The 144,179-nt window shown below is 51.2% G+C and overlaps 1 protein-coding gene across 1 annotated transcript; it reads right to left on the bottom strand.

Annotated features, from left to right (window-relative positions):
* Positions 1–27,370: 27,370 nt before the first annotated feature.
* LOC140389565 (probable G-protein coupled receptor 149) lies at positions 27,371–130,849 on the bottom strand. Its single transcript, XM_072473796.1, has 4 exons — positions 129,519–130,849; positions 126,777–126,969; positions 79,859–80,292; positions 27,371–28,729 (listed from the first exon to the last, which is right to left on the bottom strand). Exons 1-4 carry the CDS (start codon positions 130,425–130,427, stop codon positions 28,157–28,159), a joined length of 2,109 nt encoding a protein of 702 aa, XP_072329897.1. The 5' UTR covers positions 130,428–130,849; the 3' UTR covers positions 27,371–28,156.
* Positions 130,850–144,179: the final 13,330 nt, after the last annotated feature.

Genomic DNA, 144,179 nt, shown 5'->3' with positions numbered 1-144,179 from the left:
GTTGGCGGGGCCCCCCCCCGGCGATTCTCCGGCCCGCGATGGGCCGAAGTCCCGCCGCTGTCAACCCACGCCAGCCGGCGTGGATTGAACCACCTTTGGGACGGCGGGACATGACGGCGCGGGTGGGCTCCGGGGTCCTGGGGGGGCGCGGGGCGATCTGGCCCCAGGGGGTGCCTCCATGGTGGCCTGGCCCGTGACCAGGGCCCACCGATCCGCGGGTGGGCCTGTGCCGTGGGGGCACTCTTTTCCTTCCACCTTCGCCATGGTCTCCACCATGGCAGAGGCGGAAGAGACCCCCTCCATTGCGCATGCGCGGGGATGCCGTGAGTGGCCGCTGACGCTCTCGCGCATGTGCCGCCCGGTAAAGTCAGTTTTGAGCCAGCTGGCGGGGCACCAAAGGCCTTTCCCGCCAGCTGGCGGGGCGGAAATCAGTTTGGCGCAGGCCTAGCCCCTCAAGGTGAGGGCTCGGCCGCTCAAGATGCGGAGACTTCCGCACCTTTGGGGCGGCGCGATGCCGGACTGATTCGCGCCGGTTTTGCCGCCGGTCGGCGGACATCGCGCCGATATCGGAGAATCACACCCCATGGATCAACGGAGGGCTTGATCGCAGGTGTTCAATCAGGCAGCTTCACTGAAATGGGTCAGACTTAATTGGCAGAGCAGTTAAAAAGAAAATAGCACAGGTTAAGGAAAGGAGGCGTTTTTTTTCAATTTACAGTGAATGGGGCCTTAATGGCATAATTACTCATTGTTATCAAAATTTGAGGTTGCTTGTCAATGATCAGTCCAGTCATAAGTTCTGCTCCACATCTATATATAGTGCTGAAAAATAGAAAATTCCGATGCAACTTTCCATTTATGAGGAAGAAATCTTTTGTCAATGATCGCTCATTGCTGGTAATTATGGAATCTTCTCTTCCATTTATCGGCATCAGTTTTCTGCTTGTGTGCTGAACTGCCCTTCAAGTTCATTTGGACAAAAAAAAAGACTTTCCCTCCTCTTCGGCCTCTTGCTCTCATTGAGGGAGCACCTTTCACAATCTCAGGACATCCCAGTCTTGCGCTCACTGCTTTAATACAGAGGGAAACGCAGCCACCAGTTTCTATCCAACCACAAACACGAACGTGATAATGACCTGAAAATGGGCTGAATTCTCCGCCTCCCGATGCCAGCAGCTAGAATTGTGATCGGGCGGAGAATAGCGGGTCATGCAAAAACTGCAATTTGTACCTGGCGCCGATTCCGACACCAGGGGCGAAATTCTCCCCAAACGGCGCGATGTCCGCCAACTGCCGCCAATCAGACGGGCATCGCGCCGCCCCAAAGGTGCGGAATGCTCCGCATCTTTGGGGGCCGAGGCCCAACATTGAGGGGCTAGGCCGACGCTGGAGGGATTTCCGCCCCGCCAGCTGGCGGAAACGGCCTTTGTTGCCCCGCCAGCTGGCGCGGAAATGACATGTCGGGGCGGCGCATGCACGGGAGCGTCAGCGGCCGCTGAAAGTTTCCCGCGCATGCGCAGTGGGGAGAGTCTTTTCCGCCTCCGCCATGGTGGAAACCGTTGCGGAGGCGGAAGGGAAAGAGTGCCCCCACGGCACAGGCCCGCCCGCGGATCGGTGGGCCCCGATCGCGGGCTAGGCCACCGTGGGGGCACCCCGGGGGTCAGATCGCCCCGCGCCCCCCCCCCCCAGGACCCCGGAGTCCGCCCACGCCGCCTTGTCCCGCTGGTAAATAGGTACTCTAATTTACGCCGGCGGGACAGGCAATTTATCGGCGGGACTTCGGCCCATCCGGGCCGGAGAATCCAGCGGGGGGGGGGGGGGGGGGGGGGGGGGGGCGCCAACCGGCGCGGCCTGATTCCCGCCCCGCCGAATATCCGGTACCGGAGACTTCGGCAACCGGCAGGGGAGGGATTCACGGCGGCCAACGGCCATTCTCCGACCCGGCGGGGGGTCGGAGAATGACGCCCCAGGATCTGGGGCGAAATTCTCCTACCCGCCCCGCCACATTTCTGCCCCGACCGGCCGGCGGGAGTCTCCGTAACACCGGCCGGTCAATGGGGTTTCCCATTGTGGGGCAGCCCCACGCCGTCGGGAAACCCCCGGGCGCCGGCAAAACGGAGACTCCCGCCGGCGGAGAATAGACGCCCCTGGTTCCTCCCCTGGCGGCATTAGTGACGTTCGCACTGCGTTCCGGTGGGCCCATGCAAAACTACCATTTGCATGGACGCAAATCTCATTAGTGGGTTGTACACAGGTATTCTCCACCCCTCCTCAATGCTCCACCCCTCTCAGGTGGAGGCGCAAATTGGTGCAAGTACTTACAAGCACGGCCTGGGCGCCATGGCTATTGAGGAGGGGTGAATGGTAAAGAAACTCTCAAAACATGCTGGGGGGTTACTGCCTGGGTCGGGAGAAATTGCGGGGAATGACTTAGTGCCAAATCCATGCACTCGGGGTGTCCCACTCGGGATTGGATTGGCCTGGCTCAGACCGCCATTACTGCAGTCTGTCATTTAAATGCACCCCTCTGGTGCTACTTACAGGCTCCTGGCTTCTCACATTGCTGACTGCTCACTGTGCCCTGTCGATGTTCAGAGACACTCTGGCCATGTGGGAACCCATCCAGGCCACTCCTTTGGAAACCCTCATACCCTAGCAGTATTATCAAGGTGATGGACATGGTCATGCTCAGTCGCTGGCCCCCGGGTGTTGGCACTCCTCAGTGCACTCATCAGGAGCGCAGCCCCACTCTGCAGAGGTAGCAGGGGGTTAGCAGAGCTCACCCCAACCAGAGGTCACCTGCACCTTGGCATTTGGAACCTCCCCAGCACACTGCCCCTCTCAGGGCAGAGGCCTCACCAGCGACACCCACCCCTCAGGATCTCGAGCTCCTGGTGAAGCTGGCAGCACTGACTGCCTCTGCCACTTCCTCCCTGGCACTGTTCAGGAGGGTGGGCTTGGGTCTGCGGCCCACCGTGGGGAAGAGGGTGCCCCTCCTCTCCTCAATGGCATCAAGCAGTGGGTCCACTTCAAACTCCCGAAATCAGAGGCAGGTCTTCTCTGAGCTATCTTCGTGGCTGGAATGGTGAGTGGAGCATTTACAAGCAGCTCCAGCTTGTCAGACTTTAACACGAATTTCAGCCCTGGTGATTACACCACCCGCTGGGCTGGGAACTGCCTCCAATTCATGTCAGCAGAGTTCTGGCCCATTTGCATGACCCGATTCTGGGAACAAACAGCGTCCCCATTGCGAACGTGAATTGCTCGAGATTGATTTCCGGCAGCAACACTTAAGGCAGGATTCTCTGTTGCCCGATGCCGAAATTGTATTCGGCGATCGGGCGGAGAATCCCCATTTGTGACCGAATCCGTGCCGGTGCAGTTTTTCAGATGCACCGCCCCCTCCAATTCGGCGTCATCTAGGAGTGCGCCGCATGCCATTGCAATGGCGTCAGTGCGTCGCTTTGAGGCCCTCCCCCAATGTTCCGCCTCTGATGGGCTGAGTTCACGACCGCGTGGGTCGCGTGTGGTCTAAGTATTCGTAAACCCGGCGTGGCGGCTGCGGACTTTGCCCCACAGTCGGGGGGGGGTGGAGGAGCAATGCTGCTGGCAGGGGGTCTTCAGCGAGGGCTGGGGGGACTGGTGGGGGGTACCAGGGGGTGGGGAGGGGGTGTCCAGGTGGACACTATTTGGCCGGCCGGGTCCGCGCTGGGCCGGTGCCATGTTGTACGGCGCGACGGCTGCAGGTCATTGCCGTGCTCATGCGCGGCCATGGACCCGGCAATTCTACGGCCGTTTATGTCCGGAATGCCAGGAGCTTTATGTGGCGTGGCTGCCCGCCGGGCGGAGCATCGGTGCGGGGACAACGCCGACTTTTTCATTGTAAAACTAGACACTTCCTCCGGACATAGCGTTAAAATCGGAGAGTTCATCTCCTAATCTCCCAGAGAATTCAGCCCACTCTGGTTTTTCTGGGGGGTATTGGTTGAGGGTACCATGGAGAAATATTGCTATGGGGACTTTAACATCCAACCAAAATTATGACAGTAATTTCAGCTTTACACAGTAACATCATTGCAATGTAAGCCTACTTGTGACAACATTATTATTTAAAATGGTAGATGCAACCTCAGTTTAATGTCTTATCTGAATGATGGAGCTACTGGCAGTGCAGAACTGCCTCAGTACTTGCACTCAAATATCAACTTCATTTACGAGCTCAAATCTTGGAGTGAGGCTTGAACTCACAATCTTCTGACCCAGAGGCGAGAGCGTTACCAACAGAGCCACAGTTAGTACTAATCATCGGTTGTGGGGCGTTGATATGGAATCTGCAACCAATCATGCCAAGGCAAAAAGGTACCAGCTTGCAATTCCTCGGCAAATAAATATTAAGAGATTAATTTGAATGCATTTCCTGAAGGCCACATTTGGAGTACTGTGTGCAGTTCTGGTCACCTCATTTTAGGATGGATGTGAAAGCTTTGGAAAAGGTGCAAAGGATATTTACCAGGATGCTTCCTGGATTGGAGAGTAGGGGCGGGATTCTCGACCCCCACGCCGAAGTGGCCGCGCCGTCGTGAACGCCGTCGAGGTTCACGACGGCCCGGAACGGCCCCGGTCCCGACCGATTCAGGCCCTGACAATGGGCCAGTATCGGGGCCGCGTCATCTACCCGCGCCAGGCCTTGTCGCCCGCGTAAAAGCGGCGCCGCATAGATGACGTGGCCGGCGCCGCATAACGGACGTCATCTACGCATGCGCGGGTTGGCCGGCGCCAACCCGCGCATGCATGGTTGCCGTCCTGTCCAAATCCGCCCCGCAAGAAGATGGGGGACGGATCTTGCGGGGCAGCGGAAGGAAAGAGGCCCTCCTTCAGAGAGGACGGCCCGACGATCGGTGGGCACTGATCGCGGGCCACCCCACATTCAAGGTGAAGCCCGGTGCAGGATCCCCCCTCGCACCCCCACAGGCCGCCCCCCCCAGCGTTCACGCACCGCCCACAACTGCAGCGACCAGGTGTGGACGGCGCTGGGGGGAACCCGCCGTTTTGGCCTGGCCGCTCAGCCCATCCGGGCCTCAGAATCGCGGGGGTGCAGGAGAATCGTCATTTTGGGTATCTCCGGCCTGCGGCCCGCGAAACTCGACCGGCCCGTTCCCGCCGCTTGGGAGAATCGCGGGAGGGCATCGGACCGGCGTCCCCGGAAATTTCGGCGGCCCGGGCGATTCTCCCAACCGGCGTGGGAGTGGAGAATCGCGCCCCAGGTCTTACGAGGAAAGGTTGAGGGTGCTAGGCCTTTTCTCATTAGAACGGAGAAGGATGAGGGAAGACTTCATGGAGGTTTATAAGATGATCAAGGGAATAGATAGAGTGGACAGTCAGAGACTTCTTCCCCGGGTAGAACAAACCATTACAAGGGGACATAAATTTAAGGTGAATGGTGGAAGATATAGGGGGGATGTCAGAGGTAGTTTTTACCTGAGAGTAGTGGGGGCATGGAATGCACTACCTGTGGAAGTAGTTGAGTCGGAAACATTAGCGACCGTCAAGTGGCTATTGGACAGGTACATGGATAACAGTAGAATGATGGGGTGTCGATTAATTTGTTCTTAATCTAGGACAAATGTTCAGCACAACATTGTTGGCCGAAGGGCCTGTTCTGTGCTGTATTTTCTATGTTCTATGTTCTAAAACCAAATTGTACTTGGTTCTGGGAAAGGAACAGTACCAAATGATATAGCGGCTTCAAAAGTATCTCCGTCAAGGCGGTCTGATGTCACAACCGGTTAACATACTGCCGAGGCTGGAACTTAACCATGCCGCCCCAGAAAGAACCAAGTATTTGCAGAGTTATCCCTTGGCTGCGATGGTGACATTAGTGCTTCAACTGGTCACTGGGTCCTTGGGGCAAGAAGTCCAATGACCTCTGCTGGGAAGGTTTGCCCGTGGAGTGGAGAATTGCTGGTTATCTGATGAAAACCACGCCGGTCAGGGCCATAATCTACAACCTGAGCATGTTTGCTCAACCAACACCAGAGCTGCCTGCCCACTTTGAAAAATCTTACTGTCCTGGTTTGTGGTACATGGATCAATAACCATTGGTGTGAACTAACGAAAAGTGGCTCGGTTTTTCCCCAATATCATTAGACGGAAAGGAGGCCGCTAAATGGGAAAGTTACATCAATATAATTGCTTTCTGTCACATGAAGGATAGAAATCTGGTCTGAAGACATCTGGCAGATTGATGCTAGTTTCAGTGCTTGTGCCCCGGCCATCAGTTATTTTGAAAGGCATCATGAGGAGCACATACATCAAAATATCCGTCAGTGATAGATATAAGTGATGGAATCCCCATCACAAAGGCAATTCATCAATTGTTGCCAGATTAGCTTGGCAGTGACTCAAGACATTCCCACTAATCAAACTTTATTCACCTGTTGAAATATAAAATTGAGTCAGCTAAATCAATATTCACCAATATTAACAGTTAAATTCAAAAAAGAGGAACGATTCCCTCAATTATTTTGGATGCGAAGTTTTCCCAGGATCTCAGTGACATCGATAAGCTGTTTCAAAAGTTGTCTTTCCGCTGTCCCTTGAAAAAAGTAATCAGAAGAAATCTTCCAGCTACGCTTGGGTGAAACACTCTCGAACGCAGAGTTGGATTTTACGTGGCGCTGCCAGGTGTGTTTTCGGTGGGGGAGGGAATTTGGAAGGAGCACATCAAATAGGGGAGATGGTTATCCACCACCTTCCTGACAACCTTGGGTAGTCCCCCATAACATGGTAGGTGATCGGCACCCCACCCACAATATTAAACTAAATAACCAAGGGTCAATTGAGTTTGTTAAGAAGCCAATTGGCCCCAATAATGCACTGCTTATACTATGAGATGGACGATGTGGGCAGTCGGGCAGGGGTGGAAAGGCCATTTTCCTTAAAAACATTTTAAAAAGACATAAAGGAATATCGTAGGCGTTGTGTCTTTGCGTGCCAGAGGGAACCCCTCAAAGATAGAATCCCCTCATTTTTCTTACCCATCTGTTTGCCCCCCCTTAAACTGGCTAAATCCCCTCCCCCCCACCCAATATCCCAGGCTTGCCTTGCTCCAGAATCCATTGGGCTTGCTTCTTGAGACTGGTTGCACTCCCGGCTGTGGCCACTAATGCACACTCGGCACTGCTGGGACTGGTCTTGGCCGGCAGAGCCCGAGGGTGGGACTTCTCTCCAGTGAGGGGCGGAAGTGCCACTGGTAGGTAATTTAGCCCATACGTAGTACAGAAATTCTTTTTTTTTTTTCTTCTCTTTTTTAATAAATTTAGAGTACCCAATTAATGTTTTGCCCATTAAGGGGCAATTTTAGCGTGGCCAATGCGCCAACCCTGCACATCTTTGGGTTGTGGGGGCGAGACCCACGCAAACACGGGAAGAATGTGCAAACTCCACACGGACAGTGACCCAGAGCCGGGATTGAACCTTGGACCTCGGCGCCGTGAGGCAGCAGTGCTAACCACTGCAGCTCCTCGCTGACTTTACTTCCTGGGGGTGGCGGGGGCGGGGGGGGGGGGGGTGTGCAAGCCATCTGCACATCATCCCCATCACCACCAACCCCTTCCCGTGGCCCCACTCCATCTCTGTAACATGCTGCAGGGAATGTCTTGTACTTTTATTTTGTATTAGAAAGTGCTTGACCTAAATTAACCAAGATGTGGAGATGCCGGCGTTGGACTGAGGAGAGCACAGTAAGAAGTCTTACAGCACCAAGTTAAAGTCCAACAGGTTTATTTGGCATCACGTGCTCCGAAAGTGTAGCTCCCTCATCAGGTGAGTGAAGAGGTAGGTTACACAAACACAGCATATATAGACAACGCCAATGATGCAAGATGATACTTTGCACGCGGGTAATTAAGTCTTCACTGGTCCAGACAGTGCGACTGGAGAGAGGGATAATCACAGGTTAAAGAGGCGTGAATTGTCTCAAGCCAGGGCAGTTGGTAGGATTTTGCAAGCCCAGGCCAGATGGTGGGAAGTTAAATGTAGTGAGACTTGAATCCAAGATCCCGGGTAAGTTAACCCAGCTAATAGTATCAGGAAATGATTACCTTCCCTGTTCAACAGCACTGTGGGTGTACCAACACCACATGGACTGCAGCGGTTCAATAAGGCAGCTCACCACCACCTTCTCAAGGGCAATTAGGGATGGGCAATAAACTTTGGCCATGTTAGTGGTGTCCACCACCAGTGAAAAGAATACATTCTTAAAAGTTTGAAAAGTGTTTAATGCAAACTGTCAGGAAGGCTAAGAGTAAGGAAGCTTTGAGAAATGGAAATCATCGTAAACATCAGGTGCTGTTTCTGCAGCGTCAATCTACGTATACGCGATGAACACCACATAGAATTCTAATGGATTACTAACCCTGCCAGCTCCTGAAGCAGGGGAACCGGCCATTCTGAGTTTCAAATTGTAAATTCTAATTAAAATTGTGTGAAGCTCCCTCTGCAAAATTTATCCTTATGTGTTGAAGAAACTGAATGTGAGACTAGTGAGACATGAATCTGCGTTAATCATGTGCAGGTGAAAATACTACAGAATGTTTATTGATCTTGAATACTGCAGCATTTACAAAACAATGAAACATTATTCAGGACCACCAGACACAGCTGCATCTTACTGAATTCTTGGCCCGCAGTTTGAATAATAACTATTGCTAAATGTGAACAGAATTTAGAGTAAAATGACCAACTTGTTGTTGCAAATCCATCTGCACAAATTATGATTGCACTACAGCCCCTCCCCCACAGATAGAACATAGAGCATGGAACATACAGTGCAGAAGGAAGTCTTTCGGCCCATTGAGTCTGCACCGACTCATTTAAGCCCTCATTTCCACCCTATCCCCGTAACCCAATAACCCCTCCTAACATTTTTTGGTCGCTAAGGGCAATTTATCATGGCCAATCCACCTAACCTGCACGTCTTTGGACTGTGGGAGGAAACCGGAGCACCCGGAGGAAACCCACGCAGACATGGGGAGAACGTGCAGACTCCGCACAGACAGTGACCCAGCGGGGAATCGAACCTGGGACCCTGGCGCTGTGAAGCCACAGTGCTATCCACTTGTGCTACCCTATATGCCCTACCCAACTCCAGTCCAGGCCATCATATCTGGTAGAGTCACAGCATAATTTATCACAAAATATTCACAAATATCCACGTTGACTTCACCCAAATACAACAGCAAACAATCAAACACTACCCCTCAGACATTGCCGCTTATCAACTCCCCCAGACATCCCGATAACCGATAGGCCGTTAACGCCTAGGAATATTATCACCATTTGCTTTGTGACTGATCTTCTCTTTTCTTGTACCCTCTTTAGCCTTGATGGCACCTTGAATGTTTTAAAATAAAAATGTAAAGGTAACACCAAAAACATCACCGATTTTCTACGCTGTTCCCCGTTAACACAATCACGAGAGCAGCCATGATTGGTGATATTAAATTTTTTTCATTATTCATCACTAATTTTTGCAGCCATTTTCCAGCTGTTTCCTCAGCTCACCCAACTGGAGGTGATGCTTCAGATCAAAGGAGCCTTGGCACCTCCCTCCATTCGAGATAGACAATTGGTTATAATAGATTGAGGGGCACCACTCCACACCAAGCCTTGGGGGGGAATGGGGGTGGAGGGAAGGAGGCAGACCTCCACGGACTACCACAGCAGTTACGGGGATTGATCTCACAATGAATAAGTGTGTCAATAATGGACTTGCTACATTTTGGCGACAAAAGATGGTCAAGATCTGAAAGTCCATTCTGGTGCTTCAAGCTAGTAAGTCATCTAAGAACAGGGCTGTCTCTAAACACTTGTACACTTGTGAAGCAGAGGTGTCAACACAGGGAGGATTGGACACGAATATCTCTCACTGGATTAGCAGCTGTCGAACAGCACAAAGTAATATTGACTGATTCACCTGACTGGACGAATAGGGACTGGCTATCATAAGACCATGGTGTCAATGTGAAAGTATGGAAGATTAATGATTGACCTAATTAATGTGTTTAAGATGATTGAAGGATTTAATAGGACTGGTAGAGAAAATCATTTTCATCTGATGAGACGAGTCCAAAATAAGGGATAAAATCTTAATAATAACAATCTTTATTCGTGTCGCAAGTAGACTTACATTAACACTGCAATGACGTTACTTTGAAAATTCCCCAGTTGCTACAATCTGGCGCCTGTTTGAGTGAACTGAGGGAGAATTCAGGATGTCCAACTCACCTAACAAGCACATCTTGCGGGACTTGTGGGAGGAAACAGGAGTACCTGGAGGAAATCCACGCAGACACGGGGAGAACGTGCAGAGTCCGCACAGACAGTGACCCAAACTGGGAATCGAACCCGGGTCCTTGGTGCTGTGAAGTAAAAGTGCTAACCACTGTGCTACCGTGCTGCCCAAAATTAGAGCCAAGGTTTTCAAGGGAACTGCCAGGAAGCATTTACTCACTGTGTGGGGTTGAGAAATCTGAAACTCCATCAGGAAGTTATGAAGCTATGTCAATTCTAAATCTCAAAGCTCAGATTGATAGATTTTTGTTAGGTAAGGGTATTGAGGGATATGGATCCAATACAGATGGATGGAGTTAATATGCAGGTCAACCATGATCCAACTGAGTGGCAGAACAAGCTCAAAGGGCAGAATAGCCACCTGCTGTTCCAGTGTTGCTATATTCCTAAGTCCCTATGCCATACTTGGTGCTTGGCAGAGATAGATGGCACCACAAGGAATTCAAACAAAAGTCGAAAGGACTGGTTCCTGAGGTTCCACCTACTAACAGAAATTGTTCACCCATCACGGACAGTCTGGCAGAAGACTAGTGGCAAAACATAAAGGCTTGGAGTACCTTCCTTGGATGCAACCCAGACGATTGGCCTGGAAATGAATGAAACGTTTCCCCAATGTTTCCTATGTCAAGGATGGGCAACCTCCAATTCTCCATTCCTTAACTAGCCATGGCCCATGAAGGGGGGTAGGCTTCTCTCTTTCACTGTAATTCTGTACGTCCCTGTCATTCCTCAGTCGGTCCAGCTCTGATGTGATTCACTCATCCGGTCTTTCTGCAAACTGGCTTGTCCTTTCCTGATGATTCACCTTTCATTGTTGCTAATGTTGGACTCTATCCTGTGCCTTTTCTGGTGCACACACTTCCTCAATTTCCACTTCTTCATTTCTGCTAAGATGCTGGCACTCCAATCCCCCCGACAAACTTATTGGTTCTTCACTCAGCGGAACCCTTTGTCAAAGTCACATTTCAAATGCTGTAATCCTTGATTCGGCGAGCATTACTGAGGGTCCACCTCTCACAACCATACAGTGCAATGCTCCATACCGGGGGTTTTGCAAGTTGCGTTTTGAAATGCAGGTTGATATTAGATGTCCTCCAGTCTTCAGCGGATGAGTTGTAATGCGGGCAATTGCTTGCCTTGATTCTGGTACTACTACCCCCATTTGTGGTCACTTCTGATCCCCAAAATCAAAACTAGTTGACGTTTGCAATTGGTGTTGTTATGGGCCAGGGTTTAGAGAACCCCAAAGTGTAACATGGAGTTCACATGACCCACAACTTTTAATAGATTGTGGTATGGGGAGCACACGGCCCACTCTACAGGTGTGGTACAGCAGAAATCGAAAAGTATTTTTTAAAGCAAAACAATGTTTATTCTATGAACTTAAGTTAACCTTTTAAAACATACAGTGAACATCTTAGCAATCATTAATTCAAATACAACCCCCAAAGAATACAACACTAAGTAATCCTTAATAACTTCCCAAACAACATCCAGAAGACAAAAGAAACACCTTTTAACAGAAGCACATTAAGTTTCCATTCACTACAGAGAACATTTATAATTCTGAATTCACCAAATGATCAAGAGATAGTCTTTTCATGGCAGAGAGATCAACAGTACACCTGCTCTGTCTGGCTTCAGCTCTAACACTGAAAACTAAACTAAAACACACCCTGCAGCAAACTGCCTAAAACGAAAGTAAAAAGCTGACAGACAGCCCAGCTCCACCCACACTCTGACATCGCTGATAAACACCCATTTCTTAAAGGTACATTTCTTAAACACCCATTTCTTAAAGGTACTCTCACATGACAGTGTGGACAAATCGTCACACTGATCTCACTGTGAATTTAATGTCCTATTGTTGATGCTCAACCCAAACGCCAGACTTGACTTTCTCAGCTCTTCAGCCATAATGGGTAGGTTTGCTGGTCTTTGCCATTAAGGTAATGTCAGCAACAAATGTCTTGATTGATAAGGGGATCCAGGGTTATGGCAGGAGAATGGGGATGAGGAACATATCAGCCACGATCGAATGGCGGAGCAGACTCGATGGGCCAAATGGCCTAATTCTGCTAATGCTGTGGCCACCAAGGCTGACCCCAAGATGTTCTGAGAGTGTGGAGCTGTCTCCTCTCATGACCTTTTCATCCATGGCTTAAAAAGTAGTGGTGAAAGCAGACATCTTTGTCTGAAGTGAACATAACTGTCTTCTCTCCAACTAAACGTATCACATCATTTCCCTCTTTGGAAAGTCTCGGAGTGAACCAGAATAAACGATCCAGGGTTTTCCATGGCTCTGCATGGTGGGCCGAGTCAACGGCCTTTTTTTGTAGCCTGCAAAGAGTACCCGCAATTCCTCGTCACTTTCCATTTGGACAGACTTCTCACTTATATCGCGCAGCACTAGAATGGCATCTGATGTACGTTTGCCTGTGATGAAACTGAACCCGCCTATTTCTGGTGTGATGACTCTCTCCTGGACTCAGAAGCTGTGTAAATTGGTAAATAATCAGTGCAAAGATTCAGAGACCAATGAAATAGCAAACCTCTTTGTTGAGTCTTGGAAGTTAAGGTTTCTGCTCATGCCGCCATCATCCATGCACATCAAATCTGTTGGGAGTGAAATTGGGTTCGGGTGGCCATGGGTAAGCAGAGTCTTGAATCTGGCACCTTTAATCAACACATCTGATATTCCAGTTGATGACGGCCAATGGAACTGAGCATGCTGGGGAATGGATAAAAAGAGACCAGATTCGGTTTCCGGCGGGGGAAGAGAGCGGTCGCGGGTCGAGGAGCTCCTGGAGGGGAGCAAGGTTACGTCCCGCTCCTCGCCGAGAACTTGCAGCCAAGCGCGCAAATTCACCCGTTTGGGCCTCCCCCCCCCCCCCCTTCTGCAAGAGAGTGGGGACGAAGAAAAACCCGGACTCCAAAGCTCATTAGAGCGGGAGAACTGGGCGCTCGGGAGCGGAGCGATCCGGCACTGCCACCAGGCCAAGGCAGGGTCCAAAGCAGGGACGGAGCCAGCAGCAGGGACGGAGCCAGCAGCAAGCAACGACCCCCCCCCCCCCCCTGCCCACCACCCCGGCGGTGACCACCGCGAGGCAGGAACATATGAGGGACTCCCGGTCAGAAGCTACTCTCTCTCTCTTTCGACCATGGGCGAGTGAGGGAAAAGAAAAAAAAACTCCCCTTTTGCAAAAACAAAACTTTGAAAAGAAAACTTTGAAAGAGAAAGACATGGGGCGAGATTCTCCGACCCCCCAGCGTTGGCTGCCGTGAATTCCGCCCCCGCCACCCGCCGAAGTCTCCGAAGGGAGAAAAGTCGGCGGGGCGTCAATGGTGCCGCAGACATCGGAGAATGGCACGGGTGGGCGCAAGGCCATTGATTTTGGGCCTGCCGATATTCTCCCGTCCGGATGGGCCGAAGTCCCGTCGACGTGATGACGGGTCACATCGGCGTAAATCAAACCTCCTTTTAATCAGCGTCAACCTGTGCTCAAGGTTTACGCCAATCAGCGTGGAGGTGAATGACGGCCTGGGGGGTTGGCCGCTGGACAGGCGATGGCGTGGCCGCAGTCTGAATGTGTGAGGAGAGGTGTGTCTCGGGTTGTGTGTGTGTGTGTGCGGCGGGGGGGGGGTGGTTAGAGTGGGCTGGGCTCCGGGGGAGTGCCGGGAGGGGGGTTGAGTGCCGGGGACGGGAGGATGAGTGCCGGGGAGGGGGATGGGGCGGTCCGTGCCGGGGAGGAGGATGGGGGGACGGGGTCCGTGCCGGGGAGGAGGATGGGGGGGTCCGTGCCGGGGAGGAGGATGCGGTCCGTGCCGGGGAGGAGGATGGGGTCCGTGCCGGGGAGGAGGATGGGGGTGGGGGGTCCGTGCCGGGGAGGGGGATGGGGGGGTCCATGCCGGGGAGGGGGATGGGGGGGTCCGTGCCGGGGAGGGGGATGGGGGGGGTCCGTGCCGGGGAGGGAGATGGGGGGGGGGGTCCGTGCCGGGGAGGGGGATGGGGGGGTCCGTGCCGTGGATGGGGATGGGGGGACGGGGTCCGTGCCGGGGAGGAGGATGGAGTCCGTGCCGGGAGGAGGATGGGGGGGGTTCCATGCCGGGCAGGGGGATGGGGGGGTCCGTGCCGGGGAGGGGGATGGAGGGGTCCGTGCCGGGGAGGGGGATGGGGGGACGGGGTCCGTGCCGGAGAGGAGGATGGGGTCCGTGCCGGGGAGGAGGATGGGGGGGTCCGTGCCGGGGAGGGGGATGGGGGTGTCCGTGTCGGGGAGGGGGATGGGGGGTCCGTGCTGGGGAGGGGGATGTCCGTGCCGGTGAGGGGGACGGAGGGGGTCCGTGCTCGGGAGGGGGATGGGGGGATCCGTGCCGGGGAGGGGGATGGGGGGGGTCCGTGCCGGGGAGGGGGGGTGCGAGGGCAAGTGAGTTGGTCCACCTGGCCAGCCTCCAACAGTTGGACCCATGCGGTCCATGCCACCTGGCTGGGGGGAGGAGGGGGTATGGGCAATGATGACATGTCGTCGTTCCCCCCCCCCTCCCCAGCAGGCCGTCATGTTTTCCGATCAGCCAGTGATGTTGGCTGCCGTGGCAGCAGCCGCTCATGTCTATGTTGCCCTGGATGAGGAGGAGGAGGAGGAGCGTGCCAGAGAGGCGGCGCAGGCTGCCGCAGAGGGGCAGGCGGCAGCTGCCCAGGCTGGAGGGACACCTGACCAACAGGACGAGGAGGGGGAGGAGGACGTCGCGACCCCACGGCGACGGAGGCAACCGAGGGCGCCCCGTGTGTACCGGCCCCGGCAGCCATACCAGGACCTCACGGACCGGGAATGCAGGAGGAGACTCCGGATGAGGCGGGAAACCGTGGCACACATCTGCCACCTGCTGGCACACCTGTCACCGCGTGGCACTGGCGGGGGACACCCCCTCCCCGTGTCCGTCAAGGTTACGGTGGCCCTGAACTTTTATGCAACGGGGTCATTCCAGGCACCGAGTGGGGACCTGTCCGGCATATCGCAGACATCGGTGCACCGGTGCATCCGAGCAGTGACAGACGCCCTATATGCCATGGCGCACCGCTACATCCGCTTCCCTGTGGACCGGGCCAGCCAAGATGCCCGGGCGGTGGGCTTCTCTGCCGTGGCCGGGTTCCCCATGGTCCAGGGCGCGATTGATGGGATGCACGTCACCGTGCGGCCACCTGCAGATAACAGGGCCGTGTTCACCAATAGGAAGGGGACCTATTCGATGAACATACAGGTGGCCTGCGACCACCGCATGATGATCCTGCACATCTGCGCCCGTTTCCCGGGCAGTGTACACGACTCACTCGTGTTGTCGCGGTCATCCATCCCCGGCATGTACGAGGGACGCCATCCCCGGCTGAGGGGCTGGTTGCTGGGCGACAGGGGCTACCCATTGCGATCGTGGCTGATGACGCCTATACGGAGGCCACGCAATGAGGCGGAGAACCGCTACAATGATGCCCATGTAGCGACAAGGGGAGTGATAGAGAGGTGCTTTGGCGTGCTGAAGATGCGCTTCAGGTGCCTGGACCGCTCTGGGGGTGCCCTCCAGTATCGGTCAGATAGGGTCGGCCGCATCATTGTGGTGTGCTGCGTCCTGCACAATATAGCCCAGCAGAGGGGCGATGTGCCGCAAGCAGAGGAGGGCGGAGTGGAGGAGCAGCAGGAAGAGGCGCAGTCCTCCCCAGATGAGGGGGATGGGGGCAATGGTCAGGGCAGACGGGCTAGACACAGGCGGGTGGCTGTCCACCGTTACCGGCTGGCCCAGCGGGCACGGGACAGACTGATAGCCGCCCGCTTCACTGACTAGATGGGCGTGGGAATCGGGTAGTATGGCCACAGACCGCACATCATGGCAACAGCCGACCACCCACACCCCCCACCCATCCACCCACCCAGCACCCTCAACCCCCTCCCCAACCCCACCCGCATGCACACCACCCCCCCATTGCCGATTCACCTGGGGCACAACTGCCGGGCTCACACAGTTGCCGGTGGACACGTGTCTATCGCAAGCCATGGAGGATGATGACAATCCGCCCTGCGGTGAGCTCCTGGCTCCACATCGTTGGACTATGTCTGACCCATGGCCACAGTACCACCATCCACCCGGACCATCCCTGCATGAGGCTGTGACACTGCAGCGCACGGTCCCATCCTCTGCCCGGGGGGATGTTGATGGCGGCCCAGGGGGAAGGGGGCAGACTCACCTGGGGCTGAGTTAAGACCACCCCTCACACACACACACTTGCGCTCAACGTACATGACACCCCCGCACGCTTTGGACAGAGCACAAAAGCAGCTTCTGTAGGTGTAACATTGACTTTAATAACCAAACGAGTTCATGCACGTGCCCTAGCCCCTAAAACTCATCTGTGCCCTGCACCCGTGCCAACTTACTCAGTGTCTAATTGTTTGACCTTACGAGCCCTTTGACTACGTCTACGTGGTTCCCCAGACGGCACAGCAGAACTGGAGGTGGACTCCTGTGATTCCTGCCCTCTGACACGGGACGGACCACAGCACCTCCTCCTCCCTCGGGGTGCCCGATGGTCCCCAGGCCTCTACGTGGGTGGGGGGTGCGAACGGACTGGCCATCCGACGCCCCCCCGACATCTGGCGCTGCCAGTCCTGGAGGCCCGTGCTGGTATCGACAGGGGTCTGCAGGTTTGCAGCCATGGAGCTCAGGGGATTGGCAACCACTGTCTGTGACTGTGCGACGCCGGCTCGCACTTGGCCAATGGCCCCGATGCCCTCAGCGATGGCCTGCAGAGACTGGGCCATGGCCTGCTGAGACTGGGCCATGCCCTGCAGAGACTGGGCTATGGACTGCTGAGACTGGGCCATGGCGTTGAGCGCCACTGCCATCTGGCGCTGGCACTGGCTCATGGCCTCCTGTGAGAGGGCAGCCATGTCCTGGGCCACAGACGCCGCCTGCACGGAAAGCCCCAGGCCTCGCAAACCGTTCCCCATGTCTGACACCGTCGCACCCATTGCCTCCACCGCGGACGCCACCCGTGCGGTGTTGGCCTGGGTGGCACACACGACCGGCACTACTCCCAGCTGCTGGACACGGGTGGACTCCTCCACCTGCGACTGCAGCCGCCGCAAGCCGGCCGTCACCCTCTTCGCTCGTCTCCGGTTTGGTGGTTGCATCGGATCTATGGGTGGGTGTGTTACCTCCAGGAACCCGGGATCCATCTGGGCGGCAGATGTTCGCTTGGGCTGGGCTTCCCTCCGACCGCCCGGCCCCTCTGCTGCTCCTACCTCCACCTGCTGTACCGGGACGGCTGTGTTGTGCGCACCAGTGAGTGTACCAGACGCCTCATCACTAAAGTGCCCAACCGAGGTGAGTGTTTCTGCGATGGTGGAGGGTGTTGGTGACAGCAGTGGCGTTGTGTCGTGCTCTTCGTCCCACTCTGAGTCCATGGCACTTTGAAGTGGGGGTTCGTCTCCACCCATCCACTCTGTGTCACTGTCCGGTATTTCGTTTTCCTGGGTAGTGCTGTCCCGGGTAGGGGTGTCCTGGGTAGTGGTGTCCTGGGTAGTGGTGTCCTGGGTAGTGGTGTCCTGGGGAGTGGTGTCCTGGCTCGGCTGTGACGGGGGCCTGTGGCTGCCCCTCTCGTTACTGGGTGGCACACGCCTGCGTCGTCGCACCCGCACAAGACGGGGGCGTCATCTCCCTGTTGCTCCAGGTCTCTCCGTCTCCAGTGGTCTCCAAGGGACATCCTGTGGGCGTCGCATGCCGGAGGGTCCGGGTCTCTCCGTCTCCCGTGGCCTCCGAGGGGCATCCTGCGGGCGTCGCATGCCGGAGGGTCCGGGTCTCTCCGTCTCCCGTGGCCTCCGAGGGGCATCCTGCGGGTGTCGCATGCCGGAGGGTCTGTGTCTCTCCGTCTCCCGTGGTCTCCGAGGGGCATCCTGCGGCCGTCGCATGCTGGAGGGTCCGGGTCTCTCCGTCTCCCGTGGCCTCCGAGGGGCATCATGCGGGCGGTCTGCATCTGCGGGGATGGGTGCCTCGACGTTTGCTCCTGCGATACACAATGAAGCATGCATGGTTAGACACGCAGGCAGTGATCAGGTGATATGGGGGCGGGGGATATAGGGGAGGGGGATATGGGGTCGGGCTGTCGGTGGCTCACTTGCTAGTACGCCCCCGACCTCTGCATCAGCAACCTCCCGGTCCTCAGGTCCGCCAGCCAGTTCCAGGGCCCTTTCCTCGTGTTCGGTCAGTGGCCTCTCATCAGCGGGGCCTCCTCCAGTCCTCACATGCTCCCTGGTGTTGTGTGCGCATTTCTCCTGTGAGGGGGGCGGGGGTGGTGGTGGCAGGGGTAAAAGGCAACAGTGTTAGACAGGAATATGAATGCACGCCATCGGTTGCGCGTGCATTGCAGAGGTTAAGGTTAGGGCTGGATTCACTTGGGGAATTGGGGGAAGGCGGATATGGGGGAGGGGGGTTATGGGGGACGTGGGGGATATGGGGGACATGGGGATATGGGGGTGGGTGGGATATGGGGGATATGGGGGAGGGGGGATATGGGGGATATGGAGGAGGGGGGAAATGGGGAGGGGAGATATGGGGGATATGGGGGACGTGGGATATGGAGGAGGGTGGGATATGGGATATATGGGGGAGGGGGATATGGGGAGGGGGGATATGGGGGAGGGGGGATATGGGGGATATGGGGAGGGGGGATATGGGGAGGGGGGATATGGGGAAGGGGGGATATGGAGGAGGGAGATATGGGGAGGGGGATATGGGGGATATGGGGAGGGGGGATATGGGGGAGGGGGGATATGGGGGAAGGGGGGTATGGGGGAGGGTGGGATATGGGGAGAGGGGATATGGGGGATGGGTGATATGGGGAGGGGGATATGGGGGAGGGGGATATGGGGGATATGGGGGAGGGGGGATATGGGTCAGGGAGGATATGGGGAGGGGGGATATGGGGAGGGGGATATGGGGGAGGGGGATATGGGGGAGGGGGGATATGGGGGAGGGGGATATGGGGGAGGGGGGATATGGGGAGGCGGATATGGGGGATATGGGGGAGGGGGGATATGGATATCGGGCAGGGGGGAGGCTCACCCTGGCTGCTCTGACGAGGTCATTCACCTTCTTGTGGCACTGGGTGCCTGTCCGTGGTGTCAGGGCCGCAGCGGTGACGGCCTCTGCCACCTCCTTCCACAGATGCCGGCTGTGGCGTGGGGCAACTCTGCGGCTGTGTCCGGGATACAGGGCCTCCCTCCTCTGCTCCACTGCGTCCAGGAGCGCCTCCACATCCCGTGACTGGAACCTCGGGGCTGAGCGGCGGCCAGCCATCCAGTCGGGTGTTCCGGTCGGGTGTTCCGGTCGGGTGGGGGGGAGCAGCACGTCCTGATGAGCCGTCATGTCATACACGCCGCACGGCGTGAAGCACGTGAGCAAGCGTGGATCCCGTCACGTCGCTGCTAGCCCATTCCGGGCCGGAGACTTTGAGACGTTTTGGGCGGCGTGATGAAAGTCGGATTTGCGCCATTTATGGCGCCGATCGGCGGACTTTGCGCCGATAACGGAGAATTTCGCCCATGTTTTCACTTTTTTTTCACGTTTTTTAAAAAACAAAACAAATGCTCTTGGAAAGAATTTTATGAGAAAAAAGTGGGAAAGGAGAGAAGGCTGGGGAAAAGAAAAAGGGGGGGAAAAGGGGGAAAAGGAAGGGAGAAAAAAGGGAGGGGAAAAACAATAAAGGGGGAAAATAATGCCAGAAGGGAGCCAAAGCAGAGGGAGGAGGGGCACCAAAAGCAGACGGGGCAATGTGCGAGCCCGTTCAGACGAGCAAATCAGCGCACGAAGCGGCGGAACGGAAGGTTTGCCGCAACAAAAAGAACTGGGCAGACAGGTGCATTCTCCCCGGGGCCAGGGGGGAGCTGGAACTGGAAGGAAGCCTTGCCGAGATGCTGAGGGAACATCAGCAGGAAAACAAGGCAGAGGCTAGGGCAGACATAGAGGCCGCAGTGCAGGCAGCAATGGCCAAGGCCCTGGCGGAGGTGCAGCTCGCCCTGGGCAGAGCAGAGGAGAAATTGGACGCCCAAGAGGCGACCATTAAGGAGCTGGAGAAAGCCGCAACTGACATGAGCGACTGGATCACGGCCCTGGAGAAGGAGTTGGCGAGACTGGGCACAACACAGGGGAGCCTGAAGGGCAGAGTGGATGATCAGGCTCGAGAAGGCAAAATGTCAGGATAGTGGGCCTACCAGAGGGGATCGAGGGTAGAAACCCCAAGGCATACGTGGCCGAGATGCTGGGAAACTTAGTGGGGAGGAAAACTTTCCCCAACCCACCAGAAATGGACAGAGCACACCGGTCGCTGCGCCCGAAGCCCAAGGCAGCAGATCACCCGAGAGCAGTTATAGCTAAACTGCACCGGTACCAAGACAGGGAAACAATCCTGTGCTGGGCCAGGAAAAACAGAACCTGCAAATGGGAAAGACACTTCATTAGAATTTACGAGGACATTGGGGCAGACCTATCCAGGAGACGGGCCGAGTTCAATCGAGCGATAGCAGCTCTTCACAAGAACGAAGTGAGTTTTGGTATGCTGTACCCAGCAAAACTCTGGGTCACATACCAAGAAAGAGAGTATTTCTTCACAGCCCCCGCCAAAGCAAACAAGTTTGTCGAGGATCACGGGCTGGAAAACCAGCAGCTAGGGTAGAAATAAGGGTCCCCTGGTAAGGGGCAACAACACACGGACGGGGGTGGGGGGGGGGAGAGGCAACGGCAGGCCCCCCAAAACCCCGCCACGACGTGCGCACGCTAAACAAAAAGCAAACCACTGACCGAGGGACCGCTTCAGGTGGGAGACCAGGAGCCCCAGCACGAGGGAACGAGAGTAGTAGAGGAGGGAGAGCAAGCAAGAGGAGTGCAGGGTAGGATGGGGGAAGAGCGGGCAGAAAACCACAGAGGCCGGGCAGGGGAGAAGCGAGACAGTAACTCCCGAGAGGGGGGCCACTGCACTAGTAGGAAAGCTAGCGCCGGGGGCATGCAACAAAGCAGGGCCGCAGCGCGCCCCCAACAGGGGGGAATGAGCCAGGCAGGGGGTGGGGGGGGGGGCACTTAACAGAGGCGGGAGAGCAAACGGGGATAGGAACAGGGGAAAGAGGGACAAAGGAGGGGTATACGGGAGAAGGGGAAAAAGGGGGGAGGGAAGGGAGGGACCGGGAGAGGGAGACACAGGGAGGGAGAGACCGGGGGGGGGGGGCACAGGGGAAGAGGGACAAACAAGGCTAGAAAAGGAATAGCAATAAGGCTACAAAATGCCACAACCAAGGGCTCAGAACAAGGAATTGCTGCAAGCACCCACCCAGTACGGTCTCTGGGCGAAGGGAGACCCCAGAGTGCAGGGGACTACCCGCGTGGCGGACACACAGTAGGCGGCCATGTTGGGTGCCCCCTGGACAAAGGGAAACCCCGGAGCGCAGGGACCCGACCACATGGAGAGAGCAGTGACAGCGGCCATCCTGGACGGCCCCCTAACAAAGGGGAACCCCGGAGGGCAGGGGCGTGTCCACCAGGTAAGTATGGTTAATCTCACAGGGGCGAGGGGACAGAAGCCCCCCACCAGGATAGTCACCTGGAACGTAAGGGGACTCAACGGCCCAGTGAAAAGATCCAGAGTCCTCACCCACCTAAGATATATGAAGGCCGACATAGTCTTCCTCCAAGAGACACACCTGAGAGAGCAGGACCGACTGCGGGTAAGAAACGGCTGGTGGGGCAGACCTACCATTCCTGCTATGGGACAAGGGCCAGGGGGGTAGCAATACTGATCAGCATATTGATCAACAAGAGGACGATGTTTAGGGCGATAATGACTGTTACGGACCCAGTGGGACGGTACGTCATGGTCAGCGGGGCCTGGATGGGGCACCAGTAGTACTAGTTAATGTGTACGCACCCAACTGGGACGACACGGACTTCATCAAGAAGACTATGACAGAAATCCCTGACACAGCGACGCACCGACTAATCATGGGGGGGACTTCAACTGTGTACAGGATCCAACGACAGACAGATCAAACCCCAAAATGGGGAAAACCTCAAGCATGGCAAGGGAACTCAGTCACTTTATGGAACAGATGCGTGCGGTGGACCCCAGGAGGTTCACCCACCCGGGGGAGAAGGAATTCTCCTTCTTCTCCCCAGTACACAATGTATACACCAGAATTGACTTCTTTGTGGTGGGGCAAACGGTGCTTCTAGGGATAGACAAAGTAGAATACTCCGCAATTGTGATATCAGACCACGCTCCACACTACATGGACGTGAGGCTGGAGACGGGCAGGGACCAACGCCCCACATGGAGGTTGGACATTGCCCTACTAGCTTACAAGGCCTTCAACGAAAAGATATCGCGGGCCATAGCAGAGTACACGGAGAACACCCAGAACGGGGAGGTCTCACCCTCCATGTTCTGGGAAGTGCTAAAGGCCATACTAAGAAGGGAAATCATCGCTTTCAAAGCGCGAAGAGATAGGGCGGAAAGCGCGGCGAGGCAGCAGCTGGTCGACTCCATACTGGAGGTAGACCTTAAATACTCAGAGGCCCCGACCGTAGAGCTCCTGGCGGAGAGGAAATAGCTACAAAGAAACTTTGATCAGCTCTCCACCAGGAAAGCAGTGCACCAACTCCGCCAGGCACGTGGGACCCTATACGAACACGGAGACAAAGCCAGCCACCTGTTGGCACACCAGCTGACAAAGCAGGCAGCCACCAGAGAAATTGCACAAATCAGGGATACCAGAGGCACATTAGAAACAGAACAGAAAAGATCAACAAAACCTTCTAGGCCTTCTACCAAGGGCTGTACACCTCAGAGCCCCCAATGGAGGAGTCTGGGATGGAGTTCCTTGATGGACTGGACATACCAGTCGTGGGGGAGGGCAGAAAACGGGGCCTGGAAGCACCACTAACACTGTGAGAGATCATGGACAGCATTAGCTTCATGCAGGCGGGGAAGGCGCCGGGACCAGGCGGGGAAAGCGCCGGGACCAGGCGGGTTCCCGGCGGACATCTACAAAAGATTTGCGACAGCACTGGCCCCACACCTGCGGGAGATGTTCACAGACTCTCTGGCTAAGGGCACACTGCCACCCACGCTAGCACAGGCCTCAATCTCGCTGATATCTAAGAAAGACAAAGACCCAACGGAATGTGGGTCATTCAGACCCATCTCACTGCTGAACGCTGATGCCAAAATACTGGCCAAAATCCTCGCCAAAAGGCTCGAAGACTGTGTGCCAGAGGTGGTCGCAGAGGACCAGACGGGCTTTGTCAAAAGTAGACAGCTTACCTCGAACATCAAGCGCCTGCTGAACGTGATAATGACCCCCTCCGGGGAGAGAACACCAGAGGTGATCGTCTCCCTAGACGCAGAAAAGGCCTTCAAATGGAAATAACTCATAGAGGTACTGGTACGGTTCGTGCTTGGAAGAGGGTTCACCTCCTGGGTAAAAATCCTATACAACACTCCCAGGGTACGGACCAACAACACCAACTCCCACTACTTCCAGCTGCACGGGGGCACCAGACAAGGATGCCCACTGTCCCGCTGCTGTTCGCTCTAACGATCGAACCATTAGCAATCGCGCTCAGAGCAGCAAAAAGCTGGCGGGGGATCCGAAGGGACGGCAGAGAGCACAGAGTCTCACTCGATGCAGATGACCTGCTCCTCCACATTTCGGACCCACAAAGCAGCATGGACGGAATCATCGCGCTCCTGAAAGTGTTTGGCGCCTTCTCGGGCTACAAACTCAACATGAGCAAAAGCGAGATATTTCCGGTACACCCACAAGGAGGTGGGGCAGCACTGACGGGACTGCCATTTAAACAAGCCCGACACAAATTCCGCTACCTGGGGATCCAAATAGCCCATGGCTGGAAAGGGATCCACAAATGGAACCTCGCCAGTCTGACGGAGGAAGTAAAAAAGGACCTGCAAAGATGGAACACACTCCCACTCTCCCTCACGGGGAGAGTCCAGACGATCAAAATGTATGTACTGTACAGGTACCTCTTCCTACTTAGATCCATTCCGATCTACATCCCCAAGGCCTTTTTCAAAGCACTGGACAAACTAATCATGGCGTTCGTATGGGGGGGGGGGGGGGGGGGGGGGGGAAAGACGTGAATAAGGGGATGGATCAAGGAGCCAGAAGCCGAGTGGGTGCGTGCGGAAGAGGCCTCCTGCATGGGGACCTCCCTCCAGGCCCTCACCACGGCGGCACTCCCATCCCCACCCAAAAAACACTCCAGCAGCCTGGTGCTGATCCTCCAATCCTGGAACCAACTACGGCAGCAATTTGGCCTGACCAAAATGTCGGAGAAAGCTCCCATCTGCAACAACCATAGGTTCACCCCAGCACTGACTGACGCCACCTTCAAAAGGTGGGGGCAGGACAGAGGGACACTGACAGTCAGGGACCTATACATGGATGGCAGGATCGCAACACTGGACAAACTGACAGAGAAATTCCAGCTAGCCAGGGGGAATGAACTAAGGTATCTACAACTCAAAAACTTCCTACGAAAGGAGACAAGGACGTACCCACAACCGCTGACACCGTACTGGGTGCAACAAGAAGGAAATGGAAGGAGGACCTGGGGATTGAAATAGGGTGGGGACTCTGGAGCGAAGCACTGCACATGGTCAACACCACCTCCACATGAGCAAGGCTCAGCCTGACGCAGCTAAAAGTGGTACATAGAGCCCACTTAACAAGAACCCGTATGGGTAGGTTCTTCCTGGAGGTGGAGGATAGATGTGAACTGTGCCAAGGAGGTCCGGCCATCCACGCCCACGTGTTCTGGTCTTGCCCCAGACGTGCGGGGTACAGGACAGCCTTCTACGAGGCAATGTCCAAAGTGGTGGGGATGAGGGTGGAGCCATGCCCGAAAGTGGCGGTCTTCGGGGTTTCAGACCAGCCAGATCTATTTCTGGGGAGGAGGGTGGACGCCCTTGCCTTTGCCTCCCTGATTGCCCGCCGTAGAACCCTGTTCGGTTGGCGGACAGCAGCACCACCCAAAGCTGCAGACTGGCTGTCCGACCTCTCGGAATCTCTCCAAATGGAGAAAATCAAATTCGCCATCCGAGGGTCAGACGACGGCTTCCACAGAACGTGGGAGCCATTCGCCCAATTGTACCGGGACCTGTTTGTGGCCAACGAACAAGCAGAAGAATAGCCAGGCAGCCAAGAATCAGGGGAAAGTAGCCAAAGCATGAGAGGGAGAGATAGACCGGGGGAGTGTGGGGGGGGGATAGTTAAACCTACGAGGAAAGAAAGGCGAACCACAGGAGGGGGGAGGGCGGGGGAGAAGGGACAGGAACAAGAGAGGAGAACCAGGGAGGTTGGGGGGGAGGCAGGGAAATGACAGCCAGAAGGAGGGCACGGGATACGATAACAAACTTGGCATCTCCAGGAACAGAGAACAAGGAGAATCCAGGTGAAAGACGGGAGGAACGGCTGAAGCGGAGGTGAGCGCGAGACGACAGCGGCAGCGAGATCCGTCCGGGAGAAGCAAGCGACAACACCAACACCAAACCCATTCGAGTATTGCCCACTGGAATTGTTTCTTCGGCACCCAAATGTATATTTACCCCCCCCCCCCCCCCCCCCCCCCTCCACCCCGCCACAAATAGTCACCTACTTATGTGTTGTAAATAATTTCGCCAGTTGTGCAGAGTTGCTGCTGCTGAGATGGGGCACAATACCCTCCCAGTTATTCTATTTTATTTTTTATTTTCTGTTTTATTATTCCTTTTTTTTTAGGTATGTTTGAGTGTGCCCTTCTCTTCTATATATGTATATATTTCTTATTCTGTGTACATAATGGTAAATATACTTTGTTCAAGAACCCAATAAAAACATTTATTTTAAAAAAAGGGACCAATGTCATATTGGCTGGAGGCTCTGCTTCAGTTATACAGGGCATTGGTGAGACCACATCTGGAGTGTTGTCTATCGTGTTGGTCTCCTTATTTGAGGAAAGATGTCAATGCATTAGGAGCGGTTCAAAGAAGGTTGAGGAAAGGTTGGAGCTTGTATCCACTAGAGTTTAGAAACGTAGGAGGCGACCTGATCGAAATTGTTAAGATCTTGAGAGGCCTTGACAAGGTGGATGTGGAAAGGATGTTTCCCCTTGTCAGAGAATCTAGAACCAGAGGCCACTGTTTAAAAATAAGGGGCCATTCATTTAGGACGGAGGTGAGTCGCTGGTACTCTCTTCCTTCAAGGGCAGTGGAAGCAGAGTTTTTGAACATTTTTAAGGCTAAGCTGGATAGATTCTTCATTAACAAGGGGAGGAAGGGTGATCGGGGATAGACAGCAACATGGCATTGAGGTTACCATCAGATCAGCCACGATCTTATTGAATGGCCGAACAGGCTCAAGGGGCCGAATGGGCGACTCTCCGGTTCCTAATTCATATCTACGTGTGTACATCAGTCCATATACAAAAGGGATGGGTCTCCAATTCATTGCAAAGGATGGTTGCTGCGTACAGTCATGCAGCAGTCACAGGATAGTAACAAGCTTTGCTGAACATCTAAGTCTCTGGAGGGTTTTGAGGTTGATCGAGTCAAAGGCCTCTGACAGATGTAAAGGACCGTCTAGAACCCATTGCATTGTTCCAAACACATGTCTTGGATTTGTTGAACAGTGAAGAAGCCGGGTGTGTTTTTCTGGCTCTTTCTGGCAGTAGGATCATCAGGCCCATGGGAGCTGACCCCCCTCCCCCCCACCCACCCCCACATGTAGAGTGCCCCGGTGGCAGGACAGGTGAACGACACAAAATGCCTTAGACATCAGCAGGACCAGGATAACCCGCCAGGATAACCTCTTCTGCCGGGGTGGCGGAGGAATTCTCATTCCATGTCTGTGCCCCCCCCCCCCCCCCCACCGCCCAGGCCACCCCCCCCCCCCCCCCCCCCCTCCGCCACCCCCCGGATGGCTTACAACCATATTGGGTTTCCGGAAGCATATTTTCACTTACTAGCGGGAGATAATTCTGTGGGATTCATGGGGAATCTCCCCCACTGTGGACAAAAGGGATCTGCCTCCATAGTTACCACAAACTGAGATATCACCCTTCTTTAAAAGTGAAACAACGACGGCAATTCGGGAGGTAAAATCTCTTCTTCCCACATCTTCGTAAAAGGTGCTGCATGTTTGAGCAAGAGTTCATGGCCACCAGTTTTCTGGATCTCCGGAGGAATATTGTCCAAATTTTGCAAGTTCCTATTCTGCGTCTGTTGGATTGTCTTTTGTCGGGGCCGTTGATTAAAAATGAGGGGTCGCTCCTTTAAGACAGGGACGAGGAGAATGTTTTTCTCTCAGGGGGTCGTGGAGCCCTCTTCCTGGTCAGTAGAAGCAGAGGCTTTGAATATTTTTAAGGCAGAGCTGGATAGATTCATGATTCACAAAGAGGTGAAAGGTTAAAGGGGGGTTGGCAAAAATGTGGAGTTCAAGTTACAATCAGATCAGCAATGAACTGATTGAATGGCTCGAGGGGTCGAGTGGCCTAGTTCAACTCCTAACTCGTGTGGATTTTTGACCCTCACTGTGTTCAGTTTTATGCTGAAAATGTTTAAGAAGTCTTTCAAACGTTGAATGTGGCTGTAAAAATGCATTAAATGAAAACAGGTAATGCAGAACATACACACATACTCAAGCACACTTGCACACATACACACACTTGCAAACACACACTTGCACACACAGTCGCACACAGGCTCGCTCAGCAATCAGCAGTTATTAGATATTTCCTCTTGTCTCCTGTAGGCTTCATTCAGGAGTTGTATCTCTTCCTGGTAGCCGGACCTGTCACAGTGCTGTCTGCGGCTGTTCTGTCTGTGCGCCTCCACTGTGTCTGGGATCGATATGTTGATGTCACTGCCCGAGTGGCCGGTGGGAATGAGCAGCGAGTAGGAGGCCGACTCAGTCAGGTCCACCGAGATGAAACGGTTCTCACAGCGCGAGTAGCGCAGGGAGGGCGAGCGGACTTGTGTCGAGGACTGGCTGATATTACTGATGATGGACACCGTGTCCAGCGCCTCCTCGTTCTCGCAGATCTCCAGCACTTCCAAGTGGATTTTGACACTGGTGTCAGCCAGGTTGCCTGGTGTGTCCTCGGCGCTGGGCTCATGACCCACGCTCTTGGAGCGATACACCTCGACCTTCTTGGCCACCGGAGTAATCTTTCGGCCCTCTCCGCTGATTTCATACGTGGATAAGGAGAGGGTTTTGCCAGTGGTTGGAGCGTGCAGCGAGACCATTCCCTGAAAGGCGCACAGTGGGATAGACAATCCATCCGGTCTCTGGAGGAAGGAAGAAAAGAAAATCGTCATTTGCACTAGAAGTTCCCGGACAGCAGAACAAGATGCATTCATCACTACAAATCCACCAGTCGCCAAAACTGTCGCTAGAACTACATTGAGTTTTACAGCAGAGGTTGAAGAACATCGCAAATCATTCAGCCACTTTTCAAACAATAACGAGACAGAGTATAGGAATGAGATAGAGAATCTGGTGAACTGGTGCGACGACAATAATCTCTCCCTCAATGTCAACAAAATGATGGAGATTGTCATCGACTTCAGGAAGCGTAGTGGAGAACATGTCCCTGTCTCCATCAATGGGAACAAAGTAGAAAGGGTCGAGAGCTTCACGTTTTTAGGTGTACAGATCACCAACAACCTGTCCTGGTCCTCCCATGCCGACACTATAGTTAAGAAAGTTCACCAACGACTCTACTTTCTCAGAAGACTAAGGAAATTTGGCATGTCAGCTACAACCCTCACCAACTTCTACAGATGTACCATCGAAACATTCTTTCTGGTTGTATCACAGCTTGGTATGGATCCTGCTCTGCCCAAGACCGCAGGAAACAACAAAAGGTCGTGAATGTAGCCCAGTCCATCACGCAAACCAGCCCCCCATCCATCGACTCTATCTATAATTCCCGCTGCTTCAGAAAGGCAGCCAGCATAATTAAGGGCCCCACGCACCCCGGACATACTCTCTTCCACCTTCTTCCGTCAGGAAAAAGATACCAAAGTTTGAGGTCACGTACCAACCGACTCAAGAACAGCTTCTTCCCTACTGCCATCAGACTTTTGAATGGACCTACCTCGTATTAAGTTGATCTTTTCTCTACACCTTGCTATAACTGTAACATTATATTCTGCAGTCTCTCCTTCCTTCCCTATGTACAGTATGCATTGTTTGTACAGCGTGCAAGAAACAATACTTTTCACTGTATTCTGATACATGTGACAATAATAAATCAAATCAAAAAACTTATGGAGATTCAAAACTCACTGGTTAGCTCTTCCTCGAGATAAACTGCTGCCCGACTGGTGCGGCTCCACCTAGACCAGTGCTATAACATTCTACGCATTCATCCTGAAAGGTTATCATAGAATCAATCATAGAATGGCTCAAGTGTAGATTGCATGCCTGCATACCTGCTGGAAGGGGCTATTCACCTCGTGCCATTCCACATCTCCCCCTCCCATCCCCCCTGGCTGCCCTACACATTATACCTTTACAGATAATAATTCAATTGCCTCCTGAATAAGGGCAGCGCGGTAGCACAGTGGTTAGCATAGTTGCTTCACAGCTCCCGGGTCGCAGGTTTGATTCCCGGCTTGGGTCACTGACTCCAGATTCGAACCACTTGCTGCAGAAGACGTTTCTTTTCCTTGTGTCGCCGTTGCTTCATTTCCATTTGCCTTAAATCTGCGCCCCCGGTTCTCGGAACCTTCCACCAATTGGCGCAGTTTCTCCCCAGTCCAGAATGCTTTTGAACACCTCTTTTATACCTGAACTTCTACAAGAAGTATTTCTCCAATCTCTCCACGGAACCAAAGTTCCTCATCTCTCGAGCCAGTCTCCTGAATCGGCGCACTCTCTAATTTCTCCACACCCTTCCAAAGGTGTTGTGCCCAGAACTGATGCAATTCTTCAGTTGAGGCTGAACCAGTGTTTGATTTCGGTTTAACATAACTTTTTTGCTTTTGGGCTCTTTGCCCAATTGATAAAGCCCAGGATACTGTACACTTTATTAAACTCACTCTCAATCTGTGCTGCCAGCTTTGATGATTTATTTACAGATACACCCAGGTCCACAGAATTCCTCCAGTGCAGAAGAAGGCCATGCGGCCCATTGGGTCTGTGCCGACCCTCTGAAAGAACATCCTACCTAGGCCCAGATCCCCCCCCCCCCATCCCTGTAACCCCACCTAACCCTGCACATCTTTGGACACTGAGGGGCAATTTCACACGGCCAGTCCACCCTCAGCTCCTGCATTCCCTTTAGATTTGCACCCTTTATTTTATAAATTCTCTCCACATTCTTCCCATCAAAATAAACCGCTTCACACTTCCCTGCATTAAATCTGCTCTGCCACGTGTCCACCCATTCCACCAAACTGTCTGTGCCATTTTGAAGTTCCACACTATCCCCCTCGCCATTCACACTGGTTCCAGATGTGTCTGTAGTGATCTCTGTGTATGTTAATACATGATCAGCTAATGCGCAGCCAGTACAGTCAGATGATCACTAGATGGCAACACTAACAGGAACTATATGAGGGGCGGGCGTCTCCTGGGGCGAAATTCTCTGGAAACGGCGCGATGTCCGCCGACTGGCGCCCAAAATGGCGCAAATCAGACGGGCATCGCGCCGCCCCAAAGGTGCGGAATGCTCCGCATCTTTGGGGGCCGAGCCCCAACCTTGAGGGGCTAGGTCGCTGCCGGACGAATTTCCGCCCCGCCAGCTGGCGGAAAAGGCCTTTGGTGCCCCGCCAGCTGGTGCGGAAATGACATCTCTGGGCGGCGCATGCGCGGGAGCGTTAGCGGCCACTGACGGCATTCCCGCGCATGCGCAGTGGAGGGAGTCTCTTCTGCTTCCGCCATGGTGGAGACCGTGGTGGAGGCGGAAGGGAAAGAGTGCCCCCATGGCACAGGCCCGCCCGCGGATCGGTGGGCCCTGATCACGGGCCAGGCCACCGTGGGGGCACCCCCCGGGGCCAGATCGCCCCGCGCGCCCGCCCCAGGACCCCGGAGCCCGCCCGCGCCGCCTTGTCCCACCGGTAAGGTAGGTGGTTTAATTTACGCTGGCGGGACAGGCATTTTAGCGGCGGTTCTTCGGCCCATTCGGGCCGGAGAATCGAGCGGTGGGGCCCGCCAACCGGCGTGGCGCAATTCCCGCCCCCGCAGAATCTCTGGTGCCGGAGACTTCGGCAACCGGCGGGGGCGGGATTCACGCCAGCCCCCGGCGATTCTCCGACCAGGCGGGGGGTCGGAGAATCTCGTCCCTGATGTGTTCAGTAAGTTGGTTCAACGTTGACTGCAACTGGATGCAGTGAAACTAGAAACAGGCTTCCGACACAGGAGATGGTCCAACACTGTTTTATTGAACTTCCTGATTGCTGTACATAGTCTGCTGTGAGTTGACACTCTATCAATCTAACTGATAACCTCCTACTGGCTTGACCAGACTAACTCTCTACCTCATGGTGATAGTGCTCACTGGCTTGTGCACTCTGACTATCTCAGTAGCTGTGTCCTGTAGAGAGAGGGAGAGTCTTAATGCCCTGTGTGCTTTATAGTGGAGGTGTCCTGACTGGTGATTGGTTGTTATGTGCCGTGTGTGTTCATTGGTTATCCTGTGAAAACAGCGCGTGAGGAGAGGGAGCCAGGACAGTGAAAGCAGCGTGAGAGGAGAGAGAGCCGGGACAGTGAAAACAGCGTGAGAGGAGAGAGAGCCGGGACAGTGAAAACAGCGCGGGAGGAGAGAGAGCCGGGACAGTGAAAACAGCGCGGGAGGAGAGAGAGCCGGGACAGTGAAAACAGCGCGAGAGGAGAGAGAGCCGGGACAGCGAAAACAGCGCGAGAGGAGAGAGAGCCGGGACATTGAAAACAGCGCGAGAGGAGAGAGAGCCGGGACAGTGAAAACAGCGCGAGAGGAGAGAGAGCCGGGACACTGAAAACCGCGCGAGAGGAGAGAGAGCCGGGACAGTGAAAACAGTGCGGGAGGAGAGAGAGCCGGGACAGTGAAAACAGCGCGGGAGGAGAGAGAGCCGGGACATTGAAAACAGCGCGGGAGGAGAGAGAGCCGGGACATTGAAAACAGCGCGGGAGGAGAGAGAGCCGGGACACTGAAAACCGCGCGAGAGGAGAGAGAGCCGGGACAGTGAAAACAGCGTGAGAGGAGAGAGAGCCGGGACATTGAAAACAGCGCGAGAGGAGAGAGAGCCGGGACAGTGAAAACAGCGCGGGAGGAGAGAGAGCCGGGACATTGAAAACAGCGCGGGAGGAGAGAGAGCCGGGACACTGAAAACCGCGCGAGAGGAGAGAGAGCCGGGACAGTGAAAACAGCGCGGGAGGAGAGAGAGCCGGGACATTGAAAACCGCACGAGAGGAGAGAGAGCCGGGACAGTGAAAACAGCGCGAGAGGAGAGAGAGACGGGACAGTGAAAACAGCGCGAGAGGAGAGAGAGCCGGGGCATTGAAAACAGCGCGGGAGCTGTGAGTCGGAGAGGAGATTTAAAAAGCGCGGGAGCTGCGAGTCGGAGCGGAAATTTAAAAAGCGCGGGAGCTGCGAGTCGGAGAAGAGATTTAAAAAGCGTGGGAGCTGCGAGTCGGAGCGGAGATTTAAAAAGATCGCGGCCTAGTTTCGGATGCCGTTTGGAGGAGGAGGAGCAGTCTCTGTCAGGGAGAGAACCTGAGAGCATCTAAGGCCCTGAGAAGGTAAAAAGGTAAGTAAGTGCGGAGAGAGAGCCGGGACAATGAAAACAGCGCGGGAGGAGAGAGAGCCGGGACATTGAAAACAGCGCGGGAGGAGAGAGAGCTGGGACAGTGAAAACAGCGTGAGAGGAGAGAGAGCCGGGACACTGAAAACAGCGCGAGAGGAGAGAGAGCCGGGACAGTGAAAACAGCGCGAGAGGAGAGAGAGCCGGGACATTGAAAACAGCGCGGGAGGAGAGAGAGCCGGGACATTGAAAACAGCGCGGGAGGAGAGAGAGCCGGGACATTGAAAACAGCGCGGGAGGAGAGAGAGCCGGGACATTGAAAACAGCGCGAGAGGAGAGAGAGCCGGGACATTGAAAACAGCGCGAGAGGAGAGAGAACCGGGACATTGAAAACAGCGCGGGAGGAGAGAGAGCCGGGACATTGAAAACAGCGTGAGAGGAGAGAGAGCCGGGACAGTGAAAACAGCGTGAGAGGAGAGAGAGCAGGGACAGTGAAAACAGCGCGGGAGGAGAGAGAGCCGGGACATTGAAAACAGCGCGAGAGGAGAGAGAGCTGGGACAGTGAAAACAGCGCGAGAGGAGAGAGAGCAGGGACAGTGAAAACAGCGCGGGAGGAGAGAGAGCCGGGACATTGAAAACAGCGCGAGAGGAGAGAGAGCTGGGACAGTGAAAACAGCGCGAGAGGAGAGAGAGCCGGGACATTGAAACAGCGCGGGAGGAGAGAGAGCCGGGACATTGAAAACAGCGCGGGAGGAGAGAGAGCCGGGAGATTTAAAAAGCGCGGGAGTTGTGAGTTGGAGCGGAGATTTAAAAAGCGCGGGAGCTGCGAGTCGGAGCGGAAATTTAAAAAGCGCAGGAGCTGCGAGTCGGAGCGGCGATTTTAAAAGCGCGGGAGCTGCGAGTTGGAGCGGAGATTTAAAAAGCGCGGGAGCTGCGAGTCAGAGCGGAGATTTAAAAAGCGCGGGAGCTGCGAGTCGGAGCGGAGATTTAAAAAGCGCGGGAGCTGCGAGTTGGAGCGGGATTTAAAAAGCGCGGGAGCTGCGAGTCGGAGCGGAGATTTAAAAAGATCGCGGCCTAGTTTCGGGAGCCATTCGGAGGAGGAGGAGGAGCAGTCTCTGTCAGGGAGAGAACCTGAGAGCATCTATGGCCCTCAGAAGGTTAGAAGGTAAGTAAGTGAGAAGAGAGAGCCGGGACAATGAAAACAGCGCGAGAGGAGAGAGAGCCGGGACATTGAAAACAGCGCGAGAGGAGAGAGAGCCGGGACATTGAAAACAGCGCGAGAGGAGAGAGAGCCGGGACATTGAAAACAGCACGAGAGGAGAGAGAGCCGGGACATTGAAAACAGCGCGAGTGGAGAGAGAGCGAGACAGTGAAAACAGCGCGAGAGGAGAGAGAGCCGGGACATTGAAAACAGCGCGAGAGGAGAGAGAGCCGGGACATTGAAAACAGCGCGAGAGGAGAGTGAGCCGGGACATTGAAAACATCGCGAGTGGAGAGTGAGCCGGGACATTGAAAACAGCGCGAGAGGAGAGAGAGCCGGGACATTGAAAACAGCGCGGGAGGAGAGAGAGCCGGGACATTGAAAACAGCGCGAGAGGAGAGAGAGCCGGGTCATTGAAAACAGCGCGGGAGGAGAGAGAGCCGGGAGATTTAAAAAGCGAGTTGGAGCGGAGATTAAAAAAGCGTGGGAGCTGCGAGTCGGAGCGGAAATTTAAAAAGCGCGGGAGCTGCGAGTCGGAGCGGAGATTTAAAAAGCGCGGGAGCTGCGAGTTGGAGCGGGGATTTAAAAAGTGCGGGAGCTGCGAGTCGGAGCAGAGATTTAAAAAGCGCGGGAGCTGCGAGTCAGAGCGAAGATTTAAAAAGATCGCGGCCTAGTTTCAGGAGCCGTTCGGAGGAGGAGGAGCAGTCTCTGTCAGGGAGAGAACCTGAGAACATCTAAGGCCCTCAGAAGGTAAGTAAGTGATTTTTACTCATTTTTACTTTTATTACCTTTTCAAATTGTGTGTGGGGGCGGGAACTGAAGTGGCATCACAGAAAACCTACGCTAACTTAAAAAAATTAAGCATTGGTAACTAATTAAACACAATTACTTAATTATAATTTAGAGGGGTATCTAAGCCAGAGATTGGAGAGTACTATATTTAGCTTTCGCATTTATATTAGAAATCTAGTGCTAGGAAACAGATAGTTAACAGTAACTTTGAAAAAATAAAAAAAATATATACATTTTTAAAAAAAACTTTTAATTTTAATTAATTGACGCAATGTCAGTTAGAGGGGTGCAGTGCTCTGACTGTGCGATGTCGCAGGTCCGGGAGGCTTCCAGTGTCCCGGATGGCTTCATCTGCAGGAAGTGCACCCAACTGGAGCTCCTCACAGACCGCATGGTTCGGTTGGAGCAGCAATTGGATGCACTTAGGAGCATGCAGGTGGCGGAAAGCGTCATAGATCGCAGTTATCTAAATGTGGTCACACCCAAGGTGCAGGCAGAGAAATGGGTGACCACTAGAAAGGGCAGGCAGTCAGTGCAGGAATCCCCTGCGGTTGTCCCCCTCTCGAACAGGTATACCCCTTTGGATACTGTCTTTTGTACATATTGGTACTAACGACATAGGCAGGAAGGGGCATGAGGTCCTGCAGCAGGAGTTCAGGGAGCTAGGCAGAAAGTTAAAAGACAGGACCTCCAGGGTTGTAATCTCGGGATTACTCCCTGTGCCACGTGCCAGTGAGGCTAGAAATAGGAAGATAGAGCAGCTAAACACGTGGCGAAACAGCTGGTGTAGGAGGGAGGGTTTCCGTTATCTGGACCACTGGGAGTTCTTCCGGGGCAGGTGTGACCTATATAAGAAGGACGGGTTGCATCTAAACTGGAGAGGCGTAAATATCCTGGCCGCGAGGTTTGCTAGTGTCACACGGGAGGGTTTAAACTAGTATGGCAGGGGGGTGGGCACAGGAGCAATAGGTCAGGAGGTGAGAGCATTGAGGGAGAACTAGGGAATAGGGACAGTGTGGCTCTGAGGCAGAGCAGACAGGGAGAAGTTGCTGAACACAGCGGGTCTGGTAGCCTGAAGTGCATATGTTTTAATGCAAGAAGTATTATGGGTAAGGCAGATGAACTTAGAGCTTGGATTAGTACTTGGAACTATGAAGTTGTTGCCATTACAGAGACCTGGTTGAGGGAAGGGCAGGATTGGCAGCTAAACGTTCCAGGATTTAGATGTTTCAGGCGGGATTGAGGGGGATGTAAAAGGGGTGGCGGAGTTGCACTACTGGTTAGGGAGAATATCACAGCTGTACTACGGGAGGACACCTCAGAGGGCAGTGAGGCTATATGGGTAGAGATCAGGAATAAGAAGGGTGCAGTCACAATGTTGGGGGTTTACTACAGGCCTCCCAACAGCCAGCGGGAGATAGAGGAGCAGATAGGTAGACAGATTTTGGAAAAGAGTAAAAACAACAGGGTTGTGGTGATGGGAGACTTCAACTTCCCCAATATTGACTGGGACTCACTTAGTGCCAGGGGCTTAGACGGGGCAGAGTTTGTAAGGAGCATCCAGGAGGGCTTCTTAAAACAATATGTAGACAGTCCAACTAGGGAAGGGGCGGTACTGGACCTGGTATTGGGGAGTGAGCCCGGCCAGGTGGTAGAAGTTTCAGTAGGGGAGCATTTCGGGAACAGTGACCACAATTCAGTAAGTTTTAAAGTTCTGGTGGACAAGGATAAGAGTGGTCCTAGGATAAATGTGTTAAATTGGGGGAAGGCTAATTATAACAATATTAGGCGGGAACTGAAGAACATAGATTGGGGGCGGATGTTTGAGGGCAAATCAACATCTGACATGTGGGAGGCTTTCAAGTGTCAGTTGAAAGGAATTCAGGACCAGCATGTTCCTGTGAGGACGAAGGATAAATACTGCAATTTTCGGGAACCTTGGATAACGAGAGATATTGTAGGCCTCGTCAAAAAGAAAAAGGAGGCATTTGTCAGGGCTAAAAGGCTGGGAACAGACGAAGCCTGTGTGGAATATAAGGAAAGTAGGAAGGAACTTAAGCAAGGAGTCAGGAGGGCTAGAAGGGGTCACGAAAAGTCATTGGCAATTAGGGTTAAGGAAAATCCCAAGGCTTTTTACACGTACATAAAAAGCAAGAGGGTAGCCAGGGAAAGGGTTGGCCCACTGAAGGATAGGCAAGGGAATCTATGTGTGGAGCCAGAGGAAATGGGTAAGGTACTAAATGAATACTTTGCATCAGTATTCACCAAAGAGAAGGAATTGGTAGATGTTGAGTCTGGAGAAGGGTGTACAGATAGCCTGGGTCACATTGAGATCCAAAAACACGAGGTGTTGGGCGTCTTAAAAAATATTAAGGTAGATAAGTCCCCAGGGCCTGATGGGATCTACCCCAGAATCCTGAAGGAGGCTGGAGAGGAAATTGCTGAGGCCTTGACAGAAATCTTTGGATCCTCACTGTCTGCAGGTGATGTCCCGGAGGACTGGAGAAGAGCCAATGTTGTTCCTCTGTTTAAGAAGGGTAGCAAGGATAACCCAGGGAACTACAGGCCGGTGAGCCTTACTTCAGTGGTAGGGAAATTACTGGAGAGAATTCTTCGAGACAGGATCTACTCCCATTTGGAAGCAAATGGACGTATTAGTGAGAGGCAGCATGGTTTTGTGAAGAGGAGGTCGTGTCTCACGAACTTGATAGAGATTTTAGAGGAGGTCACAAAGATGATTGATGCAGGTAGGGCAGTGGATGTTGTCTATATGGACTTCAGTAAGGCCTTTGACAAAGTCCCTCATGGTAGACTAGTACAAAAGGTGAAGTCACATGGGATCAGGGGTGAGCTGGCAAGGTGGATACAGAACTGGCTAGGTCATAGAAGGCAGAGGAAGTAGCAATGGAAGGATGCTTTTCTAATTGGAGGGCTGTGACCAGTGGTGTTCCGCAGGGATCAGTGCTGGGACCTTTGCTGTTTGTAGTATATATAAATGATTTGGAGGAAAATGTAACTGGCCTGATTAGTAAGTTTGTAGACGACACAAAGGTTGGTGGAATTGGGATGGCGATGAGGACTGTCAGAGGATACAGCAGGATTTAGATTGTTTGGAGACTTGGGCGGAGAGGTGGCAGAGGAAGTTCGATCCAGACAAATGTGAGGTAATGCATTTTGGAAGGTCTAATGCAGGTAGGGAATATACAGTGAATGGTAGAACCCTCAAGAGTAAAGTCAGAGAGATCTAGGAGTACAGGTCCACAGGTCACTGAAAGGGGCAACACAGGTGGAGAAGGTAGTCAAGAAGGCATACGGCATGCTTGCCTTCATTGGCCGGGGCATTGAGTATAAGAATTGGCAAGTCATGTTGCAGCTGTATAGAACCTTAGTTAGGCCACATTTGGAGTATAGTGTTCAATTCTGGTCGCCACACTACCAGATGGATGTGGAGGCTTTAGAGAGGGTGCAGAAGAGATTTACCAGAATGTTGCCTGGTATGGAGGGCATTAGCTATGAGGAGCGGTTGAATAAACTTGCTTTGTTCTCACTGGAACGACGGAGGTTGAGGGGCGACCTGATAGAGGTCTACAAAATTATGAGGGGCATAGACAGAGTGGATAGTCAGAGGCTTTTGCCCAGGGTAGAGGGGTCAATTATTAGGGGGCATAGGTTTAAGGTGAGAGGGGCAAGGTTTAGAGTAGATGTACGAGGCAAGTATTTTACACAGAGGGTAGTGGGTGCCTGGAACCCGCTACCAGAAGGTGGTGGAAGCAGGGACGATAGTGACATTTAAGGGGCATCTTGACAAATACATGAATAGGATGGGAATAGAGGGATACGGACCCAGGAAGTGCAGAAGATTGTAGTTTAGTCGGGCAGCATGGTCGGCGCGGGCTTGGAGGGCCGAAGGGCCTGTTCCTGTGCTGTACATTTCTTTGTTCTTTGTTCTTTGTGTGTCAATCACTGCCTGTCTGCATCTCATTATGTACATGAGTGGATATTATGACATCTCCCTTTTTGAAGTAAATTTTGGAACGTGGTTATATATACATGCATGATTATATACAAGTGGTGAGTGAATGAACATATGTACATGGGAAGGTGTCTATCGTGGAGATATAGAGCAAACTGAACAAAATTTACAAGATTTAAGTCTATAGATTCAGTCTTTGTGGCGGGCGACAAATTCTTGTCGATCGCCTCAGAAGTGGAGGGGGGGACGCCGGCACTTGGACAGGCGGGATTGCTGCCATGTCGGTGGCCTCATGGAGAGGCGGGATCGCTGCCAGATCGGTGGCCTCGTGTTGTGAGATGTCCGGAGGAGGCATGATGACATGTGGAGAAGTGCGGCCAGGCGGTGGGCAGGGACATTTTCGTAGCGCCCTCCTGTTGCGCCATAGAATGGAGCCATCAGCCATTTGGACAACGAAGGACCTGGGGGCAGTCTGCCTGATGACAATAGCTGGGGCTGACCAACCTCCCTCAGGTAACTGGATGTGAACAACATCGTCTGGAGCCAGCGCAGGTAGATCCTTGGCTTGAGCATCATACGTGATCTTCTATTGGTCCCTGGATCGCTGCACTTTCTGCAGCACCATGAGGCGGTCAAGGTCTGGAACATGGATGGCTGGAACAGTCGTCCTCAGGTTGCGGTTCATGAGCAGCTGCGGCGAAGGCAAACTACTCGACAGACGGGTAGCCCTGTATGCCAACAGCGCCAGGTTGAAGTCCGAGGCTGAGTCTACAGCCTTGCACAGCAACCGCTTGACAATATGGACCCCTTTGTCGGCCTTCCCGTTTGATTGCGGGTAATGGGGACTGGATGTGATGTGACTGAAGTGGTAGAATCATGCAAAGTCGGGCCACTCTTGGCTGTAGAAACATGGGCCGTTGTCACTCATTACTGTGAGTGGTATGCCGTGCCTGGCAAACGTCTCTTTGCAGGCTTTAATCACTGACTTGGACGTGAGGTCCAACAGTTTCACCACTTCCGGGTAGCTGGAGAAGTAGTTGACCAAGAGCACGTAATCACGCCCATTTGCGTGAAAGAGGTCTATCCCCACCTCGGACCACGGAGAAGTCACGATCTTGTGCTGTTGCAGTGTTTCCTTGGGCTGAGCTGGTTGAAACTTCTGGCATGTTGTGCAGTTGAGGACCGTGTTAGCAATGTCCTGGCTGATGCCAGGCCAGTAGACTGTCTGCCGAGTTCTGCGTCGACATTTTTCGACCCCAACTTGACCCCCATGGATCTGTCTGAGCACACTGGCTTGCATGCTTTGGGGAATGACGATTCTATCTAGTTTAAGAAGGGACCCCTCGACAACCGTTAACTCGTCCTTAACATTGAAGAACTGGAGGCACTGCCCCTTTTGCCAGCCATGGGCAAGGTGTTGCATCATGCGCTGCAGTAGAGGATCTTTGGCATTTTCGTTGCGTATCTGGACAACTCGTTCATCAGTGGCTGGGAGTTTGCTGGCACACAACTGCTCCTCTGCCTCGATGTGGCAAATGAAGTCGCCAGGTTCACACGGCATGGTGAAGGATCGGGATAGGGCATCCGCGACGATCAGCTCCTTGCCCGGTGTATAGACGAGTTCGAAGTCATATCGGCGGAGACAAAGAAGAATTCGCTGCAGCCGAGGTGTCATGTTATTTAAATCCTTCTGGATTATGTGGACTAAAGGCCTGTGGTCTGTTTCCACCGTGAACTTCGGCAGACCGTCTACGCAGTCATGAAACTTGACTATTCCTGTCAGGAGTTCCAGACACTCCTTTTCGATCTGGACATACCATTGTTCGGTCGGAGTCATGGCCCTGGAGGCATAGAACATAGAACATAGAAAAATACAGCACAGAACAGGCCCTTCGGCCCACGATGTTGTGCCGAACCTTTGTCCTAGATTAACCATAGATTATCATTGAATTTACAGTGCAGAAGAAGGCCATTCGGCCCATTGAGTCTGCACCGGCTCTTGGAAAGAGCACCCTACCCATAGTCAACACCTCCACCCAACACTAAGGGCAATTTTGGACACGAAGGGCAATTTATCATCGCCAATCCGCCTAACCTGCACATCCCTGGACTATGGGAGGAAACTGGAGCACCCGGAGGAAACCCACGCAGACACGGGGAGGACGTGCAGACTCCACACAGACAGTGACCCAAGCCGGAATCGAACCTGGGACCCTGGAGCTGCGAAGCAACCGTGCTATCCACAATGCTACCGTGCTGCCCTTAAGAACAAATAAATCTACACTATTTCATTTTACCGTAATCCGTGTACCTATCCAATAGCTGCTTGAAGGTCCCTAATGTTTCCGACTCAACTACTTCCACAGGCAGTGCATTCCATGCCCCCACTACTCTCTGGGTAAAGAACCTACCTCTGACATTCCCCCTATATCTTCCACCATTCACCTTAAATTTATGTCCCCTTGTAATGGTTTTGTTCCCCCCGGGCAAAACGTCTCTGAAAGTCTATTCCCCTGATCATCTTATAAACCTCTATCAAGTCGCCCCTCATCCTTCTCCGTTCTAATGAGAAAAGGCCTAGCACCCTCAACCTTTCCTCTTAAGACCTGCTCTCCATTCCAGGCAACATCCTGGTAAATCTCCTTTGCACCTTTTCCAAAGCTTCCACATTCCTAAAATGAGGCGACCAGAACTGTACACAGTACTCCAAACGTGGCCTTACCAAAGTTTTGTACAGCTGCATCATGACCTCACGGCTCTTAAATTCAATCCCTCTGTTAATGAACGCTAGCAAACCATAGGCCTTCTTTACAGCTCTATCCACTTAAGTGGCAACTTTCAAAGATGTATGAACATAGACCCCAAGATCTCTCTGCTCCTCCACATTGCCAAGAACTCTACCGTTAACCCTGTATTCCGCATTCATATTTGTCCTTCCAAAATGGACAACCTCACACTTTTCAGGGTTAAACTCCATCTGCCACTTCTCAGCCCAGCTCTGCACCCTATCTATGTCTCTTTGCAGCCGACAACAGCCCTCCTCACTATCCACAACTCCACCAATCTTCGTATCATCTGCAAATTTACTGACCCACCCTTCAACTCCCTCATCCAAGTCATTAATGAAAATCACAAACAGCAGAGGACCCAGACCTGATCCCTGCGGTACGCCAATGGTAACTGGGATCCAGGCTGACTATTTGCCATCTACCACCACTCTCTGAGTTCTATCGGTTAGCCAGTTTGTTATCCAACTGGCTAAATCTCCCACTATCCCATGCCTCCTTACTTTCTGCAGAAGTCTACCATGGGGAACCTTATCAAATGCCTTACTAAAATCCATGTACGCTACATCCACTGCTTTACCTTCATCCACATGCTTGGTCATCTCCTCAAAGAATTCAATAAGACTTGTAAGGGAAGACCTACCCCTCACAAATCCGTGCTGACTATCCGTAATCAAGCAGTGTCTTTCCAGATGCTCAGAAATCCTATCCTTCAGTACCCTTTCCATGACTTTGCCTACCACCGAAGTAAGACTAACTGGCCTGTAATATCCAGGGTTATCTCTATTCCCTTTTTTGAACAGGGGCACGACATTCGCCACTCTCCAATCCACTGGTACCACCCCTGTTGACAGTGAGGACGAAAAGATCATTGCCAACGGCTCTGCAATTTCATCTCTTGCTTCCCAAAGAATCCTTGGATATATCCCGTCAGGCCCGGGGGACTTGTCTATCCTCAAGTTTTTCAAAATGCCCAACACATCTTCCTTCCTAACAAGTATTTCCTCGAGCTTACCAGTCTGTTTCACACTGTCCTCTCCAACAATATGGCCCCTCTCATTTGTAAATACAGAAGAAAAGTACTCGTTCAAGACCTCTCCTATCTCTTCAGACTCAATACACAATCTCCCGCTACTGTCCTTGATCGGACCTACCCTCGCTCTAGTCATTCTCATATTTCTCACATATGTGTAAAAGGCCTTGGGGTTTTCCTTGATCCTACCCGCCAAAGATTGTTCATGCCCTCTCTTAGCTCTCCTAATCCCTTTCTTCAGTTCCCTCCTGGCTATCTTGTATCCCTCCAACGCCCTGTCTGAACCTTGTTTCCTCAGCCTTACATAAGTCTCCTTTTTCCTCTTAACAAGACATTCAACCTCTCTTGTCAACCATGGTTCCCTCACTCGACCATCTCTTCCCTGCTTGACAGGGACATACATATCAAGGACACGTAGTACCTGTTCCTTGAACAAGTTCCACATTTCACTTGTGTCCTTCCCTGACAGCCTATGTTCCCAACTTATGCACTTCAATTCTTGTCTGACAACATCGTATTTCCCCTTTCCCCAATTGTAAACTTTGCCCTGTTGCATGCACCTATCCCTCTCCATTACTAAAGTGAAAGTCATGGCATGAACTCGCTGTACCAGATTTAGGAGTTTGCATGTGTGAGCACCGAGCAGGGATGCCTTGTCAGGCCAGACGATCTCGAATCTCAACGGCATATGCCACTGGACCTCAGGACGAGGAATCATCTCGCTGGAGGATCACCGCCCCAATGCTTGCGCCTGTCGATATCTTGGTATCCTTGGTTGGGTCAAAGAACGCCAGTACTGGGGCTGTGGTGAGCTTCGCCTTCAGCTCAAGCCACTCCGCTTGATGTGCAGGGAAGCCACTGGGACACTGTCGACTTTTTAATGAGATGCCGGAGGGCCGTGGTGTGGGATGCCATGTTGGGAATGAATTTTCTCGGAAAATTCACAATCCCGAGGGAGCGGAGGACCGCCTTTTTGTCCTCTGGTGTCTTCATGACATTGATCGCCAGCACCTTGTCGGCGTCAGGTTGCACACCTTGCTGTGAAATGTGGTCACCTAAAAACTTGACAGCGGACCGCCCAAACGAGCATTTGGCCCTGTTGAGCTGGAGGCCATTTTCATGAATCCTCTGGAAAACCTGTTTGAGGCGAGTAATGTGATCCTCGGGCATCGTGGACCAGATGATCATGTCGTCCACACAGACTCGCACCCCCTCGATGCCCTCCATCATTTGCCCCATTATGCGATGAAATACTTCGGAAGCTGATATGATACCAAAAGGCATGCGGTTGTAGCAATACCTGCCGAACGGAGTGTTAAACGTGCACAGCTTCCGACTGGACTCGTCCAGCTGAATTTGCCAGAAGCCACGGGAGGCGTCCAGCTTGGTAAAGAATTTGGCGTGAGCCATCTCACAGGTCAATTCTTCACGCTTCGGGATCGGGTAATGCTCTCGCATGATGTTGCGATTCAGGTCTTTGGGATCAATGCAAATGCGGAGTCAAGAGGGTTTCTTGACGCAGACCATGGAGCTGACCCAGTCTGTGGGTTCCATGACCTTTGAGATGATGCCCTGGTCTTGGAGCTCTCGTAGCTGCGTTTTCAGACGATCCTTGAGAGGAGCCAGCACCCGGCGTGGTGCATGGATGACTGGGGTGGCATTCGGCTTGAGCAATATCTTGTAGCGATATGGGAGCGTGCCCATCCCATCAAACACACTGTGGTATTGTGTGAGAATGTCGTCTATGTCAGCCTGGAGATTCGCATTGGGCAAGGCCGTCGCCAGTGTCGAGGACATGGCATGAACTCGCTGTACCAGATTTAGGCGTTTGCACGCGCGAGCACCGAGCAGGGATGCCTTGTCAGGCCGGATGATCTCGAATCTCAATGCGCCTTGATTGCCTTGTGAGAGACACCTAGCTGACCCGACCCACTGGCAGCTATGGCATTACCATTGTAGTCAAGGAGCTGGCAGGCTGGTGGAAGAATGCTAGGTTGGTGTCGGATGCTGTCGAGGTCCGACTGTGATGCGAGGTTCGCAGACGCGCCAGTGTCCAATTTAAATCGGATGCGAGACTGGTTGACCGTGACGACGGCACACCACTCGTCGTCAGGATCCACACTGAGGATCGAAAGGCGGTTGGCAGGCACGGTAGAGACCAATTCGCGTGTGGTGATGATGCCCACCCGATATGGAGACTCGAGGCAGTCAGCATCGGGTTCCGTTTGGGCTGTCTGGATTAGAATCCTGCATGCCTTGTTGTACGCAGCGGTCACGTCTGCGCTGCAGCTGGGATCGCTGGCTGTTTGGTGGAGCGGACCTGCAGAAGGCCGTGTAGTGAGCGGCCAGGCTTTCCACACTGTAGACATTGCCTGCCTTTGGCTGGACATTGCTGCTTTAAATGGGCGGAGACACAATTCGGACATGTCATGACGCTGACATCAGCACATTCTGTGCACCATCGCGCATGCGCAGTGCGGTCGGCCGACGTTCGCGCACGCGTCTCAGGGTCTTCGGCCTCATCGTCCACCCAGTCATGGCGCGCGTGTGTGGGGACCCGGGAAAAGCACGTGAAGCTTCCCGTAACAGCCTCTCCGAACAGGCGCCGGAATGTGGTGACTAGGGGCTTTTCACAGTAACTTCATTTGAAGCCTACTTGTGACAATAAGCGATTTTCATTTCATTTCATTTCACCGCATGCATCAACATGGTTTAAAATTGAACCAATCTAAATGCACATTTGCAACCTCGTCGTTGAAATTTTGAGGTGATACCATTTCAGCTAAAGGTGTCAGACCGGATGAAGAAACGATATCAGCCATACAAAATATGCAGCAACCAAAAGACAAGAAAGCTGCACTTCGATTTCTTGGATTCGTAAATTTCCTCGGGAAAGGCATCTCCAAATTATCTTCAAGAACTGTTGCTCTACGAAACTTGATCAGAAAGAATACTGAGTTTGAGTGGACTCCACACCACCATGCAGAATGGTTGGATCTCAAACAGCAAGTAATAAAAGCTCCAAGTTTAAATTTCTTTTGATCCAACCAAACCCACAACAATCTCGACAGACGCAAGTCAAGATGGAATTGGTGCAGACTTACTTCAGAAAGACAACCAGACAAATTGGATTCCTACAGCATACGCTTCGAGAGCGATGACCGGCACAGAATGCAGGTATGCGCAAATAGAAAAAGAAAGTCTCAGACTAAAAACAGGCATCACTAAGTTTCATGACGATGTGTATGGTCTACCTAAGTTCATAGTTGAGACTGTCTTCTAATAAATATCATAGAGAAGAGCCTCAATGATATGACACCAAGATTACAGAGAATGATGATGAAGTTGAGGAGGTACCATTTTACATTAATCTATATGTAATATAGATTACATATAGACTGGAGAATAGCCAATGTTGTTCCTCTGTTTAAGAAGGGTAGCAAGGATAATCCCGGGAACTACAGACCGGTGAGCCTTACTTCAGTGGTAGGGAAATTACTGGAGAGAATTCTTCGAGACAGGATCTACTCCCATTTGGAAGCAAATGGACGTATTAGTGAGAGGCAGCACGGTTTTGTGAAGGGGAGGTCGTGTCTCACTAACTTGATAGAGTTTTTCGAGGAGGTCACTAAGATGATTGATGCAGGTAGGGCAGTAGATGTTGTCTATATGGACTTCAGTAAGGCCTTTGACAAGGTCCCTCATGGTAGACTAGTACAAAAGGTGAAGTCACACGGGATCAGGGGTGAGCTGGCAAGGTGGATACAGAACTGGCTAGGCCATAGAAGGCAGAGAGTAGCAATGGAGGGATGCTTTTCTAATTGGAGGGCTGTGACCAGTGGTGTTCCACAGGGATCAGTGCTGGGACCTTTGCTCTTTGTAGTATATATAAATGATTTGGAGGAAAATGTAACTGGTCTGATTAGTAAGTTTGCAGACGACACCAAGGTTGGTGGAATTGCGGATAGCGATGAGGACTGTCGGAGGATACAGCAGGATTTAGATTGTCTGGAGACTTGGGCGGAGAGATGGCAGATGGAGTTTAATCCGGACAAATGTGAGGTAATGCATTTTGGAAGGTCTAATGCAGGTAGGGAATATACAGTGAATGGTAGAACCCTCAAGAGTATTGAAAGTCAAAGAGATCTAGGAGTACAGGTCCACAGGTCATTGAAAGGGGCAACACAGGTGGAGAAGGTAGTCAAGAAGGCATACGGCATGCCTTCATTGGCCGGGGCATTGAGTATAAGAATTGGCAAGTCATTTTGCAGCTGTATAGAACCTTAGTTAGGCCACACTTGGAGTATACTGTTCAATTCTGGTCACCACACTACCAGAAGGATGTGGAGGCTTTAGAGAGGGTGCAGAAGAGATTTACCAGAATGTTGCCTGGTATGGAGGGCATTAGCTATGAGGAGCGATTGAATAAACTCGGTTTGTTCTCACTGGAATGAAAGAGGTTGAGGGGAGACCTGATAGAGGTATACAAAATTATGAGGGGCATAGACAGAGTGGATAGTCAGAGGCTTTTCCCCAGGGTAGAGGGGTCAATTACTAGGGGGCATAGGTTTAAGGTGAGAGGGGCAAGGTTTAGAGTAGATGTACGAGGCAAGTTTTTTACGCAGAGGGTAGTGGGTGCCTGGAACTCGCTACCGGAGGAGGTAGTGGAAGCAGGGACGATAGGGACATTTAAGGGGCATCTTGACAAATATATGAATAGGATGGGAATAGAAGGATACGGACCCAGGAAGTGTAGAAGATTATAGTTTAGTCGGGCAGCATGGTCGGCATGGGCTTGGAGGGCCGAAGGGCCTGTTCCTGTGCTGTACATTTCTTTGTTCTTTGTTCTTTGTATATGCCTGGCAAAGATCTCATAATTGCAGATACACTTTCATGATCTATAAATACTGAGAATCTACCGTTTGAATCCATCACTGGCGTAGAAGCTCAATTGCAGTTATATAGAGAAACACTTCCTGCATCAGATGAAAAGTTGAAGCAGATACGTGATTAAACACAAAAAGATGTAACCTTACTTAGAGTTATCAATCATCGATTGCATGGCTGGCCAAAAGGATCAAAGTATTCAAGCAGAACTTACTGTGGTAGATGGCATACTATTAAGAAATGACAGGATTGTCATTTCATCAAATCTCAGGTCAACAATGCCCAGCAAAAGTCATGACGGACATCCCAGCATTGAGAAATGCAAAAGAAGAGCTAGACAAGCTGTGTATTGGCCGGGAATAAACAAAGACATCACAGAGATGATAATGCTGTGTTTTACATGTCAAAGGCATCAATCGGCACAATGTAAAGAAACACTACAACAACATGACATTGCTACGTCACCATGGGTGAAAGTAGGCATTGACTTACATGGAATTTACAGTGCAGAAGGAGGCCATTCGGCCCATCGAGTCTGCACCGGCTCTTGGAGCACCCCCACCCTATCCCCATAACCCAGCAACCCCACCCAACACTAAGGGCAATTTTGGGCACTAAGGGCAATTTATCATGGCCAATCCACCTAACCTGCACATCTTTGGACTGTGGGAGGAAACCGGAGCACCCGGAGGAAACCCATGCACACACGGGGAGAACGTGCAGACTCCGCACAGACAGTGACCCAAGCCGGGAATCGAACCTGGGACCCTGGAGCTGTGAAGCAATTGTGCTAACCACTGTGCTACCATGCTGCCCGTTCGAGGTGGACTTGTTCCATGCAAGTGGAAAAGAGTGAAGCTTCCGGTTGCGGCTATGCAGAGCTAAGTCGCATGTTCGGCAGCTCCCGCTTGGAATGGACTTTTGGGCTCTTTACAGGGCCCCCAACGGAATTGTTCGACATTTCCCTGTGTGGGAAGAAGACTGCAACATTCCCCCGACAGTGTCCCCCAGGAATGGTATGTCTCTTAGTTACCAAACCCGGCAGAAACAGTAAAAGATTTGGCTGGAGCTGCAGGAAACAAAAGCCTCTTCCAGCATGCAGGCGGGGGAAGGGCAAGCTTAAAGGCTTCAAGCTGACTTGAGGGCCTTTATTAAAGGTGAATTCTAGCAGCAGAGGGAACAACTGTGAAAAGATCTCACCAAGGCCATTGAAGAAGCGGGGATGAGGCTTCCGGTGGCGGCCATGGAGGAGTAGGTCGCGCATTCGGCAGCTCCCGTCTGGAACGGACTCTCACACCTTTTTCAGGAGTTTCCACAGACATTTGGGGGCAGATTGGTGAAGCGAACACTGCCAAAAGGATTCCCGCTCGAGACTTCCGGTTGCGGCTACGCGGAGCTAAGTCGCACATTCGGCGGCTCCCGCAAAAACAGACTTTTGGGCTCTTTTCAGGGCCCCCAACGGCACTTTATCGACGTTTCCCGGAGTGGGAAGGAGTTAATAACAGCTCCCCGTCAGTATATGGCTTTAACTAGGAGCAGGGCGACAAAAAAGGTGGCGGTGGACCCGAAGAAGGGAGGGAAGAAGGACATAATGGCGGCGGGCGGAGACCAGGCAGCGTGGAAGCAGTAGGCGGAGGAGCAACAGGAGGGTATACAGCGCTGCCTCAGAGAGATTAAAACGGACCTGCTAGAGCCGATGAAGGCTTCTATTGATAAGCTGCTGGAGACACAGACGGCCCAGGGTGTGGCGATCCGAGAGGCTCGACAAAAGATCTCTGACAATGAGGACAAGATCTTAGTCCTGGCGGTAAAGGTGGAGACACACGAGGCGCTCCACAAGAAATGGCAGGAGCGGTTCAAGGAGATGGAGAATCGGTCGAGGCGGAGGAATCTGCGGATTCTGGGCCTCCCGGGGGGGCTGGAGGGGCCGGACGTGGGGGCCTATGTGGTCACCATGTTGAACTCGCTGATGGGAGCGGGGTCCTTCCAGAGGCCTCTGGAGCTGGAAGGGGCCCATAGAGTGCTGGCAAGGAGGCCCAAGGCTAACGAGCCTCCGCGGGTGGTGCTGGTGCGGTCCCATCGGTTCGTCGATCGGGAGTGTGTGCTCAGGTGGGCCAAGAAGGCGAGGTGCAGCAGATGGGAGAATGCAGAGGTTCGAATATACCAGGACTGGAGTCCGGAGGTGGCGAAGAGGAGGGCCGGGTACAATCGAGCGAAGGCGGTGCTGCACAGGAAGGGGGTGAAGTTTGGCATGTTGCAGCCGGCGCGACTGTGGGTTACCTACAAGGACCGGCACCATTATTTTGAGTCTCCGGAGGAGGCGTGGACCTTTGTTCACGCCGAGAAGCTGGACACAGACTGAGAGTCGGGATGAGCGATTGGGAACTGCGGTGGATATGTTATGCCTATTTTTTGTTCGGGGGGGGGGGGGGGGGGGCCTTTGCATTGTTTTGGGTTTCTTTTTCTCTGTGTTTTTCTCTTTCGGGTTGGGGAGGGTGATGGGGCGGGTTGGGCACTGTTTTGGTTGGTGGTGGGACCTGGTAGATGGAGAGCGCGGGCTTTTTTCCTGCGCCAAAGACTGGGGGGGGGGCCAGGGCGGGAAACAAGGATTGTTTCCCGCGCTTAGAACGGAGGGGGGAGGGGGAGAGGCTGTGGATGGGGAGCGGGAGAGGAGGGTGTGCCACACAATGGGAGGAGTCGAAGGGGAGGCAGGAGTGGCCGGGGTCAGCAGGAGTCAGCTGACTTGCGGAAGTGCAATGGGGGGAGTGAACCAGCTAGGGTGGGTCCTAGCCCGGGGGGGGGGGGGGGGGGGGGGCGGGTGGAGAGGGGGAATCGAGTTGCTGCTGCTAAGGTCAAGGAGGAGCTGGAGTGAGTGGGGAGGGGGGTCGAGACGGAGGTATGCTGCTGTGGGGAACGGGCCGGGTGTGGGGTGCGGGCGCATGGCTGGCCGAGGAGGGGTCATGGCTAGTCGGCGGGGGAGGGCGGCGGGTAGCCCCCTGATCCGGCTGATAACCTGGAATGTAAGGGGACTGAATGGGCCGGTTAAGCGGGCCCGCGTGTTCGCGCACCTGAAGGGGCTCAAGGCGGATGTGGTTATGCTCCAGGAGACACACCTGAAGGTGGCAGACCAGGTAAGACTGAGGAAAGGGTGGGTAGGTCAGGTGTTTCACTCGGGGCTAGATGCCAAAAATCGAGGGGTGGCGATGTTGGAGGGAAAGAAGGTGTCATTCGAGGCGTCGAGCATTGTGGCAGATAATGGCGGTAGGTACATAATGGTAAGTGGTAAGTTGCAGGGAGAGAGGGTGGTACTGGTCAATGTGGATGCTCCGAACTGGGACGATGCGGGTTTTATGCGGCGTATGTTGGGTCGGATCCCAGACTTGGAAGTGGGGGGCCTGACAATGGGGGGAGACTTTAACACGGTGTTGGATCCGGCACTGGATCGCTCCAGGTCTAGGACGGGTAGGAAGCCGGCGGCGGCTAGAGTGCTGAGGGGGTTTATGGACCAAATGGGAGGGGTGGACCCTTGGAGATTTGCAAGGCTGGGGGCTAGGGAATTTTCATTCTTCTCACATGTCCATAAGGCTTATTCTCGAATCGACTTTTTCATTTTGAGTAGGGCGCTGATAGCGAGAGTAGAGGATACAGAGTATTCGGCGATAGCCATTTCGGACCACGCCCCGCATTGGGTGGACTTGGAGATGGGGGAGGAGAGGAACCAGCGCCAGGTGTGGCGCTTGGAGGTGGGGCTTTTGGCGGACGAGGAGGTGAGCAGCGGGTCCGAGGAAGTATAGAGAGGTACTTGGAGACCAACGACAACGGGGAGGTCCGAGTGGGGATGGTATGGGAGGCACTGAAGGCGGTGGTGAGGGGAGACCTGATCTCCATTCGGGCCCACAAGGAGCGGAGGGAGCGGGGGGGGGGGGGGGGGGGGGGAGGGGGAGAGGGAGAGGCTGGTGGGGGAGATGGTGAGGGTAGACAGGAGGTATGCGGAAGAGCCTGAGGAAGGATTGTTGAGGAAGAGGCGCAGCCTCCAGGCCAAATTCGACCTGGTGACCACCAGGAAGGTGGGGGTGCAGTGGAGGAAGGCCCAGGGGGCGGTCTACGAGTATGGGGAAAAGGCAAGCCAGATGCTGGCGCATCAGCTTCGGAAGTGGGACGCAGCTAGGGAGTTCCGGGGAGTTAAGGACAGGGGAAGGAGTGTGGTGCGGAGGGGGTTGGCATCAATGGGGTCTTCAGGGACTTCTACGAGGAATTGTACCGATCCGAGCCCCCACGGGAGGAGGGAGTGATGGGCCGTTTCCTGGACCAATTGAGGTTTCCAAAGGTGGAAGAAGGACTGTTGGCGGGACTGGGGGCCCCAATTGGGCTGGAGGAGCTGATCAAAGGGATAGGAACCATGCAGGCGGGGAAGGCACCGGGGCCGGACGGTTTCCCGGTCGAGTTCTATAAAAAATATATGGACCTGTTGGGCCCGCTGTTAGTTCGGACCTTTAATGAGGCAAGGGAGGGGGGGGGGGGGGGCTTTACCCCTGACGATGTCCCGGGCACTGATCTCCTTGATCCTGAAGCGGGAAAAGGATCCCCTGTAATGTTGTTCTTACAGACCGATTTCCTTGCTAAATGTAGATGCCAAGGTGCTGGCGAAGGTCTTAGCCACGAGGATTGAGGATTGTGTGCCGCAGATCATCCATGAAGACCAGACGAGGTTTGTGAAGGGGAGACAGTTGAACGCGAATGTGCGGAGGCTTTTGAACGTTGTCATGATGCCGGCGAGGGAGGGGGAGGCGGAGATAGTGGTGACGATGGACGCTGAGATCGCCTTCGATAGGGTAGAGTAGGGGTACCTGTGGGAGGTGCTGAAGAGGTTTGGGTTTGGGGAGGGGTTCGTCAGGTGGGTTAGGCTGTTGTATGAGGTCCCGATGGCGAATGTGGCCACAATTAGGAGGAGGTCCGAGTACTTTCGGTTGCACCGAGGGACGAGACAGGGGTGTCCCCTGTCCCCCGTGCTCTTCGCACTGGCGATTGAACCCTTGGCTATGGCACTGAGAGAGTCGAGGAACTGGAGGGGGTTGGTGCGGGGTGGGGAGGAGCATAGGGTGTCGCTCTATGCGGACCCGGTTGGAGGAATGCCAGAGGTAATGAGGATCCTTAGGGAATTCGGGGACTTTTCGGGGTGTAAGCTCAATATGGGGAAGAGCAAGCTGTTCATAGTTCAGCTAGGGAACCAGGAGAGGGGGATTGGCGAGCTCCCACTAAAAAGGGCGGAGAGGAGCTTCAGATATTTGGGGGTCCAGGTGGCCAGGAGCTGGGGGGGGCCCTGCATAGGCTTAACTTTACAAGGCTGGTGGAGCAAATGGAGGAGGAGTTCAAGAGGTGGGACGCGTTGTCGCTGCCCTTGGCGGGTAGGGTGCAGTCAATCAAAATGACGGTGCTCCCAAGGTTTTTGTTCCTGTTCCAGTGCCTCCCCGTGTTTATCCCGAAGGCTTTTTTCAGGCGGGTTAACAGGAGTATAATGGGGTTTGTGTGGGCGCAAGGGACTCCGAGGGTGAGAAGGGTGTTCCTGGAGCGGAGTAGAGAAAGGGGGGGGCTGGCGCTGCCCAACCTCTGTGGGTACTACTGGGCCGCCAATTGATGATGGTGCGCAAGTGGGTGATGGAGGGGGAGGGGGCTGCATGTGGGTGATGGAGGGAGAGGGGGCTGCATGGAAGAGGCTGGAGACGGCGTCCTGTGTGGGTACGAGTCTGGGGGCGCTGGCAACGGCGCCGCTGCCGCTCTCTCCAAGGAGGTATACCACGAGCCCGGTGGTGGTGTCGGCCCTCAAAATTTGGGGGCAGTGGAGGCGGCATAGGGGGGAAGTTGGGCCTCGGCGTGGACCCCATTACGGGGGAACCACCGGTTCGCCCCAGCTCTGCTCCCGTCGATTTCGGCGGGAGCAGAGCTGGTGAGTCAATTTCAGCGGGGGCAGTGCGGAAGTGATTGCTGGGAGGTAAGTCTGTCCTTTAAAAACACTTGTCTTTGCAGGGGCAGGCCAGTCGATTTCGGCGGGAGCAGAGCTGGTGAGTCAATTTCAGCTGGGGCAGTGCGGGAGTGATTGCTGGGAGGTAAGTCTGTCCTTTAAAAACACTTACCTGGTCCCGTTTTCGGTCCCTCTTTTCTGTTTTTTTTAAATTATATTTTAGTATTTAAGGCGGGAACAGGAAGTTCGACCCACGGACTTCTGGGAAGACCCTCACCAATAAATTCTGGTGGAGAGGAAACCCGAGACACTACACGTGTAGTGTCTCCCACCCGCCCTCCTCCTCTAACCTAATAATAAAACCCATTGGTGTGAGGTAAGTACCATATTTTATTATTAACACTAAGAAGGTAAGTAAGTGATTTTTACTCATTTTTACTTTTGTACCTTTTTCAAATTGTGTGTGTGTCGGGGGGAAACTGAAGTGACATCACAGAAAAGCTGTGGCCTGAATGGCTGGTTGGGATTCTACACTAAATTTAAAAAAATTGAGCATTGGTAACAAATTAAACATAATTACTTAATTATAATTTAGAGGGATATCTAAGCCAGAGATCGGAGAGTACTATATTTAGCTTTCGCATTTCTATTAGAAATCTAGTGCTAGGAAACAGATAGTTAACAGTAACTTTGAAATTTAAAAAAAAAATATTGAAAAAAAAAAAAAATTAAAATTTAATTTTAATTAATTGACGCAATGTCAGTTAGAGGGGTGCTGTGCTCTGACTGTGAGATGTGGCAGGTCCGGGAGGCTTCCAGCATCCCGGATGGCTTCATCTGCAGAAAGTGCACCCAACTGCAGCTCCTCACAGACCGCATGGTTCGGTTGGAGCAGCAATTGGATGCACTTAGGAGCATGCAGGTGGCGGAAAGCGTCATAGATCGCAGTTATGTAAATGTGGTCACACCCAAGGTTCAGGCAGAGAAATGGGTGACCACCAGAAAGTGCAGGAATCCCCTGTGGTTGTCCCCCTCTCGAACAGATACACCCCTTTGGATACTGTCGGGGGGGATTGACTATCAGGGGAAAACAGCAGTAGCCAGAGCAGTGGCACCACGGCTGGCTCTGATGTTCAGAAGGGAGGGTCAAAGTGCAGAAGAGTAATAGTAATAGGGGACTCTATAGTCAGGGGCACAGATAGGCGCTTCTGTGGACGTGAAAGAGACTCCAGGATGGTATGTTGCCTCCCTGGTGCCAGGGTCCAGGATGTCTCCGAACGGGTAGAGGGCATCCTGAAGGGGGAGGGCAAACAGGCAGAGGTCGTTGTACATATTGGTACTAGCGACATAGGCAGGAAGGGGCATGAGGTCCTGCAGCAGGAGTTCAGGGAGCTAGGCAGAAAGTTAAAAGACAGGACCTCTAGGGTTGTAATCTCGGGATTACTCCCTGTGCCACGTGCCAGTGAGGCTAGAAATAGGAAGATAGAGCAGCTAAACTCGTGGCTAAAAAGCTGGTGTAGGAGGGAGGGTTTCCATTATCTGCACCACTGGGAGCTCTTCCGGGGCAGGTGTGACCTGTATAAGAAGGACGGGTTGCATCTAAACCGGAGAGGCATAAATATCCTGGCCGCGAGGTTTGCTAGTGTCACACGGGAGGGTTTAAACTAGTATGGCAGGGGGGTGGGCACAGGAGCAATAGGTCAGAAGGTGAGAGCATTGAGGGAGAACTAGGGAATAGGGACAGTGTGGCTCTGAGGCAGAGCAGACGGGGAGAAGTTGCTGAACACAGCGGGTCTGGCGGCCTGAAGTGCATATGTTTTAATGCAAGAAGTATTACGGGTAAGGCAGATGAACTTAGAGCTTGGATTAGTACTTGGAACTATGATGTTGTTGCCATTACAGAGACCTGGTTGAGGGAAGGGCAGGATTGGCAGCTAAACGTTCCAGGATTTAGATGTTTCAGGCGGAATAGAGGGGGATGTAAAAGGGGAGGCGGAGTTGCGCTACTGGTTCGGGAGAATATCACAGCTGTACTGCGAGAGGACATCTCAGAGGGCAGTGAGGCTATATGGGTAGAGATCAGGAATAAGAAGGGTGCAGTCACAATGTTGGGGGTTTACTACAGGCCTCCCAACAGCCAGCGGGAGATAGAGGAGCAGATAGGTAGACAGATTTTGGAAAAGAGTAAAAACAACAGGGTTGTGGTGATGGGAGACTTCAACTTCCCCAATATTGACTGGGACAAACTTAGTGCCAGGGGCTTAGACGGGGCGGAGTTTGTAAGGAGCATCCAGGAGGGCTTCTTAAAACAATATGTAGACAGTCCAACTAGGGAAGGGGCGGTACTGGACCTGGTATTGGGGAATGAGCCCGGCCAGGTGGTAGATGTTTCAGTAGGGGAGCATTTCGGTAACAGTGACCACAATTCAGTAAGTTTTAAAATACTGGTGGACAAGGATAAGAGTGGTCCTAGGATGAATGTGCTAAATTGGGGGAAGGCTAATTATAGCAATATTAGGCGGGAACTGAAGAACATAGATTGGAGGTGGATGTTTGAGGGCAAATCAACATCTGACATGTGGGAGGCTTTCAAGTGGCAGTTGAAAGGAATTCAGGACCGGCATGTTCCTGTGAGGAAGAAGGATAAATACGGCAATTTTCGGGAACCTTGGATGACGAGAGATATTGTAGGCCTCGTCAAAAAGAAAAAGGAGGCAATTGTCAGGGCTAAAAGGCTGGGAACAGACGAAGCCTGCGAGGAATATAAGGAAAGTAGGAAGGAACTTAAGCAAGGAGTCAGGAGGGCTAGAAGGGGTCACGAAAAGTCATTGGCAAATAGGGTTAAGGAAAATCCCAAGGCTTTTTACAAGTAAATAAAAAGCAAGAGGGTAGCCAGGGAAAGGGTTGGCCTACTGAAGGATAGGCAAGGGAATCTATGTGTGGAGCCAGAGGAAATGGGCGAGGTACTAAATGAATACTTTGCATCAGTATTCACCAAAGAGAAGAAATTGGTAGGTGTTGAGTCTGGAGAAGGGTGTGTAGATAGCCTGGGTCACATTGAGATCCAAAAAGACGAGGTGTTGGGTGTCTTACAAAATATTAAGGTAGATAAGTCCCCAGGGCCTGATGGGATCTACCCCAGAATACTGAAGGAGGCTGGAGAGGAAATTGCTGAGGCCTTGACAGAAATCTTTGGATCCTCGCTGTCTTCAGGGGATGTCCCGGAGGACTGGAGAATAGCCAATGTTGTTCCTCTGTTTAAGAAGGGTAGCAAGGATAATCCCGGGAACTACAGGCCGGTGAGCCTTACTTCAGTGGTAGGGAAATTACTGGAGAGAATTCTTCGAGATAGGATCTACTCCCATTTGGAAGCAAATGGACGTATTAGTGAGAGGCAGCACGGTTTTGTGAAGGGGAGGTCGTGTCTCACTAACTTGATAGAGTTTCTCGAGGAGGTCACTAAGGTGATTGATGCAGGTAGGGCAGTGGATGTTGTCTATATGGACTTCAGTAAGGCCTTTGACAAGGTCCCTCATGGTAGACTAGTACAAAAGGTGAAGTCACACGGGATCAGGGGTGAGCTGGCAAGGTGGATAAAGAACTGGCTAGGTCATAGAAGGCAGAGAGTAGCAATGGAAGGATGCTTTTCTCATTGGAGGGCTGTGACCAGTGGTGTTCCACAGGGATCAGTGCTGGGACCTTTGCTCTTTGTAGTATATATAAATGATTTGGAGGAAAATGTAACTGGTCTGATTAGTAAGTTTGCAGACGACACAAAGGTTGGTGGAATTGCGGATAGCGATGAGGACTGTCGGAGGATACAGCAGGATTTAGATTGTTTGGGGACTTGGGCGGAGAGATGGCAGATGGAGTTTAATCCGGACAAATGTGAGGTATTGCATTTTGGAAGGTCTAATGCAGGTAGGGAATATACAGTGAATGGTAGAACCCTCAAGAGTATTGAAAGTCAAAGAGATCTAGGAGTACAGGTCCACAGGTCATTGAAAGGGGCAACACAGGTGGAGAAGGTAGTCAAGAAGGCATGCTTGCCTTCATTGGCCGGGGCATTGAGTATAAGAATTGGCAAGTCATGTTGCAGCTGTATAGAACCTTAGTTAGGCCACACTTGAAGTATAGTGTTCAATTCTGGTCGCCACACTACCAGAAGGATGTGGAGGCTTTAGAGAGGGTCCAGAAGAGATTTACCAGAATGTTGCCTGGTATGGAGGGCATTAGCTATGAGGAGTGGTTGAATAAACTCGGTTTGTTCTCACTGGAACGAAGGAGGTTGAGGGGAGACCTGATAGAGGTCTACAAAATTATGAGGGGCATAGACAGAGTGGATAGTCAGAGGCTTTTCCCCAGGGTAGAGGGGTCAATTACTAGGGGGCATAGGTTTAAGGTGAGAGGGGCAAGGTTTAGAGTAGATGTACGAGGCAAGTTTTTTACGCAGAGGGTAGTGGGTGCCTGGAACTCGCTACCGGAGGAGGTGCTGGAAGCAGGGACGATAGTGACATTTAAGGGGCATCTTGACAAATACATGAATAGGATGGGAATAGAGTGATACGGACCCAGGAAGTGTAGAAGATTGTAGTTTAGTCGGGCAGCATGGTCGGCACGGGCTTGGAGGGCCGAAGGGCCTGTTCCTGTGCTGTACATTTCTTTGTTCTTTATTCTTTGAAGAACAGGTGGAGGGTTTTCGGGGTTGCACAGAGCAGGGATACGAAAGTTGGGGGACCTGTTTGTGGACGGGAAGTTCGCGAGCTTGGGTGAGCTGGAGGAGAAGTACGGGCTCCCCCCCCCGAGGAACACCTTCAGGTACTTACAGGTAAGGGCGTTTGCCAGACGGCATGTGGTGGAATTCCCGCGGCTACTGCCACACACAGTACAGGACAGGGTGCTCTCGGGGGGGTGGGTGGGAGTGGGGAAGATCTCGGAAACTTACCAGGTGATGCAGGAGGAGGAGGAGGCCTTGGTGGAGGAGTTGAAAAGTAAGTGGGAGGAGGAGTTGGGAGAGGAGATCGAAGAGGGGACCTGGGCAGATGCCGTAGGGAGGGTGAACTCTTCCTCTTCGTGCGCGAGGCTCAGCCTCATACAGTTTAAGGTGCTGCACAGGGCACACTTGACCGGGACATGGATGAGCCTGTTCTTTGGGGGTGAGGACAGGTGTGTTAGGTGCTCAGGGAGCCCAGCAAATCACACCCATATGTTCTGGGCATGCCCAGCGCTGGAGGAATTTTGGAAGGGCGTAGCGAGGACGGTGTCGAGGGTGGTAGGATCCAGGGTCAAACCGGGCTGGGGGCTCGCAATATTTGGGGTGGCAGAGGAGCCGGGAGTGCAGGAGGTGAAAGAGGCCGGAATTCTGGCCTTTGCGTCCCTGGTAGCCCGGCGAAGGATTCTCCTTCAGTGGAAGGATGTAAGGCCCCCAAGCGTGGAATCCTGGATCAACGATATAGCAGAGTTCATTAAATTGGAGAGGGCGAAATTTGCCTTGAGAGGGTCGGTACAAGGGTTCTTTAGGCGGTGGCAACCGTTCTTAGACTTTCTGGCAGAACGATAGACATTGGTCAATGGCAGCAGCTACAGTACATATTTTTGTTTATGTTATTTACACTGGAGGGTCTGAGGGGGTGTATACACCTGTTGTGTTAAGTCTGGGTGTTAATGTTAATTTATTATTTATGTACAGGGGGGAGGGGTTTGGGGGGTTGCTTTTTTAGATTGTGTTTTGTACTGAACCCTGTTGGGTTCTTTTTTCTTTCTCATTTTGTTATTGATATTTTATGAAAACCTTTAATACAAATTTTTTTTTTTTAAAAGCACGTGGAAAAGAGTATGTTCTTATCAGAGATTATTATTCCAACTTTCCGGAAGTGATGAGACTGCCTGATCTTACCTCTACAGCAGTTCTTTTTTTAGATTTAAAAAGCGCAGGAGCTGCGAGTCAGAGCGGAGATTTTAAAAGATCGCGGCCTAGTTTCGGGAGCCGTTCGGAGGTGGAGGAGCAGTCTCTGTCAGGTAGAGAACCTGAGAACATCTAAGACATTCAGAAGGTAAGAAGGTAAGTAAGTGATTTTTACTCATTTTTACTTTCATACCTTTTTCAAATTGTGTGTGTCGGGGGGAAACTGAAGTGACATCACAGAAAAACTGTGACCTGAGTGGCTGGTTGGGGATCTACACTAAATTAAAAAAATTAAGCATTGGTAACTAATTAAACATAATTACTTAATTATAATTTAGAGGGGTATCTAAGCCAGAGATCAGAGAGTAGTATATTTAGCTTTCGCATTTATATTAGAAATCCAGTGCCAGGAAACAGATAGTTAACAGTAACTTTAAAACATTTTTAAAAATATATCAATTTTTAAAAAAAACTTTTAATTTTAATTAATTGACGCAATGTCAGTTAGAGGGGTGCAGTGCTCTGACTGTGAGATGTGGCAGGTCCGGGAGGCTTCCAGCGTCCCGGATGACTTCATCTGCAGAAAGTGCACCCAACTGGAGCTCCTCACAGACTGCAAGGTTCGGTTGGAGCAGCAATTGGATGCACTTAGGAGCATGCAGGTAGCGGAAAGCGTCATAGATCGCAGTTATATAAATGTGGTCACACCCAAGGTGCAGGCAGAGAAATGGGTGACCACCAGAAAGGGCAGGCAGTCAGTGCAGGAATCCCCTGTGGTTGTCCCCCTCTCGAACAGGTATACACCTTTGGATACTGTCGGGGGGGATAGCCTATCAGGGGAAAACAGCAGCAGCCAGAGCAGTGACACCACGGCTGGCTCTGATGTTCAGAAGGGAGGGTCAAAGCGCAGAAGAGCAATAGTAATAGGGGACTCTATAGTCAGGGGCACAGATAGGCGCTTCTGTGGACGTGAAAGAGACTCTAGGATGGTATGTTGCCTCCCTGGTGCCAGGGTCCAGGCTGTCTCCGAACGGGTAGAGGGCATCCTGAAGGGGGAGTGCAAACAGGCAGAGGTCATTGCACATATTGGTACTAACAACATAGGCAGGAAGGGGCATGAGGTCCTGCAGCAGGAGTTCAGGGAGCTAGGCAGAAAGTTAAAAGACAGGACCTCTAGGGTTGTAATCTCGGGATTACTCCCTGTGCCACGTGCCAGTGAGGCTAGAAATAGGAAGATAGAGCAGCTAAACACGTGGCTAAACAGCTGGTGTAGGAGGGAGGGTTTCCGTTATCTGGACCACTGGGAGCTCTTCCGGGGCAGGTGTGATCTATATAAGGACGGGTTGCATCTAAACTGGAGAGGCATAAATATCCTGGCCGCGAGGTTTGCTAGTGTCACACGGGTTTAAACTAGTATGGCAGGAGGGTGGGCACAGGAGCAATAGGTCAGAAGGTGAGAGCATTGAGGGAGAACTAGGGAATAGGGACAGTGTGGCTCTGAGGCAGAGCAGACAGGGAGAAGTTGCTGAACACAGCGGGTCTGGTGGCCTGAAGTGCATATGTTTTAATGCAAGAAGTATTACGGGTAAGGCAGATGAACTTAGAGCTTGGATTAGTACTTGGAACTATGATGTTGTTGCCATTACAGAGACCTGGTTGAGGGAAGGGCAGGATTGGCAGCTAAATGTTCCAGGATTTAGATGTTTCAGGCGGGATAGAGGGGGATGTAAAAGGGGTGGCGGAGTTGCTACTGGTTAGGGAGAATATCACAGCTGTACTGCGAGAGGACACCTCAGAGGGCAGTGAGGCTATATGGGTGGAGATCAGGAATAAGAAGGTGCAGTCACAATGTTGGGGGTTTACTACAGGCCTCCCAACAGCCAGCGGGAGATAGAGGAGCAGATAGGTAGACAGATTTTGGAAAAGAGTAAAAACACCAGGGGTGTGGTGATGAGAGACTTCAACTTCCCCAATATTGACTGGGACTCACTTAGTGCCAGGGGCTTAGACGGGGCAGAGTTTGTAAGGAGCATTCAGGAGGGCTTCTTACAACAATATGTAGACAGTCCAACTAGGGAAGGGGCGGTACTGGTACTGGTATTGGGGAATGCGCCCGACCAGGTGGTAGATGTTTCAGTAGGGGAGCATTTCGGGAACAGTGACCACAATTCAGTAAGTTTTAAAGTGCTGGTGGACAAGGATAAGAGTGGTCCTAGGATGAATGTGCTAAATTGGGGAGGCTAATTATAACAATATTAGGCGGGAACTGAAGAACATAGATTGGGAGCGGATGTTTGAGGGCAAATCAACATCTGACATGTGGGAGGCTTTCAAGTGTCAGTTGAAAGGAATTCAGGACCGGCATGTTCCTGTGAGGAAGAAGGATAAAAACGGCAATTTTCGGGAACCTTGGATAACGAGAGATATTGTAGGCCTCGTCAAAAAGAAAAAGGAGGCATTTGTCAGGGCTAAAAGGCTGGGAACAGACGAAGCCTGTGTGGAATATAAGGAAAGTAGGAAGGAACTTAAGCAAGGAGTCAGGAGGGCTAGAAGGGGTCACGAAAAGTCATTGGCAAATAGGGTTAAGGAAAATCCCAAGGCTTTTTACACGTACATAAAAAGCAAGAGGGTAGCCAGGGAAAGGGTTGGCCTACTGAAGGATAGGCAAGGGAATCTATGTGTGGAGCTAGAGGAAATGGGCGAGGTACTAAATGAATACTTTGCATCAGTATTCACCAAAGAGAAGAAATTGGTAGATGTTGAGTCTGGAGAAGGGTGTGTAGATAGCCTGAGTCACATTGAGATCTAAAAAGACGAGGTGTTGGGTGTCTTAAAAAATATTAAGGTAGATAAGTCCCCAGGGCCTGATGGGATCTACCCCAGAATACTGAAGGAGGCTGGAGAGGAAATTGCTGAGGCCTTGACAGAAATCTTTGGATCCTCACTGTCTTCAGGTGATGCCCCGGAGGACTGGAGAATAGCCAATGTTGTTCCTCTGTTTAAGAAGGATAGCAAGGATAATCCAGGGAACTACAGGCCGGTGAGCCTTACTTCAGTGGTAGGGAAATTACTGGAGAGAATTCTTCGAGACAGGACTACTCCCATTTGGAAGCAAATGGACGTATTAGTGAGAGGCAGCATGGTTTTGTGAAGGGGAGGTCGTGTCTCACTAACTTGATAGAGTTTTTTGAGGAGGTCACTAAGATGATTGATGCAGGTAGGGCAGTGGATGTTATCTATATGGACTTTAATAAGACCTTTGACAAGGTCCCTCATGGTAGACTAGTACAAAAGGTGAAGTCACGCGGGATCAGGGGTGAGCTGGCAAGGTGGATACAGAACTGGCTAGGTCATAGAAGGCAGAGAGTAGCAATGGAAGGATGCTTTTCTAATTGGAGGGCTGTGCCCAGTGGTGTTCCACAGGGATCAGTGCTGGGACCTTTGCTGTTTGTAGTATATATAAATGATTTGGAGGAAAATGTAACTGGTCTGATTAGTAAGTTTGCAGACGACACAAAGATTGGTGGAATTGCGGATAGCGATGAGGACTGTCAGAGGATACAGCAGGATTTAGATTGTTTGGATACTTGGGCGGAGAGATGGCAGATGGAATTTAATCCGGACAAATGTGAGGTAATGCATTTTGGAAGGTCTAATGCAGGTAGGGAATATACAGTGAATGGTAGAACCCTCAAGAGTATTGAAAGTCAAAGAGATCTAGGAGTACAGGTCCACAGGTCACTGAAAGGGGCAACACAGGTGGAGAAGGTAGTCAAGAAGCCATACGGCATGCTTGCCTTCATTGGCTGGGGCATTGAGTATAAGAATTGGCAAGTCATGTTGCAGCTATATAGAACCTTAGTTAGGCCACACTTGGAGTATAGTGTTCAATTCTGGTCGCCACACTACCAGAAGGATGTGGAGGCTTTAGAGAGGGTGCAGAAGAGATTTACCAGAATGTTGCCTGGTATGGAGGGTTATGAGGAGCGGTTGAATAAACTCGGTTTGTTGTCACTGGAACGAAGGAGGTTGTGGGGCGACCTGATAGAGGTCTGCAAAATTATGAGGGGCATAGACAGAGTGGATAGTCAGAGGCTTTTCCCCGGGGTAGAGGGGTCAATTACTAGGGGGCATAGGTTTAAGGTGAGAGGGGCAAGGTTTAGAGTAGATGTATGAGGCAAGTTTTTTACGCAGAGGGTAGTGGGTGCCTGGAACTCGCTACCGGAGGAGGTGATGGAAGCAGGGACGATAGTGACATTTCAGGGGTATCTTGACAAATACATGAATAGGATGGGAATAGAGGGATACGGACCCAGAAAGTGTAGAAGATTGTAGTTTAGTCGGGCAGCATGGTCGGCACGGGCTTGGAGGGCCGAAGGGCCTGTTCCTGTGCTGTACATTTCTTTGTTCTTTGTTCAGTGATCAAAGCGTGTAAGGACATTTTTGCGAGACATGGCATTCCGCAAACTGTGATGTCAGATAATGTTCCGTGCTTTGCAAGCTGGGAGTGGATGGAATTCTCAAGAACAGATAACTTCAACCACATTACCTCAAGTCCCCATTTTCCTCAATCAAATGGAAAAGTGGAGAAAGGTGGACACATTGGGCGAAATTCTCCGGTATCGGCGCGATGTCCGCCGACTGGCGCCCAAAACGGCGCAAATCAGTCGGGCATCGCGCCGCCCGAAAGGTGCGGAATGCTCCGCATCTTTGGGGGCCGAGCCCCACGCTAGGCCCACGCTGGACGAATTTCCGCCCCGCCAGCTGGCGGAAAAGGCCTTTGGTGCCCCGCCAGCTGGCGCGGAAATGACATCTCCGGGCGGCGCATGCATGGGAGCGTTAGCGGCCGCTGACGGCATTCCCGCGCATGCGCTGTGGAGGGAGTCTCTTCTGCGTCCGCCATGGTGGAGACCGTGGCGAAGGCGGAAGGAAAAGAGTGCCCCAAGGCACAGGCCCGCACGCGGATCGGTGGGCCCCGATCGCGGGCCAGGCCACCGTGGGGGCAGCCCCCGGGGCCAGATTGCCCCCCCCCAGGACCCCGGAGCCCGCCCGCGCTGCCTTGTCCCGCCAGTAAGGTAGGTGGTTTAATCTACGCCGGCGGGACAGACATTCTAGCAGCGGGACTTCGGCCCATCCGGGCCGGAGAATCGCGCGGGAAGGCCCGTCAACCGGCGTGGCGCGATTCCCGTCCCCGCCGAATATCCGGTTCCGGAGAATTCGTCAACCGGCGGGGGCGGGATTCACGCCAGCCCCCGGCGATTCTCCGACCCGGCGGGGGGTCGGAGAATCTCGCCCCTGGTGAAGAAATTGTTAAGCGAAGCACGAGATTCGCAATCGGATTTTTACTTGGCTTTACTATCATAACAGAGCCTCTCCGTTAAATTCAGGTTTATCTCCAGCTCAAATAGGAATAGAATAGGAATAGATCATACAGTGCAGAAGGAGGCCATTCGGCCCATCGAGTCTGCACCGACCCACTTAAGCCCTCATGTCCACCCTATCCCCATAACCCAATAACTCCTCCTCACCTTTTTGGTCACTAAGGGCAATTTATCATGGCCAATCCACCTAACCGGCAAGTCTTTGGACTGTGGGAGGAAACCGGAGCACCCGGAGGAAACCCACACAGACACGGGGAGAACGTGCAGACTCCGCACAGACAGTGACCCAGTGGGGAATCGAACCTGGGACCCTGGCGTTGTGAAGCACAGTGCTAGCCACTTATGCTACCGTGCTGCCTTGTTGTACAATCATGAAATAAGAATAACTCGACCGAAAATTCATGTTGGTGACCCAGATCAACTGTGTGTGCTGTAAAGAATTCGACTGCAATGTGAAAAACAACAAAGTTATTATGACATGCACACAAAACCACCGAAACCTCGAACAGCAGATGACATTGTTAGAATCAGACATCCTGATGGAGGATGGTCTGATACTGCTATGGGTATTAGGCAAATATCAACACGCTCCTACAGAATGAAAACTGCAGAAGGTGGATTGATTAGAAGGAATAGGCGTGACCTTTTGATAGTGCACATTCGTCAAACTGTCTTTCCAACTTTGAATTTAAATCAATCTTTGAGTCAACATGTGAATATCAAGCAACCTGTTGAAAGTGACCAGAAGAACATTAAAGTGTCGACTTCTCCAAACAAATTAAGAAGATCGACTCGACAAAGAAGAAAACCGAATGGTTTGAACTTATGAACATTTGACTGATTGATTCATAACTGATGTGCACATGACAGAATACGTCATTTCTTATGTACAATTTTCTTTATCGTGTATATAGAAAAATGTAACACAAAAAAGAGGCATGTAGTGATCTCTGTTTATGTAAATTCATGATTAGTTAATGTGCAGTCAGTACAGTCAGATGATCACTAGGTGGCAACATTAACAGGAACTATATAAGGGGCGGAATTCTCCGACCCCTACCGGGTCGGAGAATCGGCGCCGCGCCACCCGAATCGCGCCTTGCCGGCCCAACGCCAGGACGCAATTCTCCGCAATGCAGCGAATCGGCGCCATCGGCGCCAGCATTGTCGGTGCGTCGCCGGTCGGGGTATGCGCCGACTCTCCGGCCCGGGCCGGATGGGCTGAGCGGCAGTCAACAAAAAGCCGAGTCCTGCCGGCGCCATTCTAACATCCTCTGAGGCGGCAGGACCTCGGCGTTGAAGGGTCTGGGGGAGGGGGGGTCCCGACCCCGGGGGGGTGGGGGGGGGCCTCCGTAGTGGCCAGGCCGCGATCGGGGCCCACCGATCGGCGGGCCGGCCTCTCTGCCCCCCGGCCTACTTTCCTCTGCGCTGGCTCCAATAGCCTTGCGCCATTTGTCGGGGCCGCCGCGGGGAAGGAGGCCACTGCGCATGAGCTAGTTGCCGCTGGCCCAGCTGCGCATGCGTGGACCCCGTGGAGCCAGGTTCAGGCCAGGATCGACAGCTGGAGCAGCCGTCCTAGCCCCCCGTGGGCCGCAGAATGGTGTCCCAGAACGGGCGCTGACGCCGGAGTAAAACACTCCCGGTTTTACTCCGGCGTCGGCACTTAGCTGCCGGTTGGGAGAAACCCGCCCAAATGTTTCCCGCTCTTTCTTATGTTAATGTGTGTGTGTTGCAGCTCGAGGGTAGACGTGACCAGCTCAGAGTGTAGGGTATTATATTCATTGTTAATTTAATCTAATCTGAGTTTATTCTATTACTAGTCAAAGTATTAAAGTAAAAGAACTCACAAGTATATTATTTTGTTATTCAATAAATAATTTGTCATCAACTGAAAGACTTTGACAGTTTATCACCAAGCTAAATACAACTTGGTAAGACAATTGAGTAATATATACAAGTGCCATCCTCAAATGTTGAAATTGTGCCTCTATTTATAAAAAGGCTGTTAATTGAATACTTTTCACTGGTAAAATGTTAATTAAAGTTTATTTTTTAAATGAAACAGGACATTCAATCCCCATCAAAATGGGTTGGATCGATCAAGGTCGGGAGATGCACATGAAGCCTTAATTAGCTACATACAGCTCTGGAGTTGGTGGGTGCAGACCCCTGGCCTATCTCAAAGCCCGGGTTTCTACCTAACAAACTAAACTGGCATTCAGCATCACAGTTCACTCCATTGTTCAACTTGCCTTTTTTTGTTATCAATCGGGTCCTTGTGATTCTTTTCCTAAGTTTCAATTTCTCCCCCGATGTTAAATATTTCAGCAGTAGCATCCAACAGTGGAATCTCTGCAGAGTGGAGACAATTAGTCTCCATCCTTGACTTAACACGCTGACAGCTCTCATTCATGCTGTAACAAATTATTTAGAAGGGCAATGATGAAACATGCCCCACCGAGGGGGAGAGAGGCGGGGGGGGGGGGTGTCAAGATGGTTCGATTTCTGTGGCGGAGCGACTGGCAGCTGCTCCATGTCCTAAATGCCAAGGTGAAGCCCTGACAAAGAGTTTCTGGAGATAAATGGCTAATGCAGATAGAATAGCTCACTGACTGTGCGTCTCCAGGGAGAGATGCTGTCAACATTAAATGACGACCAGTGGAGGAGCCTGACTGACGTCTCTGTCCAACTGAGATAGCTGAAGCCGGTTAGGACGGTTCACTGCTCCAGGGAGCTGGGCATCTGGCATTCATTTTTCTTCCTTCGTTTCACAAACCTCACCAGAATGGAAGAATTTCTAGGGGCAAGGCTACGGAAATAATAATATTAGCTTTAACATTGATGTCCTTTCCGAATTATGCCTTGATCCCGCCTGCGAAAATCAGCACGTTCCCCCGCTGAGGCATCATGGGCGCGATTCTCCGCTCCCGCGCCGGTTGGGAGAATCGCCTGGGTCGCCAAATTTTCCCGCGACGCCGGTCCGATGCCCTCCCGCGATTCTCCCAAGCGGCGAGAACGGCCCCGTCGAGTTCCGCGCGGCGCCGGCCGGAGGATCGCCCGAGACACCCAAAATGGCGATTCTCCGGCACCCCTGCTATTCTCAGGCCCGGATGGGCCGAGCGGCCAGCCCAAAACGGGCAGCACGGTAGCACGGGCAGCACGGTAGCATTGTGGATAGCACAATTGCTTCACAGCTCCAGGGTCCCAGGTTCGATTCCAGCTTGGGCCACTGTCTGTGCGGACTCTGCACATCCTCCCCGTGTGTGCGTGGGTTTCCTCCGGGTGCTCCGGTTTCCTCCCACAGTCCAAAGATATGCAGGTTAGGTGGATTGGCCATGATAAATTGCCCTTAGTGTCCAAAATTGCCCTTAGTGTCGGGTGGGGTTACTGGGTTATGGGGATAGGGTGGAGGTGTTGACCTTGAACGCTGGGGGGGTGGTCTGTGGGGGTGGGGATCCTGCACTGGGGGGGCCTCAAATGGGGTGTCGCCCGCGATCGGTGCCCACCGATCGTCGGGCCGTCCTCTCTGAAGGAGGACCTCCTTTCTTCCGCAGCCCCGCAAGATCTGTCTGACATCTTCTTGCGGGGCGGACTCGGAGAGGACGGCAACCACGCATGCACGGGTGACGCCAGTTATGCGGCGCCGGCCGCATCATGTATGCGGCGCCGCCTTCACGTGGCGACAAGGCCTGCCGCGTGTAAATGACGCGGCCCTGCTCCTAGCCCATTATCGGGTCCTGAATCGGTCGGGATAGGGGCCGTTTCGCGCCGTCGTGAACCTCGACGGCGTTCACGACGGCACGAACACTCTGCCTCCATTTCGGAGAATCCCGCCCCATATGTCTGCGACTTGGCAACACAATTGGGGTGTTTGCTCTGACCGATGCTGATTGTCAGATCAGGCATAAATCTGAGGTCCCGTCTGCTCGCTCAGGTGGATGAAACATATGCACGGCACAATTCAAAGGCAGCAAGGGAAATCTCCTCGCACCCCTCAACGGAGGCAGATTATCCAGCATTTATTTCATGGCTATTTATGGGATCTTGCTGTGCACAAATTGGCTTCTGCGTATCTCGACATTACAACAATGATGCCACTTCGATAGTAGTTCTTCTTTGGCTGTGAAGCAGTCCCGGCATGTCCCGAGGTCATAAAATTCAATAACAGCAGAAAATGCTGGAAATACTCAGCAACTCTGGCAGAGAGAAACAGAGTTTAACGGAATGTGGCAACTAGGGGATGTCATAATATACACCAGTATATCATGGTGCAGACACACACTGATGGACACACAGTGGGACCAATCAACACACACAACACCGCAGCCAATCACCAGTTAGAGCACACGCACTATAAAGACAGGGGGCATAAAAGTTCCCGCTCATTCGAGCTGCAGCTAGCTAGGAGGACAGAGCTCACAGCCTGTAACACAGACATTCACCATGTGCTGAGTGCATCGACTGGTTAGGACAAGGTAAAGGTCTTTAGTTAAAGCTAGTATCGTGTTAACCCACAGTCAGAGTATGTTACAACAGTTAATGATTCAATAAAATAGTGTTGCACTATTTGAAGTGTTGGTGACCTGTATGTGTTCCACGGATCCAGAGCACCCATAATAACATGATACCAGGAGGTGAGGGATATTAGCACTTCTTAGACCTACCTGCAAGCGATCTGCCTTCCGCCAGCATTCCTGCAACATGGACAACATCAGCCTGCCGCCGCCGCCGCTCCGCATCGCCGGCAACCGACGGGCCAACTGGAAGATATTCAAACAGCGCTTCCAGCTCTACCTTGAGGCCACAGACAGGGAGGATGCCTCGGATACCAGGAAGATCGCTCTCCTCCTCTCCACGGCCGGGGACCATGCCATCCACATTGTCAATTCTCTCACTTTTGCAGATGACGAAGATAAGACGAAGTTGAAGACGGTCCTCCTCAAGTTTGACACTCACTGCAGCGTAGAGGTGAATGAAAGTTTCGAGCGCTACTTGTTCCAACAGTGTTTGCAGGGTAAGGATGAACCTTTCCAATCCTTTCTCACGCACCTCCGCATCCTTGCACAGTCTTGCACCTCCGACTCCATGATACGCGACCAGACCATTTTCGGCGTTCAGTAGGACCCCCTACAACAGCAGCTCCTCAAAGTAAAGCAGCTCACCCTAGCGACTGTCATTGAGACCTTACACGAAAACGCCACTAGTCGGTATTCCCACATTCAAGAGGCTGAAACAGCGCGGCAAGGTCCCCACGCGGCGGAACGGGTCCAAGCGATTGAGCGACTCCAGGGCCTCAGCCTGGATGAGGGCAGCCATTTCGCGTGCACCAAACGAGGGGACGGTGACGTCGAAAAACGTAATGCGCAGGCGCGCACCACGCACGACCGCATTGCGCATGCGCGGTGGTGCAGCGAACGTGCTGACGCTACGACGTGCGGCAACTGTGGCCCCGCCCATTTAAAACGGCAATGCCCTGCCAAATCTCGACAATGCCTAAGATGTGGTAGACTTAGGGCAGCACGGTGGCACAGTGGGTTAGCCCTGATGCCTCACGGTGCCGAGGTCCCAGGTTCGATCCCGGCTCTGGGTCACTGTCTGTGTGGAGTTTGCACATTCTCCCCGTGCTTGCGTGGGTTTCGCCCCCACAACCCAAAGATGTGCAAGCTAGGTGGATTGGCTACACTAAATTGCCCCTTAATTGGAAAAAATGAATTGGGTACTCTAAATTTATTTTTTTAAAAAGATGTGGCAGACTTGGCCACTATGCTCCCTTCTGCCGAGCAGCTCAGCCTGCCAATTCATATCGCTTCAGCCAGCCTCATAGGAATGTCCGGGCAATTCAATCCACGGTCACCGAGTCCTATGCGGACCGGTTTTCATGTACTATTTCAAGTGTTGGTGACCTGTATGTGTTCCATGGATCCAGAGCACCCAACACAACAGGGGATTTTCACAGTAACTTCATTGCAGCGTTAATGTAAGCCTACTTGTGGCAATAATAAAGATTATTATTATTGATCTGGAATGCATTGCCTCTGTGGGTGCTCGAAGCAGATTCAATGCTAACTTCCCAAGCATTGGATATAAATTTGAAGAAGAGAAAATTTACAGGGCTATGGGGAAAGGGCACGGACTTGCAACAAATGGGGTAGTTTTTTGAAGCAGTGTGATGGGCTGAATGGACTGCATTATTCCAAGGCTTTACACAGCCGCACAGAGTTCGAAAGGATGCTCAATGGTTGAGAGACTTCAGTCCAGCTGGGTCGGTTGATTTATTGCAGGCTTTCGCGCTCAACTGAACGAATAGATTTGTAAACCATTGATATATGTTCCTTCATCCCAATCCAGCAGTACGACCTTGAATAAGGAAGCCAAGCAAGAAAAGCTCCTGCTATCTTTTCTAAAACGTAGCAGGGTTGGTCGTGGCTCCATTATTTGACTGTGATCTTTGCCCAGGTTGATCATCAGCTGGTATGAATAGGGTTTTTCCAGACTGGGTTAGCACGCGCTTTATGGAAAATAGAATCCTTGGAGGCACTGCATGGAAACAGCAAGACCTTTCCTGAGACTTTCAGTGGCTTTGAAACTTTTACTTCAAAATACTGCTCAGCAGCCATCACCCATGCATGTTGATAAGCACTGAAGTCTTTCTTCAGTTTCGAACAATGTGACAATGATGTACTCTTATTCTTGTTCTACTGCTGCAGGGCTTTTGCCAAATGCCTTTTCAACGTATCACTTTTGACAGCAGTACTCGCATTCAAGTGATTAGATACAAAAGTGCAAGTGCGACGTTGGCAGGTCTTTTTTTAGACTTCTCTCCTTTCTATGCAAGTCGAACCGCCAGGAATGAGAAACTATATTGTTACAGTGGAACTATTCCCAATTGAGCAAAGAGGACGGAGCGGAGGTTGAATCAAGATCGAAAAAAGGCTTTTGTTGGAGCGATGAGGGAAAAACCTTCCCCCTGACTGAGAATTTGGTATCAAGACGGTCATCAATTGAAAGTTGTCGGCGGTTAGGATAATTGTTTTTAAGTAGTTGTTGTTATAGCAGGAAATGTTTGAGGCAGTGATGATATTAAGGGTAAATTGGATCAACAGTAACAGCACCAACATGGATTTTGTATTGTGCCTTTAAAGTAGTAAACATTGCGAAGGCTACGCGGGAATATTATCGGGCAATATTTGAAACTGAAGGTTGGATTTTATGGCCCTCTGCTTTGGGTGTTTTGGCAGGGGGCACATGTACAAGGCGAGAGGGGGATAGCCCACCCATCTCCAAAGCTGTGCATGAAAATACAGGGGGCGGGCCAAGGTTAAACTGGCATCTCGCCCACCTTATGTAAAAAATAATTAAGGAGCTCCTGTACAATCCAAATATTTCACTGCAAATGCCATAGCACGGTTAGTTCTTTCAAAAAGGGCTGGAAAGAAAAGGACTACTATCTTTGGTAGGGGGGGGCGGGGAGATGGATTGCACATTAGGGGCATTTCCCCTTCATTCCATCCCAACTGCACTGAAATGAAATGAAATGAACATCGCCTATTGTCTCAAGTAGGCTTCAAATAAAGTTACTGTGAAAAGCCCCTAGTCGCCACATTCCGGCGCCTGTCTTGGGGAGGCTGATACGGGAACTGGTATGAGGCTGCAAAATTCACTTCCCCATTCCTCTCAATGCCTCTCCCCAAGGTGCCCCCGATCCCTACCCGCCCAATACCTCAGACTTGCCTTCGGGATCCATTGGGGCCTTCTTCCTAGGCCCGCCTGCAATCCCGGCATTACCCACTAGTGGGCTCCGGCACTGCCGGCACTGCAAGACGATCAGCCTGTCCGGCAGTACCCCAGAGAGTGGCGGAAATCCCACACTTTCCTTGCCGTTGCTGACCGCAGCTTGTTATCGCTGTGGGGTGAACTATTCTTCGTCAGTCAGCTTCCAGCAAACCACAAAGGTGCAGGTGAGAATCTTGCCCCCCCCCGCCTCTCCCCACCCCGTCCCACCTCGCTTCGTAAATTCCAGCGCTGAGTCACATAATGAAAAAGGGATATATTTTAAGGAGCATCTTAACAAAGGCCAATTGTATGGGACTTTGTGAGACCACACCTGGAATACTGCGCTTGCTATTTAAGGAAGCATATCGTTGCATTGGAAACAGTACGACAAAGGTTCGCTCTGTTGGTTCCTGGGAAGAACGAATATCTCCGGCTTCCTCCCACCATCCAAAATTGTGCACATTAGCTGGATTGGCCATGCTAAATTGCCCCTTAGTGTCCAAAGATGTGCAGGTTAGGTGGGGTTACGGCAACAGGGTGGGGGAGTGGACCTAGGCAGGGTGTTCTTTCAGAGGGCCGGTACAGACTCGATAGGCCAAATGGATGCAAGGACTCTATGGGTAAGCACCGGGTGAATGAGACTTGGGTGTGAGCTAAGGTACAAGTAGGAGAGTTTTGAACGTCAGAGGACAAAATCGGGATGCAAGGACAAAGCAATGGGATTTGTTTTGAATTGTTCCTGCAGAAAACCAGCACACACCTGATAGACTGAATGGCTTCTTCTCTGATAGTAATGCCTAATTTTAAAACTTTCCCTCCTAAAGGTTTGGCCCTTATTGGGCTACATTTCCACTGGTCCAAGGACCTATTCTTCATGAGCCCAGGAAGTGACCATTATGAAGCTATTCTCGCTGGGATCACTAGGGGCTGTTTAGCACAGGGCTAAATCGCTGGCTTTGAAAGCAGACCAAGGCAGGCCAGCCTCCCCGAACAGGCACCGGAATGTGGCGACTAGGGGCTTTTCACAGTAACTTCATTTGAAGCCTACTCGTGACAATAAGCGATTTTCATTTAATTTCAGAGCCAAATTCAGTTCTATCCTCACACAAAGCATTTGCTGGACCGACTCTTTTGCAGGACGAGTTGTTGGATGAGGAATAGCGAAAGAACGCTTGCCGATCTCCCCTTCGCGAGTCCAAGGTCGCTCAGGCCGGTTACAGCTCGCTCATTGCTGCTCCAGTTGAGATCCGCCAACTCTCCACTCAGAGATCGAATCTGGGATACTCCTGTGCCTGTATATCTCGGTTTCCAAAACCGAGCCCCTTATTTCCGAACTCGAAATGTCGACAAATGTGAAGAGTGGCGTATCCAGGAATAATAACACCAGCGACTTACTGTGTTAGTGTCTTCAAACATCCCATGGCGCTCGACAGAAACCTAAATCAGACTAAATTGGACATTGAGACACATATTGGGACAAGTGGCGAAAAGCTTAATTGGAGGCAGATTGTAAGCCGTGTCTTAACAGTAGAGGCAAGATTGCACACAGAGGCAATTCCGGTGCTTACAATAGGGGAAGCTAAATTCATGGCAAGCAACAGAGCTGCAAAGGAAATTGCAGCTACACAAGAGGCCTGAGGTTTGCAGAGTTCTCAGAAGGTTGAGGGGCTGGAAGAAGCCACAGAATTAGGGACCGGGGGAACGGTAGAGGGTTTTGAATACAAGCTGAGGATTATAAAAAGCACAAAACGTAAGGAAGGCAATGAAGAGCAAATGCAAACCTTTTCTCCCTCTCTCCAGTTCTGACCATGTTATTTTTTAAAATCCAGTTTTATGCAGTTTCCTGCGAAGAGCAAATATACTCCACACTTGCCAGAAGAGGTTGCCAACTCGTGAGACACATAAAAATGTCTCGTTTAATATCAGATGCAGGAGAGAAATCGCAAAAAAACAATATAGCTCTTAATTCCCAACAGATAGGTCCCCAAGGGTGCACTGAAATATCCAACCAATAAAATGTTTCCTTTTCAGCTTTACCGGGTGTGTTAGGGGAGTTAATAAATGCAGGTTGTGATTGGGTCTTAGTGACTGAAGTACAGTTATAATGAAAAGAAGAAATGTGATTTAATTAGTGCTTATCGCAACCTCAGGGCATCCCGAAGCTCTTTGCAACCAATAAGATACTGTTGAAATGTAATCGCTGTCCTAATGTAAGAAATGTGGCAGGTATTGTATGCACAACAAGCTGCCCAAAAGCAGCAATGTGATAATATCCAGATAATCTGTTTGAAATTATGCCAAAGGTTATTTTGTGCCCATCCGAGAGGGCTGCCCGGCTTTGAATGAACTCATCTGAAAGATGGTCTGCGGGATTCTCCGTCAGCTGGTTCCGCCAGGCCACTGGCAGCGGGAATAGAGAACCCCGCTGCCAGTGGAAGCGCGCCGGAAAACGGGGCTGGCGGGACAGAGAGTCCCAACCGATACCTCTGACAATGCAGTACTCCTCTAGCACTGTTCTAGTGACACCATTGGAATGATAAATGTCCGGTATGCCAGGGAGCACGCCACTGCATTTATTCATGGGGAATTATGCTGCGTCCCCCTCCTAATCAGTATTCAATCGCTCCTGGTGCAAAGAATGTGCATGTGTGTAATCTTGCATTTCTATGTATGTATGCAAGTGCCTTCATGTGAGTGGGTGTGCGCCTGAGATTATTGCTGCATGGGGAGATGGTGCCATAGTGGTAAGATCACTGGATCAGTAATCCAGAGACCCTGTCCAATGCTCTGGAGATGACAGGTTCAAATACTACCATGGCAGCCAGTGCAATTTGAAATCAACTAATACATCTGGAATTGAAAGCTAGTCTCAGTAATGATGGCCCATGAAACTATTATCAACTGTTGTAGAAACCCATCTGGTCCACTAATGTCCTTTAGGGAAGGAAATCTGCCGTCCTTACCTGGTCTGACTAAGCAATGTGGTTGACTTTGGGCAGCACGGTAGCATAGTGGTTAGCACAATTGCTTCACAGCTCCAGGGTCCCAGGTTCGATTCCCGGCTTGGGTCACTGTCTGTGCGGTGTCTGCACGTTCTCCCCGTGTGTGCGCGGGTTTCCTCCGGTTTCCTCCCACAGTCCAAAGATGTGCAGGTTAGGTGGATTGGCCATGCTAAATTGCCCTTAGTGTCCACAATTGCCATTAGTGTTGGGTGGGGTTACCGGGTTACCGGGACAGGGTGGGGGTGTGGGCTTGGGTAGGGTGCTCTTTCCAAGAGCTGGTGCAGACTCGATGGGCCGAATGGCCTCCTTCTGCACTGTAAATTTTATGAATCTATGAATCTATGCCTCTTAGCTGCCCTCTGAAATGTCAGTTCAAGATGAATTAGGGATGGGTAACATTTTAAAAATCTGGGGCGTCATTCTCCGACCCCCCGCCGGGTCGGAGAATGGCCGTTGGCCGCCGTGAATCCCGCCACCTCCCCCGCCGAAGTCTCCGCTCCCGGAGATTGGGCGGGGGCGGGAATCCAACCGCGCCGGTTGGCGGGACCCCCCGCTGGATTCTCCGGCCCGAATGGGCCGAAGTCCCGTCCAGGAATTGCCTGTCCCGCCGACGTAAATCAAACCTGGTATTTACCGGCGGGACCAGGCGGCGTGGGCGGGCTCCGGGGTCCTGGGGGGGGGCGCGGGGCGATCTGACCCCGGGGGGTGCCCCCACGGTGGCCTGGCCCACGATCGGGGCCCACCGATCCGCGGGCGGGCCTGTGCCGTGGGGCCACTCTTTCCCTTCCGCCTCCGCTACGGCCTCCACCATGGCGGAGGCGGAAGAGACTCTCCCCACTGCGCATGCGCGGGAAACTTTCAGCGGCCGCTGACGCTCCCGCGCATGCGCGGGGAAACTGACAGCGGCCGCTGACGCTCCCGCGCATGCGCCGCATTTCCGCGCCAGCTGGCGGGGCGGAAATCCCTCCGGCGTCGGCCTAGCCCCTCAATGTTGGGGCTAGGCCGCCAAAGATGCGGAGACTTCCGCACCTTTTTGCCGGCGCTATGCCCGTCTGATTTGCGCCGGCTTTGGCGCCAGTCGGCGGGCATCCCGCCGTTGGGGGAGAATTTCGCCTCTGATCCCATGAAAGAATATAGAAAGTCAAGGCACTGAAAAAATTGCTGAATCATCCAGCAACACTCACTGCCTGGACCCACATCAGCAATTAGGTTACCCATGTGAGTGCTGCCAATCCCTGTGAAACTGGTATCCTTCAGAGAAGGAATCAAAATTGAGGATTGGGAGTGGGGTTGATAAAATGGATGTATGACCAGAAAAACAAAGGGGGCCGGATTCTCCGATTTCTAAGCTCTGTCAGGAGGAAGTGTCTAGTTCCGAAAAAAAGGTCAAGGCCCCAGCACCGATGCTTTGACTGGTGAGAGGCTGGCATCATGTAAACCACACAGCCTGTACAAAATAAACATGGGCGAATTGTCGGGTTCGTGGCTGCGCATGCTCGGTCACGCCGTACAACATGGCGTTAGCTGCGCGCGGACCCAACCTGCCAGAGGGTGCCCCCCTGAACACCCCCTCGCCACCGGCCCTCTCTGAAGCCCCACGGCCAGCGGCACGGCTCCCCCCCCCCGCGACTGTGGCAGCGATGGACACTGTCCGCAGAGGCCACACTGGAATCCCGAAAACTGAGAGCACACGTGCCCCGTGTCGTCGGGAACACGGACCATCGGGGGCGGAGCTTTGGAGGAGGGCCTTCAGGTAACGTCCTGAGGCCGTCCCAATGGCGTGCACCGTACTCCTCAGTGACGCCGTTTTGGAGGACGCGGAGTATCCGTAAACAGGCGCCGCCCCTGATTGGGTCGTAGAAAGGGATTCTCCGCCGATGACGAAATCAGCGTCGGCAAAGTGGAGAATCTCGGCCAGGGTGTTCCAGCTGGTGTGTCCAAAATTAACAAATACACCTACTGTGGTGATCTGTATATCCCTTGGATATAAGGGGTTAACATCTGCATTATAGTGCTAGACAACCACTAGATGGCAGCACCAGATCCCTGTATATAAACTGCACTCAGAGGAGATTCCCGCCTCTTCGTATCAGAAGCGACTAGTGAGCAGAGCGTTAGAGATATAGCTTAGTTGGCACGTGTAGTTAAACATTATTTACATTTCTTCTTATTTACTTAATCATCAGTTATAGTTGTAGACAAATGAACAAACTCACAGATATTTATATTCGTTATTCAACAAATGTTATTTGCTTAATTTGAAGACTGATAGTTTTACTGAACTACAACCATCAAACCATTCTGGAAGTAAGCAAAAGAGTAACAACGTATTACAATCACGTAATATAACACCTACAATGGCTGTAAACATTCCCAATAATGTCGTGATTGGATTGTGTTGTGTATTATCAATATTAATAACATTGCAATTGCTCAGAGAAATTCATTTTGGTTGTGTTAGTGACCATATTACCTGATTAAATAAATAGAATCTACCATCTCTGCTTGATTTATGATATTACTAACAAATTCCTATATTATAAAATCAAGGTTTGCTGAAATGATTCCTCTTAGACTATATGCAATAGAATAGTTTAGGTCCCATTATCTGGGTAAAGATATACTGGCAGCAGAGGCACCCAGAGGAGGTTCACTCTGCAGATCCTGGCTGTGGAGCTATTTTCTTATGAGGAGAGGTTGAGTAGATTGGATCTGTACTCATTGGAGGCGAGATATATAGGGCTGAATTCTCCGTTTGGGAGACTATGGCGGGATTCTCCGTTCCCCGGCGGCGATTTCGTAATCGTCGATCGGGCGGACAATCCCTTTTGACACCAATATCGGGGGCAGCGCCTGTTTGATGCAGGTTTGTATGCTCCGCCTCCTCTGAAATGGCGTCATCGCGGTGCGCGCCATTGGGACGGTCTCAGCGCGTCACCTGAAGGCCCTCGCCCGATGCACCACCACCGATGGGTCGTGTTCCTGGCCACACGTGGTTGACGTGTGGCGACCCAGCGTGACGGCTGCGGACTGTGACCAGCGCCACCACAGTCGGGGGAGACCCCCCCCCCATTAAAGACCCCACCAGAATCCCCCAATTCAGAGAGCCTGCCTGGAAGCTAGCGAGCAGTCCAGACAGAGACGGTGAAAACACTGCTGCTCTAAAACTCACCTGTGCAATACATGTGCTGGCTCAGGCAGAGAAATCCGTAACAGTAAATTCCTAGAAAGCGAAAATCACATCTCTAGGGTTTAAAGCCCCTCAGATCATTGATCTGCAAGACTTTCATTAAGATCAATGGGAATTTGTTTTACTAGGCTGTGATTATCAGCTTGCACACAGCCAATTGTTGATTGTTTAATTTAATTTCCCTTCATGCTTGAATGGATCTCAGGTACCCAGCTGTGAAAACTAACCACAATGTTTATATTCACCTAACTATGATTGGCACCTCTTGAATCACATTGAAGACAGTTAAGTGAGTTATGCAACGAAAAAGAGGATGTAATCCTTTACTGTGATCCAACAGTTGTCAATCATAGCTGTCCTTAAAGCGTTACCCCCATTGGCCCACCGTGAGGTGCACTGCACCAGGGCCACACTGGAAAATACCTGCACCAATTCTTGCCCATGTGAAACCTGCCCCAGAGGACCGCAGAATGACGCGGGCTTGGAGAATCTGGTATCCAGCCCGTGAATAGGGAACAAATGGGTCAAATTGACCTATTTAAGGGCAGCACGGTGGCGCAGTGGGTTAGCACTGCAGCCTCATGGCGTCGAGGCCCCAGATTCGATCCCGGCTCTGGGTCACTGTCCGTGTGGAGTTTGCACAGTCATAATCTCATTGAATGGTGGAGCAGGATAGGCTGAATGGTCTACTCCTGTTCTGATACATTATGGTCTAACCATTACCTTGGGTTTTGTTAGCACACAGGGGTATATGTTTTGGGTGTTCCATTGACAATGCAGCCCCAAAGTTCTAGTGAATGCGCTCACCTGTCGTGGAGTCCTTTCAGATTTGCTCCGACACCACTCCCAGTCAACCAGCTCCAACTTGCGCCCTTCATCTTGGGCCAATTTGCGCTCTGAGGCCTCAGGGGAGCTGGCAGAGCCAATGACCGATCTTCCAGGGTCGTTGCTGTTTTCGTTGTCCTGACATGTGCTCACTTTGCACGGTTCTGTGCGCTGCTCTGTCGGTACCTGTGGGGAGCTGTCCCGCAAAGCGGCGGTGCTGATCTCTATTCTCGCGTCACTCGGAGTTTCCTTGAGTTGGACAGGGGCAGATTTGTTGTACTCAGACTCGTAGGCAGTAAGGTTTTGGTAAGACAGAGACTTGCTTTCTTCAGCAGTACAGCTGTTTGCTTGGGATATCTTATATACTCCACATCCTTGCTGAAATGACAGGTTGAACTTTAAGCCCCTTCGTTTTGCTAGAAAGGAACAGAATTATTTATCAAGGAACAGACTTTGCCATAGGAACATAAAGACTTGGCTAATGGCATTGGAAGTCACGTTGATGACATAACGTTTGGTGGCGTTGTAGACAGTGTAGATAACAGCATAACATTACAAAGGGATAGAGATAGACTAGGCGAATGGGCGAAACTGTGGCAGATGTTAATGTAAACAAGTGAAATGAAATGAAATGAAAATCGCTTATTGTCACAAGTAGGCTTCAAATGAAGTTACTGTGAAAAGCCCCCAGTCGCCACATTCCAACGCCTGTTCAGGGAGGCTGGTATAGGTGAGGTGTGAGATTATCCATTTTGGACCAAAACAGGATAGACAAGGGTACTTTCTAGATGGTTTGAAGCTAAATTCAGTGGATGTCCAAAGAGACCTGGGAGTTCCGGTGCATAGATCTTTAAAATACCACGAACAAATGCAGAAGGTAATCAAGAAGGCCAGTGTAATGCTGTTTATATGTCGAGGACCTGATGTAAGGACACAGAAGTTATGCTGGGCAGCACGATGGCGCAGTGGTTAGCATTGCTGCCTCACGGTACCGAGGTCCCAGGTTCGATCCCGGCTCTGGGTCACTGTCCGTGTGGAGTTTGCATGTTCTCCCCCGTGTTTGCGTGGGTTTCGCCCCCACAACCCAAAGCTGTGCAGGGTAGGTGGATTGGCCACACTAAATTGCCCCTAATTGGAAAGAATTGGGTACTCTAAATTTATATTAAAAAAAAGAAGTTATGCTGCAGCTTTATACAGCCCTGGTTAGACCCCAGCTGGAGTACTGTGGGCATATCTGGGTACCACACCTTAGGAAGGATATTTTGGCCTTGGAGGGAATGTAACTCAGGTTTACAAGAATAATACCTGCACTTTAGGGGGTTAAGTTCCGAGGAGAGATTATATAAATTTGGCGTGTTCTCTCTAGAATTTAGATGGTTTGGGGGAGATCTGATTAAAGTCTTCAAGATATTAACAGGAAAAGACAGGGTAGGTAAAGATAAAATATTTCCACTGGTTGGAGAATCTTAAACGAGGGGGGCATAGTCGACAAATTAGGGCCAGACCATTCAGGAGAGATGTTTGGAAGAACTTCTACACACAAATGATGGTCGAGGTTTGGAACTCTCTCCCATCATCGTCAATTGATGCTCAATCAGTTGTTAATTTTAAACCTGAGATAGATTAATTTTTGTTAAGCAAAGGCATCAAGAGATATGGGTCAAAAGCAGGTCTGTGGAGCAAGGCCACTGAACAACCATGATCTCACTGAACGGCAAAGTAGGTTTGAGGGGCTGAATGGTCTACTCCTGTACCTACGTTCCTATAAAATAATGCCATAATGTCAGTAAAGCAGTAGTGAAACATATATTGGCCAATTATTTGCACATTTGCCTTTGCAATAACCATTTGGTTTCCATAGGAACTTCAACAGTTCCAAATACAGGTGCGAGTGCAACACATTTAGCACAATAGCCAAACCAGAATGAAGGGATTGGGGAACTGGAAGAGTTGGGGACAGCTTGACTACGAAGTCCGTTTTTGACGAAGATAGTGAGGAGAGAGGCGAGGAAACCTGGGCGAAATTCTCCGTTATCGGCGCAAAGTCCGCCGATCGGCGCAAAAAATGGCGCAAATCCGACTTGCGTCACGTCGGAAACATGGGTCGAAAGTCTCCGGCCCGAAATGGGCTAGCAGCAACGTAACGGGATCCGCGCTTGCGCAGTGGTTGACGCCGTGCAGCGTCATACGCGCCGCACGGCGTGACGGCTCATAAGACCGCGCTGCTCCCCCCCACCCGACCGGAACACCCGACCGGAACACCCGACTGGATGGCTGGACGCCGCTCAGCCCCGAGGTTCGAGTCACGGGATGTGGAGGCGCTCCTGGACGCGGTGGAGCAGAGGAGGGATGCCCTGTATCCCGGGCACGGCCGCAGAGTTGCCCCACGCCACAGCCGGCGTTGAGAGGGAAGTGGCAGAGGCTGTCACCGCTGTGGCCCTGACACCACGGACAGGCACCCAGTGCCACAAGAAGGTGAACGACCTCGTCAGAGCAGGCAGGGTGAGCCTCCCCATATCCCCCCTCCCCCATTTCCCCCCTCCCCCATATCCCCCCTCCCCATATCCCCCCTCCCCCATATCCCCATATCCCCCCCTCCCCCATATCCCCCTCCCCCATATCCCCCCTCCCCCATACCCCCCTCCCCCATATCCCCCCTCCCCCATATCCCCCATATCCCCCCTCCCCCATATCCCCCTCCCCCATATCCCCCCTCCCATATCCCCCCTCCCCCATATCCCCCCTCCCCCATATCCCCCCTCCCCATATCCCCCCTCCCTCATATCCCCCCTCCCCCAAATCCCCCATATCCCCCCTCCCCCATATCCCCCCTCCCCCATATCCCCCCTCCCCTTATCCCCCCTCCCCATATCCCCCTCCCCCATATCCCCTCTCCCCCATATCCCCAAGTGAATCCAGCCCTAACCTTAACCTCTGCAATGCACGCGCAACCGATGGCGTGCATTCATATACCTGCCTAACACTGTTGCCTTTTACCCCTTCCACCCCCCCTCCACAGGAGAAACGCGCACACAACAATAGGGAGCATGTGAGGACTGGAGGAGGCCCCGCTGATGAGAGGCCACTGACCGTACACGAGGAAAGGGCCCTGGAACTGGCTGGCGGACCTGAGGACCGGGAGGTTGCTGATGCAGAGGTTGGGGGCGTACTAGCAAGTGAGCCACCGACAGCCCGTCCCCATATCCCCCCTCCCCTATATCCCCCTCCCCCATATCACCTGATCACTGCCTGCGTGTCTAACCATGCATGCTTCATTGTGTATCGCAGGACCAAACGTCCAGGCACCCATCCCCGCAGATGCAGACCGCCCGCAGGATGCCCCTCGGTGGCCACGGGAGACAGATAGATCCGGACCCTCCAGCAGGCGACGCCCGCAGGATGCCCCTCGGAGGCCACGGGAGACAGAGAGACCCGGACCCTCCAGCATGCGACGCCCGCAGGATGCCCCTCGCACACCACGGGAGACGGAGAGACCTGGAGCAACAGGGAGACGACACCCCCGTCACGTGCGGGAGCGACCACCCAGCGACGAGGGGGGCAGCCACAGGCCCCCGTCACATCCGAGCCAGGACACCACTACCCAGGACACCACTACCCAGGAAGACGAAATACCGGACAGTGACTCAGAGTGGATGGGTGGAGACGAACCCCCACCCCAAAGTGCCATGGACTCAGAGTGGGACGAAGAGCACGACACAACGCCACTGCTGTCACCAACACCCTCCACCATCGCAGGACCACTCACCTCGGTTGGGCACTTTAGTGATGAGGCGTCTGGTACACTCACTGGTGCGCACAACACAGCCGTCCCGGTACAGCAGGTGGAGGTAGGAGCAGCAGAGGGGCCGGGCGGTCGGAGGGCAGCCCAGCCCAAGCGAACATCTGCCGCCCAAATGGATCCCGGGTTCCTGGAGTTTCCACACCCACACATAGATCCGATGCAACCACCGACCCGGAGACGAGCGAAGAGGGTGACGGCCGGCTTGCGGCGGCTGCAGTCACAGGTGGAGGAGTCCACCCGCGTCCAGGAGCTGGAAGTGGTGCCAGTCATGCGTGCCACCCAGGCCGACACCGCACGGGTGGCGTCCGCGGTGGAGGCAATGGGTGCGACGGTGTCAGACATGGGGAACGGTTTGCGAAGCCTGGGGCTTTCCGTGCAGGCGGCGTCTGTGGCCCAGGACATGGCTGCCCTCTCACAGGAGGCCATGAGCCAGTGCCAGCGCCAGATGGCAGAGGCGCTCAACACCATAGCCCAGTCTCAGCAGGCCATGGCCCAGTCTCTGCAGGCCATGGCCCAGTCTCTGCAGGCCATCGCTGAGGGCATCGGCGCCAGTGGCCATGTGCGAGCCGGCATCGCACTGTCACAGACAGGGTTTGCCAACCCCCTGGGCTCCATGGCTGCAAACCTGCAGACCCCTGTCGATACCAGCATGGGCCTCCAGGACTGGCAGCGCCAGATGTCGGGGGGGCGTCGGATGGCCAGTCCGTTCGCATCCCCCAGCCATGTAGAGGCCTGGGGGCCATCGGGCACCCTGAGGGAGGAGGAGGTGGTGTGGTCCGTCCCGGCTCCCCCTGTAGGGGAGGTCCCGGAACACCGCGACACCTCGGACTCCCCCTCTTCTGTCCCAGGTGCATCGGGTGGGCAACGGGCAGGACAGGCTGGCAGCTCGCCATCCCAGTCGCCCGGGCCGCAGCCTGTCCCATCTAGGCCAGGACGCCCCAGGAAACGGCCGCCAAAGGGATCCAGTGTCAGAGGGCAGGAATCACAGGAGTCCACCTCCAGTTCTGCTGTACCATCTGGGGAACCACGTAGACATAGTCAAAGGGCCCGTGAGGCCAAACAATTAGACACTGAGTAAGTTGGCACGGGTGCAGGGCACAGATGAGTTTTAGGGGCTAGGGCACGTGCATGAACTCGTTTGGTTATTAAAGTCAATGTTACACCTACAGAAGCTGCCTTTGTACTCTGTCCAAAGCGTGCGGGGGTGTCATGTACGTTGAGCGCAAGTGTGTGTGTGAGGGGTGGTCTTACCTCAGCCCCAGGTGAGTCTGCCCCGTTCCCCCTGGGCCGCCATCAACATCCCCCCGGGCAGAGGACGGGACCGTGCACTGCAGTGTCACAGCCGCATGCAGGGATGGTCCGGGTGGATGGTGGTACTGTGGCCATGGGTCAGACATAGTCCAACGATGTGGAGCCAGGAGCTCACCGCAGGGTGGGTTGTCATCATCCTCCATGGCCTGCGATAGACACACGTCCACCCGCAACTGTGTGAGCTCGGCCTGTTGTGCCGCAGGTGGATCGGCAATGGGGGGGGGTGGTGTGCATGCGGGTGGTGTGGGTGGGGTTGGGGAGGGGGGTGAGGGTGCTGGGTGGGTGGATGGGTGGGGGGTGTGGGTGGTTGGCTGTTGCCATGGTGTGCGGTCTGTGGCCATACTACCCGATTCCCACGCCAATCTAGTCAGTGAAGCGGGCGGCTATCAGTCTGTCCCGTGCCCGCTGGGCCAGCCGGTAACAGTGGACAGCCACCTGCCTGTGTCTACCCCGTCTGCCCTGACCATTGCCCCCATCCCCCTCATCTGGGGAGGACTGGGCCTCTTCCTGCTGCTCCTCCACTCCGCCCTCCTCTGCCTGCGGCACATCGCCCCTCTGCTGGGCTATGTTGTGCAGGACGCAGCACACCACAATGATGCGGCCGACCCTATCTGACCGATACTGGAGGGCGCCCCCAGAGAGGTCCAGGCACCTGAAACGCATCTTCAGCACGCCAAAGCACCTCTCGATCACTCCCCTTGTCGCTACATGGGCACCATTGTGTTCTCCGCCTCATTGCGTGGCCTCCGTTTTGGCGTCATCAGCCACGATCGCAATGGGTAGCCCCTGTCGCCCAGCAACCAGCCCCTCAGCCGGGGATGGCGTCCCTCGTACATGCTGGGGATGGATGACCGCAACAACACGTATGAGTCATGTACACTGCCTGGGTAACGGGCGCAGACTTGCAGGATCATCATGCGGTGGCCGCAGACCACCTGTACGTTCATCGAATAGGTCCCCTTCCTATTGGTGAACACGGCCCTGTTATTTGCAGGTGGCCGCACGGCGACGTGCATCCCATCAATCGCGCCCTGGACCATGGGGAACCCGGCCACGGCAGAGAAGCCCACGGCCCGGGCATCTTGGCTGGCCCGGTCCACAGGAAAGCGGATGTAGCGGTGCGCCATGGCATATAGGGCATCTGTCACTGCCCGGATGCAACACTTGCACCGATGTCTGCGATATGCCGGACAGGTCCCCACTCGGTGCCTGGTGACCCCGTTGCATAAAAGTTCAGGGCCACCGTAACCTTGACGGACACGGGGAGAGGGTGTCCCCCGCCAGTGCCACGCGGTGACAGGTGTGCCAGCAGGTGGCAGATGTGTGCCACGGTTTCCCGCCTCATCCGGAGTCTCCTCCTGCATTCCCGATCCGTGAGGTCCTGGTATGACTGCCGGGGCCGGTACACACGGGGCGCCCTCGGGTGCCTCCGTTGCCGTAGGGCTGCGACGTCCTCCTCCCCCTCCTCGTCCTGTCGGTCAGGTGTCCCTCCAGCCTGGGCGGCTGCCGCCTGCCCCTCTGCGGCAGCCTGCGCCGCCTCTCTGGCACGCTCCTCCTCCTCCTCCTCATCCAGGGCAACATGGACATTAGCGGCTGCCGCTACGGCGGCCAACATCGCTGGATGATCGGAAAACATGACGGCCTGGTTGGGGGGGGGGGGGGGGAACGACGACATGTCATCATTGCCCATATCCCCTCCTTCCCCGAGCCAGGTGGCATGAACAGCATGGGTCCAACTGTTGGAGGCTGGCACCTGGCCAGGTGGACCAAATCACTTGCCCTTGCACCCCCCCCTCCCTGGCACGGACCCCCCCCTCCATCCCCCTCCCCGGCACGGACCCGCCATCCCCCTCCCCGGCACGGACCCCCCCATCACCCTCCCCGGCACGGACCTCCCCCCATCCCCCTCCCAGGAAAGGACCCCCCCATCCCCCTCCCCGGCACAGACCCCCCCCCCCATCCCCCTCCCCGGCACGGACCCCCCCCATCCCCCTCCCCGGCACGGACCCCCCCCATCCCCCTCCCCGGCACGGACCCCCCCCAACCCCCTCCCCTGCACGGACCCCCCAACCTCCTCCCCGGCACGGACCCTCCCCCACCTCCTCCCCGGCACGGACCCCCCCATCCTCCTCCCCGGCACGGACCCCCCCATCCTCCTCCCTGGCACGGACCCCCCCCCATCCCCCTCCCCGGCACGGACCCCCCATCCCCCTTCCCGGCACGGACCGCAACCTCCTCCCCGGCACGGGCCCGCCATCCCCCTCCCCGGCACGGACCCCAACCTCCTCCCCGGCACGAACCCCCCCATCCTCCTCCCCGGCACGGACCCCCCCATCCTCCTCTCCGGCACGGACCCCCACCCATCCCCCTCCCCGGCACGGACCCCCCATCCCCCTCCCCGGCACGGACCCCAACCTCCTCCCCGGCACGGACCCCCCATCCCCCTCCCCGGCACGGACCCCAACCCCCTCCCCTGCACGGACCCCCCAACCTCCTCCCCGGCACGGACCCTCCCCCACCTCCTCCCCGGCACGGACCCCCCCATCCTCCTCCCCGGCACGGACCCCCCCATCCTCCTCCCTGGCACGGACCCCCCCCCATCCCCCTCCCCGGCACGGACCCCCCATCCCCCTTCCCGGCACGGACCGCAACCTCCTCCCCGGCACGGGCCCGCCATCCCCCTCCCCGGCACGGACCCCAACCTCCTCCCCGGCACGAACCCCCCCATCCTCCTCCCCGGCACGGACCCCCCCATCCTCCTCTCCGGCACGGACCCCCACCCATCCCCCTCCCCGGCACGGACCCCCCATCCCCCTCCCCGGCACGGACCCCAACCTCCTCCCCGGCACGGACCCCCCATCCCCCTCCCCGGCACGGACCCCAACCTCCTCCCCGGCACGGACACCCCATCCCCCTCCCCGGCCTGGACCCCCCCATCCCCCTCCCCGGCACGGACCCCAACCTCTTCCCCAGCACGGACCCCCCATCCCCCTCCCAGGCACGGACCCCGCCAACCTCCTCCCCGGCACGGACCCCCCCATCCTCCTCCCCGGCACGGACCCCCCCATCCTCCTCCCCGGCACGGACCCCCACCCATCCCCCTCCCCGGCACGGACCCCCCCATCCTCCTCTCCGGCACGGACCCCCACCCATCCCCCTCCCCGGCACGGACCCCCCATCCCCCTCCCCGGCACGGACCCCAACCTCCTCCCCGGCACGGACCCCCCATCCCCCTCCCAGGCACGGACCCCGCCAACCTCCTCCCCGGCACGGACCCCCCCATCCTCCTCCCCGGCACGGACCCCCCCATCCTCCTCCCCGGCACGGACCCCCCCATCCCCCTCCCCGGCACGGACCCCCCATCCCCCTCCCCGGCACGGACCCCCCTCCCGGCACTCCCCCGGAGCCCAGCCCACTCTAACCACCCCCCGCCGCACACACACACACACAACCCGAGACACACCTCTCCCCACACATTCAGACTGCGGCCACGCCATCGCCTGCCCAGCGGCCAACCCCCCAGGCCGTCACTCACCTCCACGCTGGTCGGCGTGAGCCTGGAGCACCGGGTCACGCCGATGAAAAGGAGGTTTGATTAACGTCGACGTGAACGGTCATCACGTCGACGGGACTTCGGACCATCCGGAAGGGAGAATATCGGCAGGCCCAAAATCGGCTACCTTGCGTAGACCCGTGCCATTCTCCGACGTCAACGGCGCCATTAACGCCCCGCCGACTTTTCTCCCTTCGGCGACTTCGGCAACCGGCGGGGGCGGGATTCACGGCGGCCAACGGCCATTCTCCGACCCGATGGGAGGTCGGAGAATGACGCCCCCTTTCTTTTGAAGCAATGAGGAATGGTGTCAGCCTTGGCTCAGTCAGCCCTGCTCTTGTCTCTGCGTTAGAAGGTTCTAGCCCAATGCCAGCGGTTTAAATGCAGAATCCTGAGCCCTTCTAGTTCGAACCCGAGGGAGCACTGCGCTGTCAGAGGTGGCGTGCTTCAGATGGCATGTTTAACCAACCCTTTTTCATATTGATCATCACGGGTTACTTATAGAATTCATATTTGGAGGTAATCTTACTGCATACAAATTGGCAATTACATTAACTACATGCTCCGGATATATAAACATGTGAAATAGGAGCAGTGATAGGCCATTCGGCCCCCCGAGCTTGCTCTACCATTCAATAAGATTATTGCTGAGCTCTTTGTGTTTCTATGTCTACACTCCCATTCCCCCTCTGATTCTCTTGCCAAATAAGAATCTATCAAACACTTCCGTAAAATATTCAGGGACCCAGCCTCCACCATCGTAAATTCTCAGGCAAGCGACCACATGGAAGCGCTGACTGTAGAAAGTTAGATTTATGTCCTGATATATTTACACCTCCTACTCCCCTGAAGGGTCTCCCAAACCCAGCCCACGCTTAGGCCGGGATATTTATGTCCCAGCAGTCCCTGGCTTAAGGGTATTGCTCCATCCCTCCCTCATTTGGCTAGATCGAACTCAGGTGAGGCCACGGGGACACAGGTTGCGGATCCCTGGGCATCCTGTAGGGTTATGACCCCTTTCCCCCACCGCCCCACCCCCCAAGTCCCATACCGCCTCAATTTTGACAGAAGGAGGCGGGAAATCTTTTCTTCTTTTTGCCAGGGGCTGTCTATTTGTCGCCCACTGTTCCGGGTGCGGAGGGATATAACGGACCAGGAAGCACCGTTTTCAGGCCTAACACCTGTGCATTTCCCGACAGTCAACAAGCAGTCCAGAGGAGATTTCTGGGGCACTGCCGGAGATAATTAAATCTTCGCTTGCCACCGGTGAAGATTCAGAGGATTGGAGGGGAGCTAATGTAGTACCTTCATTCAGGAAGGGCAGCAGTGATAAGCCAAGTAATTACAGGCCAGTTAGTCTAACATCAGTGGTAGGGACATGATGGTGGGGAAATTCCGAGGGACAGGATTAATCAACATTTGGAAAGGCAGGGATTGATCAGGGATAATCACGGATTTGTTGGTGGGAGATTCTATCTAACTAATTTCATCGAATTTACAGTATAGGAGGCCATTCGGCCCTTCGAGCCTGCACCGGCTCTTGGAAAGAGCACCCTACCCAGGCCCACATCTCCACCCTATCCCCATAACCCAGTAACCCCACCTAACACTAAGGGCAATTTTGGACACTAAGGGTAATTTAGCATGGCCAACCCACCTAACCTGCACATCTTTGGACTGTGGGAGGAAACCGGAACACCCGGTTAATTGAGTATTTTGAGAAGGTAACTAAATATATTGATAAGGGTAGCACAGTTGATGGACGTTAGTAAGGCCTTTGATAGGGTTTCACATGGAAGGCTGGTCGAAAACGTTAGAGCCCATGGAATCCAAGACAAATTGGTAAATTGGATTCAAAATTGGTTTGTTCGTAGGAGACAAAGGGTGATGGTGGAGGATTGCTTTTGTGATTAGAAGCCTGTGGCCACAGGGATCCGTTCCGGGGCCTTGCTGCTGATATAAACATTAATGACTTGGATATAGAAGGTTTAATTAGTAAGGTTGCAGATGACATGAAAACTGTTGATAGTACAAAGAACAAAGAAAAGTACAGCACAGGAACAGGCCCTTCGGCCCTCCAAGCCTGCGCCGACCATGCTGCCCGTCTAAACTAAAATCATCTGCACTTCCGGGGTCTGTATCCCTCTATTCCCATCCTATTCATGTATTTGTCAAGATGCTCCGTAAATGTCACCATCGTCCCTGCTTCCACCACCTCCTCCGGCAGCGAGTTCCAGGCACCCATACCCTCTGTGTAAAAAAACTTGCCTCGTACGTCTCCTCTAAACCTTGCCCCTCACACCGTAAACCTACGCCCCCTAGTAATTGACCCCTCTACCCTGCGAAAAAGTACTATCCAGAATAGTGAAGAGGATAGTCTTAGGTTACAGACTGATATTGATCAGCTGGTAACTTGAGCAGAGCAATGGCAGATGGAATTCAATCCTGATATGGTTATGCATTTTGGAAGGTCTAATAAGGGTAGGATATACAGAATGGACCCTTAGGGAGTACTGAGGTGCAAAAGGACCTTAGTATGCAAGACAACGGATCCCTGAAGATGGCAGCATAGTTAGATAGGGTGGTGAAGAAGGCATACCAAATTCTTGCCTTCATTAGTCGGGGCATAGAATATAGGAGCAGGGAAGTCTTGGTGCAATTTGATAAAACATTGGGAAGGTCACAGGTGGACTATTGTGTACAGTTCTGGGCACCACACCATTGGAAAGGCGTGATTGGGGTACAGAGGCGATTTACCTGGATGTTGCCTGGGATGGAAAGTTTCAGCTATGAGGAGAGACTGGATAGGCTGGGTTTGTTTTCCCTGGAGCAAAGGAGGCTGAGGGGAGATATGACAGAGGTATACAAAATTGGACCAAAATGGGGAGCACGGTAGCACAGTGGTTAGCACTGTTGCTTCACAGCGCTAGGGTCCCAGATTCGAAAGGACGTGCTGTTAGGTAATTTGGACATTCTGAATTCTCCCTCTGTGCGCCCGAACAGGCGCCGGAATGTGGCGGCTTGGGGCTTTTCCCAGTAACTTCATTGCAGTGTTAATGTAAGCCTACTTCTGACAACAAAGTGTATTAATTATGAGAGGCTTAGATAGGGTGGATCATGAGAATCGTTTCCCCATGGCAGAGGTGTCTGAGACCAGAGGGCATAGGTAAAGGTGTAGACTGATATTCGATAGTCAGCATAGGCTTGGTGGGCCAAAGGGCCTGTTTCTGTGCTGTATGGCTCTATGACTATTATATCCCACTTACCATGTTTCTGTCTATTCACTAAATCTGTCAAATCCGTTTGAAGCTACCATGGATCTATCTCACAACATACATTCCCATCTAGCTTTGTGTCATCTGTGAAATTCAAAATATTGCATCCAAATCATTGAGCTATATTGTGAACAGCTGGGACCCAAGTGTTGATCCTCATGGTGCACCACACTTGTCACAGCCTGCCAATGTGTGAATGGCCTGTTTATCCCTACTCTCTGTTTTCTGCCTGTTAACCAATCCTTCATCCACGCCGGTATATTACCTTTGTTCCCATGTACTTTACTTGTGCTAACCCAGCTCTTAATGTGGACTTTATAGAAAGTCTTCTGAAAATCCAAGTGCACTGTGTCCACCGACTCCCCTTTATCAATTCTGTTGGCAACATCCTCAAAAAATAGGTTTGTCAAACATGATTTTACATTCGTGAATCCATGTTGACTTTGCCCAATCGGATCATTATTATCTCAGTGTCCATTTATCATATCCTTTATAACAGAGTCAGGAACTTTCCCTACTACTGATGTAAGGCTAACAGATCTGTCGTTCCCTGTTTTCCCTCTCTCTCCCTTCCTAAATAGCGGAGTGACACTTGCTGCCTTCCGATGTGCAGGAACTATTCCAGATTGTATAGAATTTTGGACGATGATTATAAATGCATCCATTATCTCCATAGCTACCTCGTCCAACGCTCTGTGATGTAGAATTCAATGTCCCCACAGAATTATCGAGCTTCAGCCGCATTAATATCTCCAATACAACATTCATATTGATATTAATTTCCTTCAATTCCTCATTCTTCCGAATCCCCTGGGATCTCTAATTCCGGGTAAATTTCTTGTACCTTCCTCAATGAAGACAGATACAAAGTAACCATTTAGCTTCTCTGCTGATTCTCTGTTCCCCATTGTAAATTCTACTTCTAATAAATTCTAATTCTTTTAGCGAACATTTTGAATTTATCGCTTATAATTACCGATTCCTGGGCATTTTCCCCTGATTTACATTATCAAAGGCTCTCACAAAGAAAACATATTAACCACAGCAATTGTAGATATGATAAAGAAAGAACAGCTGGTACTCATATCACACTTTTCATATTCCTGAGATTTCTCAAAGTGCTTATAATCATAATCTTTATTGTCATAAGTAGGCTTACATTAACACTGCAATGAAGTTACTGTGAAAAGCCCCTAGTCACCACACTCCAGCGCCTGTTCGGGTACACAGAGGGAGAATTCAGAATGTCCAATTCATCTACATCATGGGCGAAATTCTCCCGAAATGGCGCGATATCTGCCGACTGGCGCCCAAAACGGCGCCAATCAGACGGGCTCCGCATCTTTGGGGGCCGAGCCCCAACATTGAGGGGCTAGGCCAACGCCGGAGGAATTTCCGCCCCGCCAGCTGGCGGAAACGGCCTTTGTTGCCCCGCCAGCTGGCGCGGAAATTACATGTCGGTGCGGCGCATGCGCGGGAGCGTCAGCGGCCGCTGAAAGTTTCCCGCGCATGCGCAGTGGAGGGAGTCTCTTCCGCCTCTGCCATGGTGGAGACCGTGGCGGAGGCGGAAGGGAAAGAGTGCCCCCACGGCACAGGCCCGCCCGCGGATCGGTGGGCCCCGATCGTGGGCCAGGCCACCGTGGGGGCACCCCCTGGGGTCAGATCGCCCCGCGCCCCCCCCCAGGACCCCGGAGCCCGCCCACGCCGCCTTGTCCCGCCGTTCAAAAGGTGGTTTAATCCACGCCGGCGGGACAGGCAATTTATCAGCGGGACTTCGGCCCATCCGGAGAATCCAGCGGGGGGGCCCGCCAACCGGCGCGGCCCGATTCCCGCCCCGGCCGAATATCCGGTACCGGAGACTTCGGCATCCGCCGGGGGCGGGATTCCCGGCAGCCCCCGGCGATTCTCCAACCCGGCGGGGGGGTCGGAGAATGACGCCCCATGCCTTTCAGGACTAGTGGGGGGAAACCGGAGCACCCGGAGGAAACCCACACAGACATGGGGAGAAGGTCGAGACTACGCACAGACAGTGACCCAAGCTGGGAATCGAACCTGGGACCCTGGAGCTGTAAACTACCCACTGTGCTACTGTGCCGCCCAATGTTAAGCATTGGCTTACCAATCAATGAGGTACTTTTTGAAGTGCAGCCACTGTCGTAATATAGAACAGCTTCCACACAAGCTTTCGACAATCAGCAATGTGATAATGACCAGATAATCTTTTGTTTTGTGTTATTGGCTGAGGGATAAATATTGGTCAGGGCACCGATCGGCCATGAATAATTGTAAGGGAGGATAAGGTGATATTGTTCTAAATTTAGCTCGACTTTTTCTACTTACGATACAATTGAAATCCCTTTTAGGAGATTAGTACTTCGGCAATGCCGACTGGTTTTTGATAAAATGGAAAATGCTGGAGCATCACACCGAGACAGTCGGTAACAGAAAGAGGCATTCATGTTGGCTGTAGCGCTTCATAAAAATTGCTCTTAATATTATTTTTTCCCCCTTTCAGATGCTGTTGTATCGCTTGCATTGTTCTGTTTCAGCTCAAATGTCCTAAGTTCACGTCTTTCAACATTTTAAAATGAGTAATGTCTCATGTAAATTAACTAGAGATTGCGAATGTACTTCCCGTCCTTTATGCAAACCGAGGAAATAAAGACGAAGCATGAAATTATATTGTATCTTTCAGCACATCCCAAGGAGCGGCACAACCACTTTTGAAGCCTATATAGGCAGCACGGTAGCACAGTGGTTAGCACTGTTGCTTCACCATTCCAGGGTCCCAGGTTCGATTCACGGCTTGGGTCACTGTCTGTGTGGAGTCTGCACGTTCTCACTGTGTCTGCGTGGGTTTCCTCCGGGTGCTCCGGTTTCCTCCCACAAGTCCTGAAAGACGTGCTGTTAGGTCATTTGGACATTCTGAATTCTCCCTCTGTGTACCCGAACAGGCGCCAGAATGTGGCGACTAGGGGCTTTTCACAGTAACTTCATTGCAGTGTTCATGTTAGCCTACTTGTGACAATAAAGATTATTATTATTAATCGTTATTGCTTTGATGGATTAATGATCAATTATGCTTATTGAGTAAGAGCTAATAGATAATTGCTGGGAAACAATACAAAGTCTATACATGCTGCATCAGACAACACATGGGTTGCAGTGTGTTACATGACGGTTACAAATTGAGGGACTGTGGTGACAAAATGATCGATGGGAGAATGTAACTGGTGCAATTTTTCGTCTGAACCATTTCGTCCCCTCCGAACCTCTCTGCCACGTTTCTCCCTTTTTCTTCCCTGTTGAAATCTGGGAGTATTTAAAAATATAGATGAAAAGGATTTTAGTGTTCAGAAAGAAATTTAAGGATGGCATTTTGACCTTTTTTTTACAGTTCAGTGGATGAACGCATGCACAGAGTGATGAACCGAACGTGAATTTATGAAGCAAATAGGTCGTGTTGAAAAGTCTGAGCAACATAGCAGGGCAGCACGGTAGCATAGTGGTTAGCACAATTGCTTCACAGCTCCAGGATCCCAGTTTCGATTCCCGGCTTGGGTCACTGTCTGTGCGGAGTCTGCACGCTCTCCCCGTGTGTGCGTGGGTTTCCTCCGGGTGCTCCGGTTTCCTCCCACAGTCCAAAGATGTGCAGGTTAGGTGGATTGGCCATACTAAATTGCCCTTAGTGGCCAAAATTGCCCTGAGTGTTGGGTGGGGTTACTGGGTTCTGGGGATAGGGTGGAGGTGTGGGCTTGGATATGGTGCTCTTTCCAAGAGCCGGTGCAGACTCGATGGGCCGAATGGCCTCCTTCTGCACTGTAAATTCTTTGAAAAAATAATGATGGCACTGAACTTGAATTTCTGAAACTAATAGGCAGTATTAAAAAGTCTGGAGAACATAACAGAAGGATGTTGGCACGGTTAATGTCTTTATGATGGCTTTAACTAATGTAGCTGAAAACTGATAAGAAATGATTGCGTTGCACAAAAGAAAATCAGTGTTGTAAATTGTTTTAATGTTGCATAAATGTGGGAACGTACAGAAGCAAATTGGTTTATTTTATTGGACTCGTAATGCAGGCATCAACACAAATGAGCTGGCAAGAATTGATTAAATTAAGTGGGAGTTGAAAGTTGGTATCAGAAATAATGACCATGAAACTACTAGATTGTTGTAAAAACCTGTCAGATTTACTCATGTCCTTTAGGGAAGGAATTCTCCCATTCTCCTCCGTCTGGCCGACATGTGACACTAGACCCACAGCAATGTGAAAGATTCTTAACTGCCCTCTCAAATGGTCCATTAAGCTATTCAGTTGTAATCAAGAAGGCAGATCACCAGCACTCACTCAAGAGCAAATAGGGGTGGGTAATAAGTAATGGCCTTGCCAGTGACCCCCACACACTGTGAGTGCATTAAACAGAAAAACAACTAAATCACAAGTTATTGATTCCTTGCTAGGTTCCATCGATTCGAGGGGCTGGATTCTCCGGTTTTCTGGCTATGTCCGGAGGATTTTTACATGGGGAAAGTCAGTGCCGACCCAGCACCGATCCTCCGACCGGTGAGCAGCTAGCAGCCACACCACGTAAAACGCCCAGCCTCCATGACATAAACGGCCAGACAATTGCAAGCGACGACCTGCAGCGGTCTTGCCGTACAACATGGCGCTGGCCGTGCGCGGACACGACCTGCCAGATAGTGCCTCGCTGGACACCCCCTCGCGACCCCCTGGCCAGCCCCCACCGGTCCCCCCAGCCCTCACCGAAGCCCTCTCGGCCAGCAGCATGGCTCCCGCCTGACTGTGGCGGCGCTGGACACAGTCTGCAGCCACCACGCCAGGTTCCCGACCGCTCAGACCACACATCAACCACACGATCGGGAACTCGGCCCACCGGGGGTGGAGCATCGGGCGAGGGCCTTCAGGTGACATCCTGAGGCCATCCCAATGGCGTGCGGCGCGATGACGCTGTTTTGGAGCGGGCGGAGCATGCGCAACCTGCCTAAAACAGGCACCGCCCCCGATTCAGTCGTAAAAATGGATTCTCCGCCCGATCACCGATTACGAAAATGGCGTCGGGAAACGAAGAATCCTGCCCCAGATGCCTCCTTCCCATAAATGCTCATTTATTCATGTACATACCTCAACAGTGTGTCCTCGTAGAAAGTTTAACATTCAGATATTTTGAAATATATCCTGACCAATGATATTTCTCCCCCCAGATGTGCTGCTCTTCATTTCTGGTTCGACATTCAATGGCTGCCAACAGCTGTTATAAGGGCGCTGACAGACGGTGATCTCCCATTGGGGAATTGCATCATTTGGAGTAAAGTGTAATTGTACCATGTGATGCCAATGATAACTGGCATTATTTCATTGCACCTCGCATGGGTGCAACATATTTCACATTTTCTGAATATGGATTTCATACTTCATGAGGAATCCCTTAACAAAACATCACAAGTCCCATGTCCATCTTCCCGGCTTCTGAAAGCATATTAAGTGCATAACAAGGGCTCAGAATGTTCTGGAGTGTATCTCTCCTATTCCTTTCCTCCTCGTGTACTTAACCAGCTTCCCTTTAAATGTGTCATCTGCTATTCATTTGAAGTGCTCCCCATGGTAGCCACATTTGAAACACCCTCCGGGTAAAGAAGTTGGAAGAACACTTTTAGGGTAGGAACAGGGAGAAAAACACATGAAAAAAATGATCCAAATGAGTACCAGCTTAGTCTGCCAACACATTGAAATGCGCTCCATCCCGCACGTTGACATTTCCTGTTTCATGTTGGCAGGGGGTTGAGGTATTATCACAGATAATGATGGAAAGCAGGTTCACACAGTTGAATCATTTTGCTCTTTTTAACCCAGTGAAGGAAAAATATTTCCTCATTATAAAGCACCACATTCGAAAAAAATACCTTGAGGATAATTTCCCAAGGTGATTTGTTCGACTTTCTGCTCTTTAATCTCAGTTGTCTGATATGTGCTGATGGAACTAAAGTCTTTCATCATCAGCACACACCCAAGTCTGTCTTTGCACTGTAGCAATTTGCATTTGTTTGTCACATTTAACATAAAAATATGCCCCAAGGTGTTCCGCAGGAGACATTATAATCTGACATTGAAGGACAGAAGGACATCTTAGGATCGTCAAAGGTTTGATCAAGGGGCAGCATGTGGCGCAGTGGTTAGCACTGGGACTGTGGCGCTGAGGACCCGGGTTCGAATCCCGGCCCTGGGTCACTGTCCGTGTGGTGTTTGCACATTCTCCCCACGTCTGCGTGGGTCTCACCCCCACAACCCAAAGATGTGCAGAATTGGCCACGCTAAATTGCCCCTTAATTGGAAAAAAAAATAATTGGGTGCTCTAAGTTTCTTAAAAAAAAGTTTGATCAAAAAGGTCAAGCTACAAGGAGTGTTTTAAAACAGGTAAGCGCGAGAGGTGGAGAGGCAGGGAGGCTTTGGAAGAGACCTGTGCAGTAATGGGCCGAGGCAGCTGTCCCCCAATGGGTGAAAATTGGGGATGTGGAGCAGGTCAGAATTGGAACACAGAGATCTCAGAGGGGGTGACAGAGGGAGTTATGATGAGCAAAGCCAACGGAGGGATTTGAAAACAAGGATGAGAATTTAAAAATGGTGGCATTTCCAGACAGGGGACGAATGCAGATGGGTGGGTGTGCACAGGCGGGTGATGGGGGAATGGGACTTGAAGCCCTTTCGTGATAATGTGACAGCACCCCTAGTAATGCAACTTTACTCATAATGTTTCGAAACCTGGCTCAAGGGATTGGGTTTTCCCAGCCCTGTGGAAGCAGGGTTGGAGGCAAGGAGACCAGAAGAATATGGCAGAGGGGTGTTGGGATGGCTCCTCGATTCATTCCTACCGCTGGACAAGTTTCCCAGAGATGGTTAGGGAACCGAATCGGTTACTCGCTCCATGGGCTGGACTGCCAACTAAGGTGCACAATGCCTCAACTAAGGGCACTATTGTATCCTCACTGGCGCTTTTCCACAGGTGGAATGGACCCCCCTGCCCAGCCACTCCTCCTGACATGGGGGAGTTGCCCTTCCTGCCAAGAAATCCAATAGATATGGCCCTCTTGATGATTGAATTGATTCCCTGTGTTTGAGAGTGCCTCCTTCATTAAATGTTTTTAAGATAAAGATAGACAGTTTTTTGAAGAATAAAGGGATTAAGGGTTATGGTGTTCTGGCCGGAAAGTGGAGCTGAGTCCAGATGGCCTACTCCTGCTCCAAGTTCTTATGTTCTTATATTCAGTTGCTCTCACAGTTCCGACCTGCCTCAGCAGCGACAACCTCTCCATTTGCTGAGGCTCCACAGCTGTGGGCCTTTTAATCAGATCAACAACATCAAGGGCCCATTTCCTGTCCTTTAATGGGGCAGTGAACGTGGAATGGCCAATTAGGAGGCTGTCTTTGGGAAGATTGCACCATCAGACATTTGCCGATGATGCCTGAAGACCACGTGAACATCAAGCCCAAATATACCTGTAGGTATCGATGCATCAGCTGACCTTTCCGAACCTTTCCGAATGAACATCCTGGGTGGCTGTTTTCATTCTTTTATGTGACCCTTCTCTGCAGTGGGCTAGACAGCGAGTTTGTAATGCAGAACAAGGCCAGCAGAGTGGGTTCAATTCCCATACCAGCTGGGAATTCTGAATACCCACTCTGTGTACCCGAACAGGCACTGGAATGTGGCGACTAAGGGCTTTTCACAGTCACTTCATTGCATTGTTAATGTAAGCCTACTTGTGACAATAAAAAGGTTATTATTATTGATGCTCCTTACCAATCTCACTTAGCAAGATTTCAGTTCTGTGTCACCCACCATGCAGGTTATTGGCTCACAAGCCACTTCTCTCAAGTCAGGTTTTCACCCCTTAACTTGCTTTGACACAGCTCAACATTTTGATACCTTCCTTCCCACTAGGCTCCAAGCTCTTCTCCGAGGATTCCTGCTCTAGCTGCACATATCCTATCCCTAGCTCACTTCAAGTCTCTTCTATTAAAACCCTCAAATAACATTTTATATACACTGTACATTCTGCCACTGGTTGTACTCCTTGTCCTCTAATTATGGGATGTTCCATGCTCTTATCTCCCTAACATTGCTGATCTGTGAGTGCGCCGCGCCACGTATCCGTGAGGCCCACCCCCCCCCCGATGCTCCGCCCCTGACCGGCCGAGTTCCCGACGGCATGGGTCACGTGTGTTCTTACCCATCGGGAACTCGGCGTGGCGGCTGCGGACTCAGTCCAGCACCTCCACAGTTGGGGAAGGGCCGATCCGCAGGTAGGGGGGGGGACATTATTCGGGGCTGGGGGCACTGTGGTGGGACGGTCTGGGGTGCGCGAGCCGGCCAAAGGGAGGGGACTATTTTGCGGGCTGGGTCGGCGACTGACATCCGCCATGCAGCACGGCGCGGCCGCTGCAGGCCAACAGCGTGCACATGCACGGCCACGGACCGGCAATTCTCCAGGTCGTATAGGCAGCTAGAGCCGTTGCTCTACTCTGCCTTCCTGCTCGCACCCAGCAAAACGGGGAATCGGTGGCCGTTTTGCGCCGGTTTCCCTGGCCAGCGTGGGGACATAGTCTCCAAATCAGAGAATCCTGCCCAAGACCTTTTGAATAGTATAAATGGTTCAATTAGTTTTCTGATGTTTATGGACTTGCTGGGAATAAGAAGCTGCAGAAATCTTTCCAAAAATAAATTTGTGATGTTGCTCAAATTAAGCTGGTAAATTTCTACCTGGACCCCAATATCATTCCTCAGAAGTTATACACCTTATTCCGAGTACAGTAAGACGTCTTACAACACGAGGTTAAAGTCCAACACCCGATGAAGTGATTCCACATAAACCTGTTGGGCTTTAACCTGGTGTTGTAAGACTACTTACTGTGCCCACCCCAGTCCAGCGCCGGCATCTCCACATCATGGTTATTCAGAGTAATAATTTTCTATCAGCTTTCCTGTTAGGATTTGGCAGCTGTCGCAACATTTCCAGAATCGCTGCAACCCCACATCTTTGCTGTCACACGTCGGTGGCTTGTGACGACCCCTCTGCCTTTTGGCAAAAGAAAAACAAAAGGTTTGAAGGTAATTATTTTTAATTTTCAACAATTTACAATAGTAAATGGGATGGAAGCTTTCTCCTCATGATATGCAACTTTTACTCCCTAATGCTGACTTTCATGTTGGCTGGTTGTCCCAGTTGCCCCGATTGTTGCAAATGAAATATCTCTCGTGGAAGCAATTCTCTTTTGATAATGTGCCACTTCAAAGCAAATTAGAAAAGACTGCATACAGTTGTTAGATAAATGCATTTTTAGGGAATGGCCTTTACACATTGAGTGGTAACATTACTAAACTGTATAATCTAACCGGGGACTAAACTATTTGTAAGCCTCTCACTATTAAACGTCTAAGGATGGACCCACCAGCTCACTTCTACCCCAGGTCTCATCTGGAAGCCTGATTAAAAACTATTACTCAGGAAGAACCAATTTCCTTCCTAATGTGGCCTTGCAATGGAGTGAAATTTTGATTACCCTGTTCCATCTGGCTTTGGATTAGTTGCAAATTGTGCTAAGTCTGCATTCAGAGCCACACTCCACGGGGTAGCTCTGCTGAATAATGACGATGACCTTTGGACTTCAGGGAAGAGGTGTAAAGTCCGTTCAGCTGTGATATTCTTTAAGAGCAGAATTCAGTCCAGGAATGGTGTAGAAGTGCAAATCATTGGCTAAAATAATGGTGAGGTGAATGGCACGCACGGTTATTTAACTGTAAAAGCCACAGCCAATTCAGACAAGGATGGCTGCTCGTTCGAATGGGAAAATCGAGGAGTTCCCGTCAGAGGTGCATTACTCTGTCATTAGCTTCATGAAAAGGGAATTTCACTGTTCGGCTTCCTATTTAAATCCATTGTTCCTGCACCTGCACAATACATAGGAAGTGGACTCACCATGGAAGGTTCAGTAATTTTTGTTGCAAAAATCAAGCTCCTTGTTGCCACTTGTGGCAGAAATATGTGAATGGGGCAGATCACAATCTCACATTTTGTACCTCGTACGTCTTGTTAATACCCACTCGTAAACATACGAGACACATTGCCTCCCTTTCCTCTGCTACTATGCCATTTAACATCATCAACACAGGAGTTGCAGGTGAAGTGCTTCTTTCGCACCAGAAGAGTATGTGGAAGTACTGTTTCCAATGGCAATGCAGGAGTTTGGGAAAATGTTGGACTCTGAGGGAGTGACTGCTGGACTTTCACAAGGGGGTCAGAGGAGTTATCAACAAAACGGCTGCTTTCAGTAAAGGGAGCTATAGTTACATTCCGTCTTGGTTGCAACATGACTGGGAGATGGGCGAGGGCAGCAGAGAGGGAAACATGTGTTCAGACGGGAGGAGAAAGCCCCTCAATGGAAGGCCATAGCCACTTACAATCTTCAAAGGGAACTTCACAGAATCACAGAATGGTTACGGTGCAGAAGGAGGCCATTCTGCCTGTCACATCTGCGCTAGCTCTCCGCGTGACCCATTCACCTAATGCCAACCCCCGCCTTCTCCATGTAAGCCTGCACATTCTTCCTTCTCAGACAACAATCTAATTCCACTTTGAATACCATGATGCAACCTGTCTCCACCACACCTCTGGGTGCTGCTTTCTAGACCTTAAGCACTCGTTGCTTGAAAATGTTTTTCCTCATAGCACTTTGCTTCATTTGCCAATTACTGACATTTAAATCTGTGCCTCCTCGTTCTAGATCCTTTCACGAGTGGGAAGTTTCTCCCGATCTACTCGGTCCAAACCGCGCATGATTTTGAACATCTCTATCAAATCTCCTCCCAGCCTTCTCTGCGCCAACAAAAACAATCCCACATCCTCTAATCGACCTTCACATCTTTATCTATTTGGAAGGATACGGGAATCAGTTCCACAGGAACATCCCCATTTGCAAGTTCCCCTTTGTCATGATATTCAGGTAAACATCATGGTGCAAACAGACACACATACTGATGGACAGATCAACGGACCAATCAACACACACACAACACCACAGCCAATCACAGGCAAGAGCATACACACTATAAAACAGGGAACACGAGACTTCCCGTTCATTCCAGCAGGAGACAGCTCAGGGCACTGAGCTCACAGCAAGCCACTCAGACATCCACCATGTGCTGAGTGCCACTCCAAGATAGTATTAGGAATAGGTCCACAGATTCAAGGGTTATGATCGAACCTCAGTAACCAGTTTACCACTGTAAATAAATGTCAGCAATAAAACTAAGTTGTACCATTCGCAACCATGTTGGTTCGTCTGTGTAGCAGAGCACCCAACACATCACCCTTCAAGCTGCACACCATTCTAATTTGGAACAATAGAACTGTTCCTTCACTGTCGCTGGGTCCAAACCCTGGATTTTCCTTCCTAGTCACGCTGTGGTTGTACCGACATCACATAGAATGCAACGGTTCAAGAGGCAGCTAACCATTACTTTTTAAAAAGGGCAATAAATGCTGAGCTGGTCAGCACTGCCCATATCCTGTGAGTGATTAGAAGCTAGGGACTGAACCTTACCAAAATTTGGCAAAGTGTCAGTCTTGGTGAGAAAACCAGTTTGAATCCCACCAGCGCCGTCGGCAAGAAATCTCGCAGAACATTGATATTGAGCCTCTTTAACCATTTATTTTTAACCACATTCAAAAACAGCTTCTTCCCCGCTGTTACCAGACTCCTAAACTATCCTCTTATGGACTGACCTCATTAACACTACACCCTTGTATGCTTCACCCGATGCCGGTGTTTATGTAGTTACATTGTGTACCTTGTGTTGCCCTATTATGTATTTTCTTTTATTTCCTTTTCTTTTCATGTACTTAAAGATCCGTTGAGCTGCTCGCAGAAAAATACTTTTCACTGTACCTTGGGACATGTGACAATAAATAAATCCAATCCACATGCCGATCATGGCAGCCTCCTGCTGATTCGCTCGTCCTGGGGCAACTTTTAATTTTTACAGTCAGTGGGGAGCTCCATATAAACAGCTCCATAGCGTGTGTTCCAGATCCATTCAGGGGGCTGGCTGCCTGCAAGAAGAGCGAACCCAGACCAAACACCTGGATGTTGTGCAGCAGAGGAGGAACGCCATCTATCCATGGTCACGCAGAAGTCCATCCAGCTAAGTGCCCACCCCCTGCGGTGGCAGCCCTAGTCAGTGCCAGCTCACTGCAGAAGAGCACGCCCTCACACACCCCTCGCACCTCCAAGGCGACCTCTTACCCTGCCACCTCACCGGTTGGCAACATCTGTCATGAGACCCGCTTCCGCCAACCCCCCCCCCCCCCCCCCCCCCCCCACCTGCAATCCCCATGGACTCGCCCAGCAAGTAATCTGCTCCTCGCATTCGCTCCCACTCAAGTCCCACGCCTGTCACATCTCATCACCACCTGTACTGGCAGAATTCCCGACTACACTCTCCCCATCTTTCTCATTGCAGGACAAACTCGAGCCAAACAGACGTGAGTGGGCACAGCCACCCGGAGCCATACCTGAGCTCAGGTGCCTTACGCCCTTTGAGGAAAGAGCGCTTGAGCTGGCTGGGTAGGAGCATGGTCTGTGCAGAGAGTAATGTGGGGGCTGCAGACAAAAGTGAGAATCCGCAGGACATACTGTCATTCTTCAAGCCCCACATGAATAAACATTGTCCCGTCACCTACGCCTCCTCATACACAAATGCCACCGCCCTTCCCTTGCAGGGTAATCAGTCGACCAGCCTGGGCCATCCTCACGCCCCTCGGAGACCACCGGCCCGAGTAGCTCATCGGGGGAGTTCGGACACCACAATCTAAGAGGTGTCACATCTGACATCTGCACCCTCCACCAGTGCAGATGCTCACACCTCGTTGGGTTTAAGTAGTCAGCAGGCCGCTGGATCACTCACAGGTGGGCATGTCACATTCGCAGGCCCACGGCTGGCGGAGGAAGGAACGCCCTCGGGAATCGGTACTCGGAGAGATGCCGGAGCCCAGGACTCTGCTGTGCCCCTGGCCGATGACGTGCCCCCAGGTTCGGTTGCACCAGAGGTGTCGGAGCTGCAAAGGCAGAGGATCAGTGTCAGGCAAGGATGACAGCACCCCCCCTCGGAGTACAAGGCCATCTATCCAACGGGATGGTGCCATCACTCCTACTGAACGAGGCCAACACTGCGTGGGTGGCATTCCCTGTGGAGACCTTGTTGCAGGGCATGCACTCCATGGTGGGGGTTGTCTGCTCCATGGTTTAGCTCATGACCTCCATGGCTGAGGGCTGGAGCTCCATGGTGCAGGGTTTTAGCTGCATGGTGCTGGCACTGGTGGGAATTTATAAGAGTCAGCGCCAGAGGACAATGAGGCTTCTGGATCTCACTCCAGCTGCCTTTCTATTCCATGGAAAAGTACACGGGCCCTTGGACACCCAAACAGATGAGGATCGCCACCAGCATACCCCAGGGCCCTCCACTCAGGGGGCCCTGGGCATGTCCAGCCCACCTGACAGCACTGTCCCTGTGAGCGACACATCTCCGCACACCAAGGAGGCAGCTCTACAACACCCATGCTGCCCGGAAATAGGCCCGGACTCTCAAATTCCAGCCCCCCTAGGGACGCCCTCCAAGGTCATCACAGGCATTAGGGTGTGAAGGCAGCAGGCTGGCTCAACCTCAGTTGTGGATCCTGGGGATACACCTAGTCCTAGCGGAATGGTAAGAAAGAGTAAGAAAGTGCCGGCACCGAGTAGGTCGGGTGCACCTCGGCACTAGTTGAGATAGGTCACCACGGCAATACAGCACTTGTAAATAAACTTTGATCACCAGCAGATCCTCCACCCTGTCATTTCATGGCGCCATGCTCCGCAAACCCCCGTGTACACTTGGTGCTTCACCCCTGTGGAGTGTGAGAAGGGCAATGTCTCTCCCACCGCCCACACTGAGAACTCAGTAAAGACATACTGCTGCTGGCACAGGCCAAACTCCACCAGCCCCTGCCTACTTCAGAGGGAGGGGTGGCAGCAAGTGAGAGGTCATCCAGCATCTATGAACCCTATGATAAGCCCATTCATTGGCAGGGCGCGTTCAGTTCTCTGTCAGGAAGGAGTCATACACATTGCTGAGGATGAGATGAGCATCGCTCAGTCCTCAATGCAAATCGTCATCATTCTCCCGCTGAGTCCGGCCAATGGCTTTGACACACTGGCCATGAATTTGGGCATCATCATGTGAATCTACCGCTGCCACCAGAGTACTGATGAGATGTCACAACCCACGGTGGGAGAGCTCCTCAAACCCTAGCCCTGGTTGTCTCCAGACCAAGAGGCCATGAGGGGCTCCCTAACCTTGCGCCCCATGTGGGCCCTAGCCATGCCCACAGGTCCTTCCTCCTCCTCTGCTGGTTGCCCCTCTCTGTCCTCCTTGACTTCCTCCCCCATCTCCTCCGGGTCCAGCCAGTCTCCCCTCTGCAGCGCCAGGTTGTGGGGTGTTCAGCAGACCCCAATAATGTGTCACACCCTCTGGGGCCTGTATTGCAGGACATCCCCCCGACTGGTCCATGCACTGGAACCGCATCTTCAGCAGCCCAATCACCTGCTTGACCAGCACGTACATTGATGCATGAGCGTCACTGTAGCAAGTCTCCACCGGTGATTGTGGCCTTCAAACTGGAGTGATCATCCACCTCCTGAGTGGGTACCCCCCTGCCCCCGAGAAGCAATCCCTCCAGACGTGACTTTCGCTCCAAAACATCTGGAATTTGCACATGCCCCAACATGTAACAGTCATGGACATTCTCCAGGAAATGGCGCACACCGGCATTATGCATATCGTGTGGTCACAAATAAGTTGAACATTGAAGGAGTGGAATGCCTTGCAGTACATGAAAGGCACCGCTTGGGCCCATAGAGGCCTCTCAGTCACATGGATGTGGTCGATCACACCCTGCGCCTGGGGAATGCCGGCTGAGCAGGCAATGTCGATTACCCTGGCGTCCTGGGTTGCCTGGTCCTGGTGCAAATTCTGTCCCGGAACAGCCACGGGCCCAGCACCCCCCATTCTCTGTAAGGCGGTGGCCCTGGCCACGTCATGATTAGAATAACCAACTCGACTGGCTCCGTGATTCTCCAGAATCATGCACCGAAAGCAAGAGATCACCAAAGTGAGCGTTGAGGGTTCCTGACAGAGCCCGCATCCTCAGTGCTCCACGCCTCTGGGACATTCACCTGCACTTCCCTCTTACTGAGTGCCTCTCCTCTGAACCTCACACCCTCCCCTCTCGCACTCCAGCAACTTCCCCACAGTTGTCCCACTCAACTCCACCTGAATGAGGCACGTGGACCCTCGAGATTCCCAGTGGCACCTTATCCCTGATCATTCTCCCACCCTCCCCACAACCCAAACGTTACGGGATAGGGCAGTTGCGCGCATGCATGGGACCAGCACCTGTGTCCACATAGAAAATTTCAAAGCCTCCCCCCCCCCCCCAACCCATCATGACCTTGAACAGGGTGAGTGATGAACATCACCATCATGCCTCCCCCCCCCCCCCCCGCCTCCCCCCCCAGTGAGAGGGTCTCTAGACCTCATGAGGCAGGAATGCAACCCATTCCTGAATCCCCTACTCTTCCCTTGCAGCCTGGTCTCCCATGGAACTACACGCAGGTACCTCACTGTCACCCCTAGTGCTGATCCTCCGTATTTACCTCCTCCCACCCACTTTCCAGCTCCCACTACAAAAGGGCACTCCCTCAAGTGGCGACTTGGACGCAGGCTCAGCAAGGGATACACGGGTAACGATGCCTGCATGCCAGCCTTTACGCCCCCTCAAAGCAAGGGGTATCATGACACGAAGGGAAAATGAGCAAAGCCTCCCCCATAGGATTGCACGATTAAACCCATCCCTGACCCCAAATTGAACTTATCCCCTGCATTCTCTCCAGGACACCCTGAGTATCTAACACCTTAAAGTATGATGCCCAGAACTGGCCGCAATATTGCAGCTGAGGATGAACTAATGTCTTATAATGGTCAACATGGCCTTGCTCTTGTACCTATGTCCCTATTAATACTGCAGTCTTTCCTAACTTCTCTCTCGACCTGTCCTGTCACTTTAATGACTTATTCACATTATAATAACCTGGACCGCACCTAAGGGGTGGAAATGATTATCTTCCCCGTGGTTCTTGTGGCGTATGAACTCCTTCGCTAGGGACAGGGGATCTTTATCAACCTTTGTATAAAAGGTCGGTCAATAAGGCACTGACCAGAACAGGAACCCGGTCGGGATCTACCAGGCAGTGTTTATATCGAGTTGTAAATAAAACGTTGTTCCTTTGTTTTATTCGGTGTGGACTCCCCGTGTATGTACATATGTACTGGATTTTCAGCAGGGGCTGTGTGCTGGAAGGGTGGTATGTCCCTCATACAATCCTCCAGTTTTGGAACAGAGTTTCCCTATCGAATTGACCACAGGAAGTCACATGACAGACTGATGAGGATACAGTGCAACAAGGAGCAGCTGTGTAACTTGATCAGACCCATACTCTGTTTGAGCAGAGGACTGAATCTTGCTGGAGCAGCAGCCCACTGGGTGAATGATGTTATGATCTCAGACCAAACTCCAACAGTGGCTAAGATACATTTCCGAAACCCAATTATTTTAGTTTATTTTAAGACTGTGTGGAAAGAATGATCCGCTCCAGGAGAGATTGCTTGAAAAAATAGGGCTTTGGTGTTTCTGAAACGAAACTTTATTGTAAATACAATATTAAAGATTTTAAATTTGCACCCAAAAAGAACAGCTTACAATTACCCCTTAACACTACAACATAGTTTCCCAATAAATATACCCCTGCTCTTATATTCTAGCCCTCTCGACATGAATGCTAACATTGCATTTGCCTTCCTAACCGCTGACTGAACCTGCACGTTAACCTTAAGAGAATCTTGAACAAGGATTCCCAAGTCCCTTTGTACTTCTGATTTCCTAAGCGTTTCCCCATTTAGAAAATAGTCTATGCCTCCATTCCCTCTTCCAAAATGCACAACCTCAGACTTTTCCACATTGTATTCTATCTGCCACTTCTTTGCCCACTCTCCTAGCCTGTCCAAGCCCTTCTGCAGCCCCCCGCTTCCTCAATACTACATGTCCCTCTCCATATCTTTGTATCATCTGAAAATCTAGCAAAAGTGCCTTCAGTTCCTTCTTCCAGATTGTTAATGTATATTGTGAAAAGTTGTGGTCCCAGCAACAATCCCTGAGGCACAGCTCTAGTCACCGGCTGCCATCTTGAAAAAGACCACTTTACGCCCACTCTCTGCCTTCTGCCAGTCAGTCAATCCTCTATCCATGCCAGGATATTACCCTTAACGCCATGGGCTCTTACTTTATTTAACAGACTCCTATGCGGCACCTTGTCAAAGGCCTTCTGGAAATCTAAATAAATCACGTCCACGGGTTCTCCTTTGTCTAACTTCCTTGTTACCTCCTCAAAGAACCCGAACAGATTTTTCAGACGTGACCTCCCCTTGACGAAGCCCTGCTGACTCAGTCCTATTTTATCATGCACTTCCAATTACTCCGTGATCTCATCTTTAATAATGGACTCTAAAAATCTCCTGACCAAATCCGAGTATCGTCACCTCTTGCGTCACTACCATGATAGGAATTTGACTTCTCTTCTGTGTCTGCAGATCCTGCATTTTCTTTCATTGCAACCTGTTGTCTTGTGATTAATTCCCTCTCTCTTTGAAGTTGTTGTTGCTCCTCTTCTAGATCATGCAGGCGACTGCTGATATGCTGGAGTTCCTGTGCAATTTGTTGCTGGATCATGTTTGGTTCCAGAATCTGCCTTTTCAAGCTAGTTTTCTCTTCTGTGTAACCATCATTAATAATTTCTGCTTGATGAGACTCCAATCCAGATGCTCCCTGGCCTTCAGCGCTTCAGTAAAGCTGTCCTGGAGTTCTGTTTGGCGTTTACGTATATCAGCCATCGCTGTTTGTACTTGTGCTAACTTTAGTGGATTTATGGATGTTGTTTAATGGGAATAACATTTCCTACAGCTCCATCATTTCCTATATCTACTTTCCAGTTTATTCCCACATGCAGCTCTATATGACTGCAATAACACTTTCTGGGCATTTTGACTTTGCACTGGAAGGTAACTGAATAATTTATCCCAATTTCTTTAATATTTTCTCATTATTCGACTTAATTTAAGGAATGTCAAATTCAGAATCATCTGGAATTATCTCTTCTCCCTGAGCTACAACATAGAAACATAGAAAATAAGAGCAGGAGGAGGCCAACCAATCCTTCGAGCCTGCTCTGCCATTCATTATGATCATGACTGAGCATCCAACTCAATAGCCTAATCCTGCTTTCCCCCATCACCTTTGATCCCCTTAGTACATAGAACATACAGTGCAGAAGGAGGCCATTCGGCCCATCGAATCTGCACCGACCCACTTATGCCCTCACTTCCACCCTATCCCCGTAACCCAATAACCCCTCCTAGACTGTTTTGGGCACTAAGGGCAATTTCGCATGGCCAGTCCACCAAACCTGCACATTTTTGGACTGTGGGAGGAAACCGGAGCACCCGGAGGAAACCCACGCAGACACGGGGAGAACGTGCAGACTCCGCACAGACACAGCAGGGAATCGAACCTGGGACCCTGGCGCTGTGAAGCCACAGTGCTATCCACTTGTGCTACCGTGCTGCCCTAAGTACTATATTTAATGGCTTCTTGAAAACAACTACATAAACGACAAACACTTCCTCCTTCTTCCCTTCTCTGTCAAAATACCTTTTTAGCATATTAACATGACACACTCTTGTGAGTTTTCCTTCTGGCTGGCGTACTTATCAAATAATCCACCTCACTCAATTTCCTTTCAACTTAATCAGGCCCACTAAATCTTGCTATTAATGGTTCACCTACCATTGGCAACAACACTAGTACCTTCTCCCCACTAACAAAACTATGAATGTTTGATTTCTCATCCGCCTCTTTTTTCATCCTCAGTTGTCACAATTTTAGATGTTCTCCAGCCAACTCACCAGCGCTAGTTACTCTCTCACTAAAGTTTGACACATAGTCCAACAATGTAGTCTCCGAACATTCACTCACCAATTTCTCTCTGATCAGTTTAAGTGGTCCTCTCACCTCATGCACAAAACTCAATTTGAATGGACTGAATTTAGTTGATTCATTAAGTGCCTCTCAAATTGCAAATAGTACAAATGGAATTCCTTTATCCCAATCCTCTGGATAATCTTGACTCTCAACATGGTCTTTAGAGTTTGATGCCATCTTTCTAATACCCCTTGCGATTTCAGATAATAAGTCGTTGAGTTATATTGCTTTATTTCTAAATTATCCATAGCTTTCTTGAATAACTTCAACATAAAACCAGATCCCAGATCTGATTGAATTTCTTTTGGTCATCCATAGCAAATAAAACATTTGTTTAACTCCTCTACAACCCTCTTAGATGTAATGTTTCTTCATGGAATTGCCTCTGGAAATCTATTAGACACATCCATTATGGTCATTAGATACTGATTCCCACTTTTAGTTTTAGGCAGGGGTCCCATGTAATCAATTAGTAAAAGGTTCCTCAAATGCTGGAATGGGTCTCAAAGGTGATGGTTTGATTACTGCCTGAGGTTTCCCTATTACCTGACATGTGTGAGATAAGAACATAAGAACTAGGAACAGGAGTAGGCCATCTGGCCCCTCGAGCCTGCTCCACCATTCAATGAGATCATGGCTGAACTTTGTGGACTCAGCTCCATTCTCCGGCCCATAAACCATATCCCCGAATCCCTTTATTCTTTAGAAAGGTATCTATCTTTTTCTTAAAATCGTTTAAAGAAGGAGCCTCAACTGCTTCACTGGGCAAGGAATTCCAGAGATCCACAACCCTTTGGGTGAAGAGGTTCCTCCTAAACTCGGTCCTAAATCTACTTCCCCTTATTTTGAGGCTATGCCCCCTAGTTCTGCTTTCCCCGACCAGTGGAAACAACCTGCCCGCATCTATCCTATCTATTCCCTTCATAATTTTATATGTTTTAATAAGATCCCCCCGCATCCTTCTAAACTCCAATGAGTACAGTCCCAGTCTATGCAACCTCGCGTCATAATCTAATCCCCTCAACTCTGGGATCAACCTAGTGAATCTCCTCTGCACTCCCTCCAGTGCCAATATGTCCTTTCTCAGGTAAGGAGACCAAAACTGAACACAATACTCCAGATGTGGCCTCACCAACACCTTATACAATTGCAGCATAACCTCCCTAATCTTGAACTCCATCCCTCTAGCAATGAAAGACAAAACTCGATTAGCCTTCTTAATCACCTGTTGCACCTGCACACCAACTTTTTGTGACTCGTGCACCAGCACACCCAGGTCCCTCTGCACAGCAGCATGTTTTAACATCTTACCGTTTAAATAATAATCCATTCTGCTGTTATTCCTCCCAAAATGGATAGCCTCACACTTGGCAACATTGAATTCCATCTGCCAGACCCTAGCCCATTCACCTAACCTACCCAAATGCTTCTGCAGACTTCCGGTATCCTCTGCACTTTTTGCTTTACCACTCATCTTGGTGTCGTCTGCAAACTTTGCCACATTGCACTTGGTCCCCAACTCCAAATCACCTATGTTAATTGTGAACAACTGCGGGCCCAACACTGATCCTTGAGGGACCCCACTAGTTACAGGTTGCCAACCAGAGAAACACCCATTTATCCCCACTCTCTGCTTTCTGTTAGTTAACCAATCCTCTACCCATGCTACCACTTTACCCTCAATGCCATGCATCTTTAGTTTATGCAGCAACCTTTTGTGTGGCTTGTCAAAAGCTTTCTGGAAATCCAGATATACCACATCCATTGGCTCCCCGTTATCTACCGCACTGGTAATGTCTTCAAAAAATTCCACTAAATTAGTTAGGCACGACCTGCCCTTTATGAACCCATTCTGCGTCTGCCCAATGGGACAATTTCCATCCAGATGCCTCGCTATTTCTTCCTTGATGATAGATCTTCCCTACTACCGAAGTTAAGCTCACTGGCCGATAATTACCCGCTTTCTGCCTACCTCCTTTTTTAAACAGTGGTGTCATGTTTGCTAATTTCCAATCCGCTGGGACCACCCCAGAGTCTCGTGAAATTTGGTAAATTTGGTAAATTTATCCCAATACAACACAGAAAAAGCATTTCAATGTTAAATCCACTGATAAACCAGAAAACAAAAATTCACAAAAGAATTTCTCAGAAGATGATGAAAGGTTTTCTCTGAAAAATACGTTTTATTGTTGGCATCATTGATACAGCAGAGGTTCTTCAATCAACATCAAAGATCTTCAAGCAAAAGCTCCTCATCGAATTAACTTCATTGACAACAACAATAAATGGACAAATTAGTCAGACATGACCTGCCCTTTATGAACCCATGCTGCGTCTGCCCAATGGGGCAATTTCCCTCCAGGTGCCCCGCTTTTCCTCCTTAATGATAGATTCTAGCATTTTCCCAACAACCAAAGTTAAGCTTACCGGCCTATAATTACCCGCTTTCTGCCGACCTCCTTTTTTAAACAGTGGTGTCACGTTTGCTACTTTCCAATCCTCTGGGACCACCCCAGAGTCTAGTGAATTTTGATAAATTATCACTAGTGCATTTACAATTTCCCTAGCCATCTCTTTTAACACTCTGGGATGCATCCCGTCAGGGCCAGGAGACTTGTCTACCTTTACCCCATTAGCTTTCCCAATGCTGCCTCCTTAGTGATTACAATCATCTCAAGGTCCTCACCTATCATTTCTTTATTTCCATCAGTCACTGGCATGTTATTTGTGTCTTCCACTGTGAAGACTGACCCAAAAAACTTGTTCAGCTCCTCAGCCATTTCCCCATCTCCTATTATTAAATCTTACCTTCTCATCTTCCAAAGGACCAATATTTACCTCAGCCACTCTTTTTTGTCTTATATATTTGTAGAAGCTTTTACTATCTGCTTTTATGTTCTGAGAAAGTTTACTTTCATAGTCTACCTTACTCTTCTTTATAGCTTTTTTAGTAGCTTTCTGTTGTCCCCTAAAGACCTCTCAGTACTCTAGTCTCCCACTAATTTTTGCCACTTTGTATGTTTTTTCCTTCAAGTTGATACTCTCCCTCACCTCCTTAGATATCCACGGTCGATTTTTCCCATTTCTACCGTCTTTCTTTTTTGTCGGTATGAACCTTTCCTGAACACTGTGAAAGATCTCTCGGAAGGTTCTCCACTGTTCCTCAACTGCTTCACCATGAAGTCTTTGCTCCCAGTCTACCTTAGCTAGTTCTTCTCTCATCTCATTGTAATCGCCTTTGTTTAAGCACAAAACACTAGTGTTTGATTTTACCTTGTCATCCTCCAACTGTATTTCAAATTCCACCATATTGTGGTCGCTCCTTCCAAGAGGATCCTGAACTATGAGATCATTAAACAATCCTGCCTCATTACACAGGACCAAATCTAGGACCGCTTGTTCCCTTGTAGGTTCCATTACATACTGTTCCAGGAAATTATCCCGGACACATTCTATAAACTCCTCCTGTACGGCAAAATTCAACTATATCTTTTTGCAGTCCAGGTCAATAAAAATATTTTTGTAGTTTTGCTTGAGTTTTCCTTCCTCCAATTTTCCTAACATCTTCAAATCATCACAATGGGACGAGGCTGACTTGAAGTTAGAAGGATTCGCTGTTTGCAAAATTATGTGTGAAGCTCGGCTCAATGAAGAGCTAGATGTTTATTTTCTTTTTCTGTTTTGGTGGGTGTCTGAAGTCCCATAACTAAACCATCACCTTTATACCGTATCTGATCAACTGTGGGCTATTGAGAGGGAAAACCGCCCTACTTATTGTAATCCACAGCCCCAGCTGACATCACAACACCCAGGTCCCTCTGCTCCAGTAGCCCCTTCAGAATTGTAACTTATGTTCTATATTGTCCTCCCAAATATTGTTCTTCGTACCAAATTGAATCACATCGCATTTCTCTATTTGAACCGTGAATTTATCCTACCTCCACGTCAGTCAGGAGCAGTGCCAGCAGTAGTGACATTTCACCAGGGAGCTGGTCATTGGATATGTCACTTTCTATAACCAAGCTCAAAGCCACATAGCAGGGTGAGTGAGGACTGTGCTGTCAGTGACTGTGAAGATCATTTTTGCTCTTAATTTCCACACCAGTGGCTCCAACTGAGCAGGAGCAAATAACATTGTGAACATATCGTGTTTGCAAAGTATTGATGCTTTAAGGAAGTGACCGAGGTCCTGTATGTCAGAACAGCGAATTTCAGAGACTTGATTCTTGCCAGAGGCATAAAGTGGGCATATGGATTTGATGGAGCAAAGCTTTGCAGTTCTGATTTAAAATTGCAAAGTTTGGGAGGAGTCCCAGAAATAAAACCATGTAACCAGAGAATCCCTACAGTGCAGAAGGAGACCATTCGACCTCTCACGCCTGCACCGACCCTCTGTAAGAGCAGCCCACCCAGGTTCACTCCCCCATAGCTCCACCTAATCTGCCCATCTTTAGACATTAAGTGGCAATTTTAGCATGGCCAATCCACTTGACCTGCGCATCTTTTGGACGGTGGGTGGAAACTGGAACACGTGGAGGAAAGCCACGCAGACACAGGGAGAACTCCACACAGTCACCCAAGGCCGGAATCGAGCCCGGGTCCGTGGCGCTGTGAGGCAGCAGTGCTAACCACTGTGTCACCTTGCCACCCAAATGGCCAGTGTGTGGCTCCTACTTATTGTGGCTTGTGGCATCGTCCACATGCTCAGAATGCAGCTCTTGCCATGAGACATTCAAAGTTGCCTCATGAGGAGGAAGTAGGTGAGGAAACAAATGAGGGAGAGGAGGAAGAGGGGGGGAGGAGGCATCAAGAAACTCCTTCACGGTGGATGGGCCGGCCAAGATATACTACTCTAACTCCATTCCCCATCCTCACATCAGCACTGTTCCACAATTTCCCACCTTTCCATATCTCTGCTATATAGCATCACAACATCCTCTTGACCAATATCCTGTAATAAAAGGCATCAAAATTTCCATAATAACACTTTCAGTATTACATACAAAATGGAACTATTCATCTCTCTGCATCCCCGAGTGTCTGCTTTGCAACTCCAGCAGCTGCTGCAGCATGGTATGCCTCCCTTTTAATAGGGGGCAGACTGCCTTTAAGAAGTGCAGGCTATAAGACCATAAGACATAGGAGCAGAATTAGGCCATTTGGCCCTTCGGGTCTGTTTTGGCTGATATATTTCTCATCCCCATTCTCCTGCCTTCTCCCCATACCCTTGATCCCCTTATTAATCAAGAACCTATCTATCTCTGTCTTAAAGACACTCAGTGTTCAGCCTCCACAGCCTTCTGCTGCGGCAAAGAGTTCCACAGATTCACCATCCTCTGGCTGAAGAAGTTCCTCCTCATCTCAGTTTTAAATTATCATCCCTGCAGTCTGAGGCTGTGGCCTCTGGTTCCAGGTTGCTAACTATGCGTTGTGTTTGTAAGCCGTCTGTCGCAAATCCACCAGACATTGGGCGATCTTGTATATTGATCTCTGGGCTCACTAATGAGCCAGGTCAATTTTTATTCCTTCCATTCTTGGTCTCCTCTTAGCAATGTGGTAAGTTAACTCCTGCCAGCCAACCTCTTTGAGACTGAACAACTGATACAAACCTTATTTTGTCTTGTTCTAATTATTGTTGGAGATATGAAAAACAAGTTTATATTTTTAAAACTTCTGTGTGTTTTTCTCCCTCTCTTAATGCAATCTTTTTTGTCTTCTTTTGGGTTCCTTTTCAGTATTCTGAGCTACCATTGAATTCACCCAGTCTGACACTTCCTTCTCAGATTTTGCACCATTAATTTCACAACTGTCAATCCATTTGGTAATGGGGATGCACAATTGCTTACCTTGTTTTTGACAAACCATAGAAATCACAGGGAGGGCAAGTATTTGCTGGAAAAATAATGATGACTGAATGACATACACTGTTAACAATATAAATCATCCAGCAACTTGTGGCATGGAAGGGAAAGCAATGGATTTTGAGTCCCCGCAAGTTTTTCGATGTTTATGTACTAATCCACTGTCCGCCTCGCCAAAATGACAGCCCATCTGCAACCTCGCCATGAGTATCATCAAGATGGCCACACTTGTCACCAGTAAATCTCAGCACAAAAATTCATGCCTGGTCATTAACTTCGTAATTACTCTGTTAGAAACATTCTAATAATGACTGTTAATTGATATCTCTGGTCTAGAAAGTGAACAGTTAAAGTGTAGACACTCAGTCCTTCAGATACTGAATTGCTGCTGGAGATTTAAAAAAATGTCACATTTATTTTTGAATTTGTTTATTTTTCCTTCCCGTCTTCTTTTTCTCACCGTCCAGTCTTTCATTTTGATCTTCATTCTTCTTTCCACATCCGCTTTAATTGAAATCATTCACACAGTTGCACAGTAGGTAGCACAGTTGCTTCACAGCACCAGGGTCCCGGGTTCGATTCCTGAGTTGGGTCACTGTCTGTGCGGAGTCTGCACGTTCTCCACGTGCCTGCGTGGGTTTCCTCCGGGTGCTCCGGTTTCCTCCCACAAGTCCCGAGAGACGTGCTTGTTAGGTGAATTGGATATTCTGAATTCTCCATTAGTGTACCATTACAGGCGCCGGAGCTTGGTGACAAGGGAATTTTCACATTAACTATACTGCAGCATTAATGTAAGCCTACTTGTGACACTCAGAAGATTATTATTATTAATTTATAGTTCCTTCTTGGTCTTTGACCTTTTTATTTAGTAATCCCCGAAGCTCATTATTTAAGAAGACAGATGATCACTCACTTCAGTCCCAGATGTTCCATTGCCCTTGCTGCACTTTTATCAACTCACAATTAAATGCCTTTTCCAGGGCAAAATTGTTTTGAGCAAGAAAAGACTAAGCTAACTAACCATGCTGCGAGATACCCCACTCCAGCGAATTCTGGTCCATTTAACTTCATGTTTGCTTATAAATCTCTCCCTGCCCTCACTCCTTCCCACCTCCTTAACGTATGGCATCCATTGAGTCACAGACTTGACTCTGCTGACTGGGGTCTTCTTTGAATAGCCCATTGGTGACACCTTGTGTAATCGCACAATTGTACTCTCGAATTTCATTCCTTAACCCCTTTCAAGTTTTTTTCCAAAGTCTTCCTACTTTGCGTGGCAAAATTTGGTTCCAACTCCATCTACAAGTTTGCTGACGATACGACCATAGTGGGCCGGATCTCGAATAACGATGAGTCAGAATGCAGGAGGGAGATTGAGAACCTAGTGGAGTGGTTCAGGGACAACAATCTGTCCCTCAATGGCAGCAAAACTAAAATGCTGGTCATTGACTTTAGGGAGCAAAGTACTGTACACACCCCTGTCAGCATCAACGGGGCTGAGGTGGAGATGGTCAGCAGCTTCAAATTCCGAGGGGTGCTCATCACCAAAAATCTGTCCTGGTACACCCACATCGACGCTGCCACCAATAAAGCACAACAGCGGCTATACTTCCTCAGGAAACTAAGGATATTCAGAATGTCCACATTAACTCTTACCAACTTTTACAGATGCACCATAGAAAGCATCCTATCAGACTGCATCACAGCCGGGTGTGGCAACTGCTCGGCCCAGGACCGCAAGAAACTTCAGAGAGTCGTGAACACCGCCCAGTCCATCACACGAACCTGTCTCCCATCCATTTACTCTGTCTGCACCTCCTGCTGCCTGGGGAAAGCAGACAGCATAATCAAAGACCCCTCCCACTCAGCTTACTCACTCACTCACTCTTCCAACTTCTTCCATTGGGCAGGAGATACAGAAGTCTCAGAACACGCACGAACAGACTCAAAAACAACTTCTTCCCCGCTGTTATCAGACTCCTGAATGACCCTCTTATGGACTGACCTCATTAACATGAGGTATGCTTCACCCGATGCCGGTGTTATGTAGTTACATTGTGTACCTTGTGTTGCCCTACTATATATTTTCTTTTCTTTTCATGTACTTGATAATCTGTTGAACTGCTCGCAGAAAAATACTTTTCACTGTACCTCGGTACACGTGGCAATAAACAAAATCCAATCCAATCCATGGGATATGGATGTCACTGGCAAGGCCAGCAATCCCTAATTGCCCAAGAATTGAATAGCTTGCTGAGCCGTTAAGAGCCAACCACATTGCTGTGGGCATTGAATCACATGTAGGTCAGACTGGGTAAGAATGGCAGATTTCCTTCCCCCAAGGAATGTGAGATTAGATGGGTTTTTATCACAATCAATGATAGTTTCATGATCTCCATTACTGATCAGAGACTAGCTTTCAATTTTGTCTTTTTTTTAAACTTCACAAGCTGCTCTAAGGGATTTGAACCCATGTCCCCTTTTGTGAGGGCCACGAAGAATCCAGCACGAGTTTCAAGGATACAAAGAAATAACATTTATTTACAATAACATATATATACATAACAGCAGCAACCTCACTTGCTGCTTACTCCTTCCTGCTGGTTCCAAACTGGCCAGCTTTATTTATACAGGGAGTCTGGTAATGATTTCTCCGCCCCCCTCATTGGGGAAGCTCATACTCCCACAGGATTGTGGGATAGTCATTAGCCCCCAGCCAATGATAAGCAGGCAGGTTATAACATCCCTCCCCCCCAAAGTCCAAGTAATCCACCGAAGACCCTGGCGAAGCAGGGCGTCGGACTCGTTTTTCCGCAGGCCGGACACCATTTGCACGAGGCGCTGGATCGGGCGGCGTGTAATGAGACGGAGACCGGCGCTTCCGTGATGAACGGCGTAACGGTTGTACATCCACGGCCCGTGGGCCCGAGGATTCCGCCTCTGATGCGTCCTGTGTCTCCATCTCGGAGTCAGAGTCTGCTGCCTCTGTCATCTCGGCGTCTCTATCTCCGCGTGGTTCTGTAACGACCTGCGCAGGCTTCGAGTGAGGCACCAGTGGAAGATTGTGAGGACTACCTTCCCTTGTCTCTGGTCTCGGCGGCTGTAGAAATGAGCTCCGGGGGTAGGGAATCTTTGGAAGGGATAGTCTTCTGGACTGAACATGGTCTACATGTTTGCGCTGGAGACGACCCTGGGCTTGCACCTGGTAAGATATAGGGCCCGTTTGGCGAAAGATTACGCCAGGGACCCACTGGGCACCACCATCAAAATTGCAAACGAACACTGGGTCAACGGGCGCAAACTGCCAAATCGGATATGGCGTATGCCATTCATCTTCATGAACCTCGCAAACTCCTCACTGGTGAATGGAGTGCCGTTATCCGTGACCAGCACCTCGGGGAGGCCATGTCTACTAAAAGGCAAACGCACCTTCTCAATTGTTGCGCAGGACGTTGTGTCTAGCATCTTATGCACCTCTAGCCATTTCGACTGGGCGTCGATTAATAAAAGGAACATGGATCCTTGAAAAGGGCCTGTGAAATCCGCATGCAAGCGCGCCCAAGTCCGCCCTGGCCATTCCCAGTGATGTAGGGGCGCGGCCGGCGGAAACTTCTGATGCTCCTGACAAATGGAGCAGTTTTGGGCCACCTTCTCAATGTCGGCGTCATGGCCTGGCCACCAAACAGAACTCCGGGCCAACATTTTAACTTTGGTCACACCTGGATGCCCATTGTGCAAGTCTGTTAGTATCAGCTCCTGTCCTTTTTCCGGGACGCCACAAGAGGATGCCGTCTTCCACGCTGAATTCTGACAGCTTGGAGGAAAATGCCCGCAACTCGCTTGGGAGCTGTCTATGCTGCCCACCATACAGGACTATGTGTCGAACCTTTGACAGGACTAGCTCCGTCTGGGTCCACTCACGGATCTGTGATGCCGTGACAGGCAAGGTGTCCATAAAATTTAGGGTTGCAACCACCTCACCGGTCGTGGGGGTCGACATGGGTCCGGTCGATAAAGGCAATCGGCTCAGTGCGTCGGCATTCGCTATCTGCGTTCCTGGTTTGTGCTCCCGAGAATACTCGTATGCAGCGAGCAACAAAGCCCAGTGCTGGATCCGTGCGGAAGCAATGGGCAGTATTGGCTTATCCTCGCTGAAAAGTCCCAGCAGAGTCTTATGATCAGGCACGATAGTGAAGTGGCGGCCATACACGTACTGGTGGAAGCGTTTCACCGCAAAGACCACTGCCAGGCCCTCCTTCTATATCTGCGCGTACTTTTTTTCCGCTGTAGTCAATGTGCGGGAGGCAAAAGCTATTGGCCGCTCGGCCCCATTCTCCATCTTGTGGGACAGGACGGCCCCAATACCATACAGGGATGCATCACATGTGACGAGCAAAGGCCTTCCAGGATCATAGTGGATTAGTAACCCAGGCGACGACAATTGTTGTTTTACCTGCCGGAAAGCGGTTTCTTGTGGCTGACCCCAAACCCAGGTGTGATTTTTCTTTAGCAGAAGATGCAACGGGGCCAGCGTAGTTCCCAGATTGGGGAGGAACTTCCCGTAATAGTTTACGAGGCCGAGAAAAGAACGAAGATGCGAAGTGTCAGTCGGGGCAGGGACCTGTTGAATTGCGCGCACCTTCTCTGCGACAGGGTGCAAACCTTCGCGGTCCACCCGATAACCCAGGTGGACTACTTCCTTCGCCAGAAAGACGCACTTTGTGCGACGTAAACGGACTCCAGCCTCCGAAAAGCGTCGAAGGACAGCCTCCAGATTTTCCAAATGTTTCTGCTCCGACATCCCTGTGATCAAAACGTCATCTAAGTAGACAGCGACACGTGGTAAACCTCTCAAAATGCCCTCCATAACGCATTGAAAATTGCGCAGGCAGAGTATACTCCAAAGGGCAAACGTGTATATTCATACAGGCCCCGGTGTATATTAATCGTTACATATGGTCGGGAGGCAGGGTCCAGCTCCAACTGTAGGTAGGCGTGACTCATATCTAATTTTGTGAACGAGAGTCCACCTGCAAGCTTTGCGTAGAGATCCTCTATGCGAGGCATTGGATATCGGTCGAGTCGGGAAGCCGTATTCACTGTAACTTTATAGTCGCCGCACAAGCGAGCTGTGGCATCTGGCTTCATTACAGGTACAATTGGTGCTGCCCAGTCAGCGAAACGGACGGGCCTGATAATACCCAAAGTTTCCAAACGAGTGAGCTCCCCTTCTAACTTCTCGAGCAAGGCGTAAGGCACCGGGCATGCCCGGAAATAGCGCGGCATGGCTCCTGGTTCAACTTGGATACGGGCTACGGCCCCTTTTATTTTCCCCAAACCAGGCTGGAATACATCTGGGTATCGTCCTAGCACCTCAGTCAAGCCTCCAGAAACTGTTTGGAGGATGTGCTGCCACTGCAAGTGCAAATGGCGCAACCAGTCCCGACCCAACAGGCTGGGCCCATGGCCGCGCACTACGATAAGTGGGAAACGCCCCTTCTGGCGTCCATAAACAACAGGGGTCATCGTAGTTCCTGCAATGTCTAGTGGTTCCCCCGTGTAGGTGGCCAACCTGGCCTGTGAGTCGGTTAATGTAAGGGTCTGTATACCCTGCTTGATGCGGTTGAATGTCCTCTGGGCGATCACGGAGACTGCTGCGCCAGTATCCAACTCCATCTCAAGCAGGTGACCATTGACCCGTACTGTCACCTTAATGGGAGCCACACGGGGAGCTGCCACACAATGCAGCTGCAGGCAGTCTTCCTCCGTCTCCACGTCCTCAGGAGTAGTCGCCGCAGGTTCATCCACATGGAAGGTACGGCCCCTGGGCTGGTCCCAGTTTCGGTCGGAATCACGGCGCCCCCAGGACCGGCGTCCGCGACGTGGTCGGCGCCTACAAGTCTGACACGGACATGGCCCCTCATCCATTGGTTCTGGAGAAGGCTCCCTTCGGGGAGGAATGTCCGACGGCCACTGGCGTCGATCCGGACGTCGTCTCACCCAAGGTACCGCAGGAATGCAGGGGAATGTTTTCGGACAGAAGGAGTTGTGCCGCAAGGCATGCACTTCCATTCCCTGTATCTCCTGCACTCCTCGTTCTGCGCTCTCTCGGGACAATAGTATTTGAATGGCCTGTTGAAAAGTCAATGTTGGCTGAGCTAACAACTTTCTCTGGGTGGCTGCATTGTTAATACCGCAAACCAAACGGTCGCGTAACACTTCTGACAAGGTCTCACCATAGTCACAGTACTCCGCAATCCTGCGTAGCCTGGATAGAAAATTGGCAAGGGATTCTCCTGGGGTCCTCTCAGCGGTATTAAACCGGTAACGTTGGACTATCGTGGACGGGGTTGGGTTAAAATGTTGCCCCACTATATTCACAAGTTCATCAAACGTTTTGGTGTCCGGCGCAGCTGGGTATGTAAGGCTCCTAATCACCCCAAACGTATGCGGGCCGCAGGCGGTGAGCAATATGACCACCTGGCGCTCGTTTTCAGTGATATTGTTTGCCCGGAAATAGTAAAGCATCCGTTGTGTGTACTGGTTCCAGCTTTCCAGCGCAGCATCAAAAACATCCAAACATCCGTACAGAGGCATGGTGTAATAGAAAACAACTTCCAACCTGTATCCAACAAAAATCCAGGGAGGTGGCTTCAGCAGTGTAGACAGCTATTCACTTTAACCCTCGTCGCCAGTTTTGTGAGGGCCATGAAGAATCCAGCACGAGTTTCAAGGATACAAAGAAATAACATTTATTTACAATAACATATATATACACAACAGCAGCAACCTCGCTTGCTGCTTCCTCCTTCCTGCTGGTTCCAAACTGGTCAGCTTTATTTATACTAGGAGTTTACTAATGATTTCTCCGCCCCCCTCATTGGGGAGTCTCATACTCCCACAGGATTGTGGGATTGTCATTAGTCCCCAGCCAATGGTAAGCAGGCAGGTTATAACATCCCCAAAGCATTAACTCGGTGTCTGGATTACGAGCCCAGCAACATTATTACTATGTGTGCCCTACCTTCGCAGCATATCTCACCGCACCTCTCCCCACTTTAAAAGATGAAACCTTTCAAAAGTAACTATTGGGTGACTTATCAGTAGGTGGTAGTGGTTATAAATTTAGCGGGCTCAAACTCAGTAAGGGACTCAGAAGGGGTAGGTGTGAAGATACTGTGAGTAGAAAGGCTGGGAATGGAAAGCAAAGGGGAGAGGTGCCAACCTGCTTACAAAATGTGATAACAGGGAGGAGAAAATGCTTGCGTGTGGGAAATATCATCAGAGATAATGAAGTGCTGCCTTGATGCCACCTCACAGAAGGTAAAGATCAAGCACGAAAGATCAAGCGCATGGTGTGTTTGGAAAACAACAAACAGACTGAGCCATGATGCGCATCTGTGAGAAGGAACTGATCTACCTGGCTGCTGACATGCTTCCATATGAATCGTACATATGGTAAGCAGGTTAACATTATGGCTGTGATTATGTTACTAATTCGACATGAGGCAAATACCACCCTACTTTGTCTCACCCTATCAGCATGACTGTCTATTATTTTCTCCATTGTGTCTTTAATTGACTTCCTTTAGATGCACTGATGCTATTCACCTCAGCTACTGCTTATGAAAAACAGTCTTGCATTCAGGTAGCACTTTTCACAACCATCAGATATCTCAAAGCGCTTTCAGCAAATGAATTTTGTTTTGAAGTGCATTCACTGTTGTAATATAGGAAACACGGCAGTCAGGTTCCGCAAACAGCACTGTGGTAATGACCAGATTTTTAGCTCAGTTGGCAACACAGCTGGTTCATGATGCAGAGCGCGGCCAGCAGCGTAGGTTCGATCCCCGCACCGGCTGAGGTTATTTATGAAGGCCCCACCTTCTCAACCTTGCCCCTCGCCTCAGGTTAAATCATCACCAGTCAGCCCTCCCCCTCCAAGGGGAAAGCAGGCTGCGGTCATCTGGGACTATGGCGACTTTACATTTTTACGTTGGCCAGATAATGTTTCTTGTGACCTTTACAGAGTGATCGGCAGTTGCCAGGTCATTAGTGATAGCTCCCCCCGTCCTTCTTCAAAGTAGTGTCATGGGACAGATACATCCACACAAGCAGGCAGTTGCGGCCTCATTTTCGCCTCTCATCTGACAGTTTGCACATCCAACAATGCAAACCTCCTTCAGTACAGCACTTGATTGTTTTCCTTGAGTTCTGTAGTGGGACTTGAACCCAGAACCCTCTCTGGGGATAGGTATTCAATTAAGCCATGGCTGTGCCCTCAACATCCTGACCATTCTCTGGGTAATAAAGTTTCTGCTGAATTCCCTGTTTGATTTATTTGTCTTGATTTGATTAGTCAAAGGGCTTAGGTCACAAACTCGTCATGATTTCATTACATTTGAATGTCAAGGGAACAATCTCTTAAGTGCAGCATTTGCTGGGTTTGTACTGACACAGATCATAGAATTTACAGTGCAGAAGGAGGCCATTCGGCCCATCGAGTCTGCACCGGCTCTTGGAACGAGCACCCCACCCAAGATCAACACCTTCACCCTATCCCCATAACCCAGTAACCCCACCCAACACTGAGGGCAATTTTGGACACAAAGGGCAATTTACCATGGCCAATCCACCTAACCTGCCCATCTTTGGACTGTGAGAGGAAACTGGATCACCCGGAGGAAACCCACGCAGTCACGGGGAGGATGTGCAGACTGCGCACAGACAGTGACCCAAGCCGGAATCGCACCTGGGACCCTGGAGCTGTGAAGCAATTGTGCTATCCACAATGCTACAGTGCTGTCCACAGACATGATAAATAAGGAGGATTGGTTCAATCTCTGCATCTTCCGTCTCTGAGTTTAGTTGAATTTGAGACTGATGACTGACTTAGATCATAGAATTTACAGTGCAGGAGGCCATTCGGCCCATCGAGTCTGCACCAGCTCTTGGAAAGAGCAACCTACCCAAGGTCCACACCTCCACCCTATCCCGATAACCCAGTAACCCCACCCAACACATAAGGGCAATTTTGGACACTAAGGGCAATTTAGCATGGCCAATCCACCTAACCTGCACATCTTTGGACTGTGGGAGGAAACCGGAGCACCCGGAGGAAACCCATGCAGACACGGGGAGAACGTGCAGACTCCGCACAGACAGTGACCCAAGCCGGGAATCGAACCTGGGACCCTGGGAGCTGTGAGGCAATTGTGCTAACCACAATGCTACCGTGCTGCCCCTACATCAACTGTGGATTAAGTCAGCCCTTCAACCTCTCCCAAACTCTTAACAAGTGTTACAGCCACCACTGTAAAAATGTCCTGGGACGTTTAACAATGTTAAAAACACCTGGTAAGTGTGAGTTGAGAGTGTAGTTATCAATGTTTCAAGGATGTTGTAACACTAACAATGAACTGCATTAGCCCTAATAAGAGGTTTTGTTTCAAAGATAGCATGTAGATGGAACATAGAACATACAGTGCAGAAGGAGGCCATTCGGCCCATCGAGTCTGCAACCCACCGACTTAAGCTCTCACTTCCACCCTATCCCCATAACCCAATAACCCCTCCTAACCTTTTGGACACTAAGGGCAATTTAGCATGGCCAATCCACCTAACCTGCACGTCTTTGGACTGTGGGAGGAAACCAGAGCACCCGGAGGAAACCCACGCACACACGGGGAGAACGTGCAGACTCCGCACAGACGGTGACCCAGTGGGGAATCGAACCTGGGACGTAGGCGCTGTGACGCCACAGTGATAGTCAGTTGTCTACTATGCTGCCCCCACGTAGGAGGTAGACATTTAAAAAATGATCCCTAACAAAACATTCATCGGCCCCCTGGCATTTGTATGCAGTCAGAGGTATTAAAGAATGTTTCTTACCCCTGGCTGGCTCCGAGGCGACTGCGTACACACTCTTTCTGCAGTTGATGATGCAGCCACATGGCAGGTGAATCCATCGCTCAGACAGGACAAACACTGGTGTTATGGCAGCTGCCAGCAAGGTCAGGACAAAACCCAAGGACTCGAAGGACACATTCTCAAGTTTGGTAACATGATGGATGAGCAGTTGGATCTATGAAACACAGGGAACAGTCAAGTGGTCATCCACCCACACAACATGACAATGAAGCCACAAATCTCTGAAACAAAAATTACCATGTCATAGCCATGGAAGGGAGAGTCTTTGTTCGTTTTTATATAAAATAGCGACAAATTTGAGTTTCAAAAAAATGCAACAGAAATACTGTGTGTGTTGGTAGAGAAATGAGATGCAATGTAAACTAAGTAAACTAATGGGGATGCTGAAGCAGAGAAACTCAGCACTATATGTACTGGATGTTGGCAGGACAAGTTGAAAAGGCTGTAAAGAAAACATATGGGATCCTTGACCTTTTAACCAGAGGCACAGAGTAGAAAAATAGAGAAGTTATATGCAACCTTTATAAATTGCTAGTTAGACTTCGGCTGGAGTACTGAGTGTCATTCTGAGCACCATAGTGTAGGAAGGGCATCAATTACATTGCGAGGATGCAGAGGCAATTTGCTGGATTGGTACCCGGGTCAGTGAACTCCTGTTATGCAGAGAGACTGGAGATGTTGACAGTCAGTGAACAGAGAGCAGAGATTTAATTGACAGAACTAGAGGAGGAATGAGGACATTTATTACTCCAGCCAGTTGTGACTACCTGGAATGTATTGCCTGAATGGGCAATGAAAGCAGATCCAATAACAACTTTTCAAAAGACAATGGGGCTAACACTTGAAAAGGAACTGATTGTAGAGCTATGAGGAAGTAACAGAGGGATGGAATTTCACGAGAACCATGGAATCCCCCACAATCCCTAGAATCCCTACAGTGCAGATGGAGGTCTTTCAGCCCATCGAGTCTTCACTGACCCTCTGAAAGGGTGTTGTACCTAAGCCCACTTCCCCGCCCTATCCCCATAACCCCATCTAACCTGCACATCTTTGAAATGTGGGAGGATATCGGAGTACCTGGAGGAGACCTAATCAGACACAGGGAGAATGTGCAAACTCCACACAGCCATTCACCCATGGCCAGAATTGAACCTGGGTCCCTGGCTCTGTGAAGCAGCTGTGCTCACCACGCTATCAAAGAGCTTGTGCAGTCAGGCTACTAATGCTATCTTATTCTACGAATCTGTTTTGCAAACTTAAAGTTCATTTGTCTCAAAGTATCAGGTAAATCTTTTTCCTGTACATTGTAGGAACAAAAATTGGGTATCCATTGTAATACAGCAAAGTTTTGTTTGAACATTGGACTGGAAAGATTCTGCAACTTGCGATGCCCAGCAGCCAAGACATCCGAGTTCACAGTTCTCACCCACTCGAGCTTTCAGTTTAAACTTGGTGTCACTGCACAATCTGAGGAATAAATGAATAGTGGTTTTGAAGTGACCATTGGGGGATGTATTGGATTTGTGTTAGGTACCAGCTTGCCACCGTGAAATATGCGTCAGCACCCAGGCTTTACGATAAGTTACACATGAGCCCCATTGCCTCGTGTAAGCAATAGTTCCCAGCTTAGATTGTTGTGTAATCACTTTCTGGTGTTAACCAGGCGACAGAGCATGTTGAGAGCGCAGTTAATAACACATGTACAATCTTAGGTTTTATTAATAGGGTTTTGAGTATAAGAGCAAATTACTGCGGATGCTGGAATCTGAAACCAAAGAGAAAATGCTGGAAAATCTCAACAGGTCTGGCAGCATCTGTAGGGAGAGAAAAGAGCTCACGTTTCGAGTCCAGGTGACCCTTTAACAAGGGGTCATCTGGACTCGAAACATTAGCCCTTTTCTCTCCTTACAGATCCCTCCAGAGCTGCTGAGATTTTCCAGCATTTTCTCTTTGGTCTTGAGTACAAGAATTAGGAGATCATGTTGAACTTGTATAAGACACTAGTTAGGTTCATCTGGAGACTGCGTCTGGTTCTGGGTTCCATTCTTGAGGAAGGATGTGAAAGCATTGGAGAGAGTACAGGGGAGATTCACAAAAAAGATTCCAGGCATAAGGAACAGGAGCTATGAGGATAGAATGGAGAGGTTGGGACTGTTTTCTTTGGAACTGTTTCCTTTGGAGAAAAGAAGGCTGAGAGGAGACTTGTTAGCGGTATTCAATATCCTGAAAGGTATGGACAGGGTAAATAGTGAGAAACTGTCCCCACTCAAGAGAGCATCAGGAACTAAAGGGCACCGATTCAAAATAATTGGCAGAAGGAGTAAAAGTATTTTGAGGATATGTTTTTTTCATCCAGAGGGCAGTTAGAGTCTGGAATGAACATCATGAGCTGGCGGTGGAGGTAGATTCGATTGTGGTATTCAAAAAGGAATTGGATTGGAAAGAAAGAATGTGCAGGGTTACAGGGATAAGGCAGGAGAGTGGGACTAGGTAAAATGCTCATTTAGGAAGTCAGTGTAGACTCGATGGGCCGAATGGCCTCCTTCTGCACGGTAAAGATTCTGTGATTGTGATTCTGCACACGTGTTGGTTCAATGGATTGGAAGGTTCCCCCCCCCCCCCCCCTTAGAAATAACATTCTGAGGCAAAAGACGACTTTATGTTTTAGGGTTAAGCAGGTATATTTAGATCATTTTCACTCACCATCACTGGAAGCCACAAGACGGCCTTTGTCATAGCTAAAATCAAGGAGAAGCGCTTTTGGGCGAGTTCGATTGTTGGGTTCCTGAGTTTGGAGCCCCCGCTTAGGCTATGAGGGGAATTAATCACAGTGACATCGGAGCTCCAGTTCATGTCGGTCTGCAAACACCTTAAAGTTCTGTCCACGGGGTTCTCCAAGGTGGGGAGCTTATTCGCCGGGTCCATACTGTCAGTGACTTGGTGATAACTGGGATAGAGCTGGGTCGGTTGCTGCCGCTCGGAGCAAAGCAGTTTGTAAGTGAGGGGGACAGAGAAGACGACGAGGACCACGAGGCACAGGGCGTATAAGCCAACGAGGAGTGTCACGTAAGAGCTTCTGTGGTCGACAAAGCAGCCCCAGGGTGTTGCGGTGAAAGTGCCCCACCCAAACGCAGGGAGGACGCTCATTGACAGACCAAAGAGCCAAAGAATGGCCAGGAGCCAGGTCAGGGGGACAGGGCGCTGGCTGCCTTTGTGGAGCCTGGTCCGCCTGGTTGTGTAGTAGTTGTAGGAGACGATGAGCGAGGACTTGAGAGCGCTGGAGACCCCCTGCAGCAAATAGAGGGCGGCCGACACGGTGCACACCCAGCTGGGCACCGTGCCCCTGGCCCACTGTATGGCCACGAACATGGACAACGCCAGCGCGCAGAGGAGGTCGTCCACAGAGAGCGAAGCCACGGTGAGCACCAGGAAATTCTTGTCCCTCGTCCTCAGCAGGCAAAGCAGCGAGTAAGCGCTGCCCAGGAAGATGAGGAGTGTGCAGCTGAGGGTCAGACAAAATAGGAACACATTCCCCGGTCCGCCTGCCATTGGAGTGTCCATGGTGGGACCCGTCACTCCGGGATGGCCACTGGCTGAGTAGAGTCTGTCCATGGGCTCAGAGGGCGGGGATTATCAGACATGGTGCTTCATGGCAGAGGGGGGCATGTCTATTCTTGCTTCAATAAAATCAGCTCCATACTTGCCCATCCATTAACTTGTGTGCACCATTGATTTCTCCGAGCGCTCTGCCCAGGTCGCTGTCCTTTCCCGAGTGGTGCTGAAACGCTGATCGCTTGACTCTCGCTTGGAGTTTTGTTCACACTTTAATTTATTGCTCCTACTCCGTCCCTCTCTCTCTGACCAGTTACCTCCACACAGCTGGGATGGATCCCTTACCGCTGAGTTCCCACCAACCTGGTGCTTTTTTTCCAGTTTTAAAAGAGAAAGAGAGAGAGAGAAGCGTTAACGATAGTCGACAGGGATAGTGCAGCGCCCAGTTCAGTCGGATTTCATTGGCAAGCAAACATTTACATTGGCGGAGCAGAGGGGCTGGCGGCCAGGTTTGCGTCATCGCCCAATCTACATACAATCCCAACCCAGGAAATTAGAATTCTCCCCTCCCTCTTCGCTGGCTACTGACTATTGACAGAGTTTGAGCTCGTCTCCGTCTGCATCTTAAGGAGGAGCTCACTCGCTTTGTGAGCAGGCAGCTGTTGGTTACCCGCTTTCAAAGAGCGATGCCGATCAAAGGCAAACACAGATGCAGATTGGCCCTTAATATGTGCAATGTGAATTACTTTTTTAAACAGCATTGCTCGCTTGGCGCGGATGCAGTAGGATGCAAAAAAGTGTTTGGACAGTCGCAATCCTCACTGACAGAAATGGAGAAGGGAATAAGTGCTTGCTATTTTGTAGCACCTTTCCTCGTCTCCAGACGATCCAAAGCCATGGCCATTGAGGTATTTTAAAAAAAATCGAATTAGCTCAGCCTTGATCTACTACAATGGCAGAGCAAGCTCCGAGGGCAAAATTCTTGTTTCAATGTCCCCATGGATTACTGTCACAATGGTGCAAACATTGTGGCTAATTTGTGCACAAAGTTCTCACAAACTGCAATGCCCAGATAATCTGTTTTTGTGCTGTCTGTTAAAGGATGAATTTCCCCAGGACTACAGGGGGTAACGATGGGCCGAAGGGGTTCTTCCTGTGCTGTAAAACGGCAGAACTCTGAATCTAACTCCCCTGCCCTTTGAAACAGTGCCATGGGATTTAAATATATACATATATTTTGGATATCAGAAAGATCTGTTCTGGAGAAAATAATTGCAGGTAGGGTTTCTTGGCTTTCTGTGGTTATACTAGTTTATGTCCCTTTGTTTTGCTCGCTGGTCTTTCACGATCACTGTAGCACTAGGATATGTAAGTAGGAACACACTATAGGAGTACATTATACAGCCCCTTGAGTCTCCTCCATTCTTCAGGCCTGAATTCAACCTCAAGATGTACTCTGCTCTACTTTCCTGCCCTATCTCTATATTCTTGCATTCTTCAATAAGTGGCACGGTGGCACAGTGGTTAGCACCGCCGCCTCATAGCTCCAGGATCCTGGGTTCAATTCCGGCCTTGGATGACTGTCAGTTTGGAGTTTGCACTTTCACCCCGTGGGTTTCCTCCGGGTGCTCTGATTTCCTCCCATAGTCCTAAGATGTGCCGGTTAGGTGGATTGGCCATGCTGAATTGCCTCTTAGTATCCAAAATGTTAAGTGGGATTACTGGGTTACAGGGATAGGGTGGAGGCGTAGGATGCTCTTTGCAAGGGTCGGTGCAGACTTCATAGGCTGAATGGCCTCCTTCTGCACTGTACATTCTATGATTCTTTGATTGAAGAATTGAAAGATCTGTTGCTCTTATACTTCCATTTATTCAATGAATATTTACCCACCCACCCCCGCCCTTGGAGGTAGGGAATTCCCAAAAAATCACAAGTACCTTGAGGGAAGAAATTCCTCCTTATCTCAGTTCGAAATGGCTGATTCTCTATTCTGAAACCAGGCTGGAAGTTTTTTGTTGTCAGTGGGAGGTACAGAGTGTGGGATTCTCCGATCCCACGGCCAAGTTCTGATGCCAGGGGCGAAATTCTCCGGAAACGGCGCGATGTCCGCTGACTGGCGCCCAAAACGGTGCAAATCAGACGGGCATCGCGCCGCCCCAAAGGTGCGGAATGCTCCGCATCTTTGGGGGCTGAGCCCCAACCTTGAGGGGCTAGGTCGGCGCCGGACGAATTTCCGCCACGCCAGCTGGCGGAAAAGGCCTTTGTTGCCCTGCCAGCTGGCGCGGAAATGACATCTCCGGGCAGTGCATGCGCAGGAGCGTCAGCGGCCGCTGTCAGTTTCCCGCGCATGCGCAGTGGAGGGAGCCTCTTCTGCCTCCGCCATGGTGGAGACCGTGGCGGAGGCGGAAGGGAAAGAGTGCCCCCACGGCACAGGCCCGCCCACGGATCGGTGGGCCCCGATCGCGGGCCAGGCCACCGTGGGGGCACCCCCCGGGGCCAGATCGCGCCGCGCCCCCCCAGGACCCCGGAGCCCGCCCGCGCCGCCTTGTCCCGCTGGTAAGGTAGGTGGTTTAATTTACGCCGGCGGGACAGGCATTTAAAGCGACGGGAATCCGGCCCATTCGGGCCGGAGAATCGAGCGGGGGGGGCCGCCAACTGGCATGGCGCGATTCCCGCCCCCGCCAAATCACTGATGCCGGCAGGGGCGGGATTCACGCCAGCCCCCGGCGATTCTCCGACCCGGCGGGGGGTCGGAGAATCTCGCCCCAGAGGCAAAAGCGGAGCAAGCGACTCCGGCATCAACGTCCAAGTCCAGGCATTCACCCCATCCTAGGGGGCTAGTACGGCGCCGGAGTGGTATCCGCTGTTCCGGCGCTCGAAAGCCGGCATGCCACAGCCAGTGCAGGTCTGCACATACGCGCCATGGCCACTGCGGGTCCGCGTATGCGCGTGGGTTGCTGTCTCTGCGCCGGCGCCCGGGCAATATGGTGGAGCCCTACAGGGGCCCAGCGCGGTGGAACATAGGCCCCCCACGGAATTAGCCCGCCTGCCGATTGGTACGCCCCAATCATGGGCCAGGCCATTGAGGATGGGGGGGGGGGCTTTCAATGGTCCCCGACCAGCGCGGTGGAGATTCCGCGGGCGCGATTGCTGCCGATTGTTTGGTGACCGGAGAATCGGCGGCCCAGCGTCAGAGCGGCATGGAGCAATTCTCGCGCCCCCTTCCCCCGGCGATTCTCTGACCCAGCACGGGATCATAAAGTCCCGGCCACTATGTCTGGAGAGACGCTATGTCAGCAGGCAAAAGGACCCAGGTCTACATTTTACTGCTGGTGCCAATTAAGTGACTGTGAGCAGGGTTGCCATTACATTAAGGTTGGCATTAAGGTCCAACCTCAAGAGCTCATGGGCCAATCAGAAGTCCAGAAGCGCCCCCACTGGTCTAGCCACTGCTGGGGCTGCACCTGGAAGAAGATGGTACATTGATGGACATGTGCCCTCAAAGAAACGTAAGTGGGGTCTGGAGATGCTGAGATCAGTAAGGTAGTCCCCAGTGAGAGATGGGTGATGGTGGCTGAGGGCAGGCTTTGCTATTTCTGCCTTGCCGCTAGGTGGCCCCTCCACTTAAGGGTGTCAGTAAAAGGAGCTCCCGCCATCCCAGAACACATTGGGGTATGACATTCCAGCAAAGGTGGGAAGAGGACCTGAACTGGTGACTTAAATGATTGAATTGGACTGAATGGGCTGGTCCTGTGCCATCGTTCCTACTGCTGACAAAATGCCATGGAGTCATGAAGGCATTGGGCACCTCACTCAATGCCTAGCCAAGCTACTTTCTGGCATTCTTCCCAGCATATCCCCAAAGGCCTCATACAACTCTAGACCCTTGTTTCCTTTAGCATTTAATAGGTTAGCAATTATTTGATGCACTTTTATTTTGAGCCAATTAACAAAACATTGGAGAACAAGCAGGGCTGATAAAGAGTGCAAAAGAATATTGTAGAGCATAAATATTACATTGACTGCAAATTTTAATGCAAAACATTTAATACTTTATAGATTATCACAATATCGATAGTTATATATTAGAAAAATGATTGTTATTTTTAATACATGGTAATATGGTTCGTGACTCTGATGGGTAATCTCCTCAGGGACTGGTTTAGCTCAATTGGCTAGACAGCAGCAGGTTCATAATGCACAGACAGGCCAATGGTATATGTTCAATTCCCCGACTGTAGAGGTTATTCATGAAGGCTCTGTCTTGTCAACCTTGCCCCCTGCCTGAGGGGGATCCTCCGGTTCAGTCACCACCAGGCAGCTCTCCTCCCTCAAAGGGCGTCACCTGGGACTATGGAGACTTTACATTTACTTTATACTCAGCCACAGAGTAGGTGGAAAACAGATGAGCAAGTGTGAGGAAGAAAGAATTAGAGAGCAGGAGATACATGGAAAGGCCGCTACAAAAAGAGAGAGGCAATATTACTCTTTGCTCAGAATTTGTTTTTCTCTCAGAGGGTTGTGTGACTTTAGAACTCTGCCTCAGAAGGCGATGGAATGGGAGGTCACTGAATATATTTAAGGTGGAGGTGCGTAGATTCTTGTTTGGCAAGGGAATCAAAGGTTATCAGCGATAGATGGGGAATATGGAACTCAAGGCAAACACATCAGCTGTGATCTTATTGAATGAAATGAAATGAAAATGGCTTATTGTCACGAGTAGGCTTCAATGAAGTTACTGTGAAAAGCCCCTAGTTGCCATATTCCGGTGCCTGTTCAGGGAGGCTGGTACGGGAATTGAACTGTGCTGCTGGCCTGCCTTAGTCTGCTTTAAAAGCCAGCAATTTAGCCCAGTGAGCTAAACCAGCCCCCAATGGCAGTGCAGGTTCAAGGGGCTGAATGGCCTATTTCTGCTCCCGTTTTGTACGTTCGTATATTATCTGATGTGCAGCATGAATATAAATAGTGCAATCAAATAAAAGGAATTCAAAACATGAAGTAAACATGCTGTAAGAGGTGTGCATTTTCAGCTGTTGTTCAGATCTTGCACTCTTTCCTTTCGTGCTCCAGAGAAAAGAGAACAAAATCTAAGCTGACACTTTGGGCTGGATTTTACACTCGTCTGCTGATGGGTTTGAAAGTGTGGAGGGGGGGGGGCTTTCTTCTCCCCTACCCCATCCTTCCCCCCATCCTTTCTGATACTTGCATGGGGGTCTATTGAGGCCCATTCATGGCCAGTTAATGGTCACTCATGGGCCTCTTCCTCCTCCACCACCAGCATTTTACCCGTGGCAATGCAGCAGACTTAACTGGGTGGGTTGGTATCAAAGGTCATCAGGGCGTGGGCGAGAAGAGACACCTACTATCTGGGTTCCCTAGGGCCATTGGTTGCACCCCCCCCCCCCGCCCCAAGGTCATACCCCTCCCTTTTAATACCCCTCTGCTCTTTTGAACATGTCACCCCCCCATCCCCTGCACCCCTGGTGAGATTCCCAATGCCAGACTTAACTATGCTCCTCGACATGGAGGGACTGCCTGTGGACTCAGCAGCAGCCACTAATCCCAGGTGGCATTGTTGGGACTACAGAGCTACAATTGGCTGACAGTTCTCTAAGCTTCGACTTCCTTCCGAGATAGAGGCGTTATTCTTACTTTAAGACAATTCATGTTTCTTCCAGCATCAAACTGCTGGAGGGAAGCTGTCATGATCATGGGTGGGCTTGTCTTAGCCTTTTTACTTGAGGGACAGGGATCACAGTAAAATCCAGTCATTTGGTACTAAAAAACTGCTGATCTGTCTTTTGGATGATACATGAAACCAAGGCTCAGTCTACCCTCTCCGGTGAATGTATGATATCCCATGGCACTATTTCAAAGTGGAATAGAAGACCTTTGCCCAGTGTCCGCATCAGAATTTGTCAAGCAACACACTGAAACAGATTACTTGGTCGTTATCACATTGCTCCTTGTGGGAGCTTGCTGTGCCCAAATTATCTGCTACATTTCCTCCATTGCAACAGTGACTTCAAAAATACTTGATTGGCTGTAAAATGCCATTCATGGAAGCTGCAGGTCATTCTCTCCTGAAGAAGAACAGCACCTTAGTTAGTTAAAGGTGCTTTACCTTTTACAGCAATGTGCGGGATTCTCCAACTGCGTTCGCCCGGTGACCAGAGAATCCCACCCGAGGTCAATGGATTTTTCCATTGTCGGCATCTCACCCATGGCACTCTTGCGGCAGGCGGGTCAGAAGAATCCACGCCAATAACTTATATTTACACAGCAACTTTAAGGTACTGAAACAAGACTCGTTGTTCTCTGATTAACATTACGCATCAAAGCCATCTGGTCAGAGCACGGCAGAGAAAAACACAATGAGGTAAAACTTTTCATGCAGGAGCATTATAGAACAAAATATGGCACCAAGCCATGTAATGAGATATTGGGTCAGATGGCCAATGTTTGGACGAGGAGGTCAGTTAAGAAGTCTCAAACTACCTCCTTGGTAGAGTGTGGACAGGTTCATGTCGGAGAACGGACCAGAGAAGCGGCAGCAGGGACATCGATGAAGAGCTCATTGGAAGAGACTTTTATTTTCCAATTTCTACCTTCTGAATTGGCAACTGTGATCCACCCGTGTCGATCACTTTGCGCGGGATTGTACTGCCTTGTTCTGGGGATGAGGGAGGAAAGCGAGGAAGGGAGGAGAAGAGTGAGGGAAATGGCAGACAAGAAGCTCAGGGACGGGTGCTGGGAGGATGTACAACTAGCCAGAGGAGGGCGGCCACCACACTAGCATGGTAGCTAGCACTGGGAAGCATGCAGGAAAGAGAGGCCACGGAGTGCAGGGGCTCACCCAGATAGCGTACTCACAGTTGGCAGCCATGTTGGGTGGCCCCTGGACAAAGGGAAACCCGAAGCGTGGGGGCCCAGCCTCATGGGGAGAACGGTGACCATGGCCATTTTGGACGGTCCCCAAACAAAGGAAACCCCCTGAGTGCAGGGGCACATCCACCAGGTAAGTATAGTTGATCCTGCAGATGTGGGGGGGGGGGGGGGGGTCAAAGAACGCCATCAGGATAGTCACCTGGAACATCAATAGACTTAACGGCCCAGTGAAAAGATCCAGAATCTTCGCCCACCTGAAAAGTTTGAAAGCCGACACAGAGACGCACCTGAGAGGGAAGGACTCTGCGTAAGGGAGGGCCGGGTCGGACAGACCTATCACTACTGCTACGGGACAAGGGCCAGAGGGGTAGCCATACTGCTAAATAAGAGGACGATGTTTACCGCGCCGAGAACGGTAACGTACGCAGAGGGATGGTACATCATGGTCAGCGGTGTCCTTGTTAACGTGTACGCTCCCAACTGGCACGACACGGAGTTTATAAAGAAGACAATGGTGGAAACCCCAACATAAATACGCAACGACTGACCATGAGATGGGGGGCGTTAACTGTGCACAGGACCCACGGACAGACAGGTTGAATCCCAAAACGGGGAAGACCTCCAACATGGTGAAAGAACTCGGTACTTTCATGGGGCAGATGGGGGCAGTGGACCAATGACGGTTCATCCACCCAGGGAAGAAGGAGTTCTCGTTCTTCTCAAAAGTACACAATGTACATTCACGGATCTACTTCTTCATAGTGGGGAAACTGGTGCTTCCAAGGCTAGTAAGAGTGGAATATTCTGTGATCGTAATCTCCGACCATGCTCCACATTATATGGATGATCTGGTAGGGAGTGTGCAGATGATCAAGATGAACGCACTGCCCAGGTCCAGGCGGTGGAAGAACGGAAGGATCCCAAAACGAGTATTGGATTGGATTTGTTTATTGTCACGTGTACCGAGGGACATCGAAAAGTATTTTTCTGCGAGCAGCTCAACAGATCATTAAGTACATGGGAAGAAAAGGGAATAAAAGAAAATACATAATAGGGCAACACAAGGTATACATAAGCACCGGCATCGGATGAAGCATACAGGGTGTAGTGTTAATGAGGTCAGTCCATAAGAGGGTCATTTAGGAGTCTGGTGACAGTGGGGAAGAAGCTGCTTTTGAGTCTGTTCGTGCGTGTTCTCAAACTTCTGTATCTCCTGCCCGATGGAAGAAGTTGGAAGAGTGAGTAAGCCGGGTGGGAGGGGTCTTTGATTATGCTGCCCACTTTCCCCAGGCAGTGGGAGGTGTAGATGGAGTCAATGGATGGGAGGCAGGTTCGTGTGATGGACTGGGCGGTGTTCACGACTCTCTGAAGTTTCTTGCGGTCCTGGGCCAAGCAGTTGCCATACCAGGCCGTGATGCAGCCAGACAGGATGCTTTCTATGGTGCATCTGTAAAAGTTGGTACGAGTCAATGTGGACATGCCGAATGTCCTTAGTTTCCTGAGGAAGTATAGGCGCTGTTGTGCTTTCTTGGTGGCACGTGGGTGGAGCAGGACAGATTTTTGGAGATGTGCACCCCTAGGAATTTGAAACTGATAACCATCTCCACCACGGCCCCGTTGATGCTGACAGGGGTGTGTACAGTACTTTGTACTGCAGAGAACAAGATCCATGGGGGGCCTAGCCCATCCAAACCTGCAATATTACCACTGGGTGGCAGCCACGGAGAGGGTAAAGGGTGGATAAAGGAGCCAGATGCCAAGTGGGTGTGTATGGAGGAGGGCTCCTGCAGAAGGACCTCCTTCCGGTCCCCTGCCATGGCATCCTGACTGAATAAGTACTCAACGAGGCCAGAGGTGGTAGCAACACTCTGGTCATGGAACCAACTGCAACAGCACTTCGGACTAAGTGAAATGTCCAACAAGGCCCCCATCTGCAACAACCACAGATGCTACCTTTAAAGAGTGGAGACAGGAAGGGGGACACTGACAGTCAGGGACTATTACACTGATAACAGACTGACAACGCTCGAGAAACTGATAGAGAAGTTCCAGCTGACAGTGAGTGAACGAACTAACGTACTTGCAGATCAAAAACATCTTACACAGGGAAATGAGGATGCACCCATGAACACCAACAATCACTGCTAGAGGACCTACTGGATGTGGACAACTTAGGAAAAGAGAGCTGTGGCAAAATGTATGGGCAACTACAAGGGAGGGCTAATACTCAACTGGACGAGACCAGGGAGAAGTGGGAGGAAGGCTTGAGGTAAGAAATAGGGTTGGGATTCTGGAGCGAAGCACTGCACGGGGCCAACTCCACGTCCACATGCGCAAGGCTTAGTTTAATGCAGCTAAAGGTGGTACACAGAGCCCACTTAACCAGAACCCGAATGAGCAGGTTCTTCCTGGAAGTGGAGGACAAATGCGAGCAGTGCCAAGGAGGCCCAGCCAACCACGCCCACATGTTCTGGTCCTGCCCCAGACTTGTCGGGTTCTGGACAGCATTCTTTGAGGCAATGTCCAAGGTGGTGGAGATGAGGGTGGAACCATGCCCAAGAGTGGCAGTCTTCAGGTTCTCAGAACAGCCAGATCTCTTCATGGGGAGAATCCTGCTTGGCAGCGGTCAGCATAGATCATAGATCATAAAATCTACAGTGCAGAAGGAGGCCATTCAGTCCATCGAGTCTGCACCAGCCCCTGGAAATAACACCCCACTCAAGCCCACACCTGTATCCTATCTTCGTAACCCAGCAACCCCACCCAACCTTTTTGGACACGAAGGGCAATTTAGTATGGTCAATCCATCTAATCTGCACATCTTTGGACTGTGGGAAGACACCGGAGCACCCGGAGGAAAACCCATGCAGACACGGGGAGGAAGTGCAAGCTCCGCACAGACAGTGACCCAAGCCAGGAATCGAACCTGAGATCCTGGAGCTGTGAAGCAGCAGTGCTAACCACTGTGCTACCACACCACCCAAAGCTGCAGACTGGCTGTCTGACCTATCGGAATTTCTCCAAATGGAGAAAATGAAATTCATCATCTGGGGCTTCCACAAAACGGCAGAGCCATTCGCTCAGTTGTTCCAAGACCTGTTTGTAGCCAACAGCTAATAAGCCACAGAAAAGGAGAGGATAGTCACGATACAGCATGGGGTGGGGTGGGGAGGGGAGAGGGGAAACAAAGGGACATGCAACCCAATTATGCCCAACAAATAGCACAAGACACGGCATCACACCAATGCAACTGGAGCAGTGTACAAGAACAGACGAGGGGAGAAGGCATGCTAGACGGCTGGGGTGGGAAGGGTGAGTAGGAAGAAAAGAGGGAGGGGGAATAGGGGACCCAGCCAGAATCAAAAGCCTACTGAAAAACGAAAAACAGGAATCCGTAACCACCATTGCAAATAATGTAATACGGTTGATGTAAATAATAGAAACAGTCCAATGTGTAAATATTTCTCTTTATTCTTTTTTCCCCATTTGTCTTCAAATGTATGCCCACGCATATCCTTGTTCTGTATACTACAAAAACCTCAATAAAAACATAACAAAAAAATAAATGTGGAGGATACCGATCAACACAGAATACAGAGTTGATGGTCGTTTTAAAATTCCCACATATTATTTCTGAACCATCCCACTTTAAGGCAGGCACAATTGGAGTTGCCCAAATGCTGGTGGTGACAGGCTCAGTAACCTTTCGAGTTCTTCTTGCACTTTAGGTCGAATAGCCTAGGGCACTTTTCAAACACTTAGGCACGCTTTCACAAAACTATGTTGAATCTGCCCGATTACCTTGAGCGGTTGAGAATTGCACTGTTTCGTCTCCACCAGTTGTGAAGAGTGGGATAAAGTCAGTAACAAGGGAAATCGTACTGAAAACAATAACTTCAGTCTTCCCAAGATTAAAAAAATAGAAAGACGGAAGTTCACATCCCTTTTTTGTGTGAAATGAAAATATAGGGCAGAGAGGCTGATAAATCTTAAAATTAAATGATAGTAACTTTTGTAAACCACTCGTGCCCCCCGCACCCCCTGGTAGACAGAAGTCCCCAAGGCAGTATGCCACAGGAAATAGAAGTGTTTAAGAGTAAACTGGACTGGTCCTTGTCTGGGACAGAGATTGCATCATAAATACAATAAGTGTCTTTTATTGTGAACTCCTGGACTAGTTTCAGTCGAGGGTAGTGTCGGGAAGACATTTCTTTTGCCCTCATTGATCCCGTTTTTATTTTCTCTGGTTTCTTGTGCCTTTGAGGAGATTATATGACTGCATTGAAGGCCGTAGATGGGGAATGAGCAGCCTTTAGCCATGATACTCCAACCACCCTTGATGTCGGCAGGCTGGATGCACATTTCATGCTTGTCAATTTTATATGTTTATATGACAGAACTCCCTCCCTCCAAATGTTGAGCCCTGCCACAAGAATATAAACTGATTTGTCATTGAGATGAAGGCACAAAATGTTGCTCATAGCACTCAGTGAAAGGGGGTAACTCCGAAGAAATTCATTTCAGAAATTGATTTTCTATTAACTGAATAATAGTTGTTCCTGCCAGTATTTACTTTCTGATTTTTATTTTACTTCTCTGCCTATGTGTGGATGGATAAATGGTGATGTGAGTTTTTATTGGAGACAGGTCGCAATCTGAGAGAGACAATCAACAACTCTCACATGGTTCCCTTTTCGCTGCATTGTTCATGGCTACAGTCGTAATCTAACAATGTCTTCATGTTGAGAGTGACCTTGGTGTCGCACAAGGGTGGAATGAATGCGTCCATAAAAGAGATCCTTTTTCAAAAGTTGCTTGACAAATCCAGATTCAGAGGTGCACTCACGTACAGTTGGCAGATCATTCTGACTTTGCGTGTCATTGTCAAACAAATGATAATAAATTGACATCCCGTTTTACAAATCGCCCAATTTTGATTTCCATTGAATCAGCCTCAGGTAGCAACCTCAACAATAACTTTATAATCAGTAACCTACTTTTGCAACTTCTTATATTTATTTTGTCGAATTAACCTATCTTATTAAAACATTTAATTCGCTGCCACAAGTTTAAGTGAATAGCGTAGACGCATTTCAGGGCCTGCTGGATATAAATGTTGGGGGGGGGGGGGGGGAGTGGAGGAATGTGATGATAAGGAGAGATGAAAAAAGGTGTGAGGGAACTCACCATGAAAAAATGAATTGAAATGAAATGAAAATCGCTTATTGTCACACGTAGGCTTCAAATGAAGTTACTGTGAAAAGCCCCGAGTCGCCACATTCCGGCGCCTGTTCGGGGAGGCTGGTATGGGAATTGAAACATGCTGCTGGCCTGCCTTGGTCTGCTTTCAAAGCCAGCGATTTAGCCCTGTGCTAAACCAGCCCCATAATGTTTATGGGTAAGTTTTGTTAATTTTGATTCTAAAGTCAATAAACAATTATTAGTTCAGGACTTAGCTGTCTGATTTCTTTGATAATTGGCAAGAATGGGTTTATTTATTTACTCTGGATAAAAGCAAATTACTGCGGATGCTGGAATCTTTGACAAAGGGTCATCTGGACTCGAAAGGTGAGCTATTTTCTCTCCTTACAGATGCTGCCAGACCTGCTGAGATTTTGGTTATTTATTTACTCATTAGTTTGCGTAGAACCTAATACAGCTAGTCAAATTAGGAACAGAAGTAGGTCACCCAGCATCTCTAGCCTAGTCCATTCCCAATTGCCTAATAACCTTTCACCCCCTTGCTTATCAATAATCTATCTACTTCCGCCTTAAAGATATTGAAAGGAGCATTGGTAGAATAAGCATTAAAGTAATCAGCTGTGCAAATCCAGATGTTGCTCCTTCTAGGTATAAACTGGGTGAGAAGCCCCAAACGCTTCCTTGCTAAGGAGCGCTGATGGCTGAAGGATTTGTAAGGTGTCCCCCAATAGGTTTCTTGTTTCAGGTTGCTAATCTCTTTGTTCTTACAATGTCGCAACGCATTTGCTCTGTCTGTACGACGTCCGCTGACATTTCATCCTTCGGCTTGTTTTGAAAGTAGTTCAAGATTTAAGCAGCAAGAAACAAAAAGGCCTGGTGGCCAAGGATTCTTTTTCACTCCCTTCTGGCTTTAAGGCCAATCTTGGTGTATTGACCGAGAGAGAGAGAGAGAGAGTACAGACATTGCACTGGTGGAGGAAAGGAGGTTGAGGCCCAAGTTGTGAATAGGCTCTGACCTGACATCCACCTGTTCCACCAGCGCATGGTAAATAACAACCCGGGGCACAGAACCTTCACCCCTTTTCCCTTTACTTGCCGAGGGCTGACAGAGCACATAGTGAGTTCCCTACCACCATTAAAGCTGAGATCAACTGACTCAGTGCCAACCAGCCACTGAAATTGGGATCTTCCTTCCATGTAAGGCCATCATGTAGCTTGGATTGAAGAACTATTAGGAGCCTACCAAGTGGACTATTTGGGCCACTGGTTCAAGCCCAATGGGTAAATTGACATCTTAATATGTTCCTTCCCACACCTCCTGGTCACAAGGCAGTTATTCATCTGCTTCCTTAGTGAGCTTTTCCAGGAACAGGTCGCGAGCCTGGAGCTTGAGGGGCGTCACTCCACACCAAGCATGGCTAACCAGGTGTCTCTCGGGCTCTTACCGCCTGCCATTGGCATGTTTTGGAAGGATTTTGCAGGATGACACTCAGCCTTCGTTGGCTGCGTTATGAATGCTCCTTCGTTGGCCATTAAACCTGGGCTTCAAAAAGCTCCTGGAGCCTGGAGCGTCCGGCGCAGAGGTAGCGATGCTGCCCATAGCACCCCAGACCTCCGACCTGCCATGCTGTAGATCTTGTGATTCCATCATATGTTTTTCTTTTTCAGAATGCAACCCCAGTGACAGACCCTGAAACACTTAACATTCACACCAGATTCTG

This window comes from Scyliorhinus torazame, chromosome 14 (assembly GCF_047496885.1).
Source record: "Scyliorhinus torazame isolate Kashiwa2021f chromosome 14, sScyTor2.1, whole genome shotgun sequence".
Classification (NCBI taxonomy): Eukaryota; Metazoa; Chordata; class Chondrichthyes; order Carcharhiniformes; family Scyliorhinidae; genus Scyliorhinus; species Scyliorhinus torazame.
The sequence above is the reverse complement of the archived record's forward strand: the minus strand, read 5'-3'. Positions and strand labels throughout refer to the sequence as shown.

Excerpts from the sequence above, each read along its gene's own strand:
- LOC140389565 (XM_072473796.1), bottom strand. The coding sequence starts at position 130,427 with ATGGACAGACTCTACTCAGCCAGTGGCCATCCCGGAGTGACGGGTCCC. Across the intron at positions 126,970-129,518 it reads TCTTGTGGCTTCCAGTGATG|ATCCAACTGCTCATCCATCA; the intron begins GTGAGTGAAAAT and ends TGTGTTTCATAG. Across the intron at positions 28,730-79,858 it reads CTGAAAGGACTCCACGACAG|AGACCGGATGGATTGTCTAT; the intron begins GTGAGCGCATTC and ends TCCTTCCTCCAG.